A 120,543-nucleotide genomic window follows, 5' to 3' on the forward strand; every position below is an offset into this window, starting at 1 on the left:
GAGTGATTTATAAGATATACACTTAAATTTAAAAAGGAAAGTGTATAATGTCATGCTACATTTACATAAGAAGGAGTAAAAGAAAATATACATGTATCTACTAATTTGTGAAGAAAGAAATACAGGAAAAATCAACTACTATTGAGATGGGTGAGCAGGAACTAAGTGGAAAGAATGAAGACATATAAGGAAAACATGGGGTTAAAGGCTTAAGGAAGTGTACTCTGAGTACAGGTTTTGTATAGTACTGACTTTTAGAATCATGGTGACATTTTACAAACCAAAAGGAAAATATAAACAGTAACATAGAGCCTAACTATATTAAAAAATGAATGATATAACCACACAGTAGATCTGGATGGGAAAGTACTAACCTAAATAATTTTGAAGAACATTATTTTGACATTATACCGCAAGGCTAAAGACAAAAATAACTGAACACAAACATTGTTATCCAGTTTGTATATTTCCTTTTTACAAAGGCACAGTCTATTTATTCTAAAAATACTCTGTATGCTTACTTATTCTAAAAATACTCTCTATATATTCCAGGATTAAGCAAATAAATAAACATATTGTGAATAATGGGGAAAAAGGGAAAAGGACTGTAAGTTTAAAATGGGCTGCATGGTACAGAGTAGGAAATGGTGCAAAAGGCACTGGACAGCAGACATCTGTGACCTACCCAAAGATCCACAAACCCTGTAGTTTCAATGACTCAAAAGAACAACAGGTGACAGGAGGAGAAGACTGTTCCATGGGGACAGAGACTGAGGGAAGGTGGTTATATATATACTTTTCTTTTGGGGGGGCTTGATTCTGAGTCATAGTACTGGCTGAACCTCTGAATGTTTATATTCCTCTACCAAGACAACAGGAGTGCAGCTAAGAAACAAACACTAAAACTTTTGTTCTTTGAGGGAGGTTGCAAAGCAAGAAGACTCCTAAAGAAAGAGAGCACAACAGGAATAGGAAGAGGCACAGCCAAAAAGCAGGTGTCATCATGTAACACTCAGAGGTGGGAACAGCTGTCCTGGCAAGCAGTATTGCTTTAAGCTTTGGCCAAATGACTGTCACAAACAAAGACTTGGGTCCTAAGGAAGGCAACTGAGAGACAGAGGTCTAGGATCACAAGCTATTTCACTTGAGCCATGACAATGATGATCCCAACTAGTTACTTTCCCTCCCCACCTGCCCTTTCTCCTATGAAATCAAATGGTCTAGCGTAAGATTTGAAGTGATATTTTTCCCCAGGATTCCCCAGATGGGATGCTTGAGAATGGGCCCTCCCCATACTAATCTGCATATCATCTTATTGCTGGTAGTCACTATACTTCAAGGGATGCGCTGTAACTGGGAATATCTTTATTATGAGATAGTCATCTCTAGGAACCTAAAAATGTTCAGAGAACTCAAAGAAAAAACAGAAAACATGGCCTGCATACAAGGAAAATATTATTAACCTGAAGCAAAATAAAGGATTATTTGTCAACTTCCCTGTTTATATACTTCATAATGGAAAAATGGGCTTGGACAGGTCTTTTATTCAGAATAACTGGGTTTTCAGAGGGTGATCTGGATTCTCTTGTAACTATCAGCACTCAGGGCTAAAAAGAGTCCTGACCTTACATGGAACTCTTTCACATCAAGCCTATACCTCAAAGAATTTTGAGCATATGATTTATAGCCTATCTTTAAAATCAGGTAAGTCATGTGCAGTCAGTGGAGATAAACAGGATGAGCTCTTAACCACTTTACAAATTCAGAGCAGAATAAAACTCTCCTCATTGTGGACACTTCCCAAGTATGCAGAAATGTTTATTGTTGTTGACAATAAGTGATTCCAAATAATAGTGTTACCAAGACTTTTGTCTTGGTAATCTATTACATGGGCATATAATAGATGCCCATGCCTTGGTCAACAGGTACACGAAAGAGCTAAATGTGAAAGTAGACAGAGAAAAACCTAGTGAAAATCTCTCTGACTATGCAGGAAATACTTCAAAATTTTTACTATTGGGGAGACTGGTGTCTTTTGAGAAGGGTGAAGCATGATGCTACTTATATGATTATTGGCCAAAGTCTTGAAAAGTACCAGGGCCATGTGTTCCTCAGTAATATTTGCACTGCTAAGAATGCAACCAATCTTGAATCCTTCTTCATGAAGATATACCACATTATGCAGCTCTCGTGGCTCATGAGCTTGGCCATAACTTGAGAATGAAGCATGACCATGGGGCCTGCAAATGCCATGGTCAGACCTCTGTACTCTACATGAACTTATTACTGTAGATATGGGCTTCAGTAACTGCAGCTTTCACTTTTGAGAAGGGGATGCCTGTTTCACAAACCTTAGCTCCGAAGCTCCCTTGGAAAGTCATATAGTGGGAACAAGAGAGTGGATGAAAAAGAAGAATATGACTATGACAGTGTCCTTGATTGTCAAAAGGATTACTGTGGTCTTCCCTCATGCCTGCTGAAGGGTTTGGGCTCTGCATTTGGGTTCTGCCACAAAAATAGCAGATTTCTTAAGGCAACTACACCTTGCCCCTTCAGTGTGGATGACTGTGACCTCCAAGAACACTGTAATGGTATATACCTTCATTACAGGCAAATATCTATAATCAAGATGGTGCCCATGGTAAATAACAAGTTATTGTTACCAGAACCAGTGGTAAAGCCTAGAGAATCAATGCATTAAAATCTTTGGGAAGGGCACAAAGGTTGCCTGGGAAAGTTGCTATCATTACATGAATACCAAGAGAAACAGGTCTGAAAACTGTGACAGTGAATCTAAAGGGATGTTTAAGTTCTTCAGCAAGTGTAAGTCCAAAGATGTAAAATGTAGGAAGCTACCAAGTGAAAACAACCAAAGGCTCCCACACATGAAAGACACCCCGTTCCCCATGCAGGCCACATGGTGTTCAGGTGCTGTGTTTTTTTAAACCTCAGATAGGGCTGATGAGAAGTTGAAGAATGATATCTTCCCATATGGTCCACAAAAGATCTGTATATTATCACACCTGCTAAGATACCCCTATACTTCACTATGACTGCAACCTGAACTAGTGTCATGGGAGGGGCATTTGCAACAATTAGAACTGCTACATGACTATGTCTATGCTCCTCCTCTATGTGAATTCAAGCATTATGGAGAACAGTGTAAATATCTGTCTGGCTTCACGTGTCCCCTCTGACTCAGAATGATGAAATACTGATCATCCTAATCCAGGTCTTATTTAACCTTTTATTATTTCTCATTCCTACTATATTTTCATTTGCCTGTATCTACAGAAGATCTAAGACCAGTATCAATGCAGAAAATTCATCATAAAAGCAAGATGAACAAACTTGACAAATATTCGGTAATTACCTTCTTTCTGATAATGAAACCTAATATGAAGTAATACTAAAAAAACATTTTCAGAACTAGATTCCTTAGTTCTGGTGTCCTTCATGGTCTTTGGAAATGGGAATTCTTTATTGCTTCCATCTGTCCTTCTATGTGCCAAATGCTTGTTAGCTTTTAAATTAAAAGAAGTTACCCTAAGAATCCTGAAACACCAATTCAAAAGAACCTATGCACCCCAATGTTCATAGCAGCACAATTTATAATAGCCAGGTGCCAGGAAGCAACCTAAGTGCCCACAAGTAAATAACTGGATAAAAAAAACTAAAAAACAAAAAACAAACCCCCAAAAAAACTATGGTACATCTACACACTGGAATATTATGCAGCAGAAAGAAAGAAGGAGCTCCTACCCTTTCTGACAGCATGGATGGGAACTGGAGAGCATTATGCTAAGTAATAAGCCAGGTGGTGAAAGACAAATACCATATGATCTCACCTATAAGTAGAACCTAATCAACAAAATAAATAAGCAAGCAAAATATAACCAGAGACATTGAAATGAGGAACAAATTGACAGTAACCAGAGGGGGCATGGAGAGAGATAATGGGGGAAAATAGGGGAAGGGCCATCAAGGAACATGTATAAAGGACACATGGACAAAGTCAAAGGGGGTAGGTTTGAGGGTAGGAGGTGGAGATGGGTGGAACGGGGGACGTGGTGGGGTGAAAATGGAGATAACTGTTCTTGAACAACAGTAAAACAATACAAAATAAAAAAAAAAGAAATTAAAGTAGCTCCCTAGGTCAGGCAATCTTTCTTATTCTGTGCTACCTAGAAATAGGTCTCTAGAACTCTGGCACAATGAGAAGATTTAAGATGTGATGTTGACAGAACAAGACCATGTTACCCTCCACAGTAAGGCTGAAGCTCATGGCCTAAAGTCTGAAGAGCTGTTATTGAGCTCCCTAAAATTCCTAGGGATAGCTCCTTTGGGAAACTCTGTGGAGCTTACTTTTCAGAGTATCCTATCAAATCCACCATTATAATCTGCTGTGTCAATTTTCTTTAATCCTAACAATTTTGCATTGGACAGACCAGAAATTTATCAGGTGAGAAGCATTTGATTATGAGCTCCAGATGTTTTGTTAATTATCATTCCATCATTTTATCCATCTGGCTTTCCCCTTTGTTTTGGCATCATAGTATCTGCTGCTCTGGCCTCAGATTGGACTTCTTCATAACTTAACTGGAGAGACCAAACATCACTTGTTAAGCAGTTAAAGAGTGAGAAACAGATTAGACATTCCTACCCATAAGTGAGGCTCTGTAGTCTAAGAATCTTTTCTTTCCCCCAAAGGTTCGAATTCTACTCATTAGTCATTCATTCATTTGTTTATTCATTTATTCTATAAACATATTTAGCACTGTTAGGTTGAACAATGTAAAATTGATATTATACTATTTTCACCTACAAAAATGGCAAGTTCATATGGTTTAACCTAATTCAATGTCCAGACACTATTAAACCTACTTAGGACTTCTGCTTGTAAATGACAGTTTAGAGTTCTTGATTCCTAGAATTTCCTTTAGTCATGATTTCTCTTTTATCTTGTTATCCCCTTCAAAAGACTGGCCCTAATTTTCTAGAGTAGGGTGGCCCCTATTGTCAAGACCTAGAACAGCACTGAATATATGAGACCCGAATGTGGTGTATCTGAGGATTCCACTGTCACTTTTTTGACAGTTGTTGTCCTTGTTTTTCTGAGTTTCCAAACCAATTCAAAGAAGAGAAATCCAGAACTTTCTTTGTCCAACCTCAGAGACAGTATAGCAATGACGAGATCTGAGAAAATCGTTGCATGCCACCATACTTCACCTGCAACCATGGAGTAGATAGTCTGGAAGTGGCATGTTTAAATAATAAACTGGAATTGATTTTTTCTAGAAAAGACTTAGATGAATCTAATATTCATCGAGGTAATATAAATCCATCTCTTAGATGGAAAATGGCTTCATCTTCCTGAACAAAGGCTTTAAGAATCACTAGTGAATTTGAAAATAATGTAGAGATCCTGCCCAATTTGCCTAGAATGGCAGCTAACCACGGCACTATATTCCCTTTTGCTTCCATAGTTTAAGACAAGTTAGAAAAGGCTTCAGATGTTCCCCAACGCTCTTTCCAATCCCTTAGTGTGGAATAACTCCAGTTCCTGTACTCAGGGGTCTCCTAGTTTCAAAGGACGGTGGAGGTGTTGGTAGCAAAAGCAGGGGTAGACTCCAGTGGATCTAGGCCCCTGCTATAGAATCTCTTCTGTGAACATAATAATGGTGTCTGGGTGTCTGCATCACGCCGAGCCTCTTGCTTTAGTTGAAAGAACTTGTACTGCGTCCATCCATATACGCCACAGTTGAGCAGACCCTGGGACGATGCTGTTAGAGCCTGGAGGAGATGAAGGGGTGATGGAGCCCATCCTTCAGGCTTTCAGAGATCCAGGGAATAGTCCCTATTCCCCTATTTATAAAGCATTGTTATATTTCCTCTATCTCATACATGAAGGTCTGGCATCAGTTTTTAATATTTTTCTAGCTCTTCCTGAAATCACTCTTCACACTATAACTTGTCATGGATGACTAAGAGTTGGTCATATTTCTTAGTATATACAGAAGGACAATGAGGTGGTTTCAATGCCCCTCTGTATTGCCTCATTTCCCAGGTTAGGTTTGAGAAAACTGCCCTATCAGCATAGTCAGATAGCCCTTCTTAAATCTGATAAAAGAGGAAAAAAGAATCATTCCATTTCTCTACTACTCCCTCCTCATTCACCTACAACAGCTAATTTATCCCATTCAGTTCACTCTGGATGGGAGAGAATCAGGTCACTATTAGTGTTTCATAAGCACATTTGCTGGTAGGTCTTGTTTTTTGTTATCACCCCTTAAAAACACGTCAATAAAATGAAGTTAACTAGATGTATATATGCTCTGAAATGCATGGAAGCACTCTCACAATAGTATCTACCTCATCTATGAGGAAAATTTTACATTCTTCATAACTAAATATAAATAATAGATTTTCTCTTTTGCAATGCAGAAATAAATACGCTGAAGGGGAAAACTGTACTTACAGAGTAGGGGCAGTATAAGAGAACAGGATAAGAGGGTGTGAGAACAGAGATGCTGGATGTTGAAGGTGTTACCTGGAGAATGTAGAGGGCCATGTGAAGTTTGGTGTCCTGTGGCTTGATCAGCTTTATGATTACTAGAATGACAGCTGTGAAAACACAAAGCATAAATCTTATTGTCAGCCCTGGCTGCCTGAGCATAAAATCCTTTGTTATCCATGCCTAAGCACTGTTAGAATGGAAGCTAGAGGCATAATGAAGACCAGCAGTGAGGTGAAGCAGTTATATAAACCACTAGGCCTTGGGTCTCCAACTTTTACTCCTGACTGATTAAACTTTGCGGATTATTAGTGTAGCAACAATGGCAAGACATATTACAGGAAGATATACTTTTTAGCATTTTAGAGTTTACCAAGCTTTCATAACCATTATTCAGTCTGATCCTAAAACTTTATGTAGCAAGAAGAACAAGTATTAATATCTCTGAGTTCTGACAGGACATTTCCTTTCATATCAGGTTGCATCTCATGTCTAATTATCTTAATTTCCAAAACATAAGAAGTTAAGGAGGTTAGGAAAAATTAGAAATATGGGTGGTACCAAATTAAATTTTACAAGCTGAACAGTAATTTGCAGTCATCCTTCTTGGTGAGACCACTTTGCTTAGTCAAAACCCAGTAGTACCCTCTTCACTGCCCACCTCTTTCCATTAAGACACCCACCTGGGCCCCAGCAGCAAAAGAAGGCCACTGGGTAGAAGCGCACTCGCTGCTCCACGATGTGAATCACTGCCCACTGTTCACTTCCCAGAAAGCCAGTTGACTTTACAAACTTCTTATATAGTGTCTGGGCTTGGATGAGTAGGGCCTAGATATGGGTACAGCAGTGAGTAGTTTGCCCACAGCTTAGTGATTTCCCAAGTCTATCCTCCTATCATTTTACAAGGATCATTCTCTTTGGATCTGACAGCAGGAAAGGCCATTCTTCTGTCTTTACTATCTGAGACTAGCCTTTTCCCTGAGGGAAAATTATCTTCAGAACGAACTTTTTCTTGGCTAGGGCAATGGACAGGTATCAGCCAAACTCGTGGTTACCATGTTCAAAACATGAACCTTACATCAACCTTCAGGATTTTTTTTCTCACTGAGGCTGATCACAACATGCACGAGAAGTTAAAATTAAGATCTAACCAGACCCTCTTTTAAAATACTTTATTACAGATTGTGTTAGAAAGTGTTCTAAGTTTAATATCCTTAAATACTTCAGCATTGTGACTGAGCTTAAATTTTCATAGAAGCAAAAAAAGTCTCTTCTTGCCCTTAGATGGAAAACAGATTGCTTTTCCCTTCCTTTTGATACTATCTTTATAGGGTTTTGCTAATGAAAGAAATATAAATCAGTTCAGAAGTCCAATGTGCTTTCTGTGAAGAGTAAATGAGGTAATAATCTTGGTAACAAATCTGACTGAATTTGAAGCTTTTCCTTAGTAATCCAGACCCATAGTCTAAATTAATAACTAATTACTTAGTTAAGTTTAGTTATCTAGTTTCCTTTTCCTACAGATACAGGAATCAAAAGGAGATTTGTACTTATTTGAGAATACTTATGGCTAGTAGAATCGATTAATCATCTGTTTACTAAAAGAGAATCAGAATGCTAATTATGAATGTCCTTTGAAGCTTGGATTATTCTAAAGAAGCAAACAGGAATCCCTAGGGTACCAGGCTACCTGTCTCTCTTGTCGATCAGTTCTAAACATAAGCCATCAAAGCCATTTTAATATAAAATGATCACTGTGCACTCTTTACAAAGTTGCTGACTTGAGCTATGCTATCCCCATAACTTACATTTGAATTGTCAAAGGAAACTGTCCACAGTATATTTGGTTCAAGTATGCTAGGTGTGCTAGGAAACAAAACATATTTGTGGGATAAATTTAGTCTGTGGGTATATAGTTTTTAATCCCTGAACTAGGATCTGAAGAGAGGAGAAGAAGATACTGAAAAATAGGTATGGCAAATTAGAAGGTATATTTGCTTGCTTACTGATTTTGTACTAGGTGGTTATATATAAATAACATATTGTCCCATTGCTTATTCTTTTATTTGTACATTGTTCTGGTGATGTCAGATGAGTATTTAATAACTGCCTGAGCCACTTAGCAGCTTAACATCAATTAGAAGACATAACATAAATGCAAATTTATAGCTCATAAAAAAATCAAGAAAGGAAAACTTTTTCATTATTTGGAAAATTAAACCAAAGCTCATGTCCTATGTTCCAGAGTGTCATTATGTATAAAGGATATACTTGACACATACTAGTTTTCTGCTCTGATCCTCATGAGATCCACAAGAACATATATTACTAGTTCCAGAATGAGGATAATTCCCACGGAATGAATACAGGCTCTTTTTCCCACTCATCATTTGATCTTGGGAAGTACAAAAGACTGAAGGAGTAATTAAATTGTCAGTATCTCCTAGCCACTTTCTTAATTCTAGGACTATGGAAAGCAACTCTCGACCTCATCTTTCCCATGCCTTGGAAGTACTACTCCATCCCTCCATATTCCTGCTTCTTTCCGTAAAGGCAGGTAAGGTGGCACCATACCACAATGATGAAGAGGCTGAGTAGAAAGCTGCCCAGGAAAATGGTGAGCCCATAAAAATAAAGTGTGCTACAGACTGATGCGTTGGCAGAAGGCAGGAGTTCAGCCATGGCTGATGGTGGTGAGTGCATCAGGATACACCTAGGAAGAGAATCAATGGACAAGAGTACTGCTTCGGATATGAAACTAGAGAGATACCTATCAGTGCAACAGAAGTTCATGAGTATGCAATTTTACTTATCATTTTGCTAAACCTCGTCCATAACAATTTGTTCCCTCTCACAGACACATTATCTTCTAGCAATTTTGTGTTATATTTCCACTTATGTATTTTCAGCCTGACTACATGTTATTCCATAGCCCATTTTAAATATGAGCACCTCGGCCAGAATGTATGCAGAAATCTTCTTCCATCTCTATTTATAGAAAAGAATAGGTGTTGACTGACTACCATAAAAATGACAAATTTGGTCGTTACTCACCTGTGGCTCTGGCTAAAGTTGCGAAAACATTCACTGACATTGCCCAAACAGAATATAGGTATCATCAACAGTAGAGGTATCAGGCTGGGAGAAAAAAAAGACTTATCACCCTAATATTCAGACTTTTTCATGCCCTTTCCAATTGCAAAATATTATCTTTTTCTTCTCCCATCTCTATCACTCCACCACTCTCCACTAATACATATACACATTTAATTTCTCCAAGAAAAAATACCTCAAAAACCTTAAATATTCCTTCCTTTCCAATTTCTGTGGAAGTGAAGTGAGGAATGCATTTTTTTTGTGAGGACACATCTTATACTTAGGGTAATGGGCCCTAAAAAAAGTTTCATAAAGAGTCTCTGGGAGCCCTGGCTTGTGTGGCTCAGTGGATTGAGCATCAGCCTGTGAACTAGAAGGTCACAGATTTGATTCTGAGTTAGGGCACATGCCTGCGTTGCGGGCAAGGCCCAAGGTGGGGGAATGCAACCAATAGATGTTTCGCTCCCTCCCATCTCCTTTCTCTAAAAATAAATAAATAAAATCTTTAAAGGAAAAGAGTCTCTGAGAGTTCTGTTGTCAGATAAAAATCCAAGTAGGTCAAAGTGGCAGAAAAAAATTTAACAGGGAGCTCTGTGCTAGCTCAGTCTGTTTCACTTTCCATGGTGACCAGAAATAACTTCATTCTCATAAACCCCTTCCTGGGAGCTTTTCCAAAGTATACCTTTAAGATTTTATTTATTTTTGTTTCAGGTTGGTGCTCAATCCACTGAGCCACACCAGCCAGGGCTCCAAAATATACCTTTAAATAACCAATTACTTACCCAGAGGGAAAGATCCAAGAGTAGAAGTTACAAAATCTAAAACCACTTATTTAAGTGGTTACTACAGACCCTTTCTGGGCTTAATGATTTAAAGAGTCTCACCCAATGTTATTAAGTTGATAAGATCTTGAAAGCCACCTATTACAATTTTTATGATAGTTGAAAAGGAATTAGAAGTCGAAAGACTTAAAGAGACATATTTGAACGTTGCATGCTGTCAATAGCAGGATTAAGGCTAAAACCCAAATCTGTATCTTCAAACTGTTTGCCTATCCTGTCTGAGAAAATGGAACCAAAGATTACATATGTGTTGCTTCCTACTCAGTAAGGTTCTGTGAGGATCTAGGCATGACAGACTCAATGGAAATAAAGGACAATGTTCTCCTACTTGTTCCCACCTAGACCCTAGAGTAATGACAGTCCATACTTTAGCAGGAAAGAAAGCAAAAATCTTACCTTGACAAAATGATGGCTATCTGACCAACTCGACAAGTATTATCTATAACCTATGAAAAGAATAAATGTGAGTAATGTCTTAGGATACTGCCAATCATATTATAATAAACCCCAGGTCATCATTTACCATTTGACAGAACAAAAAGTCTCAAGAGTCAGTTTACTTCAGTTAAGTAATATCTTCTATAAAGTTCAATGAAATAGTCCCTTAGCATTGGTGATAAGAGATACTATCTGTATTATTATATTATAAAAAAGACAATAGCCACAAAGAGAACCTGCAGGAAGTAGTTTACCATGAGATATGGATACCAGAATGAATTCTTTTAAAAAGAAAGGCAAATGTAAAATCACACAATGTCCCATGTTCTAATAACAGTTCAATTCTCTTTTATGTCCAGGGAGGTGTGGGCTTTTCATTCCATGGGGGTGGAGTGAAAGTCTATGTATGAGACGACCAGCAGAGAGCATAACAAGCCAAGGTTAATGTAATAAGGACAGGGTAAAGTAAACCCTTTGGATTATAAACCCTTCGAGACGTTAGATCCTAGAAGAACATTTTAAAAATCTCCAGTTGTGTTAGACACTGTAAAACAAACAACAGAAGAACGGTCCCTACCCATTAGGAATTTATGGTGAAAGATTTTGAACACAACATCTTAAAGAGATAACAGAAAAGAAATCAAGTGTTTTTTCTATTTTAAGGTAGAGATCATATCGAATGGCATTGTTAGGGATCAATAAGCATTAAGTGAGCAATTAATCAATAATCAGAGGTGGGTAACTGATTTGCGTTAAGAACTTTGAATCAAGAATGGCAAATAATTTCAAGTTGGATAGCTAACTAGTGCTGACTTTAGGTAAAATGGGAAATAATAAACATTAGTCTTTGGTGACTTCTACCCACATCCCTTCTTCTCTTTGTATTCATTCTATCCTCTGTCCATTAGGTGGCTATCCTGTGTTTAACTCTTGTTCTTACCTGGATATCAGTGAATCTCTGATAAAAAGCTTACTGATAAAAGCTTAAGGCAGAAGTCTTGCTATGGTGTTTAAAAGGGAACTCAAACATTAAAAAAAATTCAAGGCTCCTGGTATAAACTATGACAGAATAATAGGCAGTGGGGTTAAGTTTTATGGCCAGAGTTTATCTTCTTGGAACTAGTGTCAGAGCATGTGTTACATAAAGAAAAGTACATTATGTACATTTGTATGAATATAAAGCAGAATACCATGTATTACAGTTAATCTTATGTCTCTCCCTCCCTTTTCTTCAAAAATTAATTTGTTCTCCTGCCAGGAGCTCAAGCCTAAAAAAATAATGTTCTCTTATGTTGTCCCCATCCCTGCTGTCTGGTCTCATTGTGGCAGCTTCTTTAGGGAATACCTGTGGCAGAATAACCTCTCCAAATTCTACTCAGTCTCTTAGCTTGTGAGTGAATTAATGAATTAAAAACTTGAACTACTTACTACCCCTAAAACACTGCTGAATTTCCTAAACATTCATCTGCCTGAAGGAAGGAAAATGAGTTTCTTCGAATTACCTTCCAGCTATAGGATTCTAGGATTACATCGACAAACATTAAAAAGATACACAGCTATGGGCATGGGTCATTCCTAAATTGTAGGGAGTCAAGAGATTATACAAATTTAAAATATAGAAGAGTAAATATATGTGTTGACTCCACAGATATAAACAAGAGAAAGGGTGCCAGAATATAGTCCTATGCTTTTCAATACAATGTAATTAAATTAAGATTAAACAAAATGTAAAATTCAGTTCCTCAATCACACCAGCCACATTTAAAGTGCTCAGTAAGTGTACGTAAAACACTGGATCACTGCAAACAGTTCTACTGAGTGCTTATATAGACTGCAGCGTCTTGTCCAGGATGCTGCATAAGAGTTATCTTCAGGTTATTTTTCCCAATGATTTCCCCACCCCCCTTTCTCCTTACAGTAAAAAGAGAAAAGTTTTAAGAGCATTCTATGTCTTTGAGCTTCTCCAACAGTGTATATCTAGAATAAGGCTAGAAAAGCAGTTATCTTAAGAAGAAAAGAATATCTTTTTGAGTCAGTCAGTCAGACTAAGATTTGAAGATCATAGCATTTTAGAGTTAGAAGGGACATTAAAGATCACATAGACCAACACATCATTTTATGCTGAAAACAGAGGTCCAAGAAAGGGAGATGATATGCCTCAGGTCATACAGGAGATCAGTGACAGAACTGGGTCTAGAAGACAGATCTCCTGATTCACCTTCAAATGCTCTTTTCATGATGCTATAGCACTATTTATTTATTCAAGAAATATTAAGTTTCATCATGTGCATGACACTTTCATTTGCCATAGAAATAATCTCACCTTTAATAGGAACCTAAACAACAAAACAAAGAAACAAGCAAAATATAGTCAAAGACACTGAAATAGAGGACAGGCTGACAGTGACCAGAGGGGAGAGGGGAGGGAATTTCAGGAGAGAATGGGAAGGGTTTACAGGAACAAATATAAAGGACACATCGACAAAAAAACTGGGGGGGGGGTGGAAATGGGAGGGAGATGGGGAGAGATGGGTAGGTGGGCTGGAATGGGAGTAAAGGACAGAAAAATGTACTTGAACAATGATTAAAATTAAAAAAAGAAATGATCTGTAGGCTCTAGAGAAAGATATACGGGAAGGCGTTCATGATTCATTTACTCCATGGTACCCTTAAGAAACATCCCCTTCAAAAAATCACACCGAAATGAATACTGTAGAAATAAGAAGACTGGAATATTTAGTAAAATATGTATAATAATATTTAAATATATATGACATTTAAATAAATGAAAACTGCTAACATCATAAAAATGTCTTCTGCTAAGGTCACATAATGATATGTCAGAAATCAGAAACAAAGTGTACTATACAATGGAATACTATTCAGCAATAAAAAGGAATGATTTACTTATATAATGCTATAATGGATATACTTCAAAAGCATTATGCTAAATGAAATAAACCAGACACAAGAGATTATATATTGTATGATTCCATATATAGAAAATGTCCAGAAAAGGAAAATCTATAGAGACAGAAAGTAGATTAGTGGTTGCTTAGTACAGAGGGCTGGAAGGGGGTTAACAGTAATGGGCATAAAAGATTTTATTGGGGTGAAAAAATGTTCTGAAACTGTTTTATGATAATGACTATACAATCTAAGTTTATTTTTTATTTTTTAATTGAATTTATTGAATGGGGTAGCATTGTTAGTAAAGTTATGCAGGTTTCAGAGGTACAATTCTATAATAACATCATCTGTATGTCGTATTGTGTGTTCACCACCCAAAGTCAAGTCTCCTTCCATCACTATTTATCCCTCCTTGACCCTCTCCTACATCCCCACACCCCCACTTCCCTCTGGTAATCACCACTCTGTTGTCTGACTCTGAGGGTTTTTTTTCTTAATTCCTTCACCTTTTGATAAGTTTACTTTAAAAATCATTGAATTGTATACTTAAAGTGAATTATATAATATGTAAAATATGTGTACACAAAGAGTCCAGAGGTATTGACCTAGTGTTCTCCTTTCTTGCATAGTGGTAATGCTAGACAGTAGCCGAAACTCTTTGTGAACCAAAGAAGAAAAGACAACTAACTGCTCCCTGGGTTAATCTTGTTTTCTGATTACCACACATTAATCTCTCTGCCCTTCTGTGAACTAGTATCTGTTACCCACCATGCTGAAGAAATACGACAGAGCAGAACAAACACTCTCCCTTTCCAACACCTGTAGTTCAAATCCCAGGTTACCAAACTGAACACTTCCCCAGACTCTTCACCAAGATCTTGTTCATTAGCAACAATGACGTATTGGCACAGAGCCAAGGAGGATTATTTCCTTTACTGATACAACCCAACAGGAATGGAGCACTGTACATAATGTTTCCTATAATCTAATGAAGTCCTTTTTTTCCCCCTGTGGCTTGAGAGAAGAGGAAATCATGTCAACAGAATAGAAACTCAGTGAGAACATGGTTTTTCTTTTATTAACCTCCATGAATTCACCTAGACAGTGCTGAGTGCGTATACTGTTTATCAAGGATATGTGGGTTTGTTTTAGCATACTATTCTTAACTATTAGCTCTGAATAACACTTACCAGGGAAACTGTGCTCTGTCCACTCTGGGTGTGTTTCATCCTTAGCTCTTTGTACAGACACCAGATGTAATTGACGGTGTAGAGAAATGAGGAAATGTAGAATATCTAGGTGAAAACCAAAACATCCCATCATAACTGCCCCACTCTGACTTCCTTTGATATATTCCACTATTTCCACCATAGGAATCCTACCTACTGTTCTATTAGCAACTTACCATCTGTATCCACACCACATAAAAAATGGAAATTTTACCCAGGCCTACCTAAAACATGCCTCAGCTTCCTTATTTTATCCTTTTAGCTGTTCAGAGGAACCACGGCATTATCCAACTCCCCTCACCTAACCTTTCCACTTTTGTAAAGATACCATAGAATATTTTTCTATTTTATTTTCTTAATTGAAAATACCATATGGATTTCTATTTCTATTTTTTGTTAAATTTATTGGGGTGACACCGGTTAATAATACTATATAGGTTTCAAGTTCCGGCCAACATGGAGGCATAGGTAGAAACCCTTCGCTTCCTTGCACAACCAAAAGGGAGTTAACAACCAATCTGAAATCAATAAACCACCAGAAGTGCCAGGAAATCAAACTGCATGGAACTCCGACAACCAAGGAATTAAAGAAAAAATCAACCAGAACAATCAGACAGGTGAGAACCCCCAGTGAGGCGGTGGATCACATGGGTGGATCTGGCTGAGAAAAACCATGGGGAGGCAGCAGACTGCACGGGTGGGGCTGGCTGAAGGTGAAACTGAGACTCAGAGCTGGCTGTGGACTACTGCAGTTGCCCCACTGGGGGAAACTCCCAGTCTCACACGAGACTTCCTTGGAAAGTAGGCTAGAGTCGAGCAGGCGAGCTTCATTGTTCCCTCTCTGGCCCCTCCCGGATAGGCAGCACCACAGCTGCAGCAAAGAGGGTTGCCCTGCCCGGGTGAATACCTAAGGCCACGCCTCCTTACAACTTAACAGTTGTTCCAAGACAAAAAAAATATATGGCTCAAATGAAAGAACAGAGCAAAACGTCAGAAAGAGCTAAGCGATGAGGAGACAGCCAACCTATCTGATGCAGAGTTTAAAGCCCTAGTAATCAAAATGCTCACAGAATTGATTGAGCTTAGTCTAAAAATGAAAAAACAAATGAAGGAAACTCGAAATGAAGCAAAATATTCAGGTAACCAACAGTGACAGGAAGGAAACAAGGACTCAAAGCAATGATTTGGAACAAAAGGGAAAAAAATAAACCTCCAACTGGAACAGAATGAAGAAACAATAATTCAAAAAAGTGAAGAGAAACTTATGAACCTCTGGGACAACCTGAAATGTTCCAATATCTGAATTATAGGGGTGCCAGAAGGAGGAGAACAAGAGCAAGAAACTGAAAACTTATTTGAAAAAATAATGAAGGAAATCTTCCCCAATCTGGCAAAGGAAATAGACTTCCAGGAGGTCCAGGAAGCTCAGAGAGTCCCAAAGAAGTTGGACCCAAGGAGGAGCACACCAAGGCACATCATCATTAAGTTACCCAAGATTAAAGATAAGGAGAGAATCTTAAAAGCAGCAAGAGAAAAGGAGACAGTTACTTACAAAGGAGTTCCCACTAGACTATCAGCTGACTTCTCAAAAGAAACCTTAAAGGCAGGAAGCAGCTGGAGAGAAGTATTCCAAGTCATGAAAGGCAAGGACCTACCTCCAAGATTACTCTTTCTAGCAAAGCTTTCGTTTAGAATGGAAGGGCAGATAAAGTGCTTCCCAGATAAGGTCAAGTTAAAGGAGTTCATCATCACCAAGCCATTATTATATGAAATATTAAAGGGACTTATCTAAGAAAAGGAAGGTCAAAAATATGAAGAGTAAAATGACAGCAAACTCACAACTATTAAGAAATGAACCAAAAAAAGGAAAGAAAAACAACAAAAACAAAAACTAATCAAACAACTAGAACAGAAACAGAATCAGAGAAATGGAGATCACATGGACCGTTTTCAGGGGGGAGGGAGAGTGGAGGAATGGGGGGAGAAAGGTACAGGGAAGAAGAAGCATAACTAGTAGGCATTAAATAGACAGGGAGAGGTAAAGAATGGCATAGGAAACAGAGAACTCAAAGAACTTACATGTACAACCCATGGACATGAACTAAGGTGCAGGGAATGCTAGAGGGTTGGGGATGCAGGGCAGAGGGAGAATAAAGGGGGAAAATTGGGAAAACTGTAATAGCATAATCAATAAAAATACTTAAAAAGATTATATAGGTTTCCAGTGTACATCTCTATGATACACGATCTGCATATTGCACTGTGTTCCCACCACCAAAATCAGATCATTTTCTGTCACCATATATTTGACCTCTTTCACCCTCTACTACCCACCCCATCCCCTTCCCTCTGGTGACCATCATACTGTTGTCTGTGTCTATGAGTTTGTGTTTGTTTTTCTTGTTTGTTTATTTGTTGATTTCAGTTTTAAATGAGCAAAGGACCTGAACAGACACTTCTCCCAAGAAGACATACGAATGACCAACAGAGATATGAAAAAATACTCCACTTCCCTAGCTATTAGGAAAATGCAAATCAAAACTCTAATGAGATGCCACCTTCCACCTGTTAGAATAGCTTTTATCAACAAGATAAGTAATAACAAGTGTTGGAGAGGTTGTGGAGAAAAAGGAACCTTCATTTACTGCTGGTGGGAATGTAAACTGGTATAGCCACTATGGAAAACAGTATGGTGGTTCCTCAGAAAATTAATAGAGTTACTATGTGACCCAGCAACCCTTCTGCTGGGTATCTACCTTAAAAATTTGAAAACATTTATTTGCAAAGACATACACTCCCCTTCATTTCTTGCAGCATTATTCACATTGGCTGGGTGGAAAGATTTCTACTTCCAATAATGTTAATCTAGGCTATTCAAAAGGTTGATTCAAACCTACCTTTCCATTCAAAAGAACTAAACATGCTAGATGCTATTGGTACTTTCTTTTATCACTGGTTCTTAGTAATTTGCTTATGATGTGCCTTGGTATGTTTTCTCTTTCTTTTCCTTCCTTCCTTCCTTCCTTCCTTTCTCTCTCTCTCTTTCTTTCTTTCTTATAATAAAATGTAATTGTTTTTATTCTGTTTATTAATTTATTTTAGTTTTTCAACTATAGTTGAGATTCAATATTATATTAGTTTCAGGTGTACAGCATAGTGGTTATCTGCATGTTTCTTTTGCTTGGTTTTATTAAACTTCATGTATATGATGATTTATATTGTCAACAAACTTGGAAAAAATTTGGTTATTATTTATTCAAACATATTTATCAAATAACTTTGAGTTCCTTTATCCAACATTTGAGACAAATGATGGTTTATAGAAGGAAGTAATGTCCCATAAGTTACATGTCCCTCCAACATTGAAAGTAAATTTGATACATGATTTGATTCCCTTGTCCTTCCCTCTCCTCTTGCCACTTAAAGGGAACGGCCATTCTATGATAAGAAAACAGAAGTCTTAGGAAGCAATAGGTAATTTCATTTAAGCCCAGTAGAGGGAACCAGAATATCATTATACTCATATCTGATGGTTCTTCCACCCTCACAGTATACACATATATAGCGTTCTAAATTTGGTCCTTCTTATAGTTTTCAGAGTTAAAAATGTGTTCAAGGTTGAAAGATATTGTTAATAACCCTGACCATTGTGATTAATGTTAACATTCTTCAGTAATAAACAGAAGTGACTAATTTTAAATTTATCATCTAAACTACTTTGTATTCTTTTGAGAAACTCAAGACTCACCAACTCTATCATCTTTCTTCTCCTAAAATCCCAGTGAGGCAAGTAGTTACTGAGTGACTACCATGTATAAAAAAGAATCTAAGCTTGCCTCTCCTATAACAGGAAAGATAAACAAGAACCTTCTATTCAATCTTATAAATATTTGTGTAGTGCTTTATAATTTTAAAGTAGTTTTATATATAGGCTGACATTTCATCTTATTTTTGTGATAAGAAAACCAAGTCTATAACCGAATTTGTTTTTTTAAATTATATTTTATTCATTACGCTATTACAGTTGTCCTAATTCCCCCCCTTTGCCCCCCTCCACACAGCACCCCCTTACTCCCTCAGGCAATCCCCACATCATTGTTCATGTCCATGGGTCATGCGTGTAAGTTCTTTAGCTACTCCATTCCCTATATTGTATTTTACATCCCTACAGCTCTTCTGTAACTACCTATTTGTACTTCTTAATCCCCTCACCTCTTCAACCACTCCCTCATACCCCCCACATCTGGCAACCAACAAAATGTTCTCCATATCCATGATTCTGTCTCTGTTCTTCTGGTTTGCTTAGGTTTTTTTTTTTTATATTCAATTGTTGATAGATATATGCATTTGTTGTCATTTTGTTGTTCATAGTTTTGATCTTTTTCTTCAATAAGTTCCTTTAACATTTCATATAATAATGGTTTGGTGATAATGAATTCCTTTAGTTTTTTCTTGTCTGAGAAGCTCTTTATTTGCCCTTTGATTCTAAATGATATCTTTGCTGGGTAGAGCAATCTTGACTGTAGGTCCCTGCTTTTCATGACTTTGACTATTTCTTGCCAATCCCTTCAAGCCTGTAAGGTTTCTTTTGAGAAATCAGCTGACAGTCTTATGGGAACTCCTCTGTAGGTAACTAACTCACTATGAAATGAAACTGGGTTCATTCACTAAGAAAAGATGACTGCTGACACTTCAGCCTGTATCAAAGTAAACACTAGGACAGCCAAGAGTAAACAGAGAGACTGACCGAGACAGTGTCTGGTACTGTCATTTTTCCTTTTCTTTTTTCTCCACAGTAGTTATCACTGATAAGGAGAAATATTAGCACAACAATGCTCCTGGACCCTTTTGGGAAAAGCATTGGGTTTATTTCTGATCCCAAAATTGATGTGGGGACAGTCATATAGGACCAAATCAATTCTTTCAGTACAGAGCTAGTTGTCTAATAGAACTGAAAATCTCAGCATCATAGATCATGGATCAGATTCCATTTTTCAGAGCCAGGTGCTATAGTCTAGACAAAGCCTTCTGACCCAAATATTATTCTGTCATTGTAACATATGTTTATTGGTTGGCTGAGTTCACAAAAAAAATAACACTTGTAAAATGTCACGTCTCAACTTATGAATCAAATACTGAAATTATTTCTGATGGCTTGGTTCTCAAAATCACTTTGCTTCTCAGGTAAGTTCCAGAACAAAAGACTGGCTCTTGGTAAATAATTGATTTCTTCTGTTTCACCTCAGTGAAGTGGCACAAGGGTGGCCCAGCTGCACTGATCCAGTTCTCCACGCCCTGCCTCCAACCCCGACCAGCTCTGGGTTACCTATAAAACTCTTGCCATCTAAATCAGATAGGAACTCAATAACTGCAGGCACATAATGAAGTTATAACATAATGGACAATGAGCCTGGTTCTAATTTGTGTCTCATGCCCACCCCACTAGAGGAGGAAAAGCTCAAAAGAAAAAAAAATATTCATGTGTCCAGAAGCTTTAGCATTCTAAATCTCAAAAGGACTTTGAAATGTCTGTTAGTGGAATAATTTCCAAATGCTGGTGAAGAAATTAGTGCTAGTCCTGACCAGGTGGCTCAGTTGGTGGGAGCATTATCCTGTACACCAAAAGAAATTAATGCTGATCCCTGATGAAATGATCACTAGTCTAAGAAATACTAAGAAAAACATAGGCAATGTGGTAAGTTTTTCATATAGCTAAATTTAGTAGTTTAACGAAACCATCCTGTATTCTGAGATTATATTTTGCCTAGGTTTTTTTTAGTATCAATTGTTATTGCTTTTATGAATTCAGTGGTCATTGTTTCTTAAGTGCTCTTAATTTAGAAGAGTATAAAATTAGCAACACTATGACAATTCCCAGTTTTTAAAAAAGTTTTATTCATTTGTAAAATCCTAAAGTCTAGGAAGCATTGAACCACTATGTCTGGTGATCAGTTGGCCCTTCATGTAAAAATAGCAAGTTCATTTCACACAGATGAAAATTATAGACACATTTGATAGGGAAACACCAAAGTGATCCTGATGATTTATTCCTGTCACAGCAGGCCTCAAGGTCCCTACCCAAACTAAATTCTCTCGTTCCACTGCTTAAGCCCATTTTCTTTCATTCTGCTTCAGTGGAAATGATTAATAAGTGCTAACTATGTTCTAACTTAGCACCAGTTATAAAAAAAAGATTTTTTCAAAAAGGGTCTTCCTGCTCAAAGAATGGAACTGGAATTATAGATCCAGAAACCTGGATATCTTGTTTGTTTAGATCAGGTGACTGGTTTCTTTCTTTACTAGGACTCTTGGAAAAACTAGGACCTCTTCATCGCTCGTACAAACAAGGAATGCCCTGCCTTCTCCCCCTCGCAATTTTTTTTCAAGAACCAACTAGAGGAGAATTTTGAAAAGTGGAAACATTCAATCTGAACCAATAAAATTATGAAAGTCAGAGGCAAAAAATGAAGGCAAACTTTTACTTTTCACTTGTATACCCCTCTTTGCTTTTTAAATTTTTGAGGACATATATTAGTTTTATAATTTATGCATATCAAAAATTTTAATATAAAATGAAAATGTTCCATTTTTTAAGGAAAGTATGTGTTTCTGTGTTAGTCTGCGGGTATCTAAAGAGTATTAAACTAGGTACCTGGATGCTTCAGTAACACAGAGAGAGAGAGAAAAAGAGTCAAATTGGGGTTTGTTTTGTGACATAAGAAGAATACTTGGTCTCTGCCCTTGGTTCCTGACACAGAGCCACTTAAACTCTTGGAATTTTCTAAATAATGGGAGTGTTAGGAGCACCTTACACAGATCTCCCAAACCCCTTGGAGTTTTCTGGGCGATAGGAGTGTTTTTTGTTCTAGTGAGGTAATTTTTGGTGGGCTTCTGGACGGCTTCAGGTTGGGGGCTAGTCACCAGAAAGACCAAGTCCTGATTAGAGGCTTGAAGCTTCCAGCCCTATCCCAAGAGAGCAATAATTAACAATTAATTATGCCTACATGATGCAGCCTTCAGAAATATCTCTAAACTACGGGATTCAGAGAGCTTTTGGGTTTGTGAACACATCTGCATGCCTAGAGGGTGGCACACTCAAACTCCATGGGGACAGAGAAGCTCCCACACTCAGGACCTTTTGGTCTTTTGGACCTTGCCCTATGTATCTCTTCATCTGGCTGTTCATCTATATCCCTAATTATATCCTTTATAATAAACTGGTAAATATAAATAAGCATTTTCCTGAGTTCTGTGAGCCATTATAGCAAATTATCAAACCTGAAGAGAGAGTCATGGGAATCTGTTATTTGTTGCTAAGTTGGACAGAAGTGTGGGTAACCTGGGGACCCACTACTTGCAAGCAGCACCTGAAATAGAGGGCAGTTTTGTGGGACTGAGCTCTTAACCTGTGGGATCCGTGCTAACTCTCTGGCTGTTGGTGTCAGAATTGAATTGTAGGGTACATGGTTGGTGTCTGCAGAGTTGGGTAACTGGTTGGTGTGGCACATTTGGTGTCAGAAGTGTTATGAGTAGAGAAACAGTTTTCCTTTAGCTTTTTAATGGAACAGAATAATCAACTTTAATGTCTAATTCCCAGCTCTAAAGTGGGAGACAATGGGACACATTCTTAAATAATTCTAACTAAATTAGGGTTAATGTGAACATTAGGCCCTACAGATTCATTTAAAATATTCTCATCCTAACTTACCTAAGGAGAAATTTAGCTATGGTACCAGACTTAAGGTGATCTCTTCAGGGGTTTAAAAACTAACTCTAGGAAACTTGGAGTCTATAAAACTGATGCCTGGATGTGCTGTCAAGTTAAATAGGTCAGTAGTAATGAATTATCAGAAGATCAATACAGGCTATATAAGAAAATGGTTCTGTCTATTTACCTATGGCTAGTGGAAAACTATATTTAAGCCAGACTAAAAAAAGTTTCAGGCTTTGCCACCATTCAGTTTTTTAAAAAAATTCAGAGACAAGAGGGTCTTGCTGGGTACTTAGTACCTTAATTCTTAAGAGGCACTGAACTATATAAAATACAGCTCTGGTTTTGGTATTGAGCAAAATCTCACAATCTCTTGTTCAGAGCACTGCTGTTTGTCTTCTGATGGCTTAGGTATTTGGAGCATACTTTCTCTCCTCATAGCTTATCTTGGGCCTGTAAGCTTTGGGTAAATGATTTATTTCTCCTGTTCCAGCTCAGTGAAGTGGCATAAAGGAGCTGTGGCTGTACTGACACAATTCTCCTCCCTGAATGACTCTAGGTTTCTTATATCTAGCCAAAACAACTCAAATATCTTGGTCATTTTCAAACCAGTTTTGGGAGAAGGAGGCACTGACGCCCTGGCAGATCAGCATAGTTAACCTATCTTGTCAGACTAAAGTTTTTGTCTTATGAAACATCTCTCTCTATAACAGGGGCGTCAAACTCATTTTCACCGGGCACCACATCAGCCTCGCAGTTGTCTTCAAAGGGCCAAATGTAATTTCAACTCTTTGACTGTGTTACAGTCTTGACGGAGTTGTTACATTTATATAGTCCTAAAATTATTTCGGCCCTTTGAAAACAACTGCAAGGCTGATGTGGTCCCCGATGAAAATGACTTTGACACCCCTGTTCTATAAAAAACTATGCAAAACAAGTATCAGAAACCTTTCCAAATTGTGTAATAAAAACTAAATTTCGGGACTGGGAAGAAGCAACCACTCTTGATAGAATACTTAGTTTAATTATCTTGCTTCCCTTGCTTAAACAGAGAAATCTATAAAAACATCATACATTCATATTTAAACTTTAATTTTATAAAAAATGTGAACAAGCATCCTATTTGATATTTTTAAAACCTCTATGAGGTAGATTAGAACAGCAATAATGATTTCCACTTTACAGGGGGAAAAGGGATGAAGATCAAATTAATTCCTCAAAAAATTAAGAGAAAAACTAAGAATCCAGGTCTCCTCATGCTAGGTGTACTTCATTCTCTATTATGACTTTCTTAGAGTCAAATAAATGGACCACTTGAACTATTTCATCTGAACTGTGGTTCTCAATTTAAAGAAAAGATCCAAATTAAATAGCCTTTTTTTCCTCCAAGCAGGCATAATTTAACAGGAGGAAAGACAATGGGGAATACTGGAACTTTTACCTTAACCTGGAAACATCCAGACATTTATTTTCTATTTTAAAGAAAAATTAAAATATTTATTAAGAACTATTTAAACAAGCCCTGGCTGGTATGGCTCAGTGGATTGAGAACCTGCCTGTGAACCAAAGGGTCATTGGTTTGATTCCCGGTCGGGGCACATGCCTGGGTTGCGGGCCAGATTCCCAGGTGCAGGGTGTGCAAGAGGTGACCACACAATGAGGTTTCTCTCCCTCTCTTTCTCCCTCCCTTCCCCCCTCTCTAAAAATAAATAAACAAATAAATAAAATCTTTTAAAAAAGAACTATTAAAACAATAGATTCTCCTGATACCTCCAAATTAATCCTGAATATCTAAAGGCTTAAGTTTTCTTTAGCATGTTTTCAGTGCCTGAGCTTTAATTATGAAATTTGTACCAACGAGCTATGATAAAAACACTTACTATCACAATAATGACACAAAGATACATAGTCTAATGGTCATCACATAAGTGGCTAAAAAATATACACTTTACAACTTTACTCAAATAAACTAGGACTTTCACTTCTGGCCAAGATGGGAGTGAAAAGAATCAGGTTTGGTAAACAGAAGTGAAGAGGCAAAACATTTGAAACAATAGTTTTTTTAAGACACTAGACATCAGAGAACAAAGGACAGTGATCTGTGAAACATGAGAAACAAGATAAGACATATGACTACTTCAGCTTACCACCTAGAGAGAGTTTCCATGATGCAGTACAGGAAGGGGAAACTGAGGCAGAGCCTGGCATACTCTGAATGAAGGAAACACAACTGAAAATCCAGGAAGACCAAGACATCTAGAGTTCACAAAACAAAATGCCAGAGGGGAAAGGGCTGCTCAAAGAACCCTAGAGACTTACAGAAGATCCTTCTACAGTATTCAGCCAAGTACTGGCTGGTGAGCTTGTATAATAAGAGAACCACCCAAAGCTGAGGGAAGAACTATCTAAAAGGATTAGAGAAAACAGTATCTAGAGCTCACATTGGGCCAAGCATAGTGCCTCTTCCCATCACCAAGATTTGAAAAACTGGTAATTCAACAGGGTATAGAGTATGATACTCAGGAAGGCCTTGCTTCAATAGTGAGAAATGATTAGCCCAAGACTGGGCATTGCTGTAGACCTACCTAAAAAATCATATAAACAAGACCTAAAATACTAAAACTATTTCCAAGTAATTTAACTTCATCCAAGAATAAAATTCAAGAATGGTTATAGGAATACCCAAAAGGATAAAATTCACAATGCCTGGCATGCAATAAAAATTAGATACAAATAGGGAAGAAAGTATGTCCCACACTAAGAAAAAATAATTGATAAATTAAAACCTACCCAGAACTACAATAGGTATTAGGATTAGCAATAAGAGGCTATAAAATAGTTACAACTGAATTTCATATGTTAACAAGCTGAGACTTTGAAGATATTTTTTAAAGACCTAAATTGAATTGCCAAAGATAAAACTATAGTGGGTGATATTTAAATATATACATACATATTAGACATTGCAGAAGATTAGTGAACTTGAAGGCACAGCTATACTAAATTGATAAAATATTTTTTTATTTATTTTTATTTTTTATTTTAATCATTGTTCAAATACAGTTTTCTCCTTTGATAAAATATTTTTCAATAATAAATTAACCTTAGCTTTCTATAATATTTTACTTTTATTTTATTTTATTTTTCTTATTTTATTTTTCTTAACTTTTGGACTCTGTAATAACATCTTAAAACACACATTATACAGCTGTATAAACACATTTTCTTTCTTTATATTCTCATTAAAATTTTTTCTATTTTTAATTTTTTAATGTTTTGAACTTTTTTAGTTAAAAAAGTAAGACACAAAACACACATTAGGCTAGGCCTACACAGGGTCAACATCATCAATACCACTGTCTTCCGCATCCACATCTTGGCCCACTGGAAGGTCTTCAGGGGCAGTAACATTCACTGAGGCGTCATCTAGAATAACAACGTCTTCTTCTGGAACACATCCTGAAAGACCTGCCTGAGGCTTTTCTTGAAGAGCTATCACTATTTGTGTGTGTGTGTGTGTGTGTGTGTGTGTATGAATGATGGTTTGCTTAGGGGTTTCTTTTTTTTTCACTATAGATCTGCTTATAAACATTCCTCTCTATCAATGAAAACCTTTCATTGTTGAGGTCTGTGTTTTCAAACTTTTTCAGGAACTTGTTGAGGCCTGCGAAAGTTTCTGCTGACCTCTTCGCTGTGCATTTTTCTAGGGGGTTCTTATTTTCTTTCTCCTGCAGTTTACTTTTCTCTTGACTCTCCTTCAGTTACGAGCTCCTGTTCCAGTTCCAACAACTGCTCATTAGTCAGCTCCTCAGGAACCATGCCAGGAGCTCCTCAACATCTTCCTCATCCACACCCAGGTTTAAGTTGTTTACCATCTCAACCATAGCCTTGTTGATTTCTGTAACCTCTTCATTCTTGGAAAATCATTTCACGTCATGGACTACGATGTCACTAAGCAACAGGAATTTTCCAGCTCCACATGCATCCCTGTTGTCTATGCAACCATTTGATGCCCACACCATCATTATAAGGAACATGATGGTAGATACTTTGAAAGACAGGTTTTTTTTAAACAAAGTTAAACAGAGGCTTACCATATAATCCAGCAATCATGCTGCTAGCTATTTTCCCAAAAGACTTGAAAACATTTAGGCACAAGAAATTTGCACACAGATATTTATAGCAGCTTTATTTGTAACTCTAAAAACCTGGAAGCATCCGAGCAAGATGTCCTTCAATAAGTGAATAATTTTTTTTAAACTGGTATGTCCATAAAATGAGTAAAAAGAAATGAGTAATAATGCCACAAAAAACATAGAGGGACGTTAAGTATATATTACTAAGTAAAAGAAGCCAACCTGAAAAGACCACTGCATGATTCTAACTACCTAATATTCTAGAAAAGGTAAAACTATAGAAATAGTAGCAGAGTTTCAGTTAAGATGGAGGCGTAGGTAGAAACCCTTCACTTCCTCACACAACCAAAAGGAGGATAACAACCAATCTAAAATCAATAAACAACCAGAAGTGCCAGAAAACCAAACTGCATGGAGCCCCGACAACCAAGGAATTAAAGAAAAAGTCAACCAGAACAACCAGACTGGTGTGCCAAGACAAAGAAAAATGGCCAAAATGAAATAACAGAGCAAAACTTCAGAAAGAAAACTAAGTGATGAGGAGATAGCTAACCTATCTGATGCAGAGTTTAAAGCCCTAGTAATCAAAATGCTCACAGAACTGATTGAGCTTGGTCTAAAAATAAAAAAACAAATGAAGGCTACCCAAAGTGAAATCAAGCAAAATATTCAAGGAATTAACAGTGACAGGAAGGATACCAGGACTCAAAGCAACGATTTCAAACAAAAGGGAAAAAAATAAACCTCCAACTGGAACAGAATGAAGAAACAATAATTCAAAAAAGTGAAGAGAGACTTATGAACCTCTGGGACAACCTGAAATGTTCCAATATCTGAATTATAGGGGTGCCAGAAGGAGAAGAACAAGAGCAAGAAACTGAAAACTTATTTGAAAAAATAATGAAGGAAATCTTCCCCAATCTGGCAAAGGAAATAGACTTCCAGGAGGTCCAGGAAGCTCAGAGAGTCCCAAAGAAGTTGGACCCAAGGAGGAGCACACCAAGGCACATCATCATTAAGTTACCCAAGATTAAAGATTAGAAGAGAATCTTAAAAGCAGCAAGAGAAAAGGAGACTGTTACCTACAAAGGAGTTCCCACTAGACTATCAGCTGATTTCTCAAAAACAAACCTTGCAGGCAAGAAGGGGCTGGAAAGAAGTATTCCAAGTCATGAAAGGCAAGGACCTACCTCCTTGGTAGGTATTACTCTTTCCAGCAAAGCTTTCATTTAGAATGGAAGGGCAGATAAAGTGTTTCCCAGATAAGGTCAAGTTAAAGGAGTTCATTATCACCAAGCCATTATTATATGAAATATTAAAGGGACTTATTAAGAAAAGGAAGGTCAAAAATATGAAGAGTAAAATGACAGCAAACTCACAACTATCAACAAATAAACCTAAAAAAAAGAAAAACAACAAAAACTAATCAAACAACTAGAACAGAAACAGAATCAGAGAAATGGAGATCACATGAAGGGATTTCAGAGGGGGGTGGGGAGGAATAAGGGGGAAAAGGTACAGAAAAGAAGCAGCATAATTAGTAGGCATAAAATTTATGGGGAGAGATAAAATATTGTATAGGAAACAGAGAACTCAAAGAACTTATATGTACAACCCCTGGACCTGAACTAAGGGGGTGGGGCATGCTGGAGATTGGGGGTACAGGGTGGAGGGGGGATAAAGGAGGAATAATTGGGAAAACTGTAATAGCATAATAAAAATACTTTTTTTTAAAGATTTTATTTATTTACCTTTAGGGAGGGAAGAGGGGAGAGAGAGAGAGAGAAGAGAAACATCAATGTGAGGTTGCTGGGGGTTATGGCCCGCAACCCAGGAATGTACCCTAGCTGGGAATCGAACCTGGGACACTTTGGTTCCCAGCCCATGCTCAATCCACTGAGCTACGCCAGCCAGGGCTAAAAAATACTTTTAAAAAATAAGAAAGAAATAGTAAAAAGATCAGTGATTACCAGAGGGAGAGGGAGGGAAGAAGGATAAGCAGGTGAAGAGAAATCTTTTTTTTTTTTTAATATTTTATTTATTTATTTTTAGACAGGTAAGGGAGGGAGAAAGAGAGAGAGAAACATCAATGTGTAGTTGCTGGGGGCCATGGCCTGCAACCCAGGCATGTGCCCTGACTGGGAATCGAACCTGCGACACTTTGGTTCACAGCCCGCGCTCAATCCACTGAGCTACGCCAGCCAGGGCGAGAAATCTTTAGGACAGTAAAACTATTCTGGATGGTACTGTAATGGTGCCATCCATTACATAATGCCAAGAGAACACATTATGCATTTATCCAAATCCACAGAACTGTACAAAAGAAAGACTGAACCTTAATGTAAACTATGGACAGACATATACACCTAATGAGTTAGAACAGAAAGCCCAGAAATAAACTGTTCCATACATAGTCAAATGATTTTAATTTTTTTTAATCCTCACCTAAAGATATTTTTTTCTTCATTGCTTTTTTAGAGAAAGAGGAAAAGAGGCAGAAACATCAATGCGAGAGAGAAGCACCAATTGGTTGCCTCCCGTATGCACCCAGACCAGGGTTTGAACCTGCAACCTAGGCATGTACCCTGATCAGAACCCAAACCCACAATCTTTCGGTTACAGGAGAGACTCCAATCATCTGAGCCACACCAGCCAGGGCTATAGTCCCATGATTTTAAACAATAGTGACAAGACCATTCAATGGGAAAATGACAGTCTTTTCAACAAATGGTACAGGGAAAACTAAATATCCACAGGTACATGAACAAAGTTGGACCCTTACCTACACCATACAAAAATTAATTCAAAATGGACCAAAAACCTAAACTTAAGAGATAAAACTGTAACATTCTTAGAAGAAAACGAAGGGGGGGAAAGCTGCATGACATTGGACTTGGCAATGATTTCTGAATATATATATATATATATATATATATATATATATATATATATAAATTAGACTACATCAAAATTAAGCATTTCTGTGCACCAAAAGACTTATAATCAATGGAGTGAAAAGGCAACCTATGAGAGAATAAGAGAACATATTTGCAAATCATTATACTGATGGCACTGTGTAGGTTAATCCACTGATAAAATCCCTGAATGATATATAACCCAAATCGATCATCTGTAGTATTTCCAAAAGCCAATGTTTATTACATTCCTATAATAAAAAACCATGCAACAATCTCAAAGATGTTATAGAAGAATATTTAATTACAATCTGTTGAATAATAAAAGCAGATTATAAAAAGTATTAATGTACTATTTTATTTGTTTTAAAATGCATGTACTCACAGGGTAAAAGTTGAAAAGATATACAATATACATAAAATTATTTATGTATGTATACAAGATATATTAAAGTGAGTGTATCTGAGTATATCTGGTTTTAATTATCATTTTGCTTTTCTGAATTTTCCAAATTTTCTATAATAAAAAGATAATTTTTAAAATATGGAATAACAATAAATAAAAGGGTCCTACTTCCCAGAGTATAGTATTTTTGCTTTTTATTTACCTGAACATGCCTTTATTGCAAGGTACAGTCACAATCTAATAGTATACTCACCTGTCCCACCGCTTGCAGGTTATAGCAGACAATGTCCTTATCAGCTGCTGAAGTTCCATAGAGAAGTGCTTCAATGAGCCAGCATATCCCCAGGAGGAGGTCAGAGAAGCTCAGATAAAAGAGTGACCTTATCTGTCAAAGTAACAAAAGCCTCATTTCATAAATGATAATAACAATGAATTATTTTTATGTTCTGCCTTTCTAGGAGAAAACTGGGCATTTTTCTGGGACCTCTCCCACTGGTGGGGAATGTAAAGGAATACACCAGGTAGGAAGGAATGTGTAATCATAACTATCCTGACTGTCCTGGAATCAGAGTATTTATGGATTAGCACTTGAGCTTCCCTCCTCATAGAGACACTCCTTCCTCAAAGTCAAAGGAAAGAATGAGCAGATGAGAAATTTTATAATGCAGATATACCACAAATGAAAAATTAGAAGTGCTCTAGTTGCACAGCCAACATCTTCTAACAATAGGAAATCAATTGAGTATTTAAGGATATGGCAGAAGACCCAAAGAAAATGAAAGCAGTTTTTTTTTTCAATCTTAATATCTTTAATGTACATTTTCCTTTTTCTTTGTCGAGGTATAACTGACAAATAAAAATTGCAAGATAATTGAAGTGTACAACATAATGATTTGATATATTGTGAAAGAATTTCCTCTGAGTTAATTAACACATACATCATGGTGAGAACATTTAAGTTCTGTTCTCTTAGCAAATTTCAACTATACAATACAGTGCTATCAACTATAATCACCATGTTACACTTTAGATCCTTAGAACTTATTCATCTTATAAGTTTCCATATCAATGAAAATAACAGTATAAATTTTATCTGTTGACTTTGAATTTCTGACCACACCAGTAAAGTGTATCTTTCTCACTTCCTAGTATCCTTCTCTTTTTGCCTCCCCACTCCCACTTTTCTAAAAACAGTTTTGGTCCTTCTATAGAGAAAATTATAAAATATTTATTGGGAAATATCGAGGAAGATCTACAGTGAAGAAATATACCATGTCTTGGCTGGGTGTTTGGAGCACTGTCCACACACCAAAAGACTGTGGGTTCAATGCCCTGTCAGGGCATGTATGGGAGGTAACCAACTGATGTTTCTATCACATCAATGTTTCTCTCTCTCTCCCTTCCTCTCTCTAAAATCAATAAATATACCCTCAAATGAGGATTTAAGAGAAAAATTAAATTAAAAAAGAAATATATCATGCTCATGAATTGTAAGACTCAATATTATGAAAATATCAGTTCTCCCTGAATTGTTATATTGGTTAAATGTAATATCAATTATGTCACAACATATTTTCTTGTGGAATTGGAGAAGCTGGCTCTAAATCTAATACAGAAATACAAAATATCAAGATAACCCCTTGAAGAAAGATCAAGCAAGACACTCTTGAAGGAGAAAAGCTTTTTCTGCACATATCAAAACTTAATATAGAGCCAGAGTGCAGATACTGTGGTAGTAAGCAAAGGGAACAGAACAGACAGCCCCAAACAAACACAAGCACATATACAGACTTTTTACACACGACAGAGGTGGCTTTTTAGATCAATGGAAAAAAAGATAGTCTTCTCAAAATATGATGTCTTAACAGTTGGGTACCTATATGGATAAAAATAAATTGGAACTTTTTTACCTCACTCAAAACTCAGTTCCAACTACTCTAAAAACTGAAATTGTCTTGGACTTACAGTTATGGAAAATTTTCCTAAACAAAACACAAAAAGCTCTAATAAAAATAATTGAAATATTTGACATTAAAATGAAAGGTTGCATGTGTCAAAATATACCATAAAAAATGAAAAATCCTGAAGTTCTGGCCAAGATGGAGGTATAGGTAGATACACTTCGCCTCCTCACATAACCAAAAGGTGGAAACAACCAATTTAAAAACAAAAAACACCCAGAACTGCCAGAAAATCAAACCATATGGCAGTCCGACAACCGAGTGGTTAAAGAAACATTCATCCAGACCGGTAGGAGACATGGGGACGGGCAGCTGGGGCAGAGAAGACTCACAGCAAAGTGGAAGAGGAAGAGCAAGAAATTGAAAACTTATTTGAAAAAATAATGAAAGAAAATTTCCCTAATATGGCAAAGGAAATAGACATATAAATCCAGAATCTCAGAGAGTTCCAAAAAACTCTCTGAGGGGTACTGGGCAGAGGGAGATAAAGGGGAGAAAAATGAATGGGGTAAATGTAATAGCATAATCAATAAAATATACTTAAAAAAGAAAGTGAAAAGACAAGGCACAAAGTGGAAAAAGATATGTGCAACACATAACTGACAAAGGACCAATAACAAAATAATATTAAAAACAAAACAAAAAAAAACTTAGAGCAATAAGAAAACCCAATAGAAAAAAAACAGGCAAAAGATTTGAATACATACTTAAGAAGAAATCCAAATGGCCATAAACACATGAAAATATACCTAACCTCATCAATAATCAAGGAAATGAAAATCACAGTAAGGAAAAACATTACACACCTATGGCAAAAATTTTAAAAGTCTGACAATATCAAATATTAATGGGAACATGAAGCAATGGAATATTTCATACACTGTACACTGCTGGCACAACCATCTGGAAAAGTTTTGGCACGATCTAGAAGATATGCATATCCTGTAACGATTCTGTTATTAGGAAAATACACTAGAGAAATTTTTGCATGTGTGTACCAGAAGACATGTACAAGACTGTTTATAGCAGCATGGATTAATAAATTGTGGTATTGCTAAAACATCAATGAAAATAAAATAAACCATATATATATATATACACACATATAATAACATGTATAATTCTCACAAATAATACAGAGGGAAGAAAAGCAAATCAATACAAACAAAGAATACTTACAGTATTGCTCCATTTATGTCAAGTTCAAAAACAAGAAAAACTAAATTATTTAGAGATACATATATTCCTGGTAAAACTGTACATAAAAATAAAGAAATAGTTATCAAAAAATCTGGATAGGGGTTACCTCTAGAAGTAAGGGGGAGAGCTGTGATTGGAAAGGAACACAAGCAGGTATGCATAGGGGTAGAGACAATTTCGACTTCTTGTCCCTAGTATTTGTTTATAATTGTTTTTTTTAGTTTTTTTAAAGATTTTATTTATTTTTAGAGAGGAAAGGGAGGGAGAAAGAGAGAGAGAGAGAAAAAAACATCAATGTGCAGTTGCTGGGGGTCATGGCCTGCAACCCAGGCATGTGCCCTGACTGGGAATTGAACCTGCGACACTTTGGTTCGCAGCCCGTGCTCAATCCACTGAGCTATGCCATCCAGGGCTTTGTTTATAATTGTTTTTTAAACAGTACATGCATGTTCTATATACTCTAATCCATGTCCAATATATCTAACAAGAAAAAGTAAATTGAAGATTTTTTAAGTTATCATCAGATGCTACCCAATATAAAAACTAATCTCCTGACCTGTACGAAAGAAAATTTTTCTCATACCTTTCTTCCAAATGAGAGGAAAGTTAAGGTGCAAATACCCTGCAAATAGTGGTAAATGGTCAAGTTACCTTGACTCAGAAACAAAAAGAGTATAATATTTTAAATTGTTATTTAATAAACATCAAATGGTATTATTTTCACCACATATAGCCTCTGCTCTGCCTAAGCCTATTAAAATTACAGCCAGGTGGCACGTTCATAGATTAAACTGGCCTGTGACTTACCACAAGTTTACAATTGTTAATGGGTAAAAAATTAAAGCAATACAAAATAGCCCTGGCTGGTGTGGCTCAGTGGATTGAGCACAAGCCTGCAAACCAAAAGGTCACTGGTTCCCTTCCTGGTGAGGGCACATACCTGAGTCATGGGCCAGGTCCCCAGTTCGGGGCATGTGAGAAGCAACTGATCGATGTTTCTCTCACACATGATGTTTCTCTCCTTCTGTTTCCCCCTCCCTTCTCCTCTCTCTAAAAGTAAATAAATAAAATCTAAAAAAGAATTAAAACAATACAAAACAAACTCTGGAATAGAAAGACAGCCAAGTGGCTTTTGTAAGCATGAACATAATTATGGCCAAGAAACAGCTTTGTATAGGTAGTTGTTGGCTACTGAAGTATACCTAAAGTCTTTGTCAAGGTTAAGGAAGATGAAGAGTGGTTTATATATTTTCACTCATGGTTGGAAAACCGTAAGTTCTAGTAACAAGAGATAAAAATCAGTCAATTAAACAACAAAAATTAACTAAGTACCTATTACTGAAATCAAGAAATATTTTGCCTTCCTATCTGTGTTTAATAAAATACTATGTTGAAGGTAATACAAAGAAATGTATGATACAGCCCATGCTTCAAGGAAAATACAATCAACACAGTGCTTGATAATAATGAAGACAAGAAAAAGCATAAGACATGGTCCTACATATGAAAGCAAAAACTCTTTTTAAATACACACACACAAACCCACACACATTTGCATTTGTCTAACTTAAAGCAAAAGCAGAATGAGGGTAGGGTGGGGGGTGATGCACTGTGTGAAACACCTTCTCCAGGGAGATTCCGAGTCCAGATCTATCCTGGTGAGGTGGAAGACCTAAAACAACTCATATTAATACTCTTCTAAAAATCTGCTTCCCCATATTTCTATTTAAGTGAATTAAAGAATATCAAAGGTGACCTTTATGAGGAAATGAAGTCACACAATGCAGCGAAGTATATCTGCCCTGAGCATGTTTTTTTTCTTTTTAAACACAGGCTGGCCTGGGTCACTTCATTCTCTCTCCAGTTTGTGTCTGAGTCACTGTCTACTCAGCTAAGTCCCCTCAAAGATTTCCCATGGATTTTACAATTTAATATAATTTTTTTCATTTAATAGACTATTTTTGTCTTTTTCAGATTATGTGTTTCATGTATTTTTGCTGTTAAAATGTTCTTTTGATAAAGAAATAAAGGAAAACAGCAAAGTATGGCTGACATTTTTAACCTGGAAAAATTGGAATTTTTCCTAGGCCAAACAAACAGAATGTGTGGGAACCAGTGAACTAGTGACTGCTAAGGCCCTTTATGCTCTGGGCATGTGAAAGGTGTGAGAACTGAAGCCAGAGAAATTAAAGATCACATCCTAAGTTGAACTAGACCCCACACTTTTATAAAGGTCTCACTCACTGTCATGCCAGAGGTTACCTTAGAGTGGTGGTTTGCAACCAGGAGCAATTATGCCTCTCCCAGAAGACACCTGGTGGTATTTGAAGATATTTTTGGTTGTCACAACTGGGCCAGGGCCAGGGGCAGCAGGTGGAGGGCGGGATGTTGCTACTAGCATCCATCTAGTGGATAAAGCCTGCTAAACATCCTAATGCATGGGACAGCCTCCCACAGCAAATTGCCATCTAGCCCAAAAGGTCAACAGCCTGAGAATGAGAATCTCTCCTTAGCTCTCTCCACTATGTAACTCATACTTTACTAATTTAATCACATCTGAACTCAAAACTCAGAAAAGGAAACAAACATTAGGGAAATCTACACTAAAAGATGATATGTGGCCTAAGATTACTTTGGCAAGCAATAACAACGCAGTATAAAGATTTCTACTTTCTAGTTTTAATTATATAGTCACATTCTATGTCTAAAATTCAAAATTCTCTTTTCATTGGGCAACGTATTCCCCTGGTTTAAAAAGTGTATGGACGGAGAGGCTTGGAACAGGACAAGTCTGCATAGAATCCTAGCTCTAACACTGACTAGCTATAAGACAAGGAAAGTCCCTCAACCTCACTAGGATTCCATTTCTTCATCTATAATATCAGATTCAAAATACCTAACTCACAGAGTTGTTTTAAGGATTATATGAAAAGTGTATTTAAAACACTGAGCATGTATATCTAGAATAAATATTTAAAATTGTGCTTAATTTGAAAGGGGATTGTAGTTAAGAGTTGGACTTTTGAAAATCCCTGCTCTGCTACTTACTATGTAACTTGAACGAGTGAATCCTATGACTTTGAGCCTCAATTTCCTCATTGTGAAAGAAGGGCTACTACCATCTTTCTCATAGGAGAGTGATGAGGACCAAAAAGATAAAGTATATAGCCATGGCTAGTGTAGCTCAGTGGATTGAGTGCCAGCCCGCAGACCGAAGGTTACCGGTTTGCTTCCAGGTTCAGGACACATGCCTGGGTTGTGGGCCTGGTCCCCAGCTGGGGGCATGAGAAAGGCAACTGATGTATCTCTCACACATTGATGTTTCTCTCCTCTCTTTCTCCCCCTCTTCCTGTCTCTTTAAAATAAATAAAATCTTAAATAAAAAGATAAAGTATGTAAAACACTAAGCACAGTCAGAACACAGTAAGTGTTCCACATACAGAACTATTTTTATTATTAAAATGAGCCCAATAAAATCCAATGACACCTTCCACATGAAAAAGCTCTCCCATATATGTTCTAAACTACATTTTGCCTAATTTGGTGCCATCTGACCTCATTAGAGAAACAGCTGTTACATTTATCTTAACATCTTTTCTGAGCTTCAAAGTCATATTCTCTTCTAGTCCCCTCTGAATCAGGAAGGATTTTTTTGTTAGTTTTTGGGGTTTTTCTGACAACTTAAATATATACGTTTTTATTTGTCAAATATACCTCAATAAAAGGAAAGTTTCTGGCTTGATCTTTTTGGTATGAATAGTTTCACATAGGATGTATTTTTGCTCTGTTTTCATCATTAAATTATAATTGCCTAGAAGGCCAGAACAGCAAAACAAATGCCTTTTGCATAATTTCCTAGCCCCCCTAGCAATTCAACCAACAAATCAACATCAGAAAACTCACCTCTAAGCAGGACCCTACCATGCTTAGAGTGAATAGAGGCTCCACAAAACGCTGTGTCCTTAACCTTAATAATTAATACATACCCCTAAAATCCACATTTAGTAGTCAATATCTCAGTATAAAAAGTTACAGTTAAAATAATTACCTAGAAGGTAAGGGAGGCTTACCACCACTATCTAGAATATCTCAGTGTGTCATGACAAATTTACAAGTAATGTACAGGGTCATTCCATCTTTACAGGTGACGCTTCTCCTAATTACATCAAAGGCTAAGTCACTACAAATTCAAATCCAACACAAAAAGAGGTTACTCACCTCTGGAGATTTCTGTATGTTCTGGAATACAGCATAGGCAATAAGTGAACTTGAACCTATAACACTGACAGAGATAAAAGAAGAGGATTAAAACAGGACAATTGGGGTTCCTTCATTTTTGCTATTGATTTTTTGCAGCTTTACAGACATATAATTGATATAAAATCATTGAACTTTAAAAAAATAGACTCTTCATGAGTTTGTGTGTCATTCTTGCACAAGGCCAATGCTAATCTTCTCTGCATCATTCCAGTTTTTAGTGTATGTGCTACCAAAATGATTGATTTTAAAAGTCAATCCTATTGATCACATTGTTCTTTGATTTTCATGTTAGCTCTCCATCTATATTTGTTGTTGTTGTTATTGTTGTAATTATCAGAAAATATCAATATGATAAAGAATAACATTTCTAAGAATAAAGTCAAATCCACAAGGAAAAAATGTAGAAACCTTCAGGATTCTCCAGTTTCACCCATACTATGTAATATGTTTACATAGTGAACTAGTAATATGAATAGTTTAAACAAGTAATATTACATGAGATTGATTAAACTTACCTCAGAGTAGCCATAACAAACTGTATCCACCGTATTGCAGAATAAACCTAAACAAAATGGGGACAAAAGAATAAAATGAAGCCTTTTACACTTATTTATTTAATCCTTTTTAATTACATTTAACATATTATATTAGTTTCAGGCGTATACCCAGTGATTAGACATTATATAATTTATCATCCTGATAAATCTGATATCCATCAAGCCTTTTACTATAATATTCAACCCTACTCCAGTTTCACTGTTTATCAACAATTTGTGCAGAGCACAAACTGTTCTTCAGTGCTTAATCAAAACACACTATAAATCTGAGACTGAATAGAAAGGCTGAAGAGACCCCTGGAAAAGCAGGGTGCCTTCTTGTTCCCTCCTTTATTGCTTCATCTCTGTGAAACAGTAAAGTAAAAAAGAACAGAGAGGTGGACAGAAGGTGACCTTGAAAAAAAAAAACAGAGTTGGATGAGATAATTAATAAAGAAAAGAATAAATAGGGAAGAGGCAGGAAAAGTTAAATCTTGAGACAAAACAAACAGATGAATGGAAAGAATGGTAACAAGAGAGGCAAGCAAATACTACATAAAGCTGAGTGACAGAGCTAGACAGGCAGAAGGAAAAAATACTGAGCAACAGAGACATAGGAAGAAGAAAACAGTATATAGAGAGATACTGTGAGTGAAAAATACAGGACAAGGAGGAGAAAAGGAGAGCAGAAAAGAGAGGGACAGCTTCTAATCTCACCAAGTCCAAATTGTCCATCGGAATTCTAGCCTCCAGTAGGAAGGCCATAGGGACTTCGGCCCCAGTTATGCTTAAGCAGCCGGATCCTTCAGGGTCAGGTTCTGGAGCCTGAGTGGTGAACAGGTGGCTCCACCCCTTCCCCAGCTGTGCTCCTCCCTGCCCATTCCTGCCTTGTATCTTGAGGGCAAGGAGAGAAGGCAGCAATAAGTGGAGGAGAAAGCCAACCAGAAAGAACAAAACTAGAAAGAGCAGCAGGTGACAAGGAAACAAAGTTCTAAAAAGTATTAGGAATTGTAAAAAGGAGCAAGAGGCAGAAATAATAAGCAGAAAGAATGAGTCACAGCAAAAATGTAAATAGAGCTGCAAGAGAGACATGAAACAGAAAAAAGAGAAAAAAGGGGGAAGGGAGGTCTAATTAAAACTTGCCCTTTTTTAGAGACAGAAGCCTGTGATGGGCAAGATAGACTGCATATTCACTCAATCATTTTTTTAGTAATACCAGAAAAAAATCAAACTTTTAGTAATATCAGAAAATCAAATTTTTAGTAGTACCAGAAGAAAACCTGTTACTAACAACTCATTTATTATTTAATACTGACACCTTCAATACTCTATACCAAAAATTCCCACCAGAAATATAATTATATAAATTACATGAGTCATGTAATATACTTATGTTTTTGTATCAACTGTGTATAAAGTATTGTGTTGTGCAAGATCTAAAGACAAGTAGTATACAGACCCCATACCTCCAGGAGCTTATGATAGAGTAGGAAAAATAGCTTGAATACCAAAATCTGTTTTTAGTTTTTATTTGTTGGTTTTAGAGAGAGAGAGGAAGTGAGGGAGAGGAGGAGGAGGAGAGGGAGAGACAGGAGGGGGGGGAGAGAGAGAGAGAGAGAGAACCATCAATTTGTTGTTTCAGTTATTTATGCATTCATTGGTTGATTCTCCTTGTGCCCTGACTGGGGATCTTGGCATTTTGGGATGATACTCTAACTAACTGAGCTCTCTGGCCAGACCTTGGATACCAAAATCTTAAATTATCTGCACACAAAAATAATATGTACTGATTGGCATTTGAACATACTTGTAAGAACTGTTAAAATCTGGACAAAAACTGGAGGAAGGAGAAAGCAGAGGGAAGAACATTTCATGTATGTAACCATTTATCTCATCTAACCATACATTCTACAAATATTTATTGATAATAGAAATTAGATCATTTGCATGACTTGAGTAGTTTAAATATGTGGCTCATTTATTCACGTGAGGTTAAGAATATAGTGTGGAGTAGAAAAGGGGACAATGTTAAGTGTATGTAGGCTCTAATCGCTTTGCTTAAATTATTAGATAAACAAATAAATTAAAACACCGGTAGATTACTGGACCATAAATCCCTACTATAGGTCTCAAGGAGCGTTTTGAGGCCTCTAATCATCTGTCTGTGTAATAAGGGTAAGGGGACTAATGACAGTCTCACCAAGTGATCAGAGAATGCTTTCGAACAAAGGACTCTTGTCTCAACCAAGAACAAATCTCAGATTGTTTGGTGAACTGCCGTGCCAGATCAGTCTGCTGCTCTTGATAGAACTTTTCTCTTTTGGCATCTCTTCTAAAATGTCTTATGGCACCAGCCAACATGTGGGGATTTACTTTTCCATTTTTCTCTCTAAATGAGTCCCCTGCCTTCTGTCTATTCAGCACCATCCTCCTTTGAAATGTCTTTGGAAACATAATCTTCCCATTTTCCTTTCCTATTAGGGTTAACCCAAGCCCAAATGATAAAGTATGTAATATTTATTTTCGGTTCTCTCTCCTCCTCTTTTTACTTACCACCTTAGCAAGCTCAAACACACCCTGGCTGTCACTTAACATAATGGGCTCTCTACATTACATATTCATTTAACAGATATTCATTAAACTTTTATCATGAACAAGTTAGCGTGGGGATACAAAATCAAGATAAACACTTACCTAGTAAAATATTATTATTTAAGCAAAAACACTCAACTCAAAGATTTCTAGTAATAAGAACTATCAATTATTAAGTGTTTTCTAATTGTAAGATTCTATGCTAAGCATTTTAATCCTCAACACAACCTTCGAGGTCAGAAGTAGTATTATTCTCATTTTACAGATGAAGAAACTGAGGCTTAAAGAAGTTAAGCCAGTTTCCTATGGTTACAGAGTTATCAAGTAGTAACACCAACATTCAGATTCAGTCAGGTTGACATCTCACACTTAACACTACAGTATTCTGACAGAGAACTGATTAATGGGAGAAAAGGGAAAGATCATTTTAAAAATTAATGTGACATCAAGAGAGCTCTTTTATTAGGCAACTGCTTCTTAGATATGACAACAAAATCATAAGCAACAAAAAATAAATAGATACGTTGGTCTCCTTCAAAGCTAAAAACTTTTATGCTTCAAAGAATACCTTACAAAAAGTGAAAAGGCAACCTACAGAATGGGAGAAAATGTTTGTAAATCATATATATTTGATAAGAAACTTGTGTATAGAAGATATAAGGAATTCTGACAACTCAATAATAAAAATACAACCTTTTGGTTTATGGGATGACACTCCAGCCAAATGAGCAACTGACCAGGGCCATATAATGGAATGTTATTCAGCAATTAAAAAAGTACTGACACATGCTACAACACGGGTGACCCTTGAAAACATTATGCTAAGCATAAGAGATCAGTCACAAAAGACCACATATTGCTTGATTCCATTCATATGAAATGTCTAAAATAGGCAAATTTATAGAGACAGAAAATAGACTAGTAGCTGCCTAGGACTGACTCTCAAGGTAGTTTGGGAGGGAATGAGGAGTGACTACTAATGGGTATAGGGTTTCTTTTTAGGGTGACAAAAATATTCTAAAATTAGATAGTGGTAATGGTTGCATAACTCTATGAATATACTAAAAACTACTGAAATGCATACTCTAAATTTTTTAATTTATTGATTTTAGAAAGGGAGAGGATTTCTTGTTCCACTTATTTATGCATTCATTCATTGATTCTTGTGATGTGCCATGACTAGGGATCAAACCTGCAACATTGGTGTATGGGGACAACATTCTAACTAACTGAGCTATCTGGCCAGGGCCTTGAAACACACACTTTAAAAGGATGAATTGTATGGTAGGTGAATTATCTCAACAAAGCAATTGCCAAAAAATGAAGTTTGGGACAAAAAAAGGAAGTGTCCCAGTGCTGAAATTCATGGTGTAATGATTAATGGATAACATGTTTCTTTCTTTCCTACTGAAGAGAATAATATTTAGATTAAAAAGTGTAAAATAAACATTGCAAAAGGGTACTGAGGAGAAAAATTTTGAGAGAGCACCTGACTGCTCTAAATGAATCCACTACTCCTGGCCTGAACAAATTATACTCTTGGACTCTGATAAAACTTTCAGGTTAACCCAATAAACCACTGAATAAAATCTGAGAGTTCATGTAAAAATGGGAAAATTGCTAGAAATTATAGAAAACTGGTGATCACTAATTTTTTATAAGATGGTAGAATCTGCAAACCATAAGTGTAAGATCTTAGCATTAGTTCCAGACAAAATTCTAGAATGAACTATTTAAAAGACATGTTTTTAAACAACTAGAAAAATGTAACCATTAAGTCAGCATGATTTATAAATGTGTCTAATTAAGCACCTTCTCTCTTTGGATACAATTACTAAACATAGTATATAATGTATTTTGAAAAAGCATTTGGAAGGAATTTCATCATATAAAAATAAACAAATATGTACCAAGTAAAAGCACAATCAAGGGCATTTCTCAAATAAATAAACCTGAGTGCTAATTCATTGATCAGTATCAATTTAGGAATGACTTCTAGAACAATGAATCAGCATTCTGACTTGGCACTATTCTGTAAAACACTTTCATCAATGACTTGAAAGAAAATATAGTAGGCATATTTAACAAATTGTGTTCCTTATCTGCCGCTGCATCACAAATTTCCACAACTGTTGTGGCTTAACACATGTAGGGAACCACTTCGAGAAATGTGGAAATGTAGCTCAGCACCTACGTGGAAAACTCAGTGGGGAGCAAGTTGGCATGCAGGACCTTGCCCATGAAGAAGTACTCCCATGGGAAATCAGGCCGGCATTATACCTAGGCTGCTTTGTGACTTGCTCTTGCTAAAACTCTCTCACCCTGAGTTCAGGCAGCAAGCCCTTGCTGTATATCTTTAAAGTAACTTCCTGAAGTCTGTGCTAATTCTCCAAGGATTGAAATGTAACTAGACCTGTTACTCTCATCATTCCCATGCACTTGGAACATTTTTTCCTTGTTAATCTGTAAGAAGTAATCGGTAACATCCCTTCCATTGCTATCTGTAAAAAGTAATTACCTAAAGCAAACCTAAGTATAATGAATGAAAACCTTCTTTGATGTATGCTATTAAAAAGCCAATAAAAGTCTGTCAAGGCAAGGGTTGGGGCACTCTCGAGAAAGTGGCCATGCTGTCCCTTTTCCTCCACAGGACTCGGTAGTCCGTGTGAATGTCTCGTCTCATCCATAATGCCACAGATGCTGTGGGCCAGTGTCCACATCAAACACACATTTATAATCTCACATATTTGATAGGTCAGGAGTTCACAGATAGCTTAGTTGGGTCCTCTGCTTCAGTGTCTCTCATAAGGCTATAATCAAGATGTTGACCAGGGCTGGTTATCATTTGAATACTCAAATGGGGAAGGATCTGCTTCCAAGTTCATGAGGCTGTTGGTCTAATTCAGCTTATTGAGGGTTACTGGTCTGAGGGCCTCAGTTCCCAACTGACTGTTGGCCAAAGGCTATACTTGATTTTTTGCTTGTCCTGTGAACTTCTGCAAGATGTCTTCCTAGTAAGATGGAAGTCACAATCTTCTGTAACCAAAAGGTGACATTCTATCATCCCTTCCATATTCTATTGATCACAGATCTTGCCAACACTCCAAGGGAGAGGATTACAAGAGTGTTAATGTCAATAGGCAGGGATCATTGGGAGTCATTTTAGTGTTTGCCTACATGTGTAATTCAACAAGTCACGTACTTTTCCAATTCAGAATATTTGCAATAGCTGTTCCCTCTCTCTGGAATGCTCTTCCCTCAGATAATCACATGACTGGTTCCTTCTCATCCTTCAAATATCAGCTCAAATATCATGACCTCAGAGATATAACATTTATGAAACTTCAAAATATCTTATTTGTGTGGCTTAGAAGAGTACATAAGACAAAATACATGAATTGAAAGTGGGACAAAAGGAGAAAAAATATCTCTGCTGAAGTTATTTAATTCCTGGATGTTAAAAATCTCTATGAGTTTTTTAATATTATACTATTGAAAAAACAATGTTAAAATAACAAATCCAAAGTAAAAAGTATCCTGTAATCTTATCATCTAGTCAAAACAATGTTTTATTAGTGTCCTTGCTCATAGGCGTATTTAATTTTTACAAAGTTGTAATTCCACAGATAGTATTTTATATTATGTATTTTTGCTCAACATTATTACATAATAATTTTTTCCTTTTGTTCGTCTTATTTTCTTTTTCTCCACTCCCCTGGATGTAACCAATGCTAATAGCCTGGAGTATTTCTCTACATCTTTATGCTCATTAAAACATATCCAAATATATACATATGTATATGGCGGTTGTTATAGTAGTAGGTCTTTAAAAATGGGATCACATATTGCTTTTCTCACCTATTATTTCATGGATAGCTCTTCACTGTAATAGAAATAGTTCTAAACCATTTGATAGCTGTATAATATTCCACATGAGATCATTTATCTAACATTTCCTCTTATGACAGATATGTAGCTTGTTTTCAGATTTTGTTTCTTAATTTTCTTTTTTCCTTTTCAGCTTCTTCAAACAATGCTGCAGTAAACATTCCTAAATCTCTGCACATGTAACCTCCTTCTGTGCTGATGTTTTTACTAAAGGGAAGATTCCAGGGCGGAATTCTTTTAGTTCCTCAAATATTTCAAGTTCTTTTGTACCTTAAAATCTTTGCATGTGCTTTTTTTTTCCTAAAATGCTTCCTAACATGTAAGAATCTATAATTTTGTATTTATTTATGTAAATATTGAACATTTGTCTCATTACATGAATGTAAGTTCCTTGAGAGCTGGATCTTATCCATCCTTCAGGTGTTAGTTTAAATGTACCTGTTTGTAGAAGTTTTCTATGAACTCTATTCCATATTAATCTCCCCATCATATTCTTTTTTTAAAAAGACATTTTTTATTTTTTTTAAGATTTTATTTTTTTATTTTCAGATAGAGGGGAAGGAAGGGGGAGAGAAACATCAATGTGTGGTTGCCTCTCATGTGGCCCCCATTGGGGACCTGCAACCCAGGCATGTGCCCTGACTGGGAACCAAACCAGCAACCCTTTGGTTCACAGCTGGAGTTCAATCCACTGAGCCACACCAGCCATGCTCCCCATCATATTCTTTTATAGGCCCTCAACTTTTCTTTTAGAAATTATCACACTTTGTAATTATATAATTGTGTAATTATTATTTTTTAAATTTTATTTTTAGTTTTATAGAGACGGGAAGGGATGGAGAAAGGGAGAGAAACATCAATGTGTGGCGGTGTCTCACACATCCCCTAGTGGGGATCTGGCCCACAATCCGGGCATGTGCCCTGACTGGGAATCGAATTAGCAACCTTTTGGTTTGCAGGCCTGTGCTCAATCCACTGAGCTACACCAGCCAGGGCTAATTATTTAATATTAGTGTTCCACACTAGGACTGTGGGGAGCATATGTATTGAGACTTTATTCATTAACATAACCCTTATCCCCAGGAGTGTATGGCATATGAAAGATAATTCTTAAAGAAAGATGAAGCTTGGAGAAAACTCATACTGTGGAACAAATCTCCACCCATAACAATTTTCAGCAGGTGAAATCTGCTTTAAGGGTTCATTAAGATATTTACGTCAGAAGAATTAGTGTTAACATCAACAAAACCTTGCAGAGGAAAAATGGCTCTAGGCGATCTTGAAGGACAATCTGGGGTCTAAGAGGGTAATGCAGAAAGGGTCAATGGAATTTGGACAGGGGGCATGGGCTAGTTCCTCGTGAGTATTTACTGAGCACTTACCATGTGCCAGACACTGTTCTAGGTGCCAGAGAAATAGATAAAAACCCAAAACCCCAGCCCTCAAGGGAAACAGGTAATTAAAAAGTAAACTAATTATGTAGTATGTTACTAATTTGAAAAGTGCTATACAGCAACAGAGTAGGGAGATGGAAAGCACGAAGGAATCAGGGAGGAGCAATATTTTAAAGGACGGTCAGGGTAGATCTTAGCAAGCTGACACTGGAGCAAAGACGTGACGGAAGTGAAGGAGCCAGCCATATGAATACATTGAAGAAAAGTGTACTAGAGGGAGAAAACCAGGACAAAGGCCCTGCGGCAGGAACTTGCCATGTGAATACAAGGAACGGTGAAGAGGCCAGTGAAACTGGGGTCTCACAGGTGGGAGAGTTTCTATATTGCCTGAACAGACCATACCCCCTTTTCTCCCTCCTTCCTCCAGCTGCGACACTGGGCCGCGTGCACACTCAGGTAACACGCCCTCCTCCGGCTCCCTACCTCCATGCAGTACCCACCCAGGGTGGGCTTTCTGATTTCCCCCGTCGGTGCCGACTGGGGGATTTAATGACTCCCTGGACACGGAGAATTAGCCCTGGCTCATCTGTGCAGACCGTCCAGACTCCTGAGGCCCAAAATCTGATCATATCATGAGAAACTGACTGGGACCAGGGCGCTGTTAAAAGGAAGCTTTGAGACAATTACTGTCCTTTTTGCAATTCATAGAAAAAAAGAAGTACCAATATTAGCTTTCCCTCTCCAACCAATCCACTTCCTTCATTTTTTCCAAAACCCACTTCTAAACTAACCATGACTAGAAAGTCACTCCTGATCAATCATTTTAACCAGGTGTACCCAAAGCATTCTGCACTGAGAAGTGAGTAACATAAAAAAAAAAAGTCTAAATGCCATTTAAAAGGTTTTATCTAAAAACTCCTAATAGCTCCTTATCGACTACAGGACAAAACGTGAAACTCTTGAGTTCGATGTTCAGGACTCCCCCCTACCTGAGCTTACAACTGGCTCACTAATCACTGTTCTGAGAACCCCTCCCCGTGGAGCCAGTCATTCCCCAAAGCGTCACGCTCGTCCCCACGCCTGCTCCCTTTTCACTTGTTCTCCACCTAAAACATTCCTTCTTCCAAGGCTCAAATCGACTCCGTCCCCGCATCCGACACGAAGGCTTCCCGAACCACCTTAGCTCACTGCCATTTTCCCCTCCTCTAACTTCTGTCACTTGTCTAGGTTGCTCACGTTACTTAATAATGTATTAGGGCAAAGTCGAAATAAAATCGTCCAAACCACCCAAAACTCTCTCTCTCTCTCCTCTCTCGAGCAAAACTTCTGTCCCAACTGGCTGCCCAAGGTTGGATCCCATTATCTGTGATGACTCACTATTTTATTATATATATATATATATATATATATATATATATATATATACACACACACACACACACAAATTTACTGAACACATACAATGGTTAATATGGTGCTACCTCCCTTATTACGTGTTTTATAACTTATTCTTACCTTCGTATCCATTTGCTCACCAAGGCTCGTGAATCGCACCCAGAAAAAGTGACTCAGCCCCATTCTTACCTCTTCATCCTACCACTCTGTCCTATTTGCAGGCCGTTAACACGTCCTCCCGAGACTATTGCAACAGACCCTCGACCGGCCTTGCCTTTTCAGCCTTCTTTCTGCTCTCCCATCCATTCCTTTGAAGCCACTCTCCTGGTTAAAACCTTTGGACGGCTCCAAACCTCGTAGCTCGGTGCAACCCTCTATACAACGTGCCCCAGGTGACCTTCACAGATTTTTTTTTTCATGCCCACCCCCTTGCTATCCTTATAATACCCTCTCGTGTTTGCCTTGTAAATGCCTCCTCTCGTGTCAAAAGAAGATTGATCTCCAAAGTCACCTCCCGTCTACACCTTTCCCTGACGTTCCAGAACAGGCTCGCGCGTCTTCACTACACTGCATTATATAGAGTCTTCTTTCCTACCAATGAATTACACGGTAAGGGTGACACTACGGTCCCCGTGTCTCCGCCTCCCCCAACGCCGAGTTCCTGCGGTGCACAGAGGGTCTCGTTCGCCTCTGCGCCCCGCAGGCAAATCCAGGGTCTGGCGTAAACAAACTAAACGAATACCTTCCCCAGATATATGGAAGAGAAGTGTTTGGATTTTTTTTTTTAATCTTCCTGGAGCCTAGGACCCAGCTTAGCGGGGTCCTCGGCTTTCGGTAAAACGGGGCGCCGCCCCGGTGGGGAGCGGGCAAGCGGCCCTGAGGCAAAGGCGCGCCGGGCCGACCACCTCGGGGCACGGCTACGGGCGGGGGCGGCGCACGGCGGGCTGAGGGGGAGGACCGGGCCCACCGAGCGAGGGTAGTAGGTAGCACAGTCACGCTGACTGACGGACTAACCGAAGACGGTGGCGGAACCCAGCCGACTGCCTGACGGACCGAAGGCAGGAAGAAACAAGGGCTGGAGCCGTCACCTCCCCAGGCGAGGACACGCAAGACCGAGAGCTGCAAAGGCGCTCAGCACGCGCCTCGTGTCTCGCTCCTCACGCGGAGGAGCACGGGAAAAGAGACAGCCGGTTGCGCGCCTCGCCGAGTGCGCGTGCGCGGCAGCCGCGCACGCTTTCCACCCACCCCCCGCCCCCCGCCCCCCACCCACCCTTCGCCGCGCGCGCTCACGTCGCCCCTCCCTCTCACCCCGGGAAGGCGCGAGCTCGTAGAGAGCGCGCGCACCGCAGCCCCCATTTCCCCGCCCCTCATGCGGCCCCTCCCCTCATCCTGGGCGGGCGTTGAGCTGCTCGCCTAGCCTTCCTGGTCACGTGCCACGCGACTCCGCGCTCTCTGCGTCCAGCCTTCCTAGCTCCGGCGTTATGGCTGCCACCATTCTCTGCGCCGCTTCTCTCTCTCCACTGTTTCCCTTTTTCTTTTTCCTCCTGCTCCTCTGCGCTCCGCAGGGCAGTAGCGGCCTGCACACCAAGGGTTCCCTTCCCCTGGATACAGTCACTTTCTACAAGGTAACGAGGGCGGGGAACATCGCGCGCAGGTGCAGCCAAAGTGCCCAGGGGAGTGCGCACCCGTGGGGGACGCAGGGGACAGAGGGCTGGCAGGTGGTCTGTAACGACGATCCCGGGGCTTCCCACCATACCATAGGGCTGGTGGACTCTGGGCCTGAGGCCGAATCATGACCATGGGTTCTACGTGCTCCAGGTGCCCCGCGCACCCTCGCCTGTGCAGTATTTGTACTTGTTCCTCTTTTGCAAAAGAGCTGCCGCAAAGATGCAGCCCAGAGAACTCGGTGCCCAGTTCCTTCATCTAGGGGTAGGGGGCGGTGCCAGGCGAGATCCAATCCTCGAGTCCCAAGTGGGAGACTCGGAGGGCCGTGCGAGGCGGACGCCACAACTCCAGCTGTGGTTGGGCGGCGGGCGGGGTAGAAAACCGTCGTGTTAGCTTCCGTTTCTGCGCCCCTCTTTCCCTGGTGTGGATTGCAGCCTGCTTTGCAATAGGCAAACGATGGCCGGAGAGCCTGCGTCTCCCTGAAAAGTATAGGCATTAAGAACAAGCTTAATTCTTGTTCCCGGTAGGGTTCAACCACCCTACAGGGAATATCTTGGGCTTGGGGACAAAAAGAATAAAATCAGTCAAGTCATGGAAGAATTTGCCACGACCCCAACTCCCAAATTTACAGAATTTGAGGTTCTGGCGTAGGTAAACGGCCGTTGGAAATGTTGAAGGCTGAATGCAGTCCCAACCCCCTCCGCTTGCAACTGTCTTCACCCACTGTCAACTTTTAACTTTGCTTACAAGATGAGCAAGCTTAGGGTTTCAGAAAGAGAGAGAGAGCCCGTTGTTGTATTTTCTTAAGTTGTATCCATTGCCGGGATGTGAAACCAAGAAATGGAGTTCTATCTCAAGTAGTTGAACCCTTCTTATTTCAAAAGGGTTTCTTGTGAATTTGGCACTTGTGGCCCATTCTTGGCAAAGTTTCAAGAATTTAAAAGTGTAGGTATGGCTGGTTGGTTGTCAGGCACACCCCACAGCACCCTATGCTTTGGGGGCCTTTACTGGCCAAGTGATGCCCCTACACACACACACACACACACACACACCCAAACATGGGAATGGGATAACATCACAGACCAGATGTGACCTAGATGGAGACATTGCACTGTAAAGTCAACAGTATTTCCTAAGCATTTGGTGTTTCTCCATCTTTACTGCTCTTACCATGGTCAGAGCTATCATTGTAGTAGCTTACTCTCAATTCATGCTCCACATAGTAGTCTAGGTCCTACACGATCTGCCCCTTGCTTCCCTTTCCTTTCATCTAACCATTCTCATTTTTGTTCCCTCCTGTCCAGCCACACGTGCTTTCTGTCTTCTATATATTCCTAGCTCATTACTGCTTTCGGTCCTTTGCACTTGTGACTAGAACGTTCTTTGCCCAATCTTTGAAGGCTGGTTGCTTCTCATCATTCAAGCTTAGGTTAAATGTTACCTTCTCAGAATCTTTCCGTGATTTCCCCATCCCCCAGCCGAAAGGGTTGGTTACATGTTACATATAAGATGCTCAATAATGGTTTGTTGAATGAGCAAATGTTTTCTCCAGTCCCTTTCTAAAACTCATTGTCTTTATTATTATTGAACAGAAGCTTCCTCGTGTTATCATGTCCGGGGGCCTCAACCCATGCTCTGTCTTTAAGTGATTTCCAATGTCTTCTTTTGTTTCTTGCCCTTCGCCAACACAGAGATAAGAGACCCTGTCCATTTTCTTTACTGTCCGTCTTCTTGTTCACTTAGAAGAGTGCGCGGCACTTGGTGGGCCCTCAGTACCTTTTTATTCAATGAATGAATGAGTAATGAATTCATCTGTACATTGAAGAAGCAACTTGCCAAAATACAGGTTATGGTGGCATCAGTTCCTCAAGGATGAGGAAAGGAGAGAGATTCCTAAAGCAATTAAGAGGTACAGACTGAGTAAAATACATACATAGAAGAAAAAGTTCATTGTGCAAATGCTTGCCGTTCAAAACCACCCTGCCAGTGGTTAAGAATGGTGAATGAAGGTAAAATAAAAGATGGAGGTCTCTGGATTCTACTTCAGTGTTAGAGCACTGTATTAATTTATTCTCTATTAATAATATCATTGTTATTAATATTTCATAATACAAATGTAGGCCCCTTGCAGGTAGAAATCCTGTTGTGCTTTTAAAATTGTTTTCCACTGAACACACAGCATCTGCCACCAAAGTCTGCCCTAGTTTTGTTCATTCAGCAAATATTTTCAGAGCACCTGCTACATACAGGCACTGTTGGGCACTGGGGATACAGCAGAAAACAGGTCAGACAAGATCCTTATTCTCACAAATGTACATTCTAGTGGAGAAGGCAGATAACAGACAAGCAAATAAGGATTTCAGAGGATGATTAAATGCAGCGAAGAAAACGGAGCAGGGTAAGCGATGGAGTGTAATGGAAAAGAAGCAGGATTGGATGGGAGGGGTGGAGACGGCCTCCACCAGGAGGGGCTACCTGAACGGAGCGTTGGTAGACAGCCGTGGAAAGAACTGGGACAAGGGCATCGCAGAGACAGCAAGTGAAAAGGCCCTAAGGGAGAATGAGTTTGGTGTACTGAACTCACATAAGGCTAGTTGGGCCAGAGGGATATGCTCTGATTTATATTTTAAGTTTCCCTGCTTTAAGGCCCCCAGAGCTCAGAATGTTGGGGGTCAGTGACCACTTGAAGATTACCTGTTGCTGTGGCTTCTCCCTTTTCCCTCGCGCCCCCAGGCAGTGTGAGATATTTTTTAAAACCTAAAACCAAATGGACATCAGCACACAATAAGGAACAAGGGGTAACAGAAACTGGAATGATATCAGCCTGGGATGAAATGCTGACTGGTTTGATTAGGAAAACAGAAAGTTGAAGGAGGAAGAGAAGGCGGCAGTACTGACCAAAAGCAGTTCATTAAATCAGATCTATGCATTGGCCAAGAAATCACCAAGAGAAGTCCTTGGGATTCCTCCATATGTTAAACATAGAATTACATGAGCACCCCCCCACCCCATTCCACTGCTAGATATAGATCCAAAAACTGAAGACAGGTGTAAAAACAAAGATTTGTGCATGAATATTCCTAACAGCTATTCACAAATAGCCAAAAGGTTGAAACATTCCAATTGTCCATCTGCTGATGAATGGCTAAGCGAACTGTGGTCTGTTTATACAGTGGAATATTTATCCAGCCACAAAAAGAAACGCACTACTGACACATGCTGCAACATGGATGAACCTTGAGAACATTGGGCTAGGTGAAAGAGGGCAGTCACAGAAGGCCACGTATTGTATGATACCATCGGGGCAGACAAAGCCACAGAGACAGAAAGCCGATTAGTGGTTGCGGGGATTGGGAGGGAGGAGGACTGGGGAATGACTGCTCAGTGGGTGGGATGTGCTGCTGCTTCCAGTGGTAACAATGTCCTGGAACTAGATATTAGTGATGGTTGCACAACGGTCAATGTACTAATCCCACTGAATTGTGTACTTTAAAATGGCTAAAATGGTGAAGTGCATTTGACAATGAAAATAAAAATCGTGGCCCTGACAGTGTAGTTCCTAGAAATCTAGCCAGAGGGAACCATGGTCTAGGGAGGGGACATTGTCCCAAGCCCGGCCTCTCAGCAACTTCCCTGGAGCCTGAAATTGCAGAGTTCAGACTGTGGGCCCCCCAGCTGAAGCATCCTCCATGATGCCAACTCCTTTATAGATGTTGGTTAGTTGGTGATTTTCTGGCATTTTTCTGCTTCGTTGTATACTGAGAAAGGCCCCCACTGGGATGGTGGGCATGACAGGGGCCAGCGTATTGTGTGCTGAGGGTCTCCCCGGCCTCAGCACGGGACCACTGGAGGGGAGGGCCTCAGAACACCTACAGCTGTTTATTCTAGACGGGGTTGTCCACGTCTTCCATTTAGTGTAAACAAGCACTTAATGGGGCACCCAGCACATGGCAGGCACCACTAAATTGTCATGTGAATCAGTGAGTGAATGAATAGCTATTAGTATGTGGGAGCGTGTCCCCCTTATGGGCTTGGTTTCCACTTCTTAACCAGGGGTCCACTGGGGAGGGCAGTTAGCCCCAAAGGTTCCTGGAACCCCCGCTTGCTCAGCTCTGTACATCCTCAGGTCATTCCCAAGAGCAAGTTCGTCTTGGTGAAGTTCGACACCCAGTACCCCTACGGCGAGAAGCAGGATGAGTTCAAGCGTCTGGCTGAAAACTCGGCCTCCAGCGACGATCTCTTGGTGGCAGAGGTGGGGATCTCAGGTATGGACAAGTCCGGACAACTGGGGAGGGCAAAAAGGGGGGAAGCTAGAAATTATTTCCCTACTTGTAGGGGGAATACCCAGCCCCTCTCCATCGGAGCCACACGAAGGGTGGAAATGGGATCGTGGCCTTTGAAGCAATCTGGTACCCACAGTAAGCTTAGCTTGAGTGGGTTCTGTGGCCACAGAACCTCAGCTCGGCCGTGCGGGTGCCTGAGGAGAGGGAATCCACCATCCTTCACCCTCTACACCCACTGACATTAAACTCACCGTAAGAACTTGGGAGCTCTTGTTACTGGGGACCGTGGTGAGAGGGGGTGCAGTGCCTCCTCTGACAGACGGCTTAGTCCATTCTTCCATCTTCATTTTAGCTCTTTTGTACTAAAACTGTTGGGGTTGGCTTCACCTCAAATCCATCAGAGTCGCCACTAACCCAAGGGCAGCTCTCAGCCACAGTGACAGCTTTAATAATAACAGTGGCCAACATTTAGTGGTTTACAACCTGGGAAGATGTATACAGACATTGCCTTTTTAATCTTCCCTTGAACCCCACCTAGGAAGCGAGGTGTAGTATGCACCTCCATGTTATGCTTAATCAAGACTGAAGCTCAAGGCTGTGCGGGAAGCAGGGGAGGAAGGGGCTTATCCAGAACTCAACCTGAGTCCTTATTCCCACGTGCAGTGGCTCCTCGCCTCTGTTTCCTCCCAGCGGGAGCGCCTCAGCCCCTAGTAAGCTGGTCCTGGGCAGAGACGGCTGGCACACTTCTCCAGGGCAGTCGGTCAATTCTGACCCAACTGTGAGTTCACTCCCAGTATTTTGACATTTATCAAATGTGTACTGTGTGCCAGGCCCCTGTACCGAGTGTTTGACATACATCTCATCCTGTGACTAACTGGACCTCCAGTACTGTGGTCCTATGTAGTACATGTAGTACTGTGACCTACATTTTTCAAGTTAGGAAACAGTGTTTCGAGTCACTTGCTCAAGAGAGGAGAGTTTAAAGTGGCAGAACAGGTTTGGAGCCACACGCTTCCTTTTCTGTCACCTTGTGAAAGGTGGTCTTGGCCATCTCTTCATGATGGTGCAAGAAGCCAGCCGTCCCGCATCAGCCCCTAACAGCTGTCATATATTAAGCACTTAACTCTGCCAAGGTAAATGCACACGTCTCCTCGTTGGGTCCTCCCATCGGCCCTTGTGCGATAGGAACTGTGTTACCTACCACATACTCCCCCGTCTCACTAAGCTCTGGCCAGACTGGACTTTGTAATCCTTAAATACAGGGGTCCAGCACAAGTAACGCCCCTTTTTTATGAGCCTGGTAATCGGTACCAAATCTTTTATTACAAAACCATAAGCATGTAATTTGGTAACAACTCATCACGCTCAACCACATCACAGGACATTTTTAGATGTAATGTTCAAATTGCTCTCCGTCTCGTGTGAGCCGGTCACGTTCCCTACCAACCACACTGAATGGTGTTCCTTCCGCCAGACCCTGTCCATGGCAGCTCATTCGCTGCTTCAGAGCTTTGCATGTCCGGTCTTTTCTACCACAGACACTTTTCCCAGATCTTCATTCATGTGTCTGGTCCCTCAGCTCATGCCACCTCCATAGACACGACTACCTGATAGGGGCCTTCCTACCCAGTGGCATATCGCTGTTTTATTTCATCATGGCACTAACATTTATGGTTATTTGTGTATTACCTTTCTTCTCACCCGTAGAACAACATGAGCTCCTTGGGGCTGGAGAGCTTTATACTCTTAATCACGACTCGACCCCCAGCACTAAGAACAGGACCTGGCACGTAGTGGGCATATAGTGAATATTCAGAAGCATCCCCACCTTTCAGATGGGGACAGTGAAGTTCGGAGAGGTTAAATGTGACTTGACTAGGGCCACCCAGCTGGGAAGGAGCAGGGGAGCTATTCAGACACAGCCAAGATGTATCTTCCTCTCAGCCCAGGTTGGCTTCCGCCCTGCCTTCCCACGGTCTTGCCCCTCATGTCTGCTTCCTGTTCACAGATTATGGTGACAAGCTGAACATGGAGCTAAGTGAGAAGTACAAGTTGGACAAAGACAACTACCCAGTCTTCTACCTCTTCCGGGATGGGGACTTCGAGAACCCAGTCCCATATAGCGGGCCAGTTAAGGTCGGAGCCATCCAGCGCTGGCTCAAGGGGCAAGGAGTCTACCTAGGTATGCCCGGCTGCCTGCCTGCCTATGACGCCCTTGCTGGCGAGTTCATCAGGGCCTCTGGCGTGGAGGCCCGCCAGGCCCTCCTGAAGCGGGGACAAGACAACCTTGCTGGCGTGAAGGAGACTGAGAAGAAGTGGGCCGAGCAGTACCTGAAGATCATGGGGAAGGTCTTGGACCAAGGTGAGGACTTCCCAGCATCGGAGATGACCCGGATCACCAAGCTGATTGAGAAGAACAAGATGAGCGACGGGAAGAAGGAGGAGCTCCAGAAGAGCTTAAACATCTTGACTGCCTTCCAGAAGAAGGGGGAGAAGGAGGAGCTGTAGAAAGGCACTCCGGGGTTTCCCAGAGTTTGGCGGGGGTGGGGAGGGAGAGTTATCTGCTGGCTGTGAGACCCTCCTGGGGTGTGAGGGGTGTGAGAGGAATATAAGAAATCTGAGCATGCCCAGACTTTGATGCTGACATGACCGTGCGTGGGATGTCTCTATAGCCAGCCCCGGTACAGCTAGAACACTCACGCAGATGGCTTGTGAATTTCCCCTTCAGAAGGAATTGGTGCTATAAAGAATGTACTGCCCACATCCTTGACAGGTATAATTCTGATCCAATTAAAGTTTCCATGTTTTGGTTAAGTAGACCCGAAGCCACTCAGTTCTCTTTTACAAATTGCACTTTGGACTATGACCTGCTTGCTCCTTTGACTTTATTTTTGAATCCAAGCTGGTGTGGATCGCACCGTGGCAGGGGCAGACTGTCCTGGTGAACGCTGCAGGGGCTGGTCCCAGGTCAAGGCCCACCTTACGCTCCACTGGTGTTCAGACTCACGTGGTAAATCGCATTGTCCACGGTCTTGTCTGTAAAACTGAACGGCACTGTTAATGAACCTCGGTGTAAATGTTCCCCATACTTCATGAAATACGTATAGGAAAGCCTTAGTTTTGCTAATACAGTCATAGGTTTTTTCAAGTTCGATTTTAGACAGCTAAATGATGTAATTCCATCCAATGTAAAAGTTTAAAAAATGGGGACTGTTTGCCATCTAAGTTACTTTGTCACTGTCAGTTACTCAGTAAGTACCAACCTTTAAAAAGTCAGAGAGAGGAGCATTGTACTGACTTTGAAATCTGTTCTCTGGAGTGATGAGCAGCGTCTGCCACGGTCAGCTTCCTAACGTCCCCACTTTCATAGTGAACTATTTGACAAGATCAAACTGCAGCCCCTGAAATATGTTTAATTGCACCCAAAGAAATTTAAGTTGAATGGAGTTGGCGAATAAAATAGTTTTTGTTCCCTTCCTTTTTTTTTTTTTAACCAGATTGGTATTTAAAGTCATTGGGAACAAAAGATGCAGGGAAGCCCATGTAGAATTGGACAGGACGAAAACATCTGGTGGCTTAGGCTAACAGCTGGGCTAGGCTAACAGCTGGGCTGGACTACTCCCAACATTTTTTAAGGAAAAAAAATTTTTATAATTTTTCTTAGGTTTTATTTACCTATTTTTAGAGAGGGGGGAATGGAAGGAGAAAGGGAGAGAAACGTCGAATGGTTGCCTCACACACGCCCCCAGCTGGGGACCTGGCTCGCTACCCAGGCTCGGGCCCTGACTGGGAATGCAACCGGTGACCTAGGAATGGTACAGGCTGGCTCTCACAGAGTCACACCAGCCAGAACAGTACCCCACATTTTGACAAAAGAATATTATATAGGGGCATGTAAAAGTAGATGTACAGTTTTGAGGATGTGAAAGTTTATTCTTGTATTATTATTTACTATTATTTGTATTCCAACTGTACACCTACTTTTGCTCACCACTGTGTTTACATTTGGCCCAACAATTACAGTATTTCCCCTACTCACTATTTCTAAATGAAAATTTTGGGAGGTCTTTGGATGCTTCTCATTGGTAAACTTACTTTAGCTGTTCTAGGGTTTGTTTTTTTTAATTGATTTTAGAGAGAAAAACATTCTGCCTATTTATGCATTCATTCATTGGTTGATTCTTGTATGTGCCCTGACTGGGGATTGAACCCACTACTTTGGCATATTGAGATGATGCTCCAACCAACGGAGCTACCTGGCCAGGTCTAGTTTTTTCTTGTCTATCTAAAATAGTCACTTTCAAAGAACTAAGTATTCACTGTCATATGGAAATTAGAGTAAGACAAATGGCAGGTAGGAAAAAAAAACCACATGTTTCCATCATCCCTGCATGTAGTCTCATCTTCTCAATGGTGAGAAGTGGTAACACCCAGGGTACTTCACTGGATGGGTCCAGGCTGGGTACCATTATAATAAGCCTTGGGTCTTAAGTTGAAGAAACATTGGCTGTTGGACAGGACTAGATTATTAAACGTCAGAGGCTCTGTGTATCAAATCCTTTTCCTTAGAGGTGAGCCCTGTTTCTAGTTGCGAATCTGAGCTGATTTGCATATGCCACACAAAATCCAGTCTTTGACACCTAAGTCAAATGGATTCCTTCTACTTCTTAGCATCTAATTAAATAATATTGTGGCTCAGATGCTACTAATCTGTGATTGAAGGCTATGGACTGGCTTCCCAGAATCAAACAAGTATCTGATAATTCTGAGGGAAGTTCCAGATAACCTGAAGCAAATGAGACCCTGGATCCAACACGAACAATCCTATGCTAAGGAACTTGCAAGTGACCTCAAATATTGCCAAGAATAATTTGAATTTGCAAATAGTCCTTGGTAACTGGTGCCACAAAAGGTTAGCATTAGAATTGCACCAGGAAAGGCTGGCTATTCAGTAGAGAACCAGAACTGAATGGGAATTGGAACATGACCGTGGAGACTAAGAATGTGAGATGGTGTGTGTGGGGGAGGAGGGTCGGGATGTGGGCTCATTTCATCAGCGCTTGAGTTTGCACCTCATTCAACCCCTACCCCACTGGGTGGTCTTAAGTAGTAACCTCATATGCAGTAACTTCCATATGTAAACTAGGACATGACCTGGGACCCATTTACTGGGATATGTGGAAGCTGGAAGTTATAAAAAAGCTGTGTACTGCCCAAGTTTAAATTTCTTTAGATAACCCCCCAAATAATTTTTATAAGCATTTGGCTCATAGTTGCTTACCCTCCAGTTGTAGGAAATGCATGTCTGCATCAAGCAGTGACAGCACCTAAAAAACGAGGAACATGAAAAAGTGTAACCCCGAGCCCACCTTTTGGGGAAATTAAAGACGGCAGTGAGGTAATATCCAAGTGCCCACCTTTTTGCTACAGGAAAATAACGCTGGGACGAAAGCAGGCAAAAATGGACTTCTCAGGGCTCAAAGAAGTGCACTCCATAATCACGGGGCAGAAAAACAAACAGCTCTTCTTTCCACTGTGCCGTCAGCGTGGCGTAAACCTGGCCTTGGCCTGGGGAGTCGCGTACTCTTTGATAAGTTGCGTCGCCAGCCTTTTTGCAATCCCCCGCCCCCGTTAGCTTCCTCCAGAATTCAGAAATCTCAGTCCTTCCCCTGGCCGCAAAGTCCTTATTGCTCTGATCCCTCTCTATCTCAATCCCTACCTCTCTCTTCCTAGGACTTTCATTAAGTCCCAGCCACTTGGGCCTTTTTTTTTCCGCCCCCAGTCACTGGAACACGCTCAGCTGTTTCCGGCCCTGGGGCCTTTGACCTTGTGTTCCTTTCTCCACGGCTGGCTTTTCCTCATTCAGGTCAGATGGCAGCACTCAAGGCGTCCTCTCACGACCCAGGTTACCACATACTTTGAGTTATTTTATTAAATTAATTACAAGCTAATATTTATTGTGACTTTGCTCACCTTGGCCACTAATGAAGGATGTATGGTCTCATTTGCCATTATATCAGCAGAGCCTAAAATGGAATGTGGCACATACTAAAATAAGTTCTCTCTCTCTCTATGTGTGTGTGTGTATATATATATATAGAGAGAGAGAGAGAGAGGGAGAATTATTAAGTGCTGGCATGCAAGGTACTGCTTTTAAACAAAAAGACTAATGGCCTTGGAATATAAATACTAAATCCACAAATACTACAATTTAGCTGAGGAATGTAACACAATACAAATTGAGGTGAATAATACTATTTAAAAGGTAGCTTCTAGGAATCTGAAAAATGAACCAGGTAGAAATAAACAGACTTAAAGGTATTTATATAAATTAACCCATCCAGTTTAAAGATTTGCTATGCTTATTCTGAAGGAAGAATGTATACTTCCCATTTTAATAAACCACATCAAATAAGTAGGAAGAGTTTCAATAACAAGGCCATAGATACACTGAAACCCCTTTTTATATTAAAAGTTAAAATGAAAGACAAATCCAGATTAAACATAGTGATTGCAAAATATAATGCAATTTTGAACAATTAAAATTATGAAAATATACAAAATTGATGGGCAACACAGCTAGGCATTTGTACATTTTTCATTATTTGGAGAACACTAAAAATTCCTCTACCTTTTATCCACATCAGATAAATGATTTAAAACAAATGTTTGCTTTGGAGAGTCTTAACTTAGGATCTCAGTAGTATAAAAAGCAGTAATTTTTCAGTCTGTAAACAGTAGTTGTGTTTTTCTCCTTTCCTTTTTTTTTAAATAGCAATTTACCACACAAAAACAAAACAAAACCCACACAATCCAAAAACAGCAGCAGCAGCAATGGGTTATTTGAGAATTCTCTTCAAATACCAATGACATACGATTGCTGGAGAGGGTGCTTTTTACTCATGTAAGAATATATATATATATATATTTTTTTAACTATACACAATTTATAGTGCATGACAGTTTCCAAAAGAACAGATTAATAAAAGATATTGGCCATTTCTGCATAATTTCATTCTTTGTACAATTTTCTCAAAACATAAGAGGTTGGATCTAATTGAAATGCTACATTTAGCAGGAATATCAGCAAGTAACAAAGGAAGAATTACCTCAACGTAACACTGTCCCTAAACCCACCGTTTGAGTTTTTAGTAGCGGTCCCAGGTGCCCTCGGGCAGGAGACCAGCCAGGTAGACCACTGGAGCCGCGCGCTGTCCCTGAGGACCGAGGCCAGCCCGCCGACAAGCACACGCCGCACGGATCGCGGTCAGGTGAAGACTTGTTTAAAGGGCATTTCTACTTTTATGTACAGTGTTTCTGGACATTCAAAGGAACAGCATTTCAAGAACACATGCCACACACACATACCCCATCCCTTATACACACAAAATTCCATCTCAACAGGCCACAGTTTTATGAAATGATGATATGTTGTCAATAAATTACATTTGGAATCAACCAGAATTCTCAATTCATCTTGTTAATCAGTTCTTCCTTTGGGGATGGGGTGTGACAGCTTTGGCTACCAATTTACATCGAAAACCATTTTTTGAAATTACTTAATGGACTAGGATTTCCAATAAGTCTTATTTTAAGACAATAATGTAATTTCCTTTAAAATTTCCTTTGAAGTTTAAACAGTTACCGATCACCCTATCAAACTGTAAGTCTAAGAAAGTCAAGGTGAGGAGACAAAATACAATTGCTCTGCATATAGAGAGAGCCTTTCCAAGCTCTCTTTTGGTTGCTTTTGAAAGAAAAAAGTATCACATTTCACTGGAGAAGCGAGTTGAAAAGGACTTTTAAGGTCTTCAAAACCAGTCCTCCACCAGATGCTTGCATTTCTTCATCAAATTCATTTCTCTGCTCTTACAAAATTACCAACTTGAACAGTATTTGGGTAACAAAGACCAAGAACAGAAGCACGGATTCAAACACAAACACGTTATCAAAGCAATGGTATAAACTGTGTAACATTTTCAAGAGCAACGTCTATCTTTTCTGTCAGACTGACTTCAGAAGCCATGGCCTTAGGGGCTCCAGGTGAACAATGTAAACACCATCCCGGTGCAATTCTCAAGTTTGAAGTAAACTGAACCTCCAAACCAATGGGTAACATTTCTTTTGCCAGCCTAAAACTTAAAACCTAGATTAAGTCCATAATATACATTCCTTCTTTCCTTCCTTCCCAAACCCCCCACTTAAAAAGGAAAAAAAAACCCTAAAGTATTATATCTTTATTTTCAAGCATATATATATATATATATATACACACACATACACACACATATGCTTGAAAATACACATATACATGTAAAAGCATATCATATATATATATATATGTATCTCACAAAACCAATGACGTTGGTATTCCACTTGCCTGCATAAATATGAACACTTCTTTTCTTTAAAAGTGATCCCCATTTTCCCCGAAAGGATGAAAGACAGCAAGCTAGTCCTCAGCAGGTTTGTTCTAAGTGGTCTGTACTGCCTTCCCCTCCACACAGCAGTGGCTAACAGAAGCCTGCCCGTGATCTAACTCTCCTGGAGCAGGACGGGGGTGTCTTGGCTGTTAGGACTAAGCACGAAGACGAGCGCCTGTGGTTGTCTGAGGGTGCCTTTCAGTGGCTGGTGCTTATGCCAAACTTCATCTGAGGCCCTTTGGGTACCTGCCTCGGGTTCTGTGGGAGCCAAGCAGCTGAGCAAGCCTCAAGACTAAATTGCCGATGTGGAAAGAGGGCCTGCTCCCAGTCTTGGTCCCCCTCTGCTTCTCCTTTCTGCGTCCTAATGCTCAAGGACCAGACCAAAATGTCCACAGCTGCTATAATGGTACGGCCATTCGGCTGCTCTGAGGTCGATGATTTATGCTTAACTTCTATTGCTGCTTTTATAGGACCCTCCCCCACCAGAGGTTGCCAGTGGCAGTAGGGCAGAAGTGGGGTTCTCTTGTGGCTGCCATATGCATATGAACATGTATAAAAAGTGGTCAAACCCAGATGAGGGTCCTGCTTCTGGTTTATATACAATAATTTAATCAGTTGTACACATTTAATACCTAAAAAATTAATTCACGATCAAAGTCCTTCATGCACATTATGAGGAAGTTCTGGATTAAAATGGTGCTCAACCAGATGTAGATTTTGCCTGGGAGATGATACCATTTCCTGCTGTAGTCATCAGTGCCCATGTTTCCCACTTCCTTAAATTTTTAGTTTCTTTGTGGTCTCAAGTCTTTTTTTCAGCAGCTCCCCAATTTCCAGAAGTGAGTGCAGGTAACTGCTCTGCACCTTCCCTTGCACAGTCTTTGAAAACGTTCTCTCTTCCTACAAAGGAGACAAGAATTAGTGGTCCTGCTCAGAAAGCAATTCCCCAGTTCCCGTTCTGCAGAAACAAAGTTAGCATTACCTCTGGTCCCACTGAAAGCTCCATCAGAATAGGGTGAGTCGTTTTCAATTTCATAAAATTCAAAGGCTAAAGCTCATTATAAATACATATTTTTCCATGTGATTTTTCACTGATACTGTTTTTTAGAAATACTATTCTTTCAAGTAACCTTTATTATAAGTTATATAAAGCCAAAAAACTGGTATTTCTAATTAGAAGCTGACATCAAAAAAAGTAGGAAATTATTACCAGTTTGGACATAAAATCGCTCTTTTGTCATGAGCTGTATGTACAAAGGGGAAAAAATTAGATTTCTGATTATTAGTTTCATCAGAGAAAAACAGAAGAAATTTATTATGAATTTGGACACATCACAGCCACTTTTTAAAGGCATCTAGTTTACCATTATTGTCTTTTTTAGCTACAACATTAACAGGTCTCCCTCCACACTGAGAAGTCCATGGGTTCCAGAGGCCAAACACCTGAAAAAGACCAAAGCATTCCCAAGCCTACTCCAGTATGAGAGCTACCCATCTGCGGCTCGTTGGACCTGCGGGTGGAGACCACAGAAAAGAAAGGGCTGGAGCGTTCAAACAGAGAGAGGAGGCTGACGGGGAACTGGTTTGGTTTACGTGAGCTGGCAGTGTTCCAAAGCCTAGAAGAAACCAAGTAAGCACATCTTATGGCCCAACGGTAATGCCTGAGATCTCATCTACCTCAAAAGTACAAATGTGCGTAAGAAAGTCTGTACAAACACATCACATGCAGTACTCATGCAGTACTCTAAAGCAAATTACGGAAACAAATTCAAATGTCCAGGGGCTGGGGTGCATTCGTATTTTGAATGCTGAACAGCTGCTTAAAGAACAAGGTTGACCTGTATGTGTTAGTCTGAACAGACCTGTTGAATGTACGGGTGAGTGAAAAAAAGCCAAGCTTCAGGATAAAACCGAGTACATTGTTTACTTTTAAAAACTAACAGATAGTAGAGCACATTACAAATTTATCTTAAAACCAGATGGTTTTTTAAAGATACAAATAATACTGTGGGTTTTCTCTGTGAGTATAAATGGGGGAAACAAAAGGGCCCTGGCACACAGCCAGCTTCAGTGGCTGTCCCCAGGGAGCAGGACAGGGGCCTGCCCTCGAAGGGGGAGCCCGCAGGCCTCACTCACAATGTTTCAGGTGTAGGAAGGAAGGAAAGAAGTAACCTGAAGGAAACTGGAGAGATTTTTTTTTTAACTCAAAAGGCAAGTACCCAGCACTGTTTGAATCCTGCATTTGACGGATGGTGCTGCTCAGTGTGCATGAACACACACACACGAACACACACTTTAACAAAAGGAGGCAGTAAAAAAAAAAAAGAGTAGGCAATAAAAGGCCATTATTATTTTATTTAATCCTCACTATAATCCTAAAAAGTAGGTAGTACTATGAGTTTCATCTTACAGATAAAGAGATTGCAACCCAAAGGTTAAGTGACTTTCCCAAGGTCAAATGAAGGCAGGCCCACAAAGCTGGGAGACTCTAGAGCAGCCCAAGTTCAGGATAACCTCCAGAACACTCAACAGGAGAAATCTCATTCCTCGTTTTAGGAGACAGACAGATCTTTAAAGAACCACCACCACTCACAGCCCCAGCAGCAGAGCTGTGTGTGGTGCCTGTCGCCTTCTCGCCCGGCAGTCCTTCCCACAAACCATGTGTCCCAGGCTCTGCCGGCTGGCTGGCTCACGATTCCCTTCCCTGCTTCCAGCTTGTGTCTGCCTCCTCCTGTGTGAATCCCTTTAATCCACTCCCGTCTGCCCGGTGAGAACTTAGTCCTCAGATGCCCCTTCCCTGGTAAGCCTTTTAGACTGGCTCAGATCTCTGTGCCTATGTTGTATCTTCAAATCAACTTGTATCTCTCTAGAGCCAGCTCTTTGACCACTATATTTCTACAAGCCCTCAGCCCAATTACAGCGTGCTCAATAAATCTGTGTCTACTTATTAAAAATCTCAAAGATACCCAGCAAAGCCCGGCTATATGAAGCAATGTGACATTTGTTCAAGTGTGAAATTTTTAAGATTTTTTTTAAAAGGATAAGTACTGTAATTCTCAGTTTTTGTTTTTCTATAGTATTCAGGAAAGGGGATATGAGTTTCAAATACAGAATGAGTTTGGATTTGGTCTAAAAAGTAAAAAGTCACAATTATAAATGACCAGATTTCTTTACAGGTAAAAGTGTTCCAAAGAACCAGCAAGTGTCTCTCGGGGGGGAGGTGGAAGGCGAGAACCCTACCTGGGAGGTGCCGACCTCTCTAGGATTCAGTCACTGGGCCTTTACTGGGTCCGCAACTGCCTGGAAGTCAGGAAGGCCAGTGGCAGATACAAATGCATTTACTGCAGGAACAGGCGAGAGGGAGAGGTGGGGATGGTTCTGGGTGGCTGGACAGGGACTGATTTGAGGCTGGGAACCGGGAGGTACTATTCTCTCTCTTCTAATTCTCTTGAAACAAACAAACGTTTGTATGTAAAGAGATAATGGAATATTACCTGATAATTACAAAAATAAAGTAGATAATTGTTCATACATAATGATCTCCTACAGACTAAGTACAAAAATGCTAGACAAACCAATGTGTATAGGATGCTATCACTTGTATTTAAAGGCAAGAGGTGGGGGAGGGAAACAGACATAATAGGCTTGTAGATGACTTATCTGACTGAGGAAGAGTTAGATGAAAAACTGCTGACTATAGCAGTTCCCTCTTGGAAAGGGAACTAGGGAGCAGGTTAGAGTGGGAGGGAGACATTTCGCTGTGTTCTTTCTGTACCCTTTGAATTTTTTTTTTACCATGGGCATATTTTACTTTCAAAACAAAGGCTTAAAAAAAGAAGATAAAAATACCAAAGAATTAAACAATTCATCAATTAGTACTTCTAATCAATCACCACTGAACATACAGTTTACCAGGCTAAAGCCAAACTTCTAGTTCACCATCTCGATACACGCCTGCCTCCTTCACTCAGCCTTCGGGCAGGTGGAAAGCTCTCAGCCCACACCCGCAGCGAGCCCTCCCACCCGCTCTGGGTTGCAGCTTCACAGAAGAGGAGCCTGCAGTCCTTGCAGCCAGTGTGCCTGACAGGGTTCCCTTCCTTCCCTCTCCTGGTTCAGTCTGGGGCTAGGATGCCGGCTGCCCTTCCATCACTGGGCAGGTTCCCTCGGGTCAGAGAACGCTCGAGGGCAGCGGCCCCTCAAGACCCGACTTCCATCACTGGAGCACTCCCGAGAAATGGGGGGTATCGCCACTGTCCTGGCCTCTATCAGAACCCTAAACCTACTTCAGGACACCTTTAAATCTTCAATTATTTCAGACTGAAAACTTCATGTATTTAATTTTTTAAAAGAATCCACACTTGAAAGGCAAGACTTTACAGGGATTTTGCTAACAGAGTTTTAAGAAACCAGTCTGAAATAACTATCAGGAGAAATCTGATGACTTCTACGTTTGACTCTATACTTGGTTCCACTCCTTTTTTGGCTAGTTTGCTCTAGCCTAATTATTTATGACATAATTATTCTGATGTCCAGCATCTCTCCTCTTTCAAGTAATAACCGCTAGGGTGGCAAAGAAGCCAGCCAGCCCAGTGGCAGGTAAATTCTCACTCAAGGAGACTGTCCCTGGATTGCAAAAATATATCCGGTTTCCTCTGTTCCTCAAAACAGGGACAGTGCTAACTCTACTCCTCACCAATTCATCATTAGTTTTCATGGTAAAAGAACAACCCCCACAATGTCCAGAAAGAAGGGCTGGGCTGGGCCAGGGGGTGGGGGCAACAGGGTGGAAATAGAGGAGGAGAGGAATCCAGCACTCCCACCCCGCAACACGACAAACGACTATTGCAGGCACCTTCTAATCACAACTCCTGTGAGGGGAGAATGAGAAATTGAAAATTAACGTGTCCTTGTGGTAAGGATAAGAACATGTGTTTTCATAAACACGGCTTATTACTGATCGCCTACATTCTCTTACCGGTGAGAGAGAAGTGTCTTCTAAAATAAGTTCTTCAAGTTTAAGTGCAATTAGATGAGTTTCAAGCCCTTTAATATGATCCACAACATTGGAAATTAAAGTCTGAAGCCCAGTAACATAGTCTTGAAAACTGGTAAAGACAGGTGGCTGAAAAAAAGATTTTTAAAAAGTTGAAAGATTAGAAACAAATTTGCCGTGCTTACATCACATAAGCTATACTAACGGATTCCATAACAGAGCATTACCTAACCCTATTAACAGTAATAGGGGTCTTACTGTTTTGGGCATTAACACCGTCTTTTTAGAGATGCTTTTAGGCATGGTAAATTTAATTGCCAGCAAATAATGCTAACTCAGCAACAATGACTTGAGCATTTTTTAAAATGGGATTTCAGTTCACCCTGGGAAACTACAGGCGAAATTCCGATGGAAAAATGTCTTGGCTGGTCATCACTCAGCTCCAGGCTGAGACCCTCCCGGACACCACGGTGACGAGAGGAGCCAGGACTCCACTTCCTCTCTCTGTGTCTCTGAGATCCCTCCAGTGCTGACGACAGAACAGAACAGTCTAAGTTCCAACAGAAAAATAATGGGTGACCACAGCTAAGAGAATTCTGAAAAGGGTAGTTAGGGGGATTCGCCCTAAAAGATATCAGAGTGTACTATGCTTACATGGCATCCAGAGGGTACTGGCATATAACTAAACTGACAAAGTGAAAATAAACAAGTCCCAGACAGACCGAAAAATGTAAGAGAATGTGAATGGTAGCATTTCGAAACAGTGATTTCAAGTGGATAAATGGTACTGAGATAACTAGCTACACATTTCTGACATACAAAATAGTAAATACCAAAATTAATTCCAGATAAATATATTTTTTAAAAATCCATGAAAGTCCCAGAAGAAAATTTAGGGAATGACTTCTGCAATCATAAATTGGATGTCCCTTTGTAAATATTATACTAAGTTAGGAACCATTTTTAAAAATCTTTTTGTAATTACTACAGTGACAAAAAAAATCACCCAAGTTAAAAGACTAATGACAAACTGGAAAAAAACTGAATCATCAATGACAGAGAATTAATAACACTATTATGTTAAGAGCCCAATAGCTCAAAATATATCAACAGGAAAAATATTACTATCACCACAGGGAACCTGGGCAAAGTCAGAACACAAAATATAGCAAAGAAATCCCAGCAACATGATACAATTAAAAAAAAAGATAACCACAAGAAAACTAGCCAGTCAAGTAATAAGGCCAGCTTTTCACTCAAGAAGTCTTCTTTGAAGGTTCATTATCAATAGAATTTTTTAAAATGCAAATCAGAAAAAAAGGAATAGCACTGTTTACCCATCAGATGGGTAAGGATACAGACACTCAGCACTAATGTAAAGATGAGCACGCATAGCAACTTCAGATCAAAGAGATATCGTAAGAAAAACATAGCATACATTCCTCTTTGTGTATTTGTCCATATTTTAATAGCAGCATAATTATAATGTCTAAAAAATTAGAACAAACCAAATATTCATCAAACCATTAAAAGTAAGAAACAACAGGAACAAATTTAAAGGACACACAGACAAAAACTAAGGGGAGGGTGGTAATGGGAAGGAAGTGGGGAGGGATGGGTGGGTGGGCTGCAATGGGAGTAAAAGGGAGAAAACTGTACCTGAACAATGATTAAAACAATAAAAAAAAGTAATGAGAAAGACAGATATTTGCTGAAATGAGCTGTCCAAGATATCCTATTAAATGAAAACAAACAAACCCAGAAAGGAACTTGCAGAACCTGTAGAACTCAGTTCTGCTTTGTTCGCAGCAGCTGTCACTGGTCAGTGGGAATATGGGTGATCTTCAGGTTATTTACACCCTTAGGTTACTTTGATAATCATAAAAATAGGTAAGCTATTTTTATTTTTGGAAACTAGAAAGCAACAACTACAGACCCCACAAAATCCAAATACCAAAAGGCTATTTAACAAGTTCTCGGAGTGACAGCTTCCATCAGCAGGAGTACCAGAGACCCTCTGATCTGCTTTTCGGACTTCGCACTCCCGAGTGTTCAATCATCAACCACACCACAGTGACTGAGAGGAGGTCCTTCGTGAGTCTCTCATCGCAGTCCAAGCATACTTTGTTTCTGAATGAATGGTAACACCCAACACAGTGTCAAAGCTAAAGAATTCCTGCCCTAGCCGGTGTACCTCAGTGGACTGAGCGAGGACTGAGAACCAAAGCATCGCAGGTTCGATTCCCAGTCAGGGCACAAGCCTGGGTTGCAGGCCACGGCCCCCAGTAACCGCACATTGATGTTTCTCTCTCTCTCTCCCTCCCTTCCCTCTCTAAAAATAAATAAATAAAATCTTTTAAAAAAATCTTTAAAAAAAGAAAAAGAATTCCTGAATTTGTTATTCCTGAATTGTTACGAATCATGCAGGAAATCAACATTACTACTAAAACCATCAACATTTTCAAATAACAGTGGTTAATAACTATTTTGCTATAGTGAACAAAAACCTCCCATTAATAATGATAGGATGGATACATTCAAACACTAATAAGATAGCATATCATGTGCATAATAAATCCTAAATAACTTTCCTTAAAAAGTACAAATTATGCAAATATTTCACATATTCAAAAATAAAATTAAAACAATAAAGACGAGAGGAGACACCAAAATAGAACACAAGCAGAAATACAAGAACTTTATTTACATCCCACTAATAACATAGTCTCAGGTTTTTTTTAAAGAGATGCTTTTCTTTTTTAAAGATTTTATTTATTTATTTTTAGAGAGGGAAGGGAGGGAGAGAGACAGAGAAACATCAATATGCGGTTGCTGGGGGCCGTGGCCTGCAACCCAGGCTTGTGCCCTGACTGGGTATCAAACCTGTGATGCTTTGGTTCACAGTCTGTGCTCAATCCACTGAGCTATGCCAGCCAGGGCAAAAAATCTGAACTTTATTAATGAGTTTGTTATTGGGACTATTAGTAGAACTGGACTAATTCCAAAACTATTTGGTATTTATTGTTAAACAGCAAATGAACAAACATTTTGCTGCTATTGGGAAACAGGGTTCTCACTCTGTGAAAAGGAAGCTACAAATGTGTAATAAGAGAGGGAAGGGAAGGAAGAACGGTGATGTTGGACTAAAGGTATCAGTCGGAATGAATTATTTAAAACTCTGTGTGTGTTGGTGTGGGTTTTAAATTTCCTGCCTCTCTCTATTGACATAAACTAGAAATTATGACACCTAATAGCAATTAGTACCCCTAACACCTAGATCTTGGTTTTGAAGTACCATTCCTCATGAAGGAACCAGGGTCCCTTGAAAAAATGTCTCAATTCAGTTCAGTGGGAATGTACAAAGTGCTTGGATCGTTTTTGCTGTTCCAAAATATGAGGGCTCAAAAACAGATGAGGACATGTTCAAGGACAGGTACCAACTTTAAGTGACTCCCACAAGCCAAATTTGGACATCCAAAAGAAAATGATGACACTGGATTATAAGGTAAATTTAAAAGAGAATGAGCCCACAGGGATCCTCAAATAGATGGTGATATTAAAAATATACAAATATATGCATATACATGGATAATACCATCTAATAAAAATAATAGATTGACAGAATTTTTAAAAATCACCATTGTGGAACCATCAATGTAGTGATAATTCATGCAAGTTAGACTAACAATGGATGCTAAGACCAGTGGGTGAAAAGCTGGTGGAAACTGAGATATTTGTTCTCAAAGCATCATCCCATAGATTACTTATTAATTAAAGGGTTGGCTCCTTTACAATAAAGACATCCAGTACACTTCCTTTATCAAATAATTAAATCTGAAATCACCAATAACGGGACATCACAACATTAGTGCCTCTTGACTTAATTTGCTGAAAAAGACACAATATCTACGTTTAATCTAAACCTGAGGAAATTAGCCCAATCTAGATTGTAGGACATTCTACCTAAATCCTAGCTAGACTCTTCAACAATAAAGAACAAACAATAGGCTAAGGAAGTGTCAGATTTAAAAAATGTCAGGTCCTTAGTAGAATTCTAATATTTTGAAAAAGGCTATGAAGGATGTAATTATTGTACCAATACTAAATTTCTTGAGTACTGTGGTTTTTGTAGGAGACTGCCTGCTCTATCCTGGTTTGTTAAATATTATGAAGTCTGTACTTTTCTTTCAAATGGTTCAACTAACTAAGGCGGGAGCAGGGGAGAATGAGAGAGAAATAAACAAATGCAGCAAACTGTTCACAAGTGGTGAGACTGGGTAAGGATATTTGGGTGTCATTATATGAGTCAGCTTCCCTGTAGGTGTGTAACTTAAAAAGAATGCTGGGGAGAGAAAATAAATGCAGATAGGATCACAAGGTCTCTTACAACACGCAGGAAAACAGTAAAAAGAAAAAGCAGCCTGATTATTGCTTGTCTTTTCTCTGTTATTACCATAATGATGCTGGTTTCTTTTTTCTTCTTTTTCTTTTTCTGTAAATTTAATTTGTATGGTCTCAGGACACTCTCACAGTAACTGGACACCCAAAGAATAATAGAAATAGTCTGAAAGAGAAAAAAATTGCAAATTCATGAATAAGGATTACGCTCAAAGCAACTATCAGGAACAGTTGAATGTAATGGACTAAACAAGAAATGGACAGTTCTTCTAAGAAATCCCTCCTTTTCTCCTCTAATTCTCCACTCTCTAATTTCTAGGATGGCCACACCCATCCAGGCCTTCGTCATCTTCCGCTTAGAATACTCTAACAGCTTAACTCTTTCTTCAGGCTTTCCCAGCTCTAAACCCATCAATGTCCATGGGATCTGACTTCCTTTCTCTTCCCTACAGGAAGTGGGGTGTATTAACATCCTTTTCACTCAAGTGAAAACTCCCAATTCCTAAACATGGAATCCAAAGGTTCTTTACAATAAATCTCTTCCCATCCTGTCCAGCCAGGTAAGATACTACCTTACTTGCAAACCTTAACTGAAATATATATAGAGAATCTCCCCAGCTGGTCAACAAATATCCTCTGTATTAAGTTAGGTGTTTAATGTTTACATGTCTTCTCCTATGCTACAGTGTATGCATGTACATACACGTGCAATTATTTATTACTCATTCATTAAGTGTGTCTAAGGCACTTACTATGTGCCAGTCATCAGAACAGAGAATACTGCCCTCCTGAAGCTTACAGACCAGTGGGGGAAGAAAAGTAAATACACATGCCACAGAAATTAAAGAAAAGGTAATGGATTATGAGTGTTTGGGATCCTTCTCCTTTTTCTGCTAAAAAGGATGAGAGTTTTGCTATATCAGATCCTGGATTCTTCTTCATAATGCAGAATCTCAATAATTACAGTATAGCAACAACACATCAAAGAAGCTGGAGGAATTAATTTACACTAAATAATAGCTGAGTCAAAAAGAAAAATAAACAGAAAACATCTAGATGTGAAGTGGAACAGATCTTTAAAGATGAGTAAAGCAAATTTCAAGGAGTTTACCTAAGCATTTGGAATGAAATCTTGGTATGCTTGGAAGGAGTTGGCTCAGAAAAAGACAAACTGTTTTTCAATTAACAAAAGTCAGGGGTGAAGGATTAAGTAATAGGTATATGGTGCCTAATATCTCTTTATTTTAAAAAAATTAATCCCGCCCTGGCTGGTGTGGCTCAGTGGATTGAGTGCCGACCTGCAAACCAAGTGGTTGCTGGTTTGATTCCCAGTCAGGGCACGTGCCTGGTTGTGGGCCCGGTCCCCAGTGGGGGGATGCATGGTAGGTGACCACACACTGATGTTTCTGTTCTTTTCTTTCTCTCTCCCCTCCCCTCTCTCTAAATATAAATAAATACAGTATTTTTTTAAAAAGGAAAAAAAATTAATCCTGTATACAATTAAGGAAAGTCTAGTTTTTCAGGAAGAAAACAAACATACCTCACCAAAGAAGACTAGATTTTCTAAACGAGTAGGGTGTGTTGTCAAGTTACCATCTTTAACCTCTAACAGGTCACCTTTACATTTACTGAAGACGTCTGAAAACAGAAAAATATCTCATGGTTTTATGCAGCTTTTGTTTCAGTGTTATTTTTAGGAATACAATGCACAATCTACTAAAGAATAAGCAAATATAAAAGCTTAATCCAGAAAGCCTCCCCTCACACACAATAAACCAAACACCACAGAATATCTGTCTGTGTTAAGTTCTTTAAAAAGCCACATGACTATTGCTCTACTGTCTTCAAAACATAAAAGGTAGCTTTATAAATTCCATACTCTAGGGTCTAAGCCTTTTCCCAATAGGGCACAATAAAATAAAGACTCCAAGTGAATGATTTAGAAGAGTTTGTGCCATCAAGGACTACAAGACTAAGGTACATGGTAGAAATGCACCTTCATAACAAACACATTTGATTCTCATAATCATGATTATCTTTTAATGATCATTCTTCATTACAGCAATAAGAGACTGTTCAGAATCCTGAACAGAAAGACCCTTAGAGATTTAAAATGGTATGTGTACCCTTTTATCAAATAATTCCTTTTCTAAGAATAACAAGCAAATAATCAAATAAGTAGCCAAAAACTTGTATCCCAAGATGTTCATTTCAGCGTTGTTATAAATATACCTTATAAATATTGCTACAAATAACTCGAATGCATAATATGTATTCAATGGGGGGATACATAAATAAATTTGGTACACTGATGTAAGACCAATGAATGGTGTGTGTGTGTATGTGTGTGCGTGCAGAGATTACCAAGATTTTATATATATATTTGACATGGTAAGATGTCCAAGGCAGTAAGAAATTACAGTCAGCCCTAGCAGGTGTGGCTCAGTGGATTGAGTACTGGCCTGCAAACTGAAGGGTCGTGGGTTCAATGCCTGTCAGGGCACACACCTGGACTGCAGGCAGGTACCTGGTTGGGGGTGTGTGGGCTGGGTCCCCAGTTGGGGGTATGTGAGAGGTAAATGATTGATGTTTCTCTCCCTCTCTTTCTCCCCTGCTTCCCCTCTCTCTGAACATAATTAATTAAATCTTTAAAAAAAACAGTCAGAAAAACATGTAGTATTCCTTCTCATATGCTAAAAATAGTCACTAGTACACATTTCTGTGTACTTCGGGTGGCATCTAGGAGTATGGACTCCAAAGCATCCACAGTTCCTACTTGGCCCTGAGGGAAAGGGTTTAGGAAAGGGGAAAAGACCACACACATTTGTTGCTGTTTTATGATAGGCATCTACTCGTTTTGTAATCAAAACTTTTAAGATTAAAAACAATTCTTTAAACATACCAAAAGTATGCAATACTTTCAAATCTTCTTGCAAGTTTCCATTTTTAAAACTGAACTATTATCAAATACCAAAGGGGAATCCACAGTAAGATCGCTTACCTCTTAACTGTTGTAATAAAGACTTAAAACTATTCTCTACTCGCTCCTGGATCTCCATTGTATCATCTAAAAAAAAAAAGTGAAAAACATTCATTTTTTTTTTTTAGCAAGCTTAGTACCTTCACATGGCAAAAACATTTTCTTTTCTCTTGAGAGCCATAGGCATCTAAATTCTATTACTGAGAGGCAGAGACAAAGATGACAGAAAGAAAAGGGAACTGAAAAAAGAAAAAGGGAAAGAGAAAAAAAGAGAAAGGTGTTAATTACCTTCTTTTTTCTACCCAAATTCTCTGGGAGGACTAGAAATCTGTGTTTCAAATACTCTAAGTGACAGGATGCACAAACCTTATGATTCAGAAGGGAAAAAAAGGCCAGTCTGTAGGATATTTGTGATTATCACTGGGTTGAAAAGCTTAGAAAAAGACTCTTCTCCACAGAGCAAGGGCTTCATTTTTTTAAAAAAGATTTTATTTATTTATTTTTAAAGAGAGGGGAAGGGACGGAGAAAGGTAGAGAAACATCCATGTGAGAGAGAAGTATCGATGGCCTCTCACATGCCCCCAATAGAGGACCAAACCGGCAACCGGGCGTGCGCCCTGAGTCGAATGGAACGGCCACCTTTCACTGTGGGACACGCCCAGCCACCTGAGCCATATGGTCAGGGCAGGGCTTCATTTTTAAATAAGAATTCAATCTGAAGTCTAACAATATTTTAACAAATCAAGAATTTGTTTCTTCAAACTTTTGAACCTAGTAAGATTTCAAATATGGAAAAGACTTAAAATTTCAACTTCTAGAACATTACTTCGTAACCTTAGAATTACTTTCTTGTATGTTAAACCTAATAAAGACTTCAAATATGGAAAAGACTTAAATTTAAAATTCTAAAATATTACTTTATATCTTTTGAATATACTTTCCTGTATGTTAAACCAGAACAACTTCCAGCTTCCATCTCCTCCAAATATTTCCAAATAACAAATTTAGATATTCTGTCGCCATTTACTAAGTATAATGTTGCAATGACAAAGACCCAGTAAATGAATACACTCATGTAAATATGCACTTACCTAAACCATTGGTATCCAGCTCATAAACATCACTAACAAGATAAAAAGAACTGGTCTGACACTGAGAACAGCCCGAGTTAAAGAATCCACCCATTCTGGTAGGCACAGGGACCAAGGAAAGGATACTGAAAAGAAAGGAAAAAAGTAATTGTCCTTTAACTTCATCTAAATTCATACAAAATAAGAAAACAAAGGACTATGAATAAACTACTGCATAAAATCTATGTTAGTGAAATAATTTGCAAACACTGATCAGCAAACCATAGTAGTCCCCCTCCCCCCCATCCCAGGAGATACAATTCGAAGACCCCAATGGACGCCTGAAACTGTGGATACTTACAAACCCTATATACACCATCTTTTACATACACATGCAGACCTATGATAAAGTTCAATTTATAAATTAGGCAAGAGATTAACAACAATAACTAAAATAAAATAGAACAAGTATAACAATATACCATAATGACGGTTTAAATGAATGTGCGTTGACTTAATGTCAGGGGTCCCTTACTGAAAAGTCTTCGTATGAGCTCAGTGCTTTCTGGAGGCAACCCACGCCAGCAATGAGAACACGCGTTTTGTTCATGTCCTCCACCCATAAATGTAAAGCCTTTTCCACCTTAACTAAGCACTTATTACACACTGTGGCCATAACTTGTACAGTTTGAGGTGCAAAAGAGAAACAGCACAAATTTCCTTTGTCCTTCCTTACATAGATTTGTCCTTCCTGGAGATCTCAGCAACCTTCGATTTTTCCTCTGCTTATTAAATTGAGAACTTTCACCTTGTCACTTTATGGGTTCTCTTTGGCACATCCAGATTGCCAGCATCACTTCTCTTGTGCTTTGGGGCCATTGTTAAGTAAAATAAGGGTCACTCCAACATCCTGATACCCGAGACAACTACAAGTGACTAAAGGGGCAGGCCGTGTATACAGCGTGGGATGCTGGACAAAGGGATGATTTGTGGTCCAGGCAGGATGGGGTGGGATGGGACAGGGTGAGATTTCATCCTGTTATTCAGGAAAGCAAGCAGTTTAAAACTTACAAATTGTTTATTTCTGGAAATTCCCATTTAATATTTTCAGACTGTAGTTGACTGCAGGTAGCCAACTGTAACCATGGAAAGCATAACCATGAATTTTTTTAACAGGAACTAAACCAACAATTAAATCATTATAGTGAAAATAGATAGCTATTAAAAATTTACCACCACAAAAACTAAGCTATGTTGCTTTCCCTCACGCTCCAGTGTGGATATTAAGCCAGCCTCTGCAACTCCCCAAGTCTGTAACACTTGCCTTTTCCCTGCAGATGTCCTAAACTGGGCCGGAATGCTGCTCTTGACTACTGACTCACCCCAAACACCTATGTTTAAAAAGACAGTCATAGATTGCTGTGGCGCTGATTAAAAAATACACTTTGATGATACCTGAATTTCCTTCTCAATAAATCGCTTTCCTGTCTCCAGGGCCACCTCCAGCTGTTGAAGGAGCAAACGAAGAATATCAATCCTGGAGGGCACACCATTCTCAGTGGTCTTCTCGGAGTTCTTTGGCTCCACGGGGTGGTTCAGACTTGGAAGGCCACTGATCAGCCTCAGTGTTAGGGAACGAATTCTTAACCACATGGTCTCCTCCTCCAAAGAAAGTTTCTTATGTTCTTCAGAAACATCCCTTTAAAAAAAATCCCCAAACCATCCCTTTTACTCAATGTTTTTGCCTTTAAATCCTTCCAAGTTCACTTTCATTAGACAAGATGCCTTTGAATGGCTCCGGCTTCCATTCACCAGCTCAACGATCTTACACCCGAATCATCCAAGTCTGCATTCTGATATCCACAAATGAGCATGATAACCTACTTAACAGGTTATTTTTCCCCCTTAAGTGAAACTTTTCTGATGATAAAATACATGATATAAAAATTTCAAATGACAGAAAAGTAAAAAATAGGAAAACGTTCCCTGATAATCAAGCACCCACCATATTAACAAGCTTTTACAGATCCTTTCAGATTTTTGCAATAGAGGAATGAAATGCAACTAAAAATACTCATATAACCAATTTTAAACACATAGATGGATTCACAGTATTCATACTATTTTCCAAACTGCATGTGTTTATGATAGTGTGTGCAGAAAAAATCAGCCCAGCAAGCCCGAGCTGTTACCTTTAGAAGGGCAGCTTGCAAGGATACCCTTGGCTGGTGTCCGGACACTTAGTGCGCCAACCACTCCCTAAATGGTAAGGGTGGCTCCCGGTGCCTAGACTCTCTGTGCAAACCCTGTGGTTTATGGCGAACACCTGCCTTCCTTCGGGGAGTCTGCAATGCTGGTATAGGCTAGACAGAGGGTGCCTACGTAATCAGCTGATAAAAACCTTAGGCACCATCCTTCTAAGGGCTTCTCTGAGCAGAAACATTGCACAAACATGCTGTATTTTTCATAAAGAAGAAAGCAGCGTACTTGGCATGGCCCCTTGCCTGAGAGAGAGGGCACTGGAAGTCTGTGCATGGGATTCTCCAGACTCCAGCTGTGTGTTTTTCCGTTGCTGACCCTGTCACGTACCCTTTTGTTATAACAAACCCTGTGAGTGCCAACTACATGTTGAGTCCCACGAGTCCTAGCAAATCACTAAATCACGGCATATTCAGAACTACCTCATACACACGTACCTGCGTGTTTGTGCACCTGTTCCCTCAGGTCCCACTTTCCTAGAAGTGGAACTGCCGAACCAAATAGTAAATGGAATCTTCAACCTTGATACATGTCACTAAAATTCCCTGGCCAGAGAAATTCCCTGGTTACATAAAGGTTTACCCCCATGTAAATGCACAACAAACATTTTCCCACAATCTTGCTGAGCACACGTATTACTCTTTTTTTATCATTGTCTGATAGGCTAAAAAAAATCTTTATTGCTGTAAGATACATTTCTTTGAACTTCCTGTTAATAAGCCCTTTATACAATGTTTTCTGGTTATCTTCTGATGTATTGTTCTCTGTATATGAAGGATATTAATATATATGAAGAAATTTACCAATTTAGCACATAGCTTTAGAACTTGTTAACAAATTTACCAAATATTAATTTGTAGACACAAATATTAATTTGTGTCTACAAATATTAGCCTTTTAGATAAAGGCTAATATTTACAAAGGTCAAACTGTTTATGTTTCCAGATTTGACATAATGCTAAGAAAGGCTTTCCCCAACCATGTTTTTATATTTTATATTTTCTTAGAATGTCTAAGAAGTTTTAACACAATCTTCAATCTGTCTGGAGTCTGTTCTCAAAGATGCTACGAAGGAGGATCTAACTTTTAGATTAGCCAGCAATCCCAACGCAGAGGCCAGGTTTATTTTCTTACTGTGGCTTACTTATATTTTCTGATCCTTATGACAAATATGTTATCATATTTACGTCCCATTAGATTCATCCAGATTCTTTAGAAATAAACTGCCTGAGTCACATGCAAGTCACCTGTCTTTTGGGTCCCAGCTGAAGAACACGTTCAAGTCCCGGTTGTCCCGCAAGGCCTCCCACGGGATGTCGTCTTCTTCCGGCCGGAGACTCATCGACTTGATACTCTCTGCTAAGCTGACTGATCTGTGACACGGAGAATGTACTCATGTATTGTTTCAGTAATAAAACAGCCATAAAAACGTATTAGCTAGGACTCTGTTTTACTAGAAGGAAAGGGAAGGAAGGAGAAAGGCAGGCAGGAAGGGTTTACTAGTGAGAAACAAAGGCTCGCGTAAGGTGAAAGAGAACCAAGCACAGACTGTGCTGACCTGCGTCTGGAAACCCAACCACAATAAAGGGATCAACGTTAATCCCTGAAACCCCATGTTTGCAGGGACCCTTGTCAACACAATCCTGCCCACAGCCTGGCTGCTTCTGTGCGGAACCGGCAGTGCTCTCTCAGTCCCAGGACCCGTACCAGGCTCCACCCCCTTTCTTCCCTGTTCCCCCAACCCCCACCACACACACTTTCTCCTTTTCTCCCATTTGCCTTAGCTTAAGCCTACTGATGTCAGCTATGGGCCCAATGGGGACTCGCAGCCTCTGACATAATCCCTTGTTCTTTTTTAGCTCCTATGCAATACTTACATATTTGCTTCAAGTAGAAGGTCTAACAACATCCGTTCAGTACGGACTTGTGCAAAATGAAGAGAATTATTCAGCCTGTTCCTAAAAGCGATAAACTCTGGGATCTTCTCAAATGCACCATATTTGTAAGCTTGAATAATATATTCTGAGGTCTGGGAAGAAAAGAATTACCTTGGTATAAATATTTCACAGGTCAGACAATGAAGGCAAAACTTGCCAGCCGAAAAAAACAAAACAAAGCAAAACACTCAAGCTAAAATTAAGTTAAGGCGTTGAATCTAATCTTTAAGGGTCTTGGTCACCAAGTGGAATATCAGCTTTTTAAAATGTTATTTCTCCTGGCTAGCGTAGATCAGTGGATTGAGCGTGGGCTGCGAACCAAAGCATCACAGGTTCGATTCCCAGTCAGGGCACATGCCTAGGTTGCAGGCCACAGCTCCCAGCAACCACACATTGATGTTTCTCTCCCTCTCTCTCTCCCTCTGCCTCTCTCCTCTCCTCTCTCTCTTTCTCCCTCCCTTCCCTCTCTAAAAATAAATAAAATCTTTTAAAAAATGTTATTTCTTCTTTCCTATGCCAGAATCAAAAGTCTTCTTTACTAATATCACTACTAGTAACACCAGCTGCCGCCGCCACCTCACAGACCTTTTCTTGCAGGTATGTCCTCCGGTTCAACAGGATCAGAGGTTTGTTACACCACACGAGTCAAAACTTTGGTTAGTGCCACTGTGGAAGGGATATTACTCCATGTTTTTCTGCATCTAAGATACACTGTTGTATACAAAGGCTCTGAAACCACCAGAATAATATAACCACCCTACCCCCCTAAAATCACTCTACTTCAGAAAAAAAGGTGCTCCTTGGTTTTGTTCATTTCTGAATACAGTATCACAAACACAGGGCATATAGTACATCAGGTTAGAAATAAGTCGCCAAACCAAAGACCTATAAAAGCTCATGTCATAATCTGAGGAAAGACTTCCAGTTTGGGTGGTCACTTGTCCACCCAAACTACCTAAGATCTCCGCTGGAAACTCCCTTAACAAGCACGTGAAGGCAGCACTCTCCACATCTGCTTGAATTTAGACTGATGAGCATGTGCAGACGAAACACTGCGAACACAGAGGCAAGATCAAGAACTCTGAAGAGAAACTCTGGCACGACAGAACAAAATCTCAGGGAAGAACACTTCATGGGCGGACCTATGCCATCGGGATAAGAAGTCAGGAGGGTACCCTTCTGGGCCAAGGAAAGTGTGAAGCTCAAAGCTGATGTCTGCCCCCAAGATCCTTTCTAGAGAAACCTATCTTTTTGCACAGCCTCGATCAGCGCTGCCCCCATCTCCATAATGTTCGAGTAATTTGCCCGGTAGGAAAATAGGCTAATAGTTAACAACATACCCTCTGATACACAGCCTCGCAGGGTTCATTTCAGGCCGCGGGATTGCGCCACGGGCGCTAATTCAACTGCATTCGATGCGGCTTTTAAACCCCATGGGACACCTCGGCGAGCTGTTTGCCTGCAGTATCTGGAGAAATTAAAGACGGACGGACACAAGAAAATTAAAAAGATTACTTGTGATCCCGCAGGTTTAAAGAAGGACTATCTGAAAAAGCTCAAGTGTACCTTCTAGCCTGATTAAAGGACAGTGATAGGCCCCACTGAGAGGAGGCAGGATACTCTGAACACATGGGCCTATCTGATGGCCACCTGGCTTGAAACAACACAGCAAGGTTTACCAGCAGGCCTTGCAGTAGGAACTTCTCACTTGGAAAAAACGGCTGGTTAGGAACACATGATGCAGCAATTCATCAGGATAAAAAGATGACTTTGATGATTCCAATTAGATTTATCAATTACAGTTCCAAAATATGGTTTGATTAAAGGAAAGAACCGGCCTTACCAAGTGTAGAAGCAGTTTTAATTTTGAAGTGGTCCACTTTATAAAAAAGGAAACAGCTTTAAAAAGAGAAAAATCGGGGGCCACAAAGAGGGAATGTGTAGTCCTCCAACGAACTAAGGAGGAGTCTCTAGTCCTCCTTTAACGCCGCAGTGAATAATCACTGCGGAGCTGGGAGGGGGCCGGGGCAGCTACCGACGGGACAAAGGCTGAGAAAGGGCTACGATCTGAAGAAAGACCCCGCCTATTAGAACTGCAGGCAAACCTGGAAGCCACAGGCACTTTAAATTAGACTTCCGATTATCCGAGAATGTTGTCTGGACCTACTCCTACTCATTTTTGAGCCACTGAGGCTACTCAGATCCCATTCAGACTCCTGAAATGAACCCTGGTCACTAAAAATTTGCAAAATACATGGACATCAAACCCCTGAATAATGGTTTTCACAAATATCTAAAATATAGATTGTTAAATGGAAACTTTTAAAAAAGTATAAATATATAAGTAACTTTAGGAGACATAAAAATCTATCTCTAATTCTCACATTGTAAAAATCTATTTCCAAGTAACGATGACAGCAGACGATGACCCTCCCTGAGAGAAACTCCCTGTACAGACCTCCCAAACACAACTGTCACTTCCACAGCTCAAAGCCTTGCAGAGCAAAAAGTCAGAGCTTCCATTTAGGAGTAAAAGTGTTCTTTCAAAGAGCTAGTTGGGAACTGAAATACATCAGTCACTCAAGGACACACCATCTGGGGACCCCCAAAACAACCAAGAATAAAAGACGAAGAGCATAGAGTTTTCGCTTCCAGAGAGATTTCTAATACTAGCAGAAGGGATAACCCAGACAGTACAAAGCTACAACAGTGATCTTCCTCAACATCAAACTCCTACAGGACACATTCCACACCAGCGTCCACTTCCCTGTTTGAGGACTGAGCTAGGCACTAAGGCTTAAGGTGTATTTTTCTTGCTATACTGTGTTCTGCTTTTGCCTCCAGCATCCCCCAAAGATTCTTTACCTAATATGATTAAATAAGTTGTCTTCTCAGTTAGTAGTAGTAAAATATAAATGCCAAGCAGAGTGTGCTAGTCCCAGATCAATGAAATACTGTGATTTTATCAGATTCGGCATCACAAACACTTAGATGAATTATCACTCCTGCCACGCACAACCACCAGCAAAACAACAGAGACACACACAAAAGCCACTGAGGACAACATGCCCTCTCAAACCACTCCTGGTGGTCTCCTTTCCACACTACAGTGCTTTCGTTTGTTTGCATGTATGTGTGTGTGTGTTCAAAACAACTCTTCAGATACGGTATTTATAGGGGAAAAGTAAAGCTTAATTTTTATTAGGATAAAATAATGTGCCCTTATTGGCCAAATACATGAACAACATGGTTCTTTGAGAAGTTACATCCCTTATTTACCCCCACTCCCACCCTTTTCAGAACTATCTGAAAAGATCTTTTCTTTAACCTCTTCCTTAGAAATATACAAATGAGCCCTGGCCAGGTAGTTTAGTTGGTTAGAGCATTGTCTTGATATATAAAGGTTGCGGGTTCAATTCCCAGTCAAGGTACACATAAGAATCAATCAATGAATACATCAATAAGTGGAACAACAAATTGATGTTTCTCTCTCTCCCTTCTTCTCTCTTAAATTTAAAAAACAACATTTAATTTTAAAAAGATATACAGAAATGAGAGCCAGAATGATGAGATTTAAGGAGCTTTTTTCCTTTTGAGTTAGTAAAACTACTTGAAAACAGAAGGGCAAGCAGATATTTGAACACACAGTGAAAACTCACTGATTTATAACTCGACTGCCCACTCATGCTGAGACATTTTAGAAACCAAGGTCCAAAAGATATCCTCTGACCTCTAAGCAGGCCAGCACCTTCTGAGCAGTATGTTCAAACGCTCATGCCCACTCTCCCTGGTCAGGAGCTACGGCACAAAATGAGGTCTGAACAGAGACACCAGTCTCTGGGGAGAGAGGTCACAGGGGAGGGAAACAGGGCTTAAAAACCAACAGATGAAGCACAGTTCGCCATCCCTTGCTATATCAGCCCTCTAGGCCACGCCCTGATGCTTGTCAGGACATCATTATTGCAAGCTCAGAATAACAAACCTATATTCTACTGTTCAGAGATGTTTCTGCCCTGCCCTTGCCGTCTACTTAATATACCCCTAAAGAATTAGATGGCAGATAGATGAGCCGCAGATGTTGGTTACAAAACATTTTTTTAAAGTCGTCATGAGTGTTTGCCATCAAGAACCCCAGAAACAAGCTCTCTCGCCCAATTTCTTAGTTGCTGTTAGACCACGAAAATGGGAGGCCATGGGCAGATAGCTGGCATGGCCCAACTCCAGGCGACGTGTCTCAGAAGCACGAGAACCAAGGAGGCAGTGCCCATCCTTGAAGACATACCTATCTTCACATACGTTACTGGGTGGTTTTGCACAGCTGCTTGACTAAATAGAGACCATGTATGTGGTCTTTTTCCACAAAAACTGCTTAACTCACAAGTGGGGACGAAGTCTGTTTGCAATGAAAAATATGGTGCAAATCCCATCCTTTTGTTATGGCACACAGAAGCTCTCTCTTATTTATTGCTAGTTTAAAAAAAGACTATTCACCAAAGTTTCTTGAAATTATTTACAACCGGTCAATTTTACAATTCTAAGAAAATATAAGTGCAGTTGTCGTTGGCACACAGCATGGAGGTTACAGACTTCAGAAAGGAGTCCAGGTAACAGAGAGCAGCTGCTATCGCAGACGCCTGAACTGCACCCTCGTGTCCTTGGAAAAATCCTTCCAGAGATTCAAAGACCAACCTGAGAGGTATCAACACATCCTGTTCTATGAATACCCAGTTGTAAATTCACCTTCGTATGGATTCTATTAAACATGCCCATTCTACCAACCACAAATAACTCTCCACCTCTACCTAACAGCGTTGGCCACTAAGCCATGGCCTGAGGGCACCTGCAAGTACAGCGCGGTACACCTCAACCTGTGTACCTGCGACACAGGGGAGGTGCTCTCTGCAATGTGTGCATTCAGCGGGCAAGACCATATTTAAAAAACCGTTTTTTCACTTACATCTTTCTGGTTGGAGTGGAAAAACCTGAGTGCGAAGTTACAGGATTGGGATGCAGCAGCATACTGACCTAGGGATTCAGCGTAACGGGTCAAAAGATAACTAGTTTGGAAGGAAAGAAAAAAAACACGTTATACTTACCCACCTCTAGTATCATATACTATACTTCAAATTACTATGTCAGAGAAATAGCTAAGCATATGGAACTTTAAACATCTTGTCATATAAATAATCTAATTCACAGAATCAAATCTTTTTTAAAAGAGCAAAGTTAATTCAGTTTAACTTAACTTGTGAGAGCCCTAAAGTTCCATGACATGCTTTCTTACACTCAGACGCCCATGGAACACAATTTGTAAGAGAACAGAATACTGTCCTCCTACAACGGCTCCGCGGGGGATAGAGACAATACCCTTGATTCATCACAAAGAACCGTTACAATATCAATTCAAAGGCTCTCTGAGGTCAGCAAACAGAGCACATGTGTTAACCTCAACTGCAAGGCAGAAGACTTGAAACCCACATGTGCTAAGAAAAAAGGTTCAAAGTATATAGCTGTTTGCTATCTCTGGGAAAACTTTCTTAGCATTTCTAAATTGTGCAAATTTTAACATTACTACAAAATGCTGGCAAACACAAACTGCTTTGCGATGAGTCATAATACGTGATTATTTCGTCTAAAAAGCTTAATACCAGGAACAACTTCCTGCTCAAATCGGAAAGTGAGAGTCCCACGTGCAGGGCCGCTATTATTCAGAGTGTATACTACCAACCCAATGGTATCGTGCTGGATGTGCTTAGCATCGAGGCTGGAGTACAGGTCCAACACCGGCTCAAACGCCCCCAGCACAGTAGATTCGAACGAGCAGTTTGAATTGAGCATTGGAAGGGCTGTGGGTTAATCCCTCTTCCAGCAAAGTCAGGGCCTGCCACGCAGCAGTCGTGTCACCTAAAACCAAAATGTCACAGCCATTACCCACAGATTTTGAAAGCAAACGGAGGTTTTTCAAGAAGAAAAACTTACTGACATCATTACCTCCCGTAACTATTCTAAGAATGAGTTTAGGTAGCAGAGAGCAAATTTTAGCTACACGCCTGTAAGCAAAACAGGGGATTTCCCTGAATAGACAGTCCTCAATTACTAAACATGTATCTGCAAAACTGATGCAAATTTTAAGCTGCCAAGTCTTGTGCAGGAAAGTTATGGAATCTCACAAGACCCCAGATCCCGAGAAAAGATGGATTTTGAAGAACTGGAGTCTACCAACCTTCCCAGTAGAGGACTTCCTCTACAAAATCTCAGACAGATGCTTTCTCTAGACACCATCTGTCTTCCATATGTAACTCTACCAATAGGGCGTCAATAATATTTGAAAAAACTTGCTCATTAATAATCAAAATAAAATGATACACTTTTTTGAGCCACTAAAAATCAAAAGGCCAAATGTATCAAGTTTTAAAGATTAAGTAAATTCTCTTTTAAGAATCTACCTAGAGAAAATAACATGAAATGTAGATAAAGCTTTATATACAAAAATACTCACTGCATTAATAAATTATAGCAACACCCACACACTGAAATATCATGCAGCCATTTGATGTTAATGAAGAGTTTTTAATAACAAGGGAAAATACTTTCGTAATACTGATCAGTAAAAGACACACAGAATTCAAATGAGCATGAATAGTTCATCTAATGTCTAAAAAATATGCAGAGAAAGACAAAAGGATATATGCAAAATGTTAGAGTGCCTGGTGGAAGCAGGAAAAGTGGGGTTAAAACATGTCAAAAGTGTCAAAAGTGATTTGCGAAGTTTTGTGCCGGAGAGTTCTTGCTGGACGATGCTCCGCAGGTAGACTAACTGAAGTTGGCGGCGATCAAATCCAGACAGTAACTGAGAACAATGAACGTGCTCCTATGTGGGAAATAGCCAGCATACTCAAAATATCCAAACCAATAGAAGTTATTGGTGAAAATGAAAAATGTATCTTTTATTTATCTTGTGGAAAAAAGCTATGTGGACTTTCTCACCAACCCAATACATAAGACTCTGGAGACGTAGCAGAGGCCGGATTATAAAAATACATTGCAAATTAGCCTAGAAAGACTGGCCTCGGCCCTTTGGAAAACAGGGTACCTCTGGAGAGCTTCGAGCCTGAGGAGGACAGCACCAAAACGGAGTGCTCTGTACAGCGGTCCCTGAGGGCAGGGGACATGTCTATCTTGCACACAGCCCTTTGCTTCTTCCGTAGTTTATTCTAGTGAGTAGTACGCAGTAAGTATCTAGAGTTATTTTTTCCCAACAAGTGCTAACAAGAGAACATGTCAGGAGGGGTGAGACCTACCGAAAAGGCTATCTCAGTGCCATTTGCTGAATCACCCTTCTCCTGCCTCAGGGCTCATGATGCTCCCTTTACCGTGTATTATATTTTTGCCTTCAGTGGGCTAACCAGAACTGTATTCCAAAGAGTTCCTTTTCCTATGTGTGCCCTTTTTTAAGTAAATAAATAAAAGGGCTATTCCATGCCATGGGCCTATACATCCATCTCTGAATCGGTTTCTCTGTTTGATAATTACTGTAACTTTGCAATAGGTTTTTTACAGTCATTACTCATTATTCAGAAACATTTAAATCAGAACAGATATCTACTGACTTAAGATTTTCCTGACTTCAGAGAGGGGGATGCATGGAGACTTAGGTTCTTCTGGAAGCACCCTGAAGAAGGGCAAGAAAGAAAAACCTAAAAACATAAATGAAATTCTTGGGTTATGCAGTTAGTCCACGGACTTATAGTCAATTAAAAAAAAAAGAATAGTTAAACTGAAATGACTGCCCCTTACCTGTTTCTCTCCATATATCAATGAGCACATGGACAGCAAGCAGACAGTAATAGTCTGAAAACTGCAATTCGGTTTTCAAACAGGATTTCCCTACGGGGGAAACACATCTGTATTTAACACTTATTTAACTACTACAGCTCCAAAGAAGTTTTTTAAAGCAGGAGAAGTGGTAAGGGGGAGAAGAGACAGGAAAAGACAATAATAAGAACTGGGTAAATAACAGAAGAAAATGTAAGCCATGAACCAAAGGATTCAAAAGGTGAGACCAGACTCGCTGGAGAAGAAGGGTTCCAGAACAGAGGTGGCGTCTGCAATGGTAGGAAAAGCAGCAAGATTTGGAAGGTTTTAGGTGAAGAAAAGAACAGAAGCCAAAGGGTCATGTATAGCTAAAGTAGTGATGTGTTCATTCCTTCACCTAATGTTTTAGAATGCAGTTAGAGAAATACTAATATCATCTAATCAGATAACTGATATTTATCACATATACCTAGCAATCTGAAGGTCATTTATTTCTAAGTATCTCACAATTTACATTCCTTTTGTTCACTTAGTCTGTATATTATAAATAGTAGACAAATAAGCAGAAAATGTGACAATTGTCATAAACTATGCAATTCACATGAGCCGCAATGTGAGAAAGAGTAAGCTCACCAGATCAGGAAGAATATGGACAACTATAATTAAAACTCCAAGCTTAATATTGCATGCCAATTATACTTAATTTTTTAAAAAATACAATGTGGAAGAAAATAACAACAATAAAACTCCAAGCTTTAGAAAGGCTTTGCATTTTATTACTTGGAGAGTCTTGGCACCTGACAAAATAATATCCTTGCCAAACTCATTAAAACGGGCTGTGAGTGCTTTAAAAACAAAAACCAAACCAAAAAACTAACTTCTAAGTCTTAGTAGATCAGGGAACAACGGCACATTTTGCAAGGTTGCTCACCAAATTCCAGTCCATGCTGGTACCTTAACATCAGCTCTCTGACCACACTCAGTTTCTGATTTTTATCCATAGTGTGGTACAAGCCCAGCAACCTCGTCAGCTGCACCACACACAAATGCTGCTGCAAAGCTCTGATGTCGGCAGGCAGCGCCAGCTTATCCTCTGTTGGTGTGGACAAAGGAACAACTCCAAGTAACTGATTAATAAACTGCAGAGTGGGGGGAAAAAAAGAGGACAGATCTTAAAACAGAAGTAGTCTTTAGTAGGCCGTAATTAACAAATATTGAAATGGTCTAGAAAAAGACATCAAGGAAAAGATACATATTAAAACCCCTTTATTATACCATTTTCTATCTACCAAATAGCTAAAACAAAAAAATTTCTAACAGTACCTACTGCTGGTGAAACTGGCACTCTCGTTCACTAATAGCCAAAAGTGTTTGGTCAACACCATGTACTATACACAAAGATTAAAAGTATTGTGAACATGTTTCAAAAGTTGTAACACATCAAGATAATAATGTAGCAATGAAAACGATTAAGAGCGGATGACCAAAACCAAACAACAAACCCACCATCACACCGACACATAAACGCATCCCTAAAGGAAACACCATGTGTTGAAAAGAACAGTTAGTTACGGGGTGTCAGTGGCCTTAAATTGCTTTTGTAATTTAAGTTTTTATTTTGAGGTAATTGTAGATTCACATGCAGTTGTAAGAAATAACAAACAGAGATTCCATGTACCTTTCACCCAGTTTCTTCCAAAGGTAACTAACATCTTTCAGTATTTAATTATTTAAATTGGGCAAGAACATAAAAAACACCAGTTCTAGCCTTGGGGGTCTGGGCACCAGTCAGGGTGTGTAGGAGAGACAACTGACCCATGTTTCTCTCCCTCTTTTTCTCCCTCCCTCCCCCTCTCTCTAAAAATAAAAATAAAGTGGGTTTGGTTTTTTTTTAAGTAGGCCCTAGTGGTGAAACGTCCTGTATCTCACCTATGGTAGTGGTCACATAATCCACACGTGCTAAATGCTGCACTGAAAACACCAAAACACTACACGCACACACAAGTGAATGTTTACAAAACTGGTGAAACATGCATGAAGTCAGTGCACTATCAATATCAACTGCCTAATTATGATACTATACTATAATTAGGCAATATGTTACCACTGGGGCAAAACAGGTGAAGGGTATACAGAGTTCTCTGTATTATTTCCTTTATAACTGCATATAAATCTACAACTATCTCCAAAAAAACCCATTAAAACAAAAAAGAAGACTCTAATTATCTACCAGGGGCTCATTCTCATGTGGCTTAACTTAGCGAGAAATCATGCCTTTAACCTGATAGCCCCCAGAGTACTTGACAGAGCAGTTATCTTGGTATCTCATGTTCACCGCCCTCGCGCATCTCAGAAAGGAGAGCAAACATTTAGCCTAGTTACAACAAACACAGGCACCCGGCAGAACTCCAAATCGTACTCACTTTTGTACACTGTGCAGCAGGCAAGAGGTCGACAAACACCTTAAGGTCTGTAAAACAACAAGGTTTATCCCCGAACTTTTTAAAATACTGAAACATTAATTCTTCTGGGTCACCTAAGAGAAAAAAAGAATCACTAAATTATTCAAAGACTGAAGCAATTTCTAATTTAAGTCTGATTTGAAAATCACTTATTTCAATTAACTTATAATTTTGCTCGAATGCTGAATGAGAATGAATGAGAACGACAGGGCGGGCTACAAGGTACCTTGCCTAGTTAAAAATAAAAATATGTCTTAACAAGGAACAGAATCTTACGAATTCAGTTTACCTATCGTTACACTTAGGAAATGTGAAGCTTTTCATTCAATTAAAATTTAAATAGTTAAAAAGTTTTCTTTAAAGTTTAAATAAAGGCTTAAGTTAATACGCAAACATTAAACAAACATGCTTTTCTCCACAATAGTTCCTGAACTACTTCAGAAGTATCAAACAAATGTTAATTACATGAAAGGTAACGTTGGCTAATAGGAACGCCAACAGAAGAGAAAATAAATGGGAAGAACCACAGGCCAATAACTCCAACAAGGTCACTCACTATTAAATACTTAAACAAAGAAATGCAGAAAGCTACCAGTTCATTTATTTGTCCTCAAACTAAAAACAAAGAATACAATAAAAGTAAAATGCTCCCAAAGTGTACTAGATTTAAGAAGCAGAGATTTGAACCAAGATTTCTGTAAAATTTTAGGTCCCAGTCTCTATTCACATGTCTCTGGGAACAGAAGTCCATAGCTTTAAACAGATTTTCCTAAGAGACTGAGAATCATTCACTGGTTTGGTGCAAAAAAAAAAAATTATGGAGATTAGACGAATTTACAAACTTGTAAGGTGTGGGCTGGTAATAAGGAAGAAAAAGATAGAAGATGAATATAGCAAGGGTCAAAGCAGATCCAAATATTTTTATACCCAGCTCTGAAAAGAAAACAATGTCTTGAAATCTACTTTAACATTTCCTGAAAGTCACAGAAAATTTTGATTTGCAATTCTGGAACTAACAGAGACAGATTATTGACATAGAGGCAAAAACAGAAGTTAAGATGGAATTCAAAGTTGGTTGTCAATAATCTACAAACGGAATGACAGAGATAAGTCTACAGTTAATTTTAGAAGAAGCTAAAAAAAACATTTAGATGATTAAAATGGACAGAGATATTCTAGGATAAGTTTTAGGTATTTAGTATTAGGTATTAGGTATTATAAGTTTTAGGTATTAGAATTAGGTATTGTTCTAGGATAAATTTTAGGGACAACTAGTCCCTAAAAAAAATCTTTCTTAAGGTGTTATCAACTTCTAATGAAAACAAAATTTCTATAATAGTGAGCAGGGGAGGAAAGGTTTCTTTGGAGCTTTATCTGAAAATGAAATTGAAAAATTAATAAAGTTCATTATGTGCAACATAATGAGATATAGGGTATAAGTATTAAAACTAATGCTTACTATTAGCAAAAAACTATTGCTTTGGTGGGGAAAGAGTGCCTTTTTTTTTTCAACAAAATTGTACGCTAACACAGCATGACAGCCTTCACTTCTCATGCAGTAAGCTCAAAAAGCATTGTAACCCCTGAAACCTACTCAATTGTATCAGCAAATGTCACCCCAATAAATTCAATTTCAAAAAAAGAGTAATTTTATAAAAACATCTAAAAGTATCAAATTTCCTGAAGGCCTCTCTTAATGCTTCACTATCCAAATTGTTCTTTTCACCCAACTTATTATTCTTAAAAACTTTCTCTTCAACTGTTAATTGTTCTAATTTTGCTAAAATTATTAAGTATATTTTATTGATTATGCTGTTACAGTTTCCCCAATTTCCCCCCCTTTATCCTCCCTCTGCCCTGCACCCCCCAGCCCTCCAGCATTCCCTACACTCAGGTCATGTTCATGAGTTGTACATGTAAGTTCTTTGAGTTCTTGGTTTACTATGTCATTCTTAACCTTTCCCTATTTTATGCTTTCTAATTTTTCTTCTTATTCCCTGTACCTTCCCCCCCATTTTTCCCCTCCCCTTCCCCACTGAAAACCCTCCATGTGATGTCCATTTCTCTGATTCTGTTCCTATTCTAGTTGTTTGCTTAGTATTTGTTTTCATTTTTTTTTTAGGTTCAATTGTTGATAGTTATGAGTTTGTTGTCATTTTAATGTTCATAGTTGTTGATCATCTTCAATTTCTAAGATAAGTCCCTTTAACATTTCATATAATAATGGCTTGGTGATAATGAACTCCTTTAACTTGACCTTAACAGGGAAGCACTTTATCTGCCCTTCCATTCTAAATGATAGCTTTGCTGGATAGAGTAATCTTGGAGGTAGGTCCTTGCTTTTCATGACTTCAAATACTTCTTTCCAGCCCCTTCTTGCCTGTAAGGTTTCTTTTGAGCAATCAGCTAATAGCCTTATGGGAACTCCTTTGTAGGTAACTCTCTCCTCTTGCTGCTTTTCTCTCTTTATCTTTAATCTTGGGTAACTTAATGATGACATGTCTTGGTGTGCTCCTCCTTGGGTCCAATTTCTTTGGGACTCTCTGAGCTTCCTGGACTGCCTGGAAGTCTATTTCCTTTGCCAGATTGGGGGAGTTTTCCTTATTTTTTCAAATAAGTTTTCAATTTCTTGCTCTTGTTCTCCTTCTGGCACCCCTATGATTCAGATATTGGAACATTTAAAGTTGTCCCAGGGGTTCCTAAGCCTCTCTTCATTTTTTTTTGAATTCCCGTTTCTTCATTCTGTTCCAGTTAAATGTTTATTTCTTCTTTTTGTTACAAATCATTGATTTGAGTCCTGGTTTCCTTCCTGTCACTGTTGGTTCCCTGAATATTCTGCTTTATTTCACTTTGGGTAGCCTTCATTTGTTCTTTCATTTTGCATCCAAGCTCAATGAATTCTGTGAGCTTCCTGATTACCAATGTTTTGAACTCTGCTTCAGGTAGGCTGGCTATTTCCTCATCACTCATTTCTTTTTCTGGAGTTTTGCTCTTTTCTTTCAGTTGGACCATATTTCTTTGACTCTGCACACCTGTTACATTGTAAAGGGACAGGGCAACCCTCCTTTGCTGCGCTAAGGCGCTGCCTGTTGGGGAGGGGTCAGAGAGGGAACAATGCAGCTTGCTTGCTGGGCTCTCTAGCCCCGCCTCCAAACAAACTCCTGTGTGAGACTGGGAGTTCCCCCCACTGGGGCAACTGCGGTAGTCCACAGCCAGCTCTGAGTCTCAGTTTCCCGTTCAGCCAGCTCCGCCTGTACGGTGCGCTGCCTTGCAGTTCTCTGGCTGCCTGGCTGCCCATCCTCCTCCTACTGGTCTGGTTGGTCCAGCTGACTGTTTCTTTAATTCCTTGGTTGTCAGAGTTCCATGCAGTTTGATTTTCTGGCACTTCTGGTTGTTTATTGTTTTTAGGTTGGTTGTTATCTCCTTTTGGTTGTAGGAGGAAGCAAAGGGTTTCTACCTACGCCTCCATCTTGCCCAGAACTCTAGATTTTCTTTCTTTATCAGTGTGAGTGCTGGGAGCAGATTTTCAAGAAACTTTTTATCCACTTCATGAAATCCTGAAACTTTTTACAAAACTGGCTACTTAACTTTGAAATTGATTTTGACATTACTATTGGGTCAGCCAAAAAATGTCTGACAAAGGCGACGCTGATGGGCTAGGGAGAGACTGAGGGCTAACTTTATAAGTGGTCCACTCATTAGCAAGTATTTTCAGGTTATAAAGACCTTTGCCTCCCACACACAACTCTGTCATTGTAGCCTCAGATAATGAACTTGAGTACAGAGAGCATGCCTGTATCTTCTCCAGGGCTTCCCAACTATCTCTACAGTTTCTTACCCAGTTTGTACTCATCATTAAACCTTGACGTCGCAAACGTCTAATCAGCTCCAGTTTAGCTAGATGTGGTCCCCCGAAGATGGGCGAGAGCTTTTAGATTCTTCCGTTATTCGATCTTCTATAAACCTCACAGCTTCCTCTGCAGAATAATGTACTTCTCCTTCTAAAGAGCTGGGTATAAACACACAAAAAGGTATTTTGTGCCTCTATTGTCCATTCCAAAATCAAAGTCAAACCCAACTTATTTGTAAAAACAAATTAAAAATAAGAAAAAGGGCAGAGTAATTGGGGGGGAAATGGGGACAACTGTAACTGAACAATTAATTAATTAATTAAACAAAAAGCATTTGATCATTATAAACAATACAAATGGGAATGAAAGAGCTATAAGCATTTTCTGGTAGGTAACATGGCATCTGATTACTCCCAATTTTGGCAATCATTAGTGCAGAGTGATTAACTACCTCTACCTGGTTCCTGAAAAAAAAAAAAAAAAAAAAAAAAAAGAGTGGAAAATTTTTGGAATAATTTTTACTTTGTAATTTTTTTAAAAAGAGGGAAAAAATCTTACTTCGAAAGGGATAAATTACTGAGACCAGAAAAGAGAATTCAATAAAGCTTATAATGAAAATTCTTTTGTTACAACGTATTAGGTGGTGCCATTGTAAAAGGAAAAAGTTATAATACAAAACAACAACAACAAAAGTGATACTGTAACTCTGAAAAGAAGACAACTTACTGTTCACCTTCAGCAGGGAGGGTCCAGGCCTCTTCAATCAGTCGAAAGACAGAATCGAAGTAAGTCAGGTAGAACTGCCAGTCATCTGAGCTAAAACCAGATTGAATGGTGCACACGGGGTTAAACCCAGTTGTGACCACATCTGCCTTAGAAACCAAGATACTCAACTTATTTTTAAGTTACATTTTATACTTTACTAAGAGAGTCCTACCCCTCCCTCTGGATTTCTCTGCAGCCCCAAAAGGACAGCATTCCAGAGGCAATGTCAAAGAAAAAACTTTTAAGAGACTACTCTTTCCTTCAATAAAATGACCAGGGCTAGAAAACTAATATTTTTAATAGAAACTCCCCACATTGGCACTTCCTAAATGGAGGGAGAGGGTCTCTCCTTTAGACCAATACTGAATACCAAATTTGACAAATGATTTTCAGGGTTCACTCTAAAGGACCTACTAAGTCCATTAAAAGATGATGGTTCATCAAAAAACTAAAAATATCCAGGACACACTACTAAAAGATTTTACTTTTATGCCCAGAAATCCCCAGACAGAACATATCAGTGATGACATCTAAAAGCCCTACTCCAGGTCTAGTCCAAAAAAAGAGCAATCTACTCACTTTTTCGTACGAGGCGCCGGGAAGGGCATTGCACTCTGGCCACCTGCTCAGCTTCTTGTACATAGCCATGCATTTATTTCCCGACTCTGAATCTCACTGGTTACTTCTCTACAATTAAAAGTTATAATAGTTGGTAAGCTAGTTTCATTTCTGCTCAGAAACCAACATAAAGCCCAAACACAAGAAGGAAAATATCACATTTTCTTATTCACTCTCTTAGAAAATTGAGCCACTATTACACACAAACTACTATCTTAGTAAAAATTATTTTGCTGAAAACAAAAGTACATTTCTGCCCTGGCTGGTGTGGCTCAGTAGATTGAGTGCGGCCTGTGAACCAAAGGGTCGCTGGTTCGATTCCCAGTCGGGGCACATGCTTGCGTTGTGGGCCAGGTCCCCAGCATGGGGTGGGTGAGAGGCAACCATACATTGATGTGTCTCTCCTTCCCTTTCTCCCTCCCTCCCCCTTTCTCTAAAAGTAAATAAATAAACTCTAAAAAGAAAAAATCCATTTCTGATATTAAACTTTAACAATATTTTTTTTCTGTGAAATATACATCCAGAATGCATTGAGTTTAGGCTCCAGTATGTGGGACACATTTATAAATCCCAGCAGAATCTAGGGGACAGGTATATTTAGCCCACAGACAGACTTCCCAGCCATACAGTTCCAAACATCAAACAAGCTTGGACTGGAATGGAATGAGCAGGTGACAGAGACACCAGGCGGAAGATACAAAACAGAGATGAATCCAACTCTTTCCCAACAGCTGAGAACAGAAAAGCTAGGACCATACTTCTGACTGAACTAAATCTGCCCTGTCCTTTTCACACAGGTTTGCAGATTAAGGACACTGACCAGCACATTATGAATTTCTACAGAGAATCTAAATTTTAACCACACATATTGTAGAACTCGAATCTAGACGAGTGAAAGCAGAAAGGCTGACCTGTACTCACCTGCAAGAAGGCTGAAGTTTAAAAAAACCTCCTCCTGTGCTTTATATAATTAGGGTAGTTAACTGTGCACAGTTTTATGACTGGTCACAGTCTAGCTAAAGGACGCATAAGTACATCCTTGTACGAACAAAGACTTCTAAGACTACTAAATAAAGATCTGGGGTTACTCATCTACAATTAGTACCCCCAATTACTGTAAAGGCACAATTTAAAACACAGGTTTAATGGAGCAATAATGGCATTTCAATCATGGTCTCCTGAGAAAATCATCAAACGTTTAAATAGTTAGGAATGAAAAATCTTTGTCATAAAGGTCCAAAATAGGGGAGTGGTTTAGCCAGCCTAGGAACTTTGTACAAATCAGGGTTTCAACAGAGAAGTATCTCACGGCAATGAAAAGAGAGAACTTTTTTAACACGTAAAAGTGCTCTTGCAAATCAGTAAAGCGTAATCAAATTTTAGAAATATACAAAAGGATAAGGAAAAGCAGTTCAGAGAAGAGAAAAAATTAATGACTTTTAAATGAAAAATCATTACCTCTCTCATAATTAAATTAAAAGTCTAAGACACTTTTATCTCAGGTGGGAAAACATAAGAAGTTTAATTTGGGTTGGTAAGCGTGCAGACAGGACCCTCTGGCGCACTGACAATAAGGCAAAGCGGGTGGGGATGCGCAGCTGTCGCCTCCTAGGGGGCGATCAGTTTTAGCAAAGATGTTCCTTGCAAAGAGCCTTAATATCCATCAAGGACTAGTTACTTAAACCTCCCTGCATTTACTCGAGGGGACACTGAGCTGTCGTTCAAGAGTGACCTAGTGAGGTGTGTCTCTAAGACTTGGTGCTAAGTTAAAAACCAAACAATGGCTACAGGTGTATACAGAGCAAAGGCCACAAACTCAAATGCCTTCATAGGTCAGGCAGGTGAACAAAGAATATTTGTACCAGTGCAGCAATCATAACTAGAGGCACTGACATTCTAAATCTTAAAGAAAAAAAATAGTTTAAGGAAAACACTGTATTAACTGAATAAGATTCTTCCATGGGCCAGGTACAGCATGCTTTCATTTGTGGTTTAAAAACAGGAAGGTGGGGAGGGGATGTATTTTAGAAGAATATACAGAACAAGTGCCTGGAGAAGAACCCAGAGGCAGAGGGTAGAACCTTTCACGTTCCTTGAATTGTATGAATCCCTGAGTTACTTTCAATTAAAAAATATTTTTTAAAAAACCTTATAGACAAAGACAACAGTATGGTTATTACCACAGGGGAAGTGGGTGGGAGGTAAAAGGAGGATAAACAGAAACGGAATGAGACTTGACCTTGGGGTGGTGAACACACAACACAATACACAGATGATATATTACAGAACTGTACACCTAAAATCTATATAATTTTGTTAATCAATGTCACCCCAACAAATTCAATTTAAAAAATATTTTTAAAATAATGTGCACACAGAAAAGTCTGGATGAACATAAAATAGTCACAAGTGACTTTTTTTATGGCTTTATATCTTTGTTTCTATATGAGGAAGAAATTTTCCACAATAACCATTTTTTGTGTCTAAACAGGAAAAAATACTTTAAGAAAACTTTCAAAATTACCTCCTAATTTCCCCTGATGACATCCAAGGCTTCCTGGTACTTTCCCAACGCTCCAGGATCATATAACTAAAGTTCAACCTTACAGAAAAGCAAACAAGTGCAACCACTGAAACTTTTCAGTAACAAAAATACAGTCATGGGGATGTAAAGTACAGCACAGGGAATACAGTAAAAAATATTGTAACAACTACATATGGTGCTGGGTAGGTACTAAACTTACCAAGGGATAACTTTATAAATTATATAAATGTCTAACCACTACGCAGTACACCTGCAACTAACATAAAATAACACTGAGCCCTGACCAGTGTGGCTCAGGGGTTGGGTGTCGTCCTGCAAAGTGAAAGGTCACTGTTTCAATTCCAGGTCAGGGCACATGCCTGGGTGGCAGGCTAGACCCCAGTTTAGGGGTGTATGAGAGGCAACTGATCTAAGTTTCTCTCACGCATCAATGTTTCTTTCTCTCCCTCTCTTTCCTTCTCTCTAAAAAATAAAAAAACAAAATCTTTATAAAACAGTAATACTGAATGTCAACTTTAATTTAAAAATTAAAAAGGGAAAATATTTTTTAAAGTTTTTAATAGTCGTGTATAATTTTTTAAAAAGTTATCTAATAGAAAAGAATGCTATTTTCAAGTGAGATATAATTGACAATAAGAATCAGACAACAGAATCTTCCTTATCTATATATATATCTCAGGCCAGAATACTTGCTGAAATAGCTCCATGTTTATTACATCAAGGCTGGGGGCTTCCAAAGCTTCACATTTACACAAAGGGCAAGAGTGAGAAGCCACCTCTCTAACTGGAATAAAGCAACAGTCCATAATATTGTACATAATATTGTAGCAATATCACAACCATGTAACTATAAAAGTAGGCTTAAATTACTCACTTCAGCCTCCGCTTCTATCTTGTCCTCTTTCACCATTTTTTCTACCATTCTCTCAGCAAGGGGCAGAAACATAGTTTTTGAGAGGTTTCATCCTGTGCCGATATAGACTAGAAGAGAAAAAAATAAGCATTTCATTCTAAATTTTCCCTGCTTCCGCTACTTATATTATGCTGACCATTACTATGACTCCAGTACATAATGATCATTCTACTATGTCAATTTGAACCTGCCAAGAAAATACATTAGAGTGGTTTGCTTCGTTATCCTATATAGTCTTGAAATGCTGAGTTTACACAATACTACCTAACTTTTAAATAGATTATTCATAAATGTTTCTAGAAACATGTTAAGAGGAAGGTATGCCCATACTGTGTTCTATATACAAAGGGTATCATCGAGTGTTTGAAGAGAAAACCTTTTTGGATATTTTTCTGAGATGTTCACATATAAAAAGGTAAATGCCAGCTGTTTATACAGCTTACTGTTAGCTACAATTAGCTTAGATAATTAAAATCAATGCATGGTATTAATAATTTTAACACTGCTAGATTCTACTCAGACTTCATTTACCCTTGTAAACAACCTCTCAGGGTAGCTACTGTGCTTATCTTATAGATAAAATAATGTTAGGAGATTCTCCACTCTTCAAAACATGTGAAGGCAATGTTTGAACACAGACCTGTCTAAACCCAGAGCCTCTCTGTTTGCTAATGCTCCATTTGAATTCCTACCCCCTCCCCCACCTATATTGTATCTCATTTCAGTTCTACAGCAGCTCTGGGAGATGAGCATCTCCATTTAGTAAAAAGAGCAAGCAGAGGCTCAGAAAGCAGAAGCGATAAAACAAGGTCACCTGGCTCAATAACCTGTGTAATAACTAACAATATTGTCTTAAAGACAAACCTCAAGTCAAAACATCCAACATTTCAGGGCTCGTACCCCAGTGATAGATCTAATGTTCAGGGAAAATATGGTCTGTGCTGCACACAGGTAAACCAATATAGCAACTCGTAAAGAAGACCAAAACTTCCCAACTCAGAAAGTCAGCTGATGCCATGTAAAGTCCCTGTTTGACACATGCTGCAGCACATTACCCAGACATTCATAAGACACATTAAGGACAATAACTATATACAAAATAAAAACAAATCTCAATTCCATTCTGAATGCCATACTCACTTGCATAATTAAGCTCATCACAGACCAAAAGTAGTAAGGGTTTTTGGGGACAATCTTATATAGAGTCATGCCAGCCTGAAAGAGAGCCATAAATAATTTAGAAAAGATTGTAAAGAGGACAATTAATGATCTAGATACGTGGCAAAAAGTTTCCTAGGAGACCAGCAGCACGTTTACATATCCCAGTTACCGTAAATGCCTAGTGACTTAACGGGTATTCTCTATTGGCTAGCAATAGAGGTAATCACAAACATGAATTTTTATATCAGGAATATTTCACCTTTGAAACAGATTTTCTCAAAGTAAAACCCAGGATTTCTAGCTGGCTGGGTAGCTCAGTTAGAGTGTCATCCAGATAAGCCAAGGTTGCAGGTTCGATCCCCAATCGGGGCACATACAACAATCGACCAATGAATGCATAAGTAAATTGAATAACAAATCAACATCTCCCTATCTCCCTTCTTCTCTCTCTAACACCAACAAATAAGTAAAAAAAAAATTTTTTAACCATTATTTCTAAAATACTGCAATCCAATACAGTCCCAATAGAATACCAAAGCAAATACAAATTTGGGTTATGAATGTACACCAGTAAACAAACTTTACTGAAGATATCACACTAACCAGTTAAACAAATAAACAAAGAAATGCAGACAGTACAGTTAAACTTCAAAGTTAGAAAAGATTACTCACATAATTCAAAAATTTCTTAGGTAAGGAAAAGAATCAGGGTCTTTCAAGATACCAATAATTAGAACTGAACTCTTTCGTTGTGACATGTATAATATACACATACTTAAAAGCAGGGACAAGGCAACAAAGAGCCAAACAGATCTGTTCATATATAACTGAGAACCTATCCACAATTAGCCAATTAGAAATCAATACTATAAACTCTGTCAGCTAATTATCATAGTTACTATTTTTTTTAATCTTTTGCCTATCTTCAATATAGTTTAAAAAATCTCATGGAGACTCTGTTAAGTGGAAGGAAATACCTATTGCTTTTTTTTAAAGATTTTATTTATATATTTTAGACAGAGGGTAACATAGGTAGAAAGAGAGGGAGAGAAACATTAATCAGGTGCTTCTCCCAAGCACCCCAACAGGGAACCAGGCCTGCAACCCAGTCATGTGCCCTGACTGGTATTCAAACCAGCAACCTATCACTTTGCAGGATGATGCCCAACCAACTGAGCCATGCCGGTCAGGGCAGGAAAAGCCTATTTCTGCAAAGGATACAAAGATTGTGCCCTGGTTCCAAAAGCACTTAAACACTAGGGAAAGAAAAGACAAATACACAAACGACTAAAATACACTTGGCAATAAACATAAACGTCATATACAAAAACACCGTGCTGGGGTGTTTCTAAGGAAGGCAAGGTTAAGTGTGCTTATTCCCTTCTTCTTTCTTTAAGGGAAAGTTGGGGAAGGGAATTTTGTCAGTAAAGCCTTTTCCAAAGTAGCAGTCTTTCAGATGCACCCTGAAAGTCAAACAGAATGTCAGTGGGCAAAGATGGGGGGTAAGGAGGCATACACGAACACAAATGTTGGGGGGGGGGCAGAATAGGTGAGTGAATCAATTCTAGGCAGGAGCAGAACGAGTCTGAATGGAAACATTAGAGGAGAACATGCTGACAAGAACAAGCAGCACATGTGGCTACACAGGACTGAGTAGGAGAGAAAGGGACTGAAGGGCAGACTGAGGGACCTGCGCTGTAAGGCACTCGAAAGGGAGCCCAAAGGAGTAATGTGTGTCGCATACTCTCGTAGGAAGAGTATCCTGGTAGTGAAGAAAGAAACTAGGAAGAAGAGGTGAGGCAGACCAAACAGAAGAGAGACCCCAGAAGCGCTGTGGAGGGAGACCCAGGCAACCTGGGGACAAAACAGGGAGGCAGGCGAGTCTACGATGGTTGAGGTCCCTCCTCCCAACACCAAACTCAGGAGGGATGAAATGTAAAGTGTTGATGTTACTTGATAGTTTGGGGAAAGAAAACATTTTTATAATGACATGCAGAAGTAAAAAGAAATAGGATATATAATTAATATGAACTTTTAATATAAAAGACAAAGATTTCATGCCCACACCCCACTGTCTTGAGGACACTAATAGTCTGCTGATGCAGAAAGCTTCTGAAGAGAGACGAGTCTGAAAAACATAGCTTGTAAACTGGTGACTCAGAGAATGGGACTGTCATTTAGGGAAAAAGGAACATCTAATCACCATGTGAATGACTAGAAACTCCTCATGCAAAGTGGTCTTAAAAATTACCTGCCAGAGGATGTCATTGGGGCAGCAGAAGTCTTAAGTTTTCAGATGCTCTGGCTTCCTCCCAATACCTCCACCAGTTTATGCAAATCACTCATTTATTTAACAAATGTTTATTGTGCGGATGCTATTCTAGGAGCTGAGGATTCCGCAGAGAATGAAACAGAAACCTTCACCCTCATGAAATATGACATTTAATTTGTTAAATACCTATTACCCCAGACTGACATACCACTATCGAAATAAACATACAAAAAAATTTAAAAACATACATATAAGCTAAGAAACCGTAACTACCAGAAACAGCAATAAAGGCAGAATAAAAATTAAAACATTCCACTCTAAAACATGTAACACAAAGTACTCCATTCTCCCAACACATGAGACTGAAATAATGCAAAGCAAGATACGGGTAAAATATATTAAGAAATTGTAATTTAAGCCACATCAAAGCAGTGTCTCCAAAAATCAACATGAAAAACTGTATCTCTGGCAAGATGTAAAGTTAAACTATACAAAAATAAAACCTGTTCAAGTGTAAGATTTTTTTCTTTTTTTTCCAAATCCACCTTTGTATTGCTATTGCATGAACGTGCCCTTTTTGTTATGTTATGTGTGTGTGTAATAGACATAGTTCAAAATATATTATGTGAGATCATGAAATTAACACATGCTTTTAAAAAACAGAAATGAAGATGAAAATTAGGATGCAAAGTGTCGATAGCCCTGTGTCCTGGTCACATTTTGGCATGTATCCTTAGTGGGATATATTTGACTAAGGCGGAGTGGAGATGAGGGGAGTGGTAAGAGGAGGCCATTTTACAATCGCTGTTCTCAGTTAACATACACTAGAACATCTTTCTACGTCAACAAATAAAGACACACAGTACTATATGGGGGATGGGGTACTGCATTTTAGTCTATCATACAGAGGAACTGTGATTTATTTATATCAGTATTAACGAGCATTTAATATACTTTACTTAAAACATATTCCTAGAATTAAAAGCAATGTAAGAATTTACATGTATAATGTCAGTGCTGTTAATTTTTTAAAATATACTTTTTACATTGAAAGAAAATGGTAACTTCTGCATACTTTTCCTAAGAATACACTTTATAGGTAAATAAAATGGTAGATTTTCTTCAAAGAATTATATTTGGGTCAAAAAAATTCTTCCAATTTAAAAGCTTGCAGAAGCAAAAAAACATTCATTTTAAGGAGAAAGGATTTATATTAATATTGTATCTTCTACCCTCCCTGATTTATTGTTATAATTTGATATTTAAAGAATAAGACAACATAAAAACACAAGAAAGCTAGCTCTCCCTTCAGAGGACATTATACCCACAAACAAAGCAGTTCCAGTTAAAAAAAAAAATACTAGCTTGACATCAGAACCCGGGATGGGCTGATCAGCGCAGGTCTGGCCTCTCCGAGCTGCCCGCTGCACCCACCGCTAGTCCGGACGCGGCCGAGGCGGGGAGGCTCCTGCACACGCGTGCAAGAAACACCTGAAATCTGCTGACCGAAAAACTAGGTACCCCAAGCAATGGGTTTTTCTTTTTCCCTGACAGATTTTAAAATCTCATCAGGCTACAAAGAGTTCAATAATTACAAATTAGATGTAAACTTTAAAGTTAATCTTTTTATAATCTGTTCATTTTTTGCTTTGGAATTTCTGCCCACTTTCTGAAACAGCAGCAGCAACCTGACAGGGGAATTTGGAGCCAACTTGCCAGAACCAAATAATACAAACCATTAGGCCACAAAAGAGGAACAATCAAATTTCCCCAAATAAAACCTTTTTAAAACTTGAAAAATAGTTTATCTCTAAAACACACCTGCAGAAAAATAACTGGCCGATCTGCACACACAAATACACAGTTCAGCTCTAGAAACACACAATACACACGCACAGTACACACCACTGCAGTTAAATCACACGAGACTCTGACCCCGCAACAGCACTCCCCCCCCCCCCCCCCCCGCCCCCAGGAGGTCCGGAGATCAAGTTACCTGTTGCATTTTCTTGTATTCGCCCACTCTGGCATAGGCCATGAACAGGTGAGAGTGATACTCCTCACTATTGGGCACTTTCTTCACAGCTGCCTCATAAAGTTTTGTAACTAACTCCGCTAAGAGAAAGAGAAATAGGATTTTCTTTCATTACTGAAGTATAACTTAAATCCTAATGGCATTTATTTTTTATATTAAGTTCAAAATGAAGCAAAACTAACAATTCATTACTCAGAAAAACAAAGATTTAAAAAAAAAGCAAGAGAATAAAAAATATTCAGGATAGCAAGTACCTCTTGGGAGATAAACAAGGAAATGACATTGATGAAGAACACACAGGAAGCATTCTTAGTATTGACATTTCCTTTTTTGGTAGATTTTATTTATTTATTTTTCAAGAGGCAGAGAGGGAGAAAGGGAGAGAAACACCAATGTGTGCCTGCCTCTCACACATCCCGCATCTGGGCACCTGGCTGGCAACCCAGGCATGTGCCCTTACTGGGAATGCAACGGGCATCCCTTTGGTCCACAGGCTGGGGCTCATTCCACTGAGCCACACCAGCCAGGGCTCTTTCTTTCTTTCTTTCTTTCTTTCTTTTTTTTTTTATTGATTTTGAGAGAGAGACAGGAAGGGGGATTTTTGGAGAGAGAGAGAGAGAGAAGGAAGGACAGACTGACGTCGGGGGTGGGGAGGTGGAGGGTGAGAGAGGAAGAGAGAGAGAAATACTGATTTATTGTTCTCGTTATTTACGCATTCATTGGTTGCTTTTTGTATGTGCCCTGACTCAGCACCGAACCCACAACGTTGGCGTATGAAGATGACTGAGCTACCCGGCCAGGACAATGCTGCATTTCTTAAGTTGGGCAGCAGGTTCATGAATGTTAATTATTCCACATCAAACTGTCTAGTGTGACATAAAATATATTCTTCTAGACTATGTATTATGAAAAATATTAGCTCATAACAAAATATTTAAGAAATCAACAATAAAAACTTTACAGATGAAATGGCAGACTAGAATATACTTGGAAATAATTTAGCAGGGGAGGGACATAGATAAAATTTGCCATGTGTCAATAACTGCTGAAGGTGAGTAATGAGTACAATGGGATTTATATGCTATTCTGGTTTTTTTTTCCCTTTATTTGAAATGTTCCACGTTAAAAAGCAAAGAGGCTAACTCTCGCATTTAGCAAATCAAAATGCCACAGAGGCAACGCAGGTCCTCTTTCCCACTCAAGCAAGGGTCCTGAAACACGCAAATTACCCCCTCTGTCCCCAGGCTGCAGAATTCATGGTAAATGCACTGTTTCACCTCTGTCACCCACTCAAACCATGAGGGATAAGTAAATCAGACAAATAGAAAGGTCAATCAGAAATATCCAAAAAGTTAAGCCCAGTTTTAAAAGCAATGAGAAGACACATACGACGATGCATCTCCCGGTAAAGAATAGTCAGCGCCTGCAGCGAGTTGTCATCTGTGGGCTCAAGGGCTGCCACCTCCTGCGCCAAGGTGAAGGCTTCTTCTTGCTTTCCAGTTCTCTGCAAACCAATTGCCTTTAAAACCTGACACAAAGAAAAGACAAATCAGGCTGGAAAGGGCAGAAAAGGAAACACGAACCACAGAAAGCCAGCGCGAAAGGACAGGATAAGCTGTAAGGTATGCCCAGGCTGTTCATCAATTAAACTAGTTTACTAAAAATATGAGAAAATAAAGATTCTTTCCTATTTTGGTCATATTAAGGATGCAAAACATTGCTTAAAAAGACTGTGGAAATAAAATAATCAAATTAGATAAGGTATATCCAAAGAAATAGGTAGCTTTTAACTAAATACTATTCATGGCATTTACGTAATCAAGAGACTACTCTGAAAAAACATATGTAGTTACTGAAGAGATTAAACATTTTTCTCCTTTAAAGATTACAATATATAATCCACCAAATATAAGTAAAGTCAAGGCCAAATGAACCTACCTTAGCACAATGAAGATCCTTATGTTTCTTCAATAATTTATCTGCTTGCTGAATTGCCATTTTATTATTACCATTATCAAGATAATCTATGGAAACAGAAATTACGATAGTTAATATTCCTTCAACAACCCAGGTTGGTATCACATATTTCAGAAAGTATATTAATTTGGTGTAAAAACACCATAGAGCTGATTTTTTAAAAGTATTTATTTATTCGTAGAGAGAGGAAAAGGGAGAAAGAGAGAGAGAGAGAGAAACACAGATGTGCCTCGCCCACAACCCAGGCACGTGTCCTGACTGGAATTTGAACTGAAGATCTTATCGGTCGCAGGCTGGCACTCCATCCACTGAGCCACACCAGCCAGGGCTCACTTTAACTCTAAATGTCTAGGGTGTTCCAAAATACAGCCTTACATCCGCACAGCCATCTCTCATTCAAAGGCAGTATAATCCAGGCCCTGGCCAGGTAGCTCAGTTGATTAGAGTGTTTTCCTGACACACCAAGACTGTGAGGCTGATTTCTGATGAGAACACATACAAGGAGCAACCAATGAATGAATGAATAAGGGAAACAGCAAATCAATGTGTGTTTTTTTCTCTCTCAAATCAAAAAAATAAAATAAATTTTTAAGCAATATAATCCAGTTAGTCCTTAAGATTCAAAACAAAACATCTTTAGATGACAGTTGACATTAATATTTTTACCTCTGAGAAATAAGTAAGTTTAATGACCCAAAATTAAAATATTTTTTCTTTTTAAATACATTTTATTGATTATGCTGTTACAGTTACAGTTGTCCCATTTTTTCTTCCCCTTTATCCCCTACTGGCCTGCACCCTCCTCCCCTCCAGAAACCACCCCCCTAGTTCATGTCCCTGGGTCACGCATGTAAGGTCTTTGGCTTTCTTCCATTTCCTTTACTCGTTCTTAACCTCTCCCTGTCCATTTTGTACCTACCAATTATGCTTCTTACTCCTGTGCCTTCACCCCATTCTCCCATCTCCCCCTCTCCTTGCTGATAATCCTCCATGTGATCTTCATTTCTGTAATTCTGTTTCCTGTTCTAGCTGTTTGCTTAGTTGTTTTTTGTGTTTTTAGGTTCAGCTGATAGTTGTGAGTTTGCTGTCATTTTACTGTTATGTTTATTATCTTCTTTTTATCAGATAAGTCCCTTTTAACATTTCATGTAATAAGGGATTGGTCATGATGAATCCTTTAAACTTGACCCTTATCTGGGACAGCACTATCTGCCCCTTCCAATCTAAGTGAAAGGCTTTGCTGAATAATCTTGGATATAGGTCCTTGCTTTTCATGACTTTGAATACTTCTTTCCAGCCCCTTCTTGCCTGTAAGGTTTTCTTTTGAGAAATCAGCTGATAGTCTTATGGGAACTCCTTTGTAGGTAAATCTTTCCTTTTCTCTTGCTGCTTTTAAGATTAGCTCTTATCTTTAACTTGGGTAGGTTAATTACAATATGTCTTGGTGTGTTCCTCGTTGGTCCAACTTCTTGGGACTCTTGAGCTTCCCGGACTTGCACGTCTATTTCCTTCGCCAGATGGGGAAGTTTTCCTTCATTATTTTTTTCAAATAAGTTTTCAACTTTTCGCTCTTTCCTCTTCTCCTTCTGGCACCCCTATGATTTGGATGTTGGAACACTTGAAGTTCTCCAGAGGTTCCTAAGCCTACTCATCTTTTTGAATTCTTGTTTCTTGATTCTGTCCTGGTTGAATGCTATGTCTTCTCTCTGTTCCAAATCATTGATTTTTGAGTCCCTGGTTTCCTTCGCTTCTCTTTTTGGTTTCCTGTATATTTTCTTTATTTCACTTTGTATATCCTTCACTTCTTCCTTTATTTTGCATCTGTATCAACCACTTCTGTGAACATCCTGATTACCAGTGTTTTGAACTCTGCATCTGATGGGGTTGGCTATCTCCTCGTTGCTTAGTTCTTTTTCTGGAGTTTTGATCTGTCCTTTCATTTTGGGCCATATTCCTTTGTCTTGGTGCATTTGTTACATTGTAAGGGAAGAGCCTTCGGTATTTGCCAGGCAGGGCAACCCAGTTTGCTGCATGTGGAGGAGGGGTCAGAGAAGGAACAATGATGTTTCCTCTGCTCTTGCCCTGCTTTCAAGAGACTGGTAGTTTCTCCTGCCACCACCACCCCCACAGATTTTTACAGCGAGAAGTTCTGAGGTTTTATTTTGCCCACACTGGAACCCTGAGTTGCACAGTCTGCCTCGCTCCCCAGTTGTTCCTCCCAGGTTATCTGCACACAAATGTGGGACCACCTGGTCCGCCAGCGCTGCTGCACATCTTCTCTGCCCATCTCGCCCCTCCTACCAGTCTGGATGAATGTTTCTTTAATTTCTTGGCTGTCGGGCTTCCAGACAGTTTGATTTTCTGGCAGTTATGGTTGTTTTTTGTTGAACTTACAACCTTAGTATTAAAAACAACGCTCTAATCAACTCAGCTACCAGGCCAGGGCTCTAGCAGCCAAGTAGACCGTGTTCCTTCAGTAAAATGTTTAATGAGTACTTACTTTACCAGAGTTAAGTATAATTCACTGAATCAGAAAATAAGAGGAAGTTTTACCCATGGCGGGGAATGGAGGAGATGAAGTCCAATAATATCAGGAATGGGGAAGGATGGTGGGGGAAACTTTGAAATGCTGGTTGAAATGCTGGTAGAACTAGCACCGACTTTGAAGAAAAAAGTGACTTCTAGGTTCCCTAAGCTATGTACTCATTCCCGATCTTATGAATATGGAGACCTATCATAAATAGTGTGTTAAGGGCCGGGGGGGGGGGGGGGGGGGAGCAATCTGTTATTCAAAAGTCTAACAAAGCAAAGATTCATTTCCAGATAAGATCTAAAAGAAAAATGGAAAGTATTTTAAATGGGAAAAGTGGTAGCTGTCAATTCTCAAAATACAAAAAGATGACTAAACACAGTCCAGCCACAGCCAGTACTGCCACCAATCCCAGGTCCCTCTTTGCTCAACAAGGTCCCCTATCAGCTTAGGGGCAGGCAACAAGGAATAGACAACTCAAAATAAATTATCTATTTTGCAACAGTGAGAGAGCAATGGCAACTCTCATTCACTGCTGGTGGAAATATGAATTGGTAGAACCACTTTGGAAGATTGGCAGTTTCTTTAAAAGCTGAACATACTCTTACCATATGAGCCAACTACCCAATGAACTGAAAACTTAATTCCACACAAAAACCTGCACACAAATGTTATAGCAGCTTTATTCATAACTGTCAAAATTAAGAAGCAACGAAGATGCCCTCCAATAGGCTAATGGATAAACAAACAGAGATACATCCATTCAATGGAACATTACTGGGGATAACAGTAAGTGAGCTATCATGCAACATAAAAACATGGAGGCCCTTGCTGATGTGGCTCAGTGGACCGAGTGCCTGCCCACTAACCAAAAGGTCACTGGTTCGATTCCCAGTCAGAGCACAGGCCTGGGCTGTGGGCCAGGTCCCCAGTTGGACGTGTGCAAGAGGCAACTGACTGACAACCTATTGATGTATGTCTCACACATCAATGTTTCTCTCCCTCCCCTTCTCCCTCCCTTCTCCTCTCTCTAAAAATAAATAAACAAAATATTTGATAAAAAGAAAAACACGGAGGAACGTAAATACATATTGCTAAGTGAAAAAAGGCAATCGGAAAAAAGCCACCTATTATCTGATTCCAACTTTGTGACATTCTGGAAAGGCAAAAAATATACAGAGTAGAAAATAAGTGGTTGCCAGGAGCCTGGAAGAGGGATGGACAGGTGAAGCACAGGAGATTTTTAGGCAGTGAAACTATTCTGTATGATACTGTGATGATGGATACATGCTATCATACATTTGTCAAAACTCATAAAATGTACAATACAAAGAATGAACTCTAATATAAACTAGTAAACTATGTAACAAATGTAACACACTAGTAGGTATGTTAATAGGAAGAAACTGGGGGAAAAGGGGAACAGTGTGGGGATGTACAGGAACTCTCTGTATTTTCTGTTCATTTTTCTGCTCTTAAAAATAAAGTTGCCCTGGCTGGCGTAGCTCAGTGGATTGAGCACGGGCTGCGAACCAAAGTGTCACAGGTTCGATTCCCAGTCAGGGTACATGCCTGGGTTGCAGGCCATGACCCCCAGCAACCACACATTGATGTCTCTGTCTCTGTCTCTCTCTCCCCCCCACTCCATTCCTTCTCTAAAAATAAATAAATAAAATCTAAAAAAGTCTATTAATAAATAAATTTAATAAATTTTAAATTTATAAATAAATTAATAAATTTAAATTTAAAAGTAACAAAAGCAAAGATTCATTTCCAGAGAAGGAAAATGAGAAGTGCTATAACTGGGAAACAGGGTGGTAGTTGTTGATTCTAAATACAGAAAGATACCTGAACACAGACCAGTTCACGAATCCACTACCCCTGCTGGTTCCTCATTGCTCACCTAGGTCCCAAATCAGCAGAGGGACAAAGAAGGCACAAACAATTCAAAATAATCTATGGCTCTGATGGCCCAAAGTGTCCTAAATAATAAAAACTATCATTTTACCTAACAGTTTCAATTTTTTTCCCAACAAATACTTTACTAAAACTTTTGACAGCCACATGAACGCATGAGTTTCATTTCTTTAGTCTTCAATTAACTTAATATTGATGAGCACCAGTAATACTAGGTAAAAACATTAAAAAGAAGCCTTACTCTGGAGGTAACTATAATTTACAAAGGAAGATCAAAGATTTAATATTCTGGTAGAGAGACTGAGATTGAAGAACTCCAAACACATTCAATCTTGGCCTGAATACCCCAAATACCTAATACCTGTTTTCTTAAATCCTTAGCTCAGCCAATAGGCCTTCACTTGTCCTGTACAGAATGCGACAGAGACACTCCAGCTCAGTAAATTATACCTCTTCCCAAAGACCCGATGCTGGTCTCACGCTGAAGTCAGTTCTGAATTACTTCTGACTCAGTCCTACAAGATTCCAGGTTTACAGAGCATATCTTTAAGTCTTTTCCAAAAGTACACATCTTTGTAAGATGCCGTACCTTAGGATCTGCCCAGAGACGCATCAAGCCCGAGCTCAGGACTACAAGGATACTGAACTTTTTTCCCTCTGTAGTTGACAAGGCTCTGAAATTACTGTTCTACCTACCCATGCCCTCTTCTCTGGAAATGGTTTCTATTGCCTCTGCTGAAGAGGTAGGACCGGATGGCCATGTCTAGTCCATGTAATTATAGCCCAATGAGATGGACATTCGATCCAAGCTGGACAAATCAGCTTTCTTCCTGATAATCTGCAACTGCAACACTGAAGGCTGGAGTCAGAAGACTCTGGGGGTATCTAAAGCTCATTTGGAAGGCAATAAATATGAGTCTGAGGTTACCAGTAGCAACTCAGGAATTTCTATTTTTGAAGGAGCCCTAGTTAGGGATATAAGTTGGTTGATGGGTGGGTGGGGGGGGGGTGAATAAAAGAGTTATATCTTGACTCTTCATTCACATAACATTTATAAAGTAATAAAAAATATCAACCTGCCCTGGCTGGTGTGCCTCAGTGGACTGAATGCCAGCCCGCGAACCAAAGTGTCACTGGTTTGATTCCCAGTCAGGGCACATGCCTGGGTTGCAGGCCAAGTCAAGTCCCCAGTAGGGGGCGTGTGAGAGGCAACCACACATTGATGTTTCTCTCCCTCTTTCTCCCTTCCCCTCTCTAAAGATAAATAATTAAAATCTTTTAAAAAATCAACCATGTGAGGGTACAGCAAAATGGAGCTGTCTGCTAACCCTAACCCTATTTCTCCCCCACAATATTCAGAGCTATCTTTTAAAACGCAAGCTTGATTATCCCATTTCTCTAGTTGAAAATCTTCAGTGCTTCCCACTGTCTGTAAAATAAATTTCCAAATCCTTAAAATGGATTTCAGAGGTCTGAGTGAGTCCACCTCTTAGGTCCCCAAGTGAAACAAGCTCCTTTTGCACACTCCCTCTCTCCATCTCTCTGCCTGCTTCATCGCCTGGCCAGCCTCTGCTCTTCTTTCATGCTCAGTGTAAAAGGTTACTTCCACAGGGAACCTTTTCTGGACTTGTCCCCAACAGCCGAGATGCCCATATCCTATGCTCTCATGGCGACCTATACTCTTCCTTCAAAGTCCTTAACACAATGATTAGGTATACTATCAGTTTAGAAATCTGTTGAGCTCTGGCTGGGTGGCTCGGTTGGAGCATAGTTCTGTACACCAAAGGTTGTGGGTTCCGTTTCTGATGAGGGCACATACCTACGCTGCAAGTTCAATCCCCACGCAGGCTGTGTGTGTGTGTGTGTGTGTTCTAAAGCCTCTGGAAATATTTTTTCTTTCAAACTTCTCTATTTCTATTTTGCAATTGCTGTCCCAGCAATTCCTGTATTCTGACTATCACTTCCACCCCTCCTTCCCCCAACCACTAAAAAATTTTTTTAATTAATAATGGTAGGAGAAAGCCCTGGTACCCACCAAGTCACTTGACAGTACAAAATCTGTTAAGCCCTGGTTGGTGTGGCTCAGTGGATTGAGTGCGGGACTGCAAACCAAAAGGTCGCTGGTTCAATTCCCAGTCAGGGCACATGCCTGGGTTGTGGGCCAGGTCCCCAGTGTGGGGTGCACGAGAGGTAACCACACACTGATGTTTCTCTACTTCTCTTTCTCTCTCCCTTCCTCTGTCTAAAAAGAAATATATTTTTAAAAAATCTGTTGAGAACCACATAGCACAAGAGAATCATTTTAGCAAAAGGAGAATTAATAATAAAGGAAGTGTTCTAGCAAAGTCATGGGTGATTTTCAAAAACCAAAAATGCAATACCCAAACTTACCAAATTATGAGTAATGAGATGCACTCTGAAGATGTTTCAACTAATCATTTTTCTGCCCAGAAATACTATCTTCTAGCCACTGAAAACAGAATTTCAATCCCTCATATCTCACCCCACCACAATTTCACAATTATTCACCCTTACAGCCCTGCCCACTGCTACCCCAAACAATATTCAACAAGAGCTGAAGATGGGCTAAACAGCAGTAAAATCCTAAAGCCTTGGCAATACAAAAAAATACTGTACACCCTGACCACCATGGCTCACCTGGTTGAGCGTCACCCTGCTAAACAAAAGGATGCAAAACAAAAGGTCGCAGGTTCAATCCCCAGTCAGGGCATATGCCAAGGGTTGTGGTGCCCCAAGGCAACCAACTGATGATTTGTTTCTCTCCCTCTCTTTCTCCCTCACTTCTAAAAATAAATAAAATCTTTTTTAGGGCTGGACTCTCCAGCGACAATGCCTGTGTCCAAATCCCAGCTCTCAGCAAGCTAATCTTTGGCCTTTAGTTCACTACTGTCACAACAATCTTACCTACCCATTAGGACAGTCAGCATGCAACTAAGCTAACTCAATGCCGACATTCCTTGAACTTCCGGCTGGTGGGCCAGTACCACCACGAGTGATCTTGTTCACTGGTCCACTAATGAGTGTCTGAATTCAAGGAACGATAGTGCTACTAATGTATTTAAACTTAAAGGAGAGGCTGTACCAAAGTCTGGAGGTCAAAAGTCAAAAATACTGCCCTAGCCAGGCAGTTCAGTTGGTTAGAAGGTCATCTGATACAACAAGATTGCAGGTTTGATCCTGGTTGGGCACATACAAGAATCACCCAATGAATGCATAAATAAGTGGAACGGCAAACTGGTGCTTCTCTCTCTCTCTCTCTCTCTCTCTCTCTCTCCATCTTTCCCTCTCTGCCTCTCTTGCAATAAAATCAATATACAAATTTTTTTTTAAAGTCAAAAGTGCTGAGGTCAAGGATACTCTGTACCCTTTCTTTTCCTATTCCAGCCAGTTTATATTAATTGCTTTGGAATTCCTAAAGAGTGTTTTCTAATCTTCTTCCCATGGAACTGTAACAAAAGCTACTAATTCTGGCTTCACTTTTGAGAACATGACCTCTGGTTAACACATCCTGATATTTAGCAATGTGCAATGAACGAGGTTTTTCTTCTTGAATAGTTCAAAACACTATTAATTCTAAATGACTTACGGGGCACCAAAGGCATTTTTTTTGGTCCTCAAGAACAATTTTAGAAATACAACTATTCTCAAAAGTATTAAAACTTGCTGTTGGGAGAAGACTTTTGCTGTGCGTCCATGTCATTTGCCCTCATTGAAGATTCTAAATAACACCCTGGCTGGTGTGGCTCAGTGGATTGAGTGCCGGCCTGTGAACCAAATGGTCACTGTTTTGATTCCCAGTCCGGGCGCAGGCTTGGGTTGCCGGCCAGGTCCCCCGTAGGAGGTGTGCAATAGGCAACCACACAATAATGCTTCTCTCCCTCTCTTTCTCTTTCTCTTTCTCTTCCCCTCTCTCTAAAGATGGATAAATAAAATCTTAAAAAAAAAAAAAGAAAGAAAGAAAGAAAAGATTCTACATAACTTGATTTGGGGAGAGAAGAGGAATCTCACCTAACTTTTTGGTTGTTGACAATGCTTTTGGGTCTTTTATTTGGCGTGGAGAGTTGGTAAAGTTAGTCGTAATACTATTTTTGGAAGATAAGTAACTGCCCTTTAGCGTAAAAACGGAATGGGGGGCAGAGTGCAAATTCTCAGACATAGCCCCAGATCTGTATTAAGAACCAGTGGAGTAATAGAATGTTCCATTGGCCAGGTGGCCCACTGAAATTTATAAGGAACTGCAGAAGGCACTGAGTACAGGGCAGGGTTATTAAGACAGTATGGTCCTTGGACCTGGAAGACCCAGGGACCATTTCAGAATGCCTGAGGTGGAAAACTGTCATAATGAAACTCAGATTGTTACTTGGCCTTCCTCATCATTCTCAAAGTGTTTTCTAACTACAAAACTCAATGAACAGAAAAACTGAAGCCCATGAGAACGTACATGTCTTTTATTGAAGATATTCCTTTCTAATGTATTATAATTTATGCATTATAATAAAGATGACTATACATCAAAAAAAGCTTTTGAATCTTTTTAGTTAAAAAAGAACAAAAATCTGCAGGCAGCTGCGGCACAGAACTGTAATGAGCCACATACCGTAAACCATGGATTCAGTGCTTACCCTCCACCCCCCTACTCCCCACCACACCCCCCCCACCCCCCACGCCCTCCTTGCATATTTCATCCCCGCTCTCTGAAAATGTGCTGGAGAGCAGATGAGGATGCAGCTCTGGGAAGTGGAAATTAGAGTCTTATCTCTGCCACTCGGCACCTGTGTGGCCTTAGGCAACTCAGTATCTTCGGCTCAAAGCAAAGTGGTTTCTAGCACAGCGGTTAAGAGGGTGAGCCTGGGGCAGTCAGCTGAATGACTTCACACAAATTAACGCACCAATAAACCCAATCTCCTCCTTTATGAAAAAGGGGGGAAAGAGGGATTGGGGGAAAAACAATCACCTCCAGAGAATATGTGAGGATTAAATGAGATAACCCACATAAAAAGCCAAGGACAGGGACGGACATAATTTACTGTCCATACACATTAGGTATTATTACCCATCTCACAGGGTTGTTAGAATCACATGAGATGTGAAAGCAAAGCATCGCACAAGTTACAAAATAAAAGGAGGACCAGATCTGGCCAGGTAGCTCCGTTAGAGGGTCCTCCCAGTACACCAGGGTTCCAGGTTCGATCCCCAGTCAGGACACATACAAGAATCAACCAATGAATACATAACTAAGTGGAACAACAACAACAAAAAATCGTTTCTCTTTCTCTTTCTTTCTCTAAAATCAATCAATAACTTTTATTTTTTTTTAAAGAAGGCAGGTCCAATTGTGCCAGGGAAAGAAAAAAGAAATTTAAATAATCTCAGCCATGAGGAGAAGTCTCCATTTAGTAACGTTATCACGCTACCAACACAAGGTCTCATTTTACAAAAACCACTGACCTTCAAGCTTTCCTAGCCATAAACTGAGACAGACCAGGACCACACAACCATCTGAGAGGAAAAGAAATGCAAAAGGAACCACTGTCTAATTACAGCACTTATCCGTTATTGAAAAGGTGTTTCCTTCCTGACTCAAATCTGTGACTTTTCACAACCAGGGTGGCAGGATGACATCAAGGTCTTAAAACTGTGGGCTGAGATAAGCGTTAGGGGCGGCGGGAGGTCCACTGAGCACGCGAAGGCACGCTGCAGAGAAAACCAGACAAGAAATGCCCTTGCAGCGGTCCTGCACAAGTCCCTCCGTCGTGAGCGACCCCAGTCTCTTCACCGCTATCCTGGCTCCAAGGCCCCCTGCCCCGCGCCTCCCACGTGTGCCCAGAGCAGCTGTTTCTCCACTAAAAAGCTCTGAATTGGGAGCCTCGAACACCGGCCTGCTCCTGCCTCGCTCCGGGTGACCTTGCGTCAGCCCCTTCCCCGCTTTAGACCTCCGTTTCTCCGCGTGCACCCAGCACACCCGATCAGACAACCCCCCCAGGCTCCGCTCCCGTAAGCGAAAAGTCTTCAGTGCGGCATCCTCCCTCGAAGAGGGTGTTCCACCCTGCCGCCGGAGTCAGCTTCCACCTGCGGGGAGACGTCGAGTCTCCCTCGGTGTGGCCCTAACGACGCAGGCTACGGGGAGCGCAGGTCACAGCGAGAGGAAGTGCCTCACACCGGCCGGCGCTGCCGACCTGCCGCTGCCCCGACGGCGCCGCTGCCACCTCAGGGCTCAGGAAGCGCCGCCGGCGCCTACGCGAGGCCCGTGGCTGCGGCCTAGCGGCCCCGCGCGGCCCGCCCCCGACGCCCACGAGCCCGGCTCCCGGACCCTCAGCGCCCGTCCTGGGCCTTTGCCCGGGGCTCGGCAGCCCTCGGCGCTTCCGGCCGGCGACCAGGCTGGCCACAGGCACTCACCGTAAATGGGCCGGAGGCGCCTGTCGTTAGGGTCCTGCACATGGCCCCGCGTCGCCATGATGACAAGCGCAGAACCACACTGCGCACGCGCGGGGCAAGCCCCCGGGAAAGGGCTGTTAAAGGGCCAGTGCGGATCTCGCCAGTCTATCGCGATGGGACGCGACCCAACGCACCTGCTGCGAAAGCGCTGACACCCCCCCGCCCCACTTTCGCACCCCGGTTTCCTGTGCAATAGGGACTTTTCCTCCCCTGTGATGGTGGAGTCAGCCTAGCTAGGAGAGGCGGCGGTTGCTGAAGTGGCAGAGGCGGCTGTTGCTGAGAGAGCAGAGGCGGCTGTGGCTGTTGAAATCCCTCCCGAGCTACGTGCTGGGGAGTGAGGACCAGAAGGGAGAAACTTGGTCAAAGTTAGGACTCGGCCGCTCCTGCTTAGCCTATTTATCCTCTGTGCTGAAAGACCAGTTAGCCTTGTCTTGAATTGTTGAGAAACGGGGAACTCCTCTGGGAGAACGAGTTCCAGATCCCTTGACCCCTCTCCTGGGGCTCAGCCAAGGAGGAAGCATCCTAGATGAAGAGTGAACCGGTCAATTGCACCGCAGTAAAGCTGGCAGAAAAAAGTAATTCAGTCAGTATGTGTTGCAAGTTCTTTCAATGTATTATCTCATAAATGCTCGTAACAACCCTGGTATCTTCCGAGGAGGTAAACTTTTTTTTTTAATCAATGGTTTATTCATACAGTTAGTTACTGAGTGCCTGTTATGTGGCATGGTCTGTCATAGGCACGAAGGATACATCAATAATAAATAGACAGTCTTTGGGGGAGCTTTACTTATCGTGGGGGAGACAGACAATTAAATGACTGAAATAGATGTACGGGGTGGGCAAAAGTTGGTTTACAGTTCTGAGTCCGTAAAAGCGTTAATAAAGCTATTGTAATCATCATAACCTGCGTGTCTTTTTCCATATGAATAACTAAACCTACTTTTGTCCACCCCTGTATATTAGACACGGGAGCCACCTGCAAGTGCTCCCAATAGCCAAAACTAGAACTATTTGAGCAATATAACTCATAACATAGTAGTGAATTTATAGCCTGAAGTATAAGATAAACAAACATAAGCCCATGCTGATATGAAGTTTTAAAAAGATTTTATTTACTTAGTTTTGGAGAGAGGAGAAGGGAGGGAGAAAGAGAGGGAGAGAAACATCAATGTACAAGAGATACTCAAAACATCGATCAGCTGCCTTTCACATGCCCCCAACTGGGGATGTGGCCAGCAACTCAGGCATATGCCCAGACTGGGAATTGAACTGGTGACCTTTTGGCTCCCAGGCCGGTGCTCAATCCACTGAGCCACACCAGCCAGGGCATGAATGTTGAATAAATAAGTAAATAGAAGAGACTAATTGTCATTATAGCATTTTATGTAGCTACTTCCCCCTCCAGAAAGTGAAGCGTCACTTTCCCCTTAGCACATGAGGGTTAGCTGTAGTTATATGCCAATCTCCAAAGAGTTAAGTGTAGAAAGGGAAAAATAATAACCTCACAGGGGAGAAACCTGGTAAAAACTACCTTAACCAATAGATCGAAGTTAACATTATCCGTGAGAATTATGTTGATAGGTACCCCCAACAGGATGTGAAGAGAAGGCAACTAGACTTCTGTAGTATTTTTCCAGAAAACCCATAAACCCAGACTAATGATAACGACACCATGAAACAAATCAAACTGAGCAACATTCTACAAAATACCTGACCTGTACAGTACTCTTCAAAACTGTCAGGGCTGTGCAAAAATAAGGAAACAATGAGAAACTGTTACAGACCAGAAAAATCTAAGGTTACATGACAACTGCATATAATGTGATATCCTGGTTGCAATCCTGGGGCAGAAAAAGGGCATTAGTGGAAAAACAGTTCAAACCCAGATAAATTCTAGGGGTTAGTTAATAGCATTGTGCTAATGTTGTTTCTTTATCTTGGTGAATGTATTATAAGATGTTACCATTAAGGAAAAGTGAGTGAGGAATATGTGGATACTCTCTATACCCTCTTTTCAGCTTTTCTGCAAATCTAAAATTATTCCAAAATAAAAGATTTTCAATGTATCATTTTCAATAATCAGTGAGAGGGCTATTTTTAAAAAACCAGATGCACTAGAAACTCTCATTTCAGCTCTGTCCCAAAGCAAGCTAAGAGAGAAAATTTCAGTAGCAACTGCACAGAGAAATTCTTATTGAGAATGAAGGTCCATTAATAAAGATACAGCCTGTGATCCTAAGAAAATCATTCCTAAGGCTTTGGAGGTTCTCAAATACCCCAGATAGAAAGGCTGTCCTCAGGGAGGGGGTGGGGCGGTGGAGTTCCCAAAGCGTGGTCCCAGATCAGCAATGTCAGCATCAGCCGGGGAACGGGGAACGTGTTAGCCAGGCGCTGCCCCAGACCTGCTGAATCAGAAAACTCTGGCAGTGGGACCTACCAGTGTGTATTTGTGTAAATCCTCCGGTGATCTGCATTCAGACAAGTGTGATTCTTCTGCTTTAAGTCAGAGGTGGGTATACTTTGACCCAGGGGCCAAATCTAGCTTACTACATGTTCTTGTGTCGCCTCTGAGTTAGGAATGGTTGTTACATTTTTAAATGGTTGTGAAAGAAATGGAAAGAATATTTGGCCCTGGCTGGCATAGCTCAGTGGATTGAACGTGGGCTGGGAACCAAAGTGTCCCAGGTTCGATTCCCAGCCAGGGTACATGCCTGGGTTGCAGGCCAGAACCCTCAGCAACCGCACATTGATGTCTCTCTCTCTCTCCCCCGCCCCTTCCCTCTCTAAAAATAAATAAATAAAATCTTAAAAAAAAAAAAAACATACTTTATTAAAAAAAAAGAAAGAATGTTTAATGACGTGTGAAAATTCTATAAAATATAAAGGTCAGTGTGTATAAACAAAATTTGCTAGAACACAGCTATGCCCATTCATTTGCATATTATCTACAGCTGCTTTGGTGCTATATGACAGCACTGCAGGTGAAGCAGAGACCATGCGGCGTAGAAAGGCTAAAATATTTACTCTCTGGCCCACCACAGAAGGAGTTTGTCAACCTCTTCTCTAGGATAATGGATGGCATCTAAATACCCCCAGGGTAGAGTTGTCAGGTAATTGAACGATGTGCTATTTGGGACATATTTATACCAAACTGATATTCAGTATTTCACATTTAACCAGGAGCCCTGTATTTATTTGCTAAATCTGGTAACCCTATCTCAGGGAGAACTCCATGCTCTCAAAATCACGCTGACCAGCAAGAATGAAGGTCAGGAGCCTCAGGTAAACTGACTCCGGGATCGCTCTGAGATGATGTGGCCAGGTATGACCAGGCTCAGGTTGGCCTTACAAGAGAGAGAAGAGAGAGGAGACCAGGCTCAGGTAGGGCGAAGAGGAACAACACTCATTCACGGTTGTGCACAAGAAAGAGCCAGTGAGTCACCTGAGTTTGAAGAATTTCCCAGAATGGAAAAATACAGCACCTCCAAAGGGGCACGGAGGAGGCTCCTGGCCAGGACGGTGGTTGCTCAGCGAGGTTCTTAGGTTACCTTTGTTGGCCTGGCCCCAGAGGAATGCTGACGGGCTCGGCACCCTGTGCCCCGACCTTGGCGAGGACCAGAGCGCGACGGACCTGCCTAACAGAGGCCTCTCCATCCTTGGGCCGCCATCCCGGGTAGAACATACCTCCTTCCACCCGGAAAGCCCGTTGCGCATCCAACTAGGATGAATCGGGCTTCCCTTTTCCCATTCCTACCCCTTGTCCTCCAGAGCCTAAGGCTGAAGCTGTGACCTGGC

General features: G+C 39.8%; 3 protein-coding genes, 1 long non-coding RNA gene and 1 other non-coding gene across 10 annotated transcripts; 2 read left to right on the top strand and 3 right to left on the bottom strand.

The window, feature by feature from the left end:
- Positions 1-3,021: 3,021 nt before the first annotated feature.
- On the bottom strand, positions 3,022-39,021 carry TMEM116 (transmembrane protein 116). Of its 5 annotated transcripts, none has more exons than XM_036014728.1 (11): positions 38,872-39,018; positions 38,134-38,180; positions 37,577-37,640; positions 30,451-30,582; positions 14,991-15,095; positions 10,849-10,898; positions 9,569-9,652; positions 9,089-9,227; positions 7,198-7,342; positions 6,551-6,624; positions 3,022-3,523 (listed from the first exon to the last, which is right to left on the bottom strand). In XM_036014728.1, the coding sequence occupies exons 1-11, from the start codon at positions 38,917-38,919 to the stop codon at positions 3,455-3,457; spliced, it is 957 nt and encodes a 318-aa protein (XP_035870621.1). In that variant the 5' UTR covers positions 38,920-39,018; the 3' UTR covers positions 3,022-3,454. The 5 variants fall into 5 exon arrangements, with proteins under 5 accessions (XP_035870621.1, XP_035870622.1, XP_028383954.2 ...); XM_036014729.1 differs by lacking the exon at positions 3,022-3,523 and adding an exon at positions 4,731-5,229; XM_028528153.2 differs by lacking the exon at positions 3,022-3,523 and adding an exon at positions 4,731-5,793.
- LOC114510538 lies at positions 37,753-37,857 on the bottom strand. The gene has a single exon (XR_003685698.1). It is a non-coding gene; the product is annotated as a U6 spliceosomal RNA (small nuclear RNA).
- A 9,793-nt stretch (positions 39,022-48,814) lies between the features above and the next one.
- ERP29 (endoplasmic reticulum protein 29) lies at positions 48,815-56,193 on the top strand. 2 transcript variants are annotated; one of them, XM_028528504.2, is made up of 3 exons: positions 48,815-49,048; positions 53,215-53,353; positions 55,380-56,193. In XM_028528504.2, the coding sequence occupies exons 1-3, from the start codon at positions 48,905-48,907 to the stop codon at positions 55,877-55,879; spliced, it is 783 nt and encodes a 260-aa protein (XP_028384305.1). In that variant the 5' UTR covers positions 48,815-48,904; the 3' UTR covers positions 55,880-56,193. The 2 variants fall into 2 exon arrangements, with proteins under 2 accessions (XP_028384305.1, XP_028384307.1); XM_028528506.2 differs by lacking the exon at positions 53,215-53,353 and having other exon boundaries at positions 48,826-49,048; positions 55,380-55,538.
- An 855-nt stretch (positions 56,194-57,048) lies between these two features.
- On the top strand, positions 57,049-60,067 carry LOC118498040. Its single transcript, XR_004900559.1, has 2 exons — positions 57,049-59,445; positions 59,486-60,067. It is a non-coding gene; the product is annotated as an uncharacterized LOC118498040 (long non-coding RNA).
- NAA25 (N-alpha-acetyltransferase 25, NatB auxiliary subunit) lies at positions 59,875-117,183 on the bottom strand. The gene is given in 32 exon segments (XM_028528130.2): positions 59,875-62,694; positions 66,770-66,916; positions 71,241-71,351; positions 72,726-72,823; positions 74,187-74,252; positions 75,257-75,365; positions 75,367-75,381; positions 76,691-76,934; positions 78,742-78,867; positions 79,372-79,523; positions 84,389-84,488; positions 85,160-85,234; positions 85,236-85,335; positions 87,229-87,318; positions 88,178-88,385; positions 89,670-89,782; positions 93,547-93,567; positions 93,570-93,624; positions 93,627-93,717; positions 94,286-94,375; positions 94,478-94,498; positions 94,914-94,983; positions 94,986-95,009; positions 95,661-95,673; positions 97,467-97,544; positions 98,362-98,450; positions 98,453-98,468; positions 99,541-99,615; positions 103,830-103,948; positions 105,258-105,396; positions 105,807-105,892; positions 116,710-117,183. Coding segments are annotated over 32 exon segments (2,922 nt in total). The 5' UTR covers positions 116,768-117,183; the 3' UTR covers positions 59,875-62,571.
- Positions 117,184-120,543: the final 3,360 nt, after the last annotated feature.

This window comes from Phyllostomus discolor, chromosome 13, assembly GCF_004126475.2.
Source record: "Phyllostomus discolor isolate MPI-MPIP mPhyDis1 chromosome 13, mPhyDis1.pri.v3, whole genome shotgun sequence".
NCBI classification, from domain to species: domain Eukaryota; kingdom Metazoa; phylum Chordata; class Mammalia; order Chiroptera; family Phyllostomidae; genus Phyllostomus; species Phyllostomus discolor.

Excerpts from the sequence above, each read along its gene's own strand:
- TMEM116 (XM_028528153.2), bottom strand. The coding sequence starts at position 38,919 with ATGGCCTTCCTACTGGAGGCTAGAATTCCGATGGACAATTTGGACTTG. Across the intron at positions 38,181-38,871 it reads CGATGGACAATTTGGACTTG|GTTTATTCTGCAATACGGTG; the intron begins GTGAGATTAGAA and ends CATTTTGTTTAG. Across the intron at positions 15,096-30,450 it reads ACCTGCAAGCGGTGGGACAG|ATATTCTACATTTCCTCATT; the intron begins GTGAGTATACTA and ends GTTTTCACCTAG.
- ERP29 (XM_028528504.2), top strand. The coding sequence starts at position 48,905 with ATGGCTGCCACCATTCTCTGCGCCGCTTCTCTCTCTCCACTGTTTCCC. Across the intron at positions 49,049-53,214 it reads ATACAGTCACTTTCTACAAG|GTCATTCCCAAGAGCAAGTT; the intron begins GTAACGAGGGCG and ends GTACATCCTCAG. Across the intron at positions 53,354-55,379 it reads GGCAGAGGTGGGGATCTCAG|ATTATGGTGACAAGCTGAAC; the intron begins GTATGGACAAGT and ends TCCTGTTCACAG.